The sequence below is a fragment of the Hippoglossus hippoglossus genome, chromosome 15 (assembly GCF_009819705.1).
Source record: "Hippoglossus hippoglossus isolate fHipHip1 chromosome 15, fHipHip1.pri, whole genome shotgun sequence".
NCBI lineage: Eukaryota > Metazoa > Chordata > Actinopteri > Pleuronectiformes > Pleuronectidae > Hippoglossus > Hippoglossus hippoglossus.
In genome coordinates this window covers 16,733,422-16,874,829 of record NC_047165.1, presented here as the reverse complement: position 1 = coordinate 16,874,829, position 141,408 = coordinate 16,733,422, and the positions used below count along the sequence as shown (strand labels likewise).

General features: G+C 42.4%; 6 protein-coding genes and 1 non-coding gene across 27 annotated transcripts in view; 6 read left to right on the top strand and 1 right to left on the bottom strand.

Annotated features, from left to right (window-relative positions):
* The window catches only part of lyst (lysosomal trafficking regulator), a 56,979-nt gene extending 14,156 nt beyond the window's left edge, over positions 1 to 42,823 (top strand). For 4 of the 13 annotated variants that reach the window (XM_034608099.1, XM_034608090.1, XM_034608100.1 and 1 more), the window contains 50 exons: positions 2,646 to 2,844; positions 6,716 to 6,806; positions 7,713 to 9,804; positions 11,169 to 12,108; positions 12,218 to 12,403; positions 15,004 to 15,160; positions 16,748 to 16,959; positions 17,084 to 17,150; positions 17,654 to 17,763; positions 18,460 to 19,076; positions 19,172 to 19,345; positions 19,446 to 19,606; positions 20,558 to 20,748; positions 21,311 to 21,556; positions 21,951 to 22,124; positions 22,908 to 23,057; positions 23,685 to 23,822; positions 23,898 to 24,096; positions 24,188 to 24,316; positions 25,114 to 25,729; positions 26,336 to 26,516; positions 27,096 to 27,265; positions 27,363 to 27,593; positions 27,765 to 27,931; positions 29,281 to 29,433; positions 30,104 to 30,295; positions 30,412 to 30,623; positions 30,711 to 30,920; positions 31,267 to 31,443; positions 31,573 to 31,649; positions 31,741 to 31,929; positions 32,783 to 32,928; positions 33,011 to 33,107; positions 33,252 to 33,313; positions 33,521 to 33,576; positions 33,666 to 33,818; positions 34,792 to 35,036; positions 35,991 to 36,057; positions 36,141 to 36,297; positions 36,846 to 36,986; positions 37,081 to 37,298; positions 37,383 to 37,613; positions 37,738 to 37,927; positions 38,016 to 38,152; positions 39,112 to 39,210; positions 39,690 to 39,829; positions 39,928 to 40,025; positions 40,135 to 40,291; positions 40,379 to 40,450; positions 40,544 to 40,682. In XM_034608099.1, the coding sequence (XP_034463990.1) occupies positions 2,653 to 2,844; positions 6,716 to 6,806; positions 7,713 to 9,804; positions 11,169 to 12,108; positions 12,218 to 12,403; positions 15,004 to 15,160; positions 16,748 to 16,959; positions 17,084 to 17,150; positions 17,654 to 17,763; positions 18,460 to 19,076; positions 19,172 to 19,345; positions 19,446 to 19,606; positions 20,558 to 20,748; positions 21,311 to 21,556; positions 21,951 to 22,124; positions 22,908 to 23,057; positions 23,685 to 23,822; positions 23,898 to 24,096; positions 24,188 to 24,316; positions 25,114 to 25,729; positions 26,336 to 26,516; positions 27,096 to 27,265; positions 27,363 to 27,593; positions 27,765 to 27,931; positions 29,281 to 29,433; positions 30,104 to 30,295; positions 30,412 to 30,623; positions 30,711 to 30,920; positions 31,267 to 31,443; positions 31,573 to 31,649; positions 31,741 to 31,929; positions 32,783 to 32,928; positions 33,011 to 33,107; positions 33,252 to 33,313; positions 33,521 to 33,576; positions 33,666 to 33,818; positions 34,792 to 35,036; positions 35,991 to 36,057; positions 36,141 to 36,297; positions 36,846 to 36,986; positions 37,081 to 37,298; positions 37,383 to 37,613; positions 37,738 to 37,927; positions 38,016 to 38,152; positions 39,112 to 39,210; positions 39,690 to 39,829; positions 39,928 to 40,025; positions 40,135 to 40,291; positions 40,379 to 40,450; positions 40,544 to 40,682 (11,406 nt within the window). In that variant the 5' untranslated portion in view covers positions 2,646 to 2,652. Of the gene's footprint in view, positions 1 to 2,645; positions 2,845 to 6,715; positions 6,807 to 7,712; positions 9,805 to 11,168; positions 12,109 to 12,217; positions 12,404 to 15,003; positions 15,161 to 16,747; positions 16,960 to 17,083; positions 17,151 to 17,653; positions 17,764 to 18,459; positions 19,077 to 19,171; positions 19,346 to 19,445; positions 19,607 to 20,557; positions 20,749 to 21,310; positions 21,557 to 21,950; positions 22,125 to 22,907; positions 23,058 to 23,684; positions 23,823 to 23,897; positions 24,097 to 24,187; positions 24,317 to 25,113; positions 25,730 to 26,335; positions 26,517 to 27,095; positions 27,266 to 27,362; positions 27,594 to 27,764; positions 27,932 to 29,280; positions 29,434 to 30,103; positions 30,296 to 30,411; positions 30,624 to 30,710; positions 30,921 to 31,266; positions 31,444 to 31,572; positions 31,650 to 31,740; positions 31,930 to 32,782; positions 32,929 to 33,010; positions 33,108 to 33,251; positions 33,314 to 33,520; positions 33,577 to 33,665; positions 33,819 to 34,791; positions 35,037 to 35,990; positions 36,058 to 36,140; positions 36,298 to 36,845; positions 36,987 to 37,080; positions 37,299 to 37,382; positions 37,614 to 37,737; positions 37,928 to 38,015; positions 38,153 to 39,111; positions 39,211 to 39,689; positions 39,830 to 39,927; positions 40,026 to 40,134; positions 40,292 to 40,378; positions 40,451 to 40,543 lie in introns of all 13 variants that reach the window. The other 9 variants (XR_004616207.1, XR_004616206.1, XM_034608097.1 and 6 more) reach the window with 9 other exon arrangements.
* Positions 42,824 to 43,101: 278 nt separating this feature from the next.
* On the top strand, positions 43,102 to 55,017 carry LOC117775669 (guanine nucleotide-binding protein G(I)/G(S)/G(O) subunit gamma-4). Its single transcript, XM_034609008.1, has 3 exons — positions 43,102 to 43,687; positions 44,960 to 45,065; positions 52,971 to 55,017. The coding sequence occupies exons 2-3, from the start codon at positions 44,967 to 44,969 to the stop codon at positions 53,097 to 53,099; spliced, it is 228 nt and encodes a 75-aa protein (XP_034464899.1). The 5' UTR covers positions 43,102 to 43,687; positions 44,960 to 44,966; the 3' UTR covers positions 53,100 to 55,017.
* A 2,853-nt stretch (positions 55,018 to 57,870) lies between these two features.
* On the top strand, positions 57,871 to 67,738 carry b3galnt2 (beta-1,3-N-acetylgalactosaminyltransferase 2). The gene is made up of 12 exons (XM_034609219.1): positions 57,871 to 58,153; positions 58,755 to 58,881; positions 59,261 to 59,361; positions 62,005 to 62,204; positions 62,422 to 62,517; positions 63,700 to 63,807; positions 63,894 to 63,972; positions 64,460 to 64,643; positions 64,977 to 65,102; positions 65,268 to 65,427; positions 65,521 to 65,577; positions 66,619 to 67,738. The coding sequence occupies exons 1-12, from the start codon at positions 58,045 to 58,047 to the stop codon at positions 66,754 to 66,756; spliced, it is 1,485 nt and encodes a 494-aa protein (XP_034465110.1). The 5' UTR covers positions 57,871 to 58,044; the 3' UTR covers positions 66,757 to 67,738.
* A 7,466-nt stretch (positions 67,739 to 75,204) lies between these two features.
* Positions 75,205 to 88,731, bottom strand: ggps1 (geranylgeranyl diphosphate synthase 1). 3 transcript variants are annotated; one of them, XM_034607954.1, is made up of 4 exons: positions 88,187 to 88,731; positions 84,841 to 84,938; positions 83,675 to 83,745; positions 75,205 to 77,012 (listed from the first exon to the last, which is right to left on the bottom strand). In XM_034607954.1, the coding sequence occupies exons 2-4, from the start codon at positions 84,911 to 84,913 to the stop codon at positions 76,209 to 76,211; spliced, it is 948 nt and encodes a 315-aa protein (XP_034463845.1). In that variant the 5' UTR covers positions 84,914 to 84,938; positions 88,187 to 88,731; the 3' UTR covers positions 75,205 to 76,208. The 3 variants fall into 3 exon arrangements, with proteins under 3 accessions (XP_034463845.1, XP_034463843.1, XP_034463844.1); XM_034607952.1 differs by lacking the exon at positions 88,187 to 88,731 and adding an exon at positions 86,666 to 87,373; XM_034607953.1 differs by lacking the exon at positions 88,187 to 88,731 and adding an exon at positions 86,666 to 87,373 and having other exon boundaries at positions 84,841 to 84,933.
* arid4b (AT-rich interaction domain 4B) lies at positions 87,405 to 130,194 on the top strand. 7 transcript variants are annotated; one of them, XM_034607949.1, is made up of 24 exons: positions 87,418 to 87,590; positions 89,771 to 89,819; positions 99,869 to 99,979; positions 103,814 to 103,879; positions 104,163 to 104,253; positions 105,787 to 105,866; positions 106,191 to 106,282; positions 110,121 to 110,262; positions 111,349 to 111,428; positions 115,790 to 115,866; positions 117,228 to 117,376; positions 117,458 to 117,530; positions 118,410 to 118,504; positions 118,618 to 118,715; positions 119,009 to 119,207; positions 119,342 to 119,544; positions 122,834 to 123,016; positions 123,979 to 124,063; positions 124,145 to 124,280; positions 124,456 to 125,703; positions 125,834 to 125,953; positions 126,146 to 126,370; positions 126,563 to 126,709; positions 127,927 to 130,194. In XM_034607949.1, the coding sequence occupies exons 2-24, from the start codon at positions 89,814 to 89,816 to the stop codon at positions 128,070 to 128,072; spliced, it is 3,852 nt and encodes a 1,283-aa protein (XP_034463840.1). In that variant the 5' UTR covers positions 87,418 to 87,590; positions 89,771 to 89,813; the 3' UTR covers positions 128,073 to 130,194. The 7 variants fall into 7 exon arrangements, with proteins under 7 accessions (XP_034463842.1, XP_034463840.1, XP_034463839.1 ...); XM_034607948.1 differs by having other exon boundaries at positions 87,419 to 87,590; positions 124,145 to 124,343; positions 124,456 to 125,691; positions 125,843 to 125,953; XM_034607947.1 differs by having other exon boundaries at positions 87,419 to 87,590; positions 124,145 to 124,343; positions 124,456 to 125,691.
* Positions 130,195 to 131,601: 1,407 nt separating this feature from the next.
* tomm20a (translocase of outer mitochondrial membrane 20) lies at positions 131,602 to 133,620 on the top strand. Its single transcript, XM_034609106.1, has 5 exons — positions 131,602 to 131,815; positions 132,113 to 132,159; positions 132,262 to 132,343; positions 132,957 to 133,099; positions 133,572 to 133,620. Exons 1-5 carry the CDS (start codon positions 131,695 to 131,697, stop codon positions 133,614 to 133,616), a joined length of 438 nt encoding a protein of 145 aa, XP_034464997.1. The 5' UTR covers positions 131,602 to 131,694; the 3' UTR covers positions 133,617 to 133,620.
* Positions 133,141 to 133,275, top strand: LOC117776102. The gene has a single exon (XR_004616400.1). It is a non-coding gene; the product is annotated as a small nucleolar RNA SNORA14 (small nucleolar RNA).
* Positions 133,621 to 141,408: the final 7,788 nt, after the last annotated feature.

The window sequence follows — 141,408 nt, the reverse complement described above, 5'->3', positions numbered from 1 at the left end:
GGGTGTCTTGCCCAACACTTTAGTATGAGGACCGAAGGAGCACGGGACGGAACCAGCGACCTTCTGATTTGTGGACGACCCGCTCTACCTCCTGTTTTTGGCCACAGCTGCCCATAATTGCAGCTTTACTATATTAACAGTTCACTGGACACACACACTCAATTAGCTGGAAGTAAACTAACCCGGGCAATAATTTAAGGTCATTCATTGACGAAAGTTCCCTTTAATCCCCAATAAAAACTTTTTTCTCACACCAAAACTGACTGAGCAGAGAGAAACCTCAACTGAATAAAAAACTGAAGTGAAAACATTGACAACGTTGACGTGACAATAATTGGCCAGAGAGGAACACAAAATTGGAGTTCTACTGGAGTGAGATGCTTTATTTTATTTCCAGTGAAAAGATATTATGGAAATCATTGTCTCTGTTTACTAAGTCTCTAATCATTGTCTCGTGGTTGTGATAACACAGCTGGGAGGATGGTACCACGAAGCTGGTGGAGTAATTAGTCAGAATTCATCATAATGAATAGGAATTTAAACTGCGGTTACAACGTGTCACCATGGGAATCACAACAGGCAAAGCAGGAAATAGCCTGGGGCCTTGAGCTGAGAAGGGGCCCTTTGAGGACAAAGATTACCATAGTCCATACCAACAACAATTAATCAGTTTTGTTCCCCCAGGTTCGTTTTGCCTGGGGCCCCCAAAGTCCCTAGAAACACTTGTGAGTGTCACTTGATACTTTGTAACAGTGTAGCTGTTTCCGAAGAGAATTCAGTAGACCTTTGTTTTTAAATATCGACATTTTTGTAAAAATATCTTTGCGTGCGTCCGTCCGTCTGTCCATCTGTCCTGGTTAAGGTTAGGGGTAAGATGTGAATTATGGTTAGGTTAAGGTTGGGTATGAATTATTTTTGTATTATCATTATGGAATTATTAGTACAATATAACAATAGTGCATTTCCTGATTGGGGTTGTATACAGCTTGCATGCAGATAATGCATCACCCCTCTGATGTTTTATTTTGTGTTGCAGCACACCCAATATCTAGGACTGAAAATATCTTCCTATCATGTATCATAGGGTTAGGGCTAATCTAACCCTAACCCTCTTTAAAAGAGTAGAAACCATCTAATATCATGTGTTTTGTCAAATATTTGGGGAAATTAGGATTAAAAAAATAATAGAAGTCACAATGACTTTGCACTTCATTGCGTTACAAGCTGTTGCTACAATGCTAGTAGACCTTTGATCATTTAAAAAAAATCAGAAAACAGTTGTTTTAGTGGAGAACACAAAGGCTGTTATTGTGAGTGGCGGTTGATTTCGGAGGTCTTGTTCAGGGCCCTGGGGGCTCGTCAGTATATCCAAGGCCAGTCCCCTTACCATGTGACATCACATGCTTTCATGTGATACGCTGATCTGCTGCGAATCTGGAAAGCTTCCATTTGAAATTCCAATTTAATGGAATTTGTGCTGCAGAACAGAAAATTCAGTCAGCAGTGGTGTGAGGAGGTATGCAGCTACAGACAGCAGAACTCCAGTCAGGCTTGGAGCAGAAACAAGATGAGTGGAAGGAAACAATTTGGCCCAGTAACATTTGGTAAGATGAAAATGATTGTACACTGTTGAGGCGCGAGTCAAATATACATTTTTGTTCTTTTGAAATTAGACTTTTAATGTAGATTTCATTATTTCAGTGTCTCCTGTCTTCTTATGTATTCTTACATATAACCTATGTTGGTTTGGGCCAGAGCAACTGGAGAAATGTAAACACGTAAAAGTAAAAACTGTTCCTGGGGCACGTCTTGAATTCATGTTGACAAATTTGTGTTGAACTGTGTAATTGGGATTGTCCTGTAAAGGGTGGGTGTTTGCGTGTGTGAGTGTGTCGATCTGTGAATTGGGAGAGGTGGGAATTGTGTGTCTTCTTTTGAGAGATGCAGTTCACTCTCAGCGATGTTCAGAGGACTATGTGGTTATAGCAGACAGAAGCATTCTGGCTTGGAGGCGCTCTATGAATGCTTGTCATAAGGATAAGTCGTATTCTAACAACACAAGTCTAGATTTCAAGCTTTGATTTGACAACCTGATTATTTAGGTTTCACAATGATATTGCTGAGGCTTTTTAGCGGAGCTGGCTTTGGCTTTTTTGCTCTGTCATCTCACTGTGCTTGTGTTGTGTTACCCACTTGGTTGTGGTATGCAAGCATCTCCAGTGAACTGACCTTAACACAACAATTACTCCTCTACTTTGTCACACTGTGTCGTCTATTACCGATAAAGTCTTGAGTCGACTTAAGCATGCTTGTCTTTAAACTCCAGTTTTCATATTAAATAAATTGCATACACTGTCTTCTCAACCTACTGTGTACTAGTACTTTTTTCCCCTTAGCACTTAAACAGAATAGACAAAACAAGTGATGTAGTAAATCAGTATCTGCTATGTCTAAATTCTTAATATGATTCATCACAGCAGGAGTGTGATTATGTTTTATTTGGACCCTACTGGTTTTCCTTAAAGTTACATCAGTAATCCTGGTTTTATTTTCCTCAAATGAATAGAAACCTCATAAATCTATTTTGAGTGTGAAAGAATTCCATTGTACCTCAGGTGTGTGATGTCGTGTGTCTTCTGTTGTAGCTCAGATATGAGTGGGGCCAGTAACACTCTGGCGAGGGAGTTCCTGACTGATGTACATCAACTATGCAGTGCGGTGGCTCAGAGAGCAGAGGCACGGGAGGAAGACGAGGAGGAGAGTCACATGGTGGCACTGGGGGAGTACCTGGTCAGGGGACGTGGCTTCCTGCTGCTCAGCACCCTTGACTCAATTATTGACCAGGTAAGGAAAAGCTAAGTGCATCTATCTTATCTGCTGAAGCTAAATCACACTTTATGTGGCTTTTCAATTGTGGTACTGGAAACTGAAGTTGCAGCTGAGATCTTTACTTCCAGAGCAACGCTATTAAGCTCTACTGTATACTGTAGGTTAGGAGCAAATAATCCCTGCCTCCGGGATCCTTTTCATAAAATCTGTTTCTGAGTTTCAGATCAGAGCTGAGGGACAACACTGCCAAAAATCACATGATGCACAAACTTGCAAATCTGTGAAAAGTGTGCACCAGTTTTCAGATCACCATTTACAAGGTTGAAAACCTGGAAAACAAACTGATGCACTGAACACTGACAAATTTGAAACTCTGAAAAGGTGTTGTCACTGTTAAGAGAGCTGCAGTTTTGAAGAAGAAAAACTTAAATACAAAATAATGTTTATTTATGTAATAATGTCATGCAAGAACTTTTCAAATAATATTTCAAGCGAGTTTCAACCTCACAATGTCTTTTTTCCAGTTTCTCAATATGATTTGATCTTTATCCCATAAAGTTGAAGACTACCGCTGTTTTGTTTTCAACAGATTGTTCAGTGAGAAGTGCAGGGAAGAGGTAACATCACTCATTGTTTTCAATGAGAAGTGAAATCCTGAACTGAACAAAGTAATATCCACACTGAGCCATGGGCCGCTGCTATTACTTTCAAACCATGCCTCACATTTGTTAATTAATCAATATAAACCGGCCTTTATAACCTGCTGCGACTAATCAAAAGGAAATTGCAGACAGTGTTTGCAATAGAGATAAAATATAACGAACACACATCATAAATGCAATGAAGATTATGCAAACATCAGACAGACACCAGCTGGTGAGATTAAAAGGGTATTTAATGAGCACAGTGTAGTAAAACCCCTTAATGAAAAGTAGGTTATGCACTTATAAGACTTAAAGGATTATTCATATTTTTTTAAACAAATGCCTGTTTTCATTTACAGACACTTGAGCATTATTATATTTAAACATGTTCAATATTAAAGCTCAACATTATGTTCAATATTAATGCTCAACATTATGTGCAATATCACTCTTTCGTTGTCATTAAGGTTTGTGCAATACTACAATATAATATCCATTATTATCATGTATAGTATTATAATAACCTCATGTGCAATACTTACTTCTCACTTGTCATTTCTAGTGCTACTTATTATATTCCTATTTCAGTCTAGTTTTTAGTTTATTCTTTTATATTTTTGTAACTTATTTGTGTTGTTATGTATTTAGGCTCTGGTCCTCTCTTACTCCCCCTTCCACTTGATATTTTCATACTTCACTTCTTTTTTTAATACTATTACATTATTCTTTTTTATTGTAACTTTGGAGCAAAATCTGGCACAAGACTTTCCTTCAGGATTTATAAAATTCTTACTTTATAGCACCACATGGAAAATGTTGTGTATATATATCTTTTTTCCGAGGCAACTCATGCTCCCTCTATACCTCTGTGCCTGTTGTAACTACAATTTGCAGGGTGACTATTTTTAAGAAGAAATAGGCTTTACCGTGGTCACATGATTGATTGTAGAAGGTTATGCTGCTGCTGCTGCACACAAGATGTTGATGTTGATTATTTTTCCTGTATTTTTATCATCCAATGCACCAAATGTGTCAGTGCTACTCTCCTTCAAAATGGATCTTACAGATATGGTTTGGACAGTATTGTACCTCGAAGGGAAATGGTGTCCACTTTTAAACACTTTGTCGTGCTCTGACGGAGCCCAGTGTTTCCTCTGCTTACACGCTGATGTCTGCGGACTTCACAAGAAGAGACTGGGCTGCAGCACACAGTCTATTTACTGTACATATTGATCTGATCTGTGTTTTTAGGTCAACTATCAAGTTATGAATTAATGGGCTTACACATCACAAGTGGAGCACTGCACATGAAAGGGTGAAAGCAGCACAAAGTGGAAAACAATCGGACTTCTCAGTGTTTGGGTTTGGCGTCTTCCTCAGGTTCCCTTTGACATTCTTGTTGCAGCTGCTGAGTCAGACTCAAGAGTCAAGCTGCATAAAACTGTGTCATGATTTTATGAGATGTTAACAGCAACATCAGTGGGTAAACTAGCTATTCAGAGGACTACAGTGTGTCATGGCTGTTGAGGTGGGCTGATGATGCGAGAACGGCATTTGGACAAAAAATGATCTGCCATTGTCAGCTTTTGATGTAATAAAATGACCGATATGTTTTTAAAAGGCTTTGGAAAGAAAGCTGGGATCCTGAGCTCAGTTGTCTTCACGTCCAACTGTGTATTTTCCTAACCAATGACATGCTGACTTGGAGTAACAATGCATTATGACTTGAAATAATACAAAGTGACCCTGTGTGTCAGCGTCGCTGTGTCCTCATATTGTTAGACAACTTCACACACACACACACACACACACACACACACACACACACACACACACACACACACACACACACACACACACACACACACACACACACACACACACACACACACACACACACACACACACACACACACACACACACACACACACACACACACACACACACACACACTTGCCATAGTTTTCCATTCAGTTTAATGCATTATGTGTGTGTGTGTTATAACATCTCCGACTCATGTGTGTCAGCTGTGGCCTGAATGGAGTAAAGCCTGTAATGACAATTGGGGCCAGACACTATAAAGAATTTTTATTTGCGGTTTAGGTTAATTGATCTAGAATAATATGAAATTATAAATCCGTTTTCAGAATTCAGAAGAAAAAGAGAAAATATATTTTTGTCTTAGTTTTGCTCCATTATGCTATTAAATAAATAAATATTTCTGACATTTTTAAGAAGCCACATGTCTTTTTGTAATGATGGCACGTCTCTTATTTATTAGATTTGTAAAGTAATTTTCTAATGTAACCCTGATTCCTACAGGCATGTTAAAACTCATGACACAGCACGTCAAAACATATGATTTACTTTTTTAATTAACTCCACAAAGGAGGTTATGTTTTCACTTGTGTTGGTTTATTTGTTGGCAGCATTACACAAATACTACAAAACCTATTTCCACCAAACTTGGTTGAGGGATAGGGCCTGAGCCTATAAACTTGGGTGCAGATCCAGGAACTTCTCTGTCAGTGTAACATTTTCAATAATTTGTCAGAGCATAATGCACAGATCTTGATTAAAAAGATCTGTGCATTATGAGAAGGGCATTTTTAGGGAACTGATATTTATCAGTGTTTACAATTTGGTGGTGATCCATATCTTCAGGTTTCTTAAAATCATTTGTTCTACAATTGTTTATTGTTGTTAAACTGCAGCCTTTGTAGTTTCTAATCTTTTTAATCTTTTTTAATCTTTCTAATGATGGAGTGAAAGTGATTAAACCAGAGCAAGCTGATTATTTTTTAATTCACACATGAAGGAGTAGGTTGATTGTTTTTAATTAACACATGAAGGAAGTGGTTCTCTCCCTGCTGTGAGTTATGCACTGAATAGATCCCCCGGCTCTAAGAAGTAATGTTGTCATGTAGGTGCCACATTGCTCATTAACGCACATGCGCAGAACGCTAACTAACTCGCTAGCTAACTGCATACAAATATATAACAAGCTCCTGGGCAGAAGTTTGGTTTAGAAAGTGAGTTAGTAAATCAAGATACAAAGCAAATCAAGTGTGTGATTTGTCTTGGCAGAAAGTGGTAAAACCACGAAATGGCATTTTTTTTTAAATATGGACAAAAGTGTATCCCGGTGGGAGGGTCTTAATGTGACATTGGAGTGTGAGGAAGAGGGGCAAGAAGGCATTCTAGGTAACCCCACTGTGTTATTTTGTATTTGTCCTCTCAGGAGCTGACCTGTCGAGAGGAGCTGCTCACTTTGCTGCTGTCTCTTCTGCCGCTGGTCTGGAAGATCCCTGTTCAGGAGGAAAAGGCCCCAGGTGATTGCACACAAATACTTACTTGGTTACTACTTTATGTTAACTTTAAAAGCACATACCTCTCGCTGTCCTGATGCAATGGCATGTGACTACTTCTTATTCAAGCTCTGTAACTTACATTTTCAATTCACACACTCTATTTAATGAGTGTAAAATATGCATTAATCTGTACAAAAGAACAGAAATGCAGACTTCCTTTGTTCTGTAGTTTCCTCTATTTGTTTCATCTTCCATCTTTTCCATAAATCTTAACCAGTTATTGCCGTCAGTTATCAGCAGTGTTTTAGCTTTAGGTTTGGTCAGTTTATGTGAAAGCAATGGGATTTGTGCACATTGCCTTCTGCTGTAAAAATGTCTCCTAAAATTCTATATTATATATATATATATATATATAGAGATTTTAACTAACCACCGCTAACTGTGCACTGTACTCAATTTGAGATAGATGAATCTCTTGAGCCAATTTCTCCTGTATAGTAGATCTTAGCATTGCATCACATAAACAGTCGGACAAGAGGAGAAGACATGTGGTTGCAGAAGCCTGTGACCTCAGGATGACACTGATACTTAGTACAGGGCTGTTGATCCTCTCTAACATGGACCCTAGACATTTTTACTTTAATTAATTTTTTCTCACTGAAGATGTTAAACACACTGGAGAGGCCATGGCTGCTGTAATGCAGCAGAGCTTTATGATCCTCATCTTTTACTCTAAAGACAAATGGTATTTTTGGAGTACAAAATCCAGTGTTTTTCAGCATAGTGCTTAGAAATTAGATTCTCGCATAAAAAAAAATATATATATATATTACTTAAATATATAATTTAGGGTCTTGAAGCACATTTGGTACTGTATGTTTATATGTCTGTCCAGAATTATATTGACAGATGTTTGTGTGTGGACAGATTTCACGCTGCCGTCCCTACTGGAGGTATTCCTCGGCCGGGAGGTGAAGGCCGTCCCTCTCAAGGCAGGACAGAAGGCTGCGACAGATGAGCAGAACTCTGGGAAGAGGTCCCGCGTTGGCAGCGGAACCTGGAAGTCAAGGAGGTCGCACCGAGCAGCACAGAGGTACTCTGTAAAGGATGCTCGCAAGTCCCAGGTTTCTACCTCAGATTCAGAAGCGAACTCTGAAGACAAAGCAGGTGCAGGTGGTGCGAGGAGTCGAAGATCACACAGTTCCACGATCAGGTTAAGCTGTCAGCATCATCGTTCGGAGGCCTCGCAGTTCGCATCCACTACCAGCACCACCACAGAAATCATGAGTGCACCATACCCACATCCTCGACCGCCTGGGTCCCAGACAGTGGACACTGAAACCCTGACAGACCCAGCTGCAATATCAATATTTAACCGCATGGAAAACTCACCGTTTGATCTCTGTCATGTGTTGCTTTCCTTGTTGGAGAAGGTGTGTAAGTTTGACATGAACATCAACCACAACCCTGGCCTGGCGGTCAGTGTTGTTCCGACTCTCACTGAGATCCTTACTGAGTTTGGTGACTGTGGTCCAGGAGGTGGCAGTGGAACCGGGGCGGAGGAGCTTGCTGGAGGCTGGACCGAAGAGCCCATTGCCTTGGTCCAGAGGATGCTACTACGCACCATCTTGCACCTGATGTCAGTTGATGTGAGTCAGAGTGAAACCCTTCCAGACAGCCTGAGACGCAGCCTGACAGACCTGCTACGAGCCACCCTCAAAATCCGAAGCTGCTTGGACAGACAGACCAACCCCTTTGCACCTAGGCCCAAGAAAACCTTGCAGGAGGTCCAGGATGACTTTTCATTCTCCCGCTATCGTCACAGGGCTTTACTGCTGCCAGAGCTTCTAGAGGGAGTACTGCAAGTGCTGCTGGGTTGCCTGCAGGCTTCCACACCCAACCCCTTCTTCTTTAGCCAGGCACTGGAGCTTATCCATGAATTTGTCCAGCGCCGGGGACTAGAGCTGTTTGAGGCCACCGTGTTGCGGCTGGAGGGGCTAGGCAGGGCGAGGGATTCTGAAGTAGGAGGTGAGGCTTCTGAGAGGCTAAAAGGTCTGATTGCAGGGGTCTTCAAGATCATAAGTGCCATCAAGAAGGCAAAGTCAGAGCAGCTGCATCAGTCTGTGTGTGCCCGACGCCGCCATCGTCGCTGTGAATATTCACACTTCCTACACCACCACAGAGACCTGTCAGGTTTGCCCGTCTCTGCTTTCAAGCAGGCAGCTAGACGCAACCCCTTTGAAGAGGATATAGATGGCAAGGAAGAGATGGAGGGGGACGCAGTGCGCTACCCTGAGCGGTGCTGCTGCTTGGCTGCCTGTGCTCACCAATGTTTGCGGCTCTTGCAGCGCCTCTCCCCTAGTGGACCAGCTGTACTTCAGGTGCTTGCTGGGGTGCAGGCTGTTGGAATATGCTGCTGTATGGACCCCCGCTCAGTTGTAGGACCCCTGCTGCATGCCTTCCAAGCTCACGGTCTGCGTAGTTACCAGTCTCATGTTCTCAGTGTGCTGAGTAGACTGATCCTAGACCAGCTTGGCGGGGGACAGCCCTCAGAGAAAGCCAAACTGGCTTCCTGTAACATCTGCACTCTGGACAGCAGTCAGCTGCCAGGCCTGGAGGAAACGCTGCAGCATGGGGAACCTTCAGCAGTTTCTACCAGTCTGTGCTACCGCTCCCAAGGTATTCTGCCAAGTGGAGGGGGGGCAGAGGACATGTTGTGGAAGTGGGACGCCCTCGAGGCCTATCAGGAGCTAGTGTTTGGTGATGACTGGCAGTTGAGTCAGCAGATAGCTGGCCATGTTTGCCACCTGACCTTGCGGGGCAATGCTATTGTGCAGTGGCAGCTCTACACACACATCTTCAACCCTGTGCTTCAGAGAGGAGTGGAGCTAGCTCACCATGCCCAACAGCTGGGAGTTTCCACTGTGTGTACTCAGGTCTGCAGCTATCATACGCAGTGTCTGCCTGTGGAGGTGTTGCTCATATACCTGCAAACGTTACCTGCCCTCCTCAAATCAAGGTGAGCTGTTTACATCAGTTTTTTTTTTGTCTTTTCACTTGATCATCTGTCTTTTTCAGTGGTTGTATTAGTCTGGGTTTTCTCAATACTATCGGACTTCATTTTAAGGTTGTGCCTTAAAAGATTTAAAATCTTTAGGCATAAACATATGTAGCTACAAAGTGTCCAATAATTATTAAAGTTCTTTGGTTTGTAAACATGCAGAATCATCAATACCAATCTGGGTTAACACTTTTGAAATAGGGGAGAAACAAATATAATTTACTAGCTCAGAGTAAGAAACCTGAGCCACTTGAACATTGTTGGTCATTAGATCTTTCTCTCCATGTCTTGGCTAATTGATACTAATCAATAATTTATCAGAGCATTCTAGCGTGAGTGCTAGATGGAGGATTGTTGACCGTTTATATAACACTGTTATGAGCAGAGCAGCCACACAGAAGAAGGTGCTTGCAGTGTTTTTTCTGGACACGTTTGACAAACATACATTTGGCATGTTTAGGTTGTATCTCAGCACCTGCTTGATGTATAACCTTTAAACTAATTAATTACAGTGTAAAAATTAAAAAATGTTAGATACAAGATAATCTAAAAGCATCTCTTCATCATCTTTCACTGCTCTCACAGCTTTCTGCATAACAGAACTCCACAGCATTAAATATGCAGGCTAATGGATAGTCATCCTGATGGACTTGCTCACCACTAATGAAAAGAGGAAATGTTCTGAAAAAGCTAAATCAACCAACTCTTCATTAATTTAGAGGAAGACTGGAGAAAGGGTTTGAATAAGAGAAATACAAATCGGCTAGTTAATTATCTATGTAATTTCATGCTTTTCGCGCCAAGCCTCAAACAAACATCTGTTTCAGTTCCTTATCACACTGTGTAGACAATTTCAGTCATGTTTAATGTCGGCACATCTCTTGAGGGTTTTGTTTGGTTTTATCCAATGTTGATTTAACCTCCACTGAGAGCTGATGTATTATTCTTTTAAAATTATTTATAAAGGCCTCAGTTGTGTGCGTGTGTGTACCAGTTTTAAACACATTTTAAAAGGGTAAAATAGAAGCTTTCTTATTGACTAAACATTAACATTCAGATAACTTTAACACAATGTGATAGATAGATGTATCTATGTATCTATGTATATATTATGTATCTCACTAGAATAAACACAGTCACATTCTGGGAACGTTGGCAGTGCTATCATGTGGTGCCCTTCACATTTAATTTATTATGTTAAGAAAAGTTTACTAATTTATTTAAAGGTTTTCACATCTACCTTTTTTATTCTATGTGTGTAGTGTTTTATGTTATTGTTTTTCTTTATTTAGTTTCTAACAGTTTTTTTTATTTTGTTACAGGGTTATTAGAGACCTTTTCATCAGTTGTAACGGGCTTAATCAGGTGACAGAGCTCGTCTACCTTGACCAGACACGCTCTTTGGCTTTGAAGGTGTTTGAGATTCTGATCATTGGAATCGGACACCAGCCGGCTTACGGGGTGCTTCAGGAGGTGGAGGGTGCTGATACCGATGAAACAGAGGCTGTCTTGAGCCTTGCTGAGGAACTGGGGTCCCGAGGGGCTGGAGAGGGCCCGCAGAGCCTAAGCAAGTTCTACGAAGGCTTAAAGGAGGCATATCCACGTCACAAAAGTCGGAGCGGGCAAGGTCGTGGACCAGGCCGCAGCCGAGCAGAGACGCACCTCCACGTTATCAACCTCTTCCTGTGTGTGGCCTTCCTCTGTGTCAGCAAAGAGGCTGATTCTGACCGGGACTCGGCTAATGACTCTGAGGACACCTCAGGTTATGATAGTACAGCCAGCGAACCTCTTGGCGGGAGGCTGCCTTACCTGTCCCCAGATAGTGTAGCTCTGCCCTCCAAAGAGCAGGTGCGACGTGCAGCAGATGTCTGGTCAGTGTGTCGGTGGATCTACCTGGCCAGTCCCTTGTTCCAGAGGCAGTTCTTCAGGCTAGGTGGACTGGATGTCTGCCTGCGTCTAATGGCCATGGTTATCCAAAAACTTTCCTGTAAGACCAAGGATGGGAAAGCGAAGAAGAAGAGGGAGGGCAAGGGCAAAGGCAGCCCTGAGTCCACTGTGCCGGTCACACTGGAGGAGACTACATATGATTCAGCCGACACCCTCTGCCCTGGTCAGGGTGAGGGAAAGACCAAAGATCCTGCAAAGAAATTTGAGGAGGAGTGGCAGCTTCAAAGTATTCGTCTGCTTGAGGCTCTGCTGGCTATCTGTCTGCACAGCTCTAACTCAGCCCTGCAGAGGATAGAGCCGGAACTTTCTTATCAGGTATGTCACTTCATATCACACTGATCAGCTAATCCCTAAACACATAAACCAGAAATTGACACTTTTACCCTGGACTTAGTTAAACTATTACATTTCTTTGATTCTGTAGCTCCAGTCAGTGGAAGAAACCCTGTTTGAGGTGAGAGACCAGCTCTCTCGCTCAGGGGTGGTGAACTCTGACCTTGCTGTACCTCTGTTTGACTCTCTCCTGAGAGTGGCTTTGGCTGAGGTGTCATCCTGTCCTGATCCCCCTGAGGAAAAGCCAGACAGGGTGAGTCCTGCCTCGGGAAAACCTGTGAGTGTTACATGCACCTTTTATTTTTTGAACGTTATTTGAGCTACTCATGTATCAAGACAAGAGGCTAGTCAGGTATCAGACACTCAATTCCACTGTACAAAGGTGCCATTGATGTTCATCACAGTATAAAGGTTGGTAAAATTTAGTATAGTAGTAACCTTGATCAAATTAAGCAAATGTTTGAATAAATTCTGAATGTTAACACCTCAGTTTGTTGTAACCCAGTCACATTATCAATAAATAACCTGAGGTAAATAGGTCTTTTGGTTTCTTGATCTTCATGCAACCTCACCCTAGCAACACCCCCAGGGTTGATCAGGCCAATGCTTTATGACCATAAATGCCCTTTTAGCCTCCTCCAAGATGTTCTTGGTGGCTTTGCTCATCTGCTGTCCTTCTATCCCACGGAGCTTGAGGGCTCTGTGTAGAGACTGGCCCAAACCCTTCTTCCACTGATTTGCATCTCGTTCTTTATCCATTGCCAGGATCTTGTTCAAGCAGCTCCATGTGCTTGACTCTTTTCCCTTCCATAACCTCCTCTATCTTCTCAGGGGACAATTATGTCCACAAGGATAACTTTTTTTGTTGTCTCCGATGTCAGTACAATTTCCAAAAGAAGGGTGGTGGTAGTAATGTACTTTGGAAATTTAAGATACACACCAGAGTCGACCAGGAGCTTCCAGTCCTTAAAGGTCTGGTGCTGCAGGGTGTGGCTGCAGTTTCTCCCCTGGCTTGATAAAGGTAATGGGCTGCCTAGTTAGATGCCACTTTTTGCTGTCCTGGATCCCTTTACAGATGGAGTCCTCTACCACCCTTAGAACCTGGTCACGGTGCCAGTGATATCACCCCTTGACAAAGGCCTTTGTGTCTATGCACTCCAGGGATACTTTTTTCAAACGAAGCCACTGGTGTCTCTGTGAGGCTCCACAGATTGACTGGATGAGGACTTTTTTCCGAAGCGTTTCTGCTCTCCAGAGGTCTATTTAGGTAAATTTACAGTCGGTGGCCTCCACCCATCTGGTCCACGCTTGCTCAAGCTTACCACCTTGATGACCGAATCCTCCTCCACCTCTTTTGTCACTTTTTCCTGGAGAAGCAGGCATCTCTGTCACCCTCTGGCCTTGCCAATACTGATCTTGCTGTAGGTTCCTGAATACACAGGGCCAAAAAAGATTTTATGATTCAACTAAACTTCTATCCTTTTCACTGTATCCTTAGTCCCCCACTTCCTTACCATCTGAACTATGAGGCCAGGTGTTGAGACTCTGTGTGTGTCCTAGTAGAGTATCTCCTTTCTGGCTCTGGAGACCTTAAACATATTTTTAAAATATATATTTAATTGACAGTTGATTTTATTACTTGTTTCCCAGAAGAATGAAGAAAACAGTGGTCAGTTACCTGCTGCTTCTATGGCGGAAAAGTAGTTGAACACCTGAGCAAAATATTAAGAGCAGTAGTGTTTATTTACCCCTGATGTATGACAAAACTGCCAACGAAAACAATGATAGCCATTGTTCATAGCTCAAGTATGACCTCATATTTAAACCCAAAGAGGTCCTTGGGTATAGTTGGATTTTTAGCATTTTCATGGTAGTGTTACTTGTTAAGTCTTGTTCAAACATACAAAAGGTAAATCCGTTGTAACATTCACACATGTTGACAATTTCTCACTACAATGATTAGTCTGAAAGAAAGTCCTTAAGTCACAGAAACTCCTTCCTCCTTCACAGACTTCATTATTGAGAGACTTTCAGGACCGTATATGGTTAAGAGCAGATATGTAACTGCTTTTGTTTGTTCCGTTAAGTGAGATGAACACCGAAAAAAAAAAAATACAAAGCTAAGATTTGTAATTTCATTTGTAATCTGGATGTCCTCACTGAAAAGACTCACAACCTGGTACAGGTTACCTCCTAACTCACAACCTTATTTTCCACAAGTCTTAAAATGCCTGTCTGACTAAGCCTGTTCCAACACAGGAGGATTTAGATTTTTATATAATAGATTTAGCCATTTCTTAAGAGCTTAGTTCTTTCTAGGCAAGCTCAGCAGTGTGATGATCACTAACCAATGCAAAGTGTGCTTTTGAAAGAAATATAAATTGTTTTGAAAGAAATAGAGGTATGTATGACAGTAAACCTCCTGTTTGAAACAGAAAAGGTTAGAGTTTGACTCTGTGTGGTTGTGTGGTTCATCAAGTAACTGGGCTGTGCGACTGCTCCTCAAGTCAGCTGCTATTTGTCTTATGACCAAAATCTTGTACTTTCTTTCCTTTTCCACATCAATTGAACACAATTTATTAGCGATTTATTCACTTCAGTGTTTGTTGTTCTTAGTATTTTTAACATTACATGCTTGGTCGATGAGTTTTTCTTTTTTTTTAAAAAAAAGATAAGATTGGGTAAGAGGTTGTGAAATGTTTTTTATCTTGCCAACTGCTTGACAGTTGACCAGGCAATGATCTTGACTTATTTGTATTTGGACTGTGCTGGGACTGAAATTCAGGATTTTGTCGTCTTGCTTGTCCTCCCCCTTCCTCTCTGTCTTTCTCTCTCTCACTCCTTATCACTTCTTCTTTTTCACTCTCTTTCTGTCAGAAGCTCCAGGTGTTGGCAGAGGGGGCAGCTCCAGCAGACGATCTCTCCGAGGAGGTGGACGAGGTGCAGAGCTGCGGCGTTAAGCCCCCAGGGGAGGAGGAGGGCTACGACGCCGACAGCGAAAGTAACCCTGAGGACATGGCCAAGCAGGAAGAGGGTAGGTCCACTCTTATTGCCACACCATGCACACACACACTGCACACCGTCATCGCTACAAATAATAGTAGCTTAGACAAGTTTAACATCATTTGCTTTGTTTGCTTTAAGTCTTATCTCTGGATAGTTACATAGTACTACTGCTCCTCCTCGTCTACCATTTGTTTTTTTTGTTGGTGATAAATGTCAAGAGATCCTGATGGATTGAGAGGTCATGTTTTGGATTCAGCCTCTGGCCTTGGGAAACCATATTCCTTACATTATGACTCGATAATTCAGTTCATATTTTGCATTATTGCATTCATTTAGAAGGTTTTATTTTTGATATCACCACAGTTTTTCAGTCATTTGCTGTGTAAGTGCAGGTAAGGGCTTTTAGTGTCATGTAATAAACCACATCTTCCTTTGACAGGCTGCTGACCATATTGTGGCGAGTTGTTGTTGCGAACATATGACATGGCAGAAACTCGGCTGCATGCTTTTCTTCCCCCTCACAACAGCCTCTTGTGTCAGCTCTGCCTCTGCACTCTGGTGTTGCAGGTTACGAACGTGGCCTGATTATACCCCTTTTACTTTTTCATCCCCCTCAGTCATTTTTTTACGTTTTACAACTGCGGGGCAACTTCACTCTGTGGCCTCATGAGCTAGAGATTGTGACTCAAAGTGACCATCAAATAGAGAACATTTCCTGGAAGTCTCTTACGTCATGGAAAATGGTGAATGTTTAACACTGACCTTATGCTAGACAAATACATGAATTAACTCCAACCAATGCAGTAACAGTGCAAATCAATCAGCTTATCTCATTGAACAATCTGGTTCAATCTGAAATACATGCTTCCACCCCAGGTTTTCTCTTTATTTCCAAATTAAGATTTTCTGGTTCTATTAGCAGCTGCCTTCTCACAATCCCTCTGAATGACATAACTTACATTACATTCAAGCTTTTGTAAAGTCTCTTATGCAACCTATGAGATTAAGTTGATTTAAATGTTTTCTAATTAAATATTGCATTTATTTTCCAAAATTACTGCAAGAATGACTGTGAAATGCAAACTTTAATTAAATTAATTAAATTGATCCTCAGACCAAACAATAGCATTGAAACCTCCCACAAAACTCTTTAAAGGGAGATGGGGGCGATAGCTAGAATATGCCCTGTTAGCTTGTATTTACTGAAAGCTGTATGTACAGTATCTGGGTGTGCTAGTGTGTTAGACTGAGGCAACCTGTGTAGTTGGGAGAGAGAGCGAGAGAGCAAGCAAATTAATAAAAGGAGTTACCAGAAGCCGCAAGGGAGCCTGCTGGGCTGCTCTCCTGTAAATCATGAGGGGACTTCCATGCTGCTCGGAGGCGGAGCACAGGATTGAGGGTAACTCATTTTTATGAGCTGCCTCCAAGATGGGAGCTTGGAGCTGAAGCAGAGGGAAGCCTGTGTATCATGAAGCTGTTTCACTAACGCTGCCCAGCAGGGGATGTTTCTATGTTAGCATGTGCCAGTCAGCTTGATTTCTAGAATCTCTCCATGTCCATGTGCGAGTCTCTTGTGATTCTTAATGTCTCCTGGTGTCTGTGATTGTTTTCTCAGGAGTCAAGGTGGAGCCCAGCGGGCTGCGGGAGTTTGCAGCGGTGGTGGACGGGCCCGGGCGTGGTGTTCTGCTCTTCCCCGAGATCTGTACAATGGAGCTGCAGCTTCTCGCAACTGGGTCCCCCGACTTGGAGGTTCTGAGTCATGTGTTTCACAGCTTGCTGGATGCAGTACACGCCGACCACCGCAATGCTGCCTTACTCTATGATCAGGTCGGACTGACCACTTCTTCCTCTTTAAGCCGCTCTTAACTGCCTCACAAGTTTATATTTGTCTTATTTTTCTCCTCAACTGTGCCATGACTGATACAACTAACTTCTTGTTCTGGTCGCACAGGGAGGAGTCAAAACCATTCTCTCTGGCTTTCACAACATCCTCAGCCAAACCGATCCCTCCTTCACAGGTTTGTTATTTCCCTTGTCTTATATTTGGCTTATCTGATCCTTTAGGATTTTGTTCATGTGTGACATCTTATGAAAAACAACGGATGACACTCAGTTTGCTCTGTTCCTTGGAGGTTTTTTAACTGGCTGCTGACATTTCAACTTTTCAAAAATTATGTTTATCTCTTTTTGCATTGTAGGATATTGTCATTTGCAACTTTGCATTGTATTTTTATTGTTGGTAAGCTTTTTTCAGCTTTTTGAGAGGTTCTCATTGATAAAACATTAAAAACAAAAAACAATTATTGGATTAGTTTGTACACAGTCCTCAATATTTTAGATTTTGATATACTGTATATACTCGTATTGTCTGTAGCCTTTTAGTTTTTAACTGATATTTTTAACTGATAACACGCAGTGGTGACGTTGTGTGTGTCTGTGGTGTGTGTCTGTGGTGTTGTTGTGCATGCCCAAGTGAGTGAAAACTGTTTATGTAATATGCTCTTCATTGGTCCATATTCAGATTGCCAGACTGTGCTAGTGGAGCTGCTGGTTGCCATGGTGAGCCAGCGAATCACAGCGGAGGAACTGGCCCTATTGATTCGCCTCTTCCTGGAGAAGACACCACCTACTGTAAATAGCAAACCCTATCAGTCATTCCACAATGTTCTTTTAGCTTGCATTCAGGGTGTTGACACCATTAGCTTATGTTCACAGCATGTGCACACTCAGGCTTGTCAAGAACAAGAACTTATTTGTTAGACATCATCTCAGACTTGCTCACTTCTCAACTTTTTAGAACACGCAATGCTCCCCTGGGTCCACATTTTTCTATATACAATTAACACCAGTGTGTGAGGAACAGATGTGTTGCCTCGACTTATTAACACAGTGTTTAATTGGAATCCGGCAGCAGACATTAATAACCTGTCAACAAGAAATGTTTTTCCAGAAGGAAAAAGAGAAGTTTATTTTTAACCATGTGAATGTAATGACATGTGACATGTGTGTTTTCCGTCTATGAAAATAAGACACCTCAAGGGCTGCAGTGGCCATTCAAGATTCTGCACTTTTTGTTTTGCTATCCAGGTTTTTCTGGTTTAGACACTGTGTATTCTGCTGTATTCTTCTGTTTTATTCATGGAAAATTTAGTTCTACCTTTTTAAGGCGTTGTTATTTTAATTGTCTCACACAAGCACAAGCATTAAAGCATTATACTGCACAGTAATGCGTGGAAATGAAATCAACTCTGCATATTTTTTCCTTTAACAAATCTAAAACTGATCAAATGCTCCTCTCATTGGTCATTCACTTTCTTTTATTGCCAGGAGATTTTACTGAAGGGCATCCTGCAAGTTGTTGAAGCCAATGTGAATATGGAACCTCTCCACTTCCTGACCTTTCCAATAATCCTTGGGGCTTCGACACAAGGAGGGGTGTCCCCCAGCTCCAGACAGAACGGTGCTGCTGGTGGCAAAAGTGTTGGTTTGCTCTGGAAGGGGAAACTCTCTCCTGGGCGCAGAGAGGGGGATGCCGAATACGGACCGAGCCATGTCCGTTCCTCTCCCTGGCACATCGCTCCTCTCCACTTGCCCTTAGTAGGGCAGAACTGCTGGCCCCACATGGCCAGTGGTTTCAGCGCCTCTATGTGGCTGTGGGTAGCAGAGCAGGAGGAGAAGGACAGGGACAAAGACAAGGGTGAGACACACACACTTTACCAAGAAGCTTGTTTGCCTGATGACCATAAAATTGAACTAGTTTTGAGATTCCTCTCTCATTGTTTTCCAGAAGAGAGTAACCCTCCTGCAGCTGAGTCGCTCCTGGGCTGCTCTCAGGCTGGGACAGGATTAGTAGAAGAAGGCCTCATTCATATTCTGTCCATGGGCTCTAAGGCACTGATGCTTCAAGTGTGGGCTGACTTCTCCACAGGCTCTCTAACATTCAGGTGAGCTCCAATGAAGACTGCAACCTCAAAGATGAGAGTTTTTAAGTATTCACAGTTCATTAACCTTTAAGTATCGTAATCTGCTGTTCCATCAGAATTTGTATAGACCCAAATGATGAGATAAAAGCTGGGCTACTGGCGCAGGCAGACTCTGCTGAGGGGCTGCTCAGGCCAGGCCAGTGGCAGCACCTCGGCCTCACGTACACCCAGCAGCCCGAGGGCAAGAAGAACATCCATGGCCGAGTGGTTGTTTGGGTGTGTGGCATCAGGTGAGAGACATGTGTAATAGCAACAGTAAGAAGCTGTCCGTTTGTTTTTTCAAGCAAGTTAGTCATTAATAACTTAACTTTAAACTTCTCTTCTCTTAAGGAATTGTGAGGTTTCTTTGGACTACACGCTACCTAGAAAGTCAAGTTTATCGTCTGACAGCAACAAAACCTTCTGCATGTTGGGCCACTGTGCGCCGTTCTGTGAAGAGCTGTTGAAGCAGGGTGGACGCTGGAGAATGGGCACTGTGCTTCTCTTCAACGGTAGGTCTCCTGTTAACTCCTATCTTATCTTCTTACGCTACATGCATGTACAATCCATTTCCATTCATCTGTCTTCTGTACTCACTAGTGGTACATTGACCAAAAGTGTATCCAATCTGGTGGGTGTAAAAGGCTGTGGCTGGTGTGATGTTTGGCATGCTGCAAATTCCCAGCATTCTCTTGGGAGGCTTACTGAATACTTCTCTTGTTGCCTCTAATTGGCTGTGAATGGCTTGTGTCTCAGGCGATCCCAACCTGTGAACCCAACTGATGCCTTTACACAAGCTTTAGCGTCTCCGCTGTACTTGGAATTCATCGCAGGTTTCTGTTTCATGAAAAGAAGAAATAAAACATTAATGTTTAGTGCCTCAAGGGTCTCACTTTACACTGCATCATATGTTATAAGGAGGTTGTTTCACCTATGTCTGCTTGTTTATTTGTCAGCAGGACAAAAATATTGAAACAGTTTGCTTTAAACTTGGTGGATGGATGAAGCAGAGAATAACCCATTCACTTTTGGTTCACTTTTCTGGCTTCCTAATAAAAGATATATCCAAGATTTATGTAACTATAGACCTGTTATATATGTTGTTGACTTGTGTACTTGCATTATCCAAAATCTTTCCAATGATGTTCAAACCAAGAGAAATACCCAAATTAATTCAGGGTAACGGAACATTTCATTTTGGTCGCATCACATCATTCACACATTTTTCGGTAATGGTGGTGAAGACGTCAACTCCCATGATTCCACGCTGCTTCCATTGTCATCAATGGTTTGTTATTTGTTGTTTTAAATGAGACATCCCTAGCAGCCAAAGTTACATATTTAAGGTTTAACAGTGAGCTCCAGATGTCTGGATGATGAACAAAAAAAGTATACAAACTATTTATATTTTCAGGTTTTTGTTATGTTTCTGTCTCCAATTTTACGTTGTCTGTGTATTTCAGGGTCTAGAATTGGATCTGAGGAAGCCTTCTACCTGTACACCCGTGGGCCCGACCTTACCTCGATCATGCCCTGCAAATACGGCAAGCCCAGTGGGTCATTCTCCAAGTTTGTCACTAAGGAAGGGCTAAAGTGTGACCATGTGCGAGAGATCCTAATGAAGAACAAGGATGTGGACACAACAGCTTTGGTGGTATGTCAGAGCACAAAACATCACATATGAAAGAGACAAAGAAAAGTTTTATTATGCACGTCGTGTGATCTTTTAGCCAATTCCTGTTAAAATGCAGATTGACGCTGCTGTTAAAACCTGTTATAGTACTTTGCGATTCAAGTGCTCTGTAAGCATAGCAAATCCTCCCTATGTCTCATTTATAGTGTCATTTCACGGTGTATGAGTAATGTTCAGTTCCAATTAGTTGTCATCAGTGATACTCCACGGTAGGAAGTAATTTTTCCCCAATGGAAAAAGCTATTACAGTTAAGCAGCAGCTATTTCAGTCAGACTGAAAATAGTTTTACTCCCATTAAATGCTAATAGCTTTGTTGATAATAGCTCTGCTGATAAAGAAAAAAGGAAGTAAGACAAGAATAACGAATGATTTCCTCTTTACATTTTTATAACATCTCTGGCGCGGGTGTTAATCCGTGCTGGAGACTATTTGGGCAACTCATTTAAACAAAAAGATTTAATATAAATCTATTAGAAATGACTTAAGATGACATTTAATCATGTGAATTGTGTTTGTTAACAGGAGAGCTTGGCAGTGGTGTATGCCCCCGGCAGCCCCAGCGTCTACACTATCTACGAGCCTGTAATCAGACTGAAGGGTCAGGCCAAGACAGTGGTCACCCAGCGACCCTTCAGCTCCAAAGAGGTGCATAGTGTTTCCCTGGAGCCCAACACTCTCAGGGCTCTGCTCCCCACCGAAACTAAAGGCCTGCAGAGCGTCCTACATTGGATCGGAGGAACGGGAAATTTCGTCTTCCTCTTTGCACAGGTGGGTCGAATTTTAGAGCCGTAGAATTAGAGGTTGAAATTTAAAGTTGTCATGATATTTATGGAATTAATTGAATGCTGGGAGACAGTTTGGCCCTTTTCAGACCTGGTATTAAAATGTGTCCTGAATGTGTCTCTTGTGATCACTTGGAATCGCATCTCAGTCCCCTTGTCTATATGCAAATAAACATGTACGTCATTTGTGTACATGTACATGACCAAATAATTTTTTGTGGGAACAGTATAAGTGTAGCAGGAACATTGGGAATTTATGTAAAAAGCAACACATACAGTAAATGCATCGGCAGACTACATTGTTAACTTTTATACCTATAACTCAGTTTTATTTTGTTCATTTTCTTTCTGTCTCTCATCTTGGGCTGTGTGGCATCCAGACTGTGGAGCTGTGTGACTGTGAGAAGACCCAGGCTCTGGCCCTGCAGGTGCTGCTGTCTCTGTCCAAGTTCAACCAACACCGTATCCACGAAATGGACTGTTACCATGGTTACTCTATGATCCACCAGGTCCTCATAAAGTCGAAATGCATCGTGGGATATCATATGCTGAAAGTGAGTCACACCTTGACATTTTTTGCCGTCTTCTGTTCCCACAACTTCTGCTGACGTTTGCGGCGAAACATATTCACCAACGCTTGTTTTCAGTGTGAATCGGATCCGACCCGATACTCAGGTGCTTCTCGGAGCTGGTGCATGTGACACTGCTGTTACTTGACCCTCTGGCTGTGTCTGTAATTGAGCTGTGTGATAGCTGTGTGCTGAAATGGATTCTGTCTCAGTTGATGAGCACTGAGCTTCTGCAGAGTCACACAGCACCTCCTGATTGACTGGGTCACTTTTGTCTTCCAAACACTGAATTGTGTAGCACAGAGCTGACTAATGAGTGTATCAAACACTTTACTCTTCTATTTATATTACTGAAAACTCAGGAAAATGAACTGTAACTGAACTCACTCATCAGTCAATAAATAGTTGTGTGTAAGCCTTCAGATTTCTGTCATACCTGAGAATACCAGAGACCCAAAGGAGTGCAAGATTTATGATCACTGCAGTGAAGCTGGTCACAAATGATGGACTTTGATCGATACCAACCGGGCCACTCTGGGAGTAAATGGCATTGGTTTTTGACAGAGTGATAAGCTCTCCAAAAAATCACATGGAGAATTTATTGATTTCCCTCCTATCTGTGATTCTGCACTGCAGGGTAGTTTCTGCAGAGATAGTGATTATCATATGTTTAATATATCTGATTAGAAGGAACAGCCCTCTGAAAGCTACTGTAGACTGTAGAATTGGATGTATTTCTCATGTGGCTGCCACATTATGTCTCTGTAGACGCTGCTGGATGGGTGTTGCAGTGGACCCATTCTCATCCTGGGGGATGATGGGCAGTTTCGTTTGGACACCGAGTCCATCGCTGTGGTGCAGGACATCCGGCTTCTCTCAGACGTCCTGTTGGACTGGAAGATCTGGGCCAAGGCCGAGGTAGACACACACACCACTCCAGATTAGGGATTATCATAAACTTTTTATCATAATGAAGACCAATAGACTTAAATGGCATAGCCATAAATTGAAATACAAACTTGTTTTTTCATGAGACAGTTTCTCCCAGTTTTATCCCCCACAATCTAAAATATAATTATGGATTTCACACATTTCTTGTTTCACCCAAGGTCTGTAAACTCCTAATGAGACACAGAAAGCTTAAAACATGATCATCTAATGATGAGATAGTATAAATTCATACACCGCAGGAGCTATTCTCAGTTGCAGGCTCATCTATTTTAGATTTAACAATGTTTCTTCAAAAAAATACCCAGAATTTAATGTCTGCAAATTGGTTTAAACTTACAAACACAAAGGTTAAGGGAGGAAGCACAAACTATGCAGTCAAGCTTGGTAAACAATAATTAGTTATTATTAGTTTAAAATTTGTCACCCAAATTTTTAAATATTTAATAGATCAAAGAAGCAAAAATAATGAGACCTTCGAGATTTCGTTCTGTGCAGCACAGTTTTACTGTGACGAGGAATGATGGTACGCTCAACTCCACCTTTAGCTGTTAAACCATGTCCGTCTCTCTTGTCCTTCACTGTTGTTTCTGTCAGTGCGGAGTGTGGGAAACGCTGCTCGCTGCCTTAGAGATCCTCATCAGGGTCCACCACCCTGATCAGGTTTTCAACATCCGTCAGTTTCTGAAGGCTGAAGTTGTGCATCGCTTCCTGCTCACCTGCCAGGTGCTACAGGTAGGTCACCATCACAAATCCACTGTGCCCTCTCTCTTCAAGAGCTATTAATAACAATATTGTGTTTGTCTTAAGGAGCACCGGGACGAGCATCTGACTGCCATCCCACAGGAAGTCTGTTTGTCATTCGTCAAAATCATCCAGGAAGTGCTCGGGTCACCTCCAGATATGGACCTGCTCAAACTGATCTACAACTTCCTGCTGGCTGTTCACCCCCCAACCAACACTTATGTCAGCCACACTCCATCCAGCTTCTACTTCTCACTGCACATGGGTGAGGAATCGGGGCAGCTGAAAGCCGCATCTCTGCATTAAAGTTCCATTAATTTAATGCACTGAGCTCTTTGGATGTCTCTGTTTGTCAGATGGGAAGCTGTACCAGGAGAAGGTGCAGTCCATTATGTACCTGAGACGCTCCAACAGCGGAGGGAAGTCTGCCAGCAGCTCTGTAGTGTCACTCTCCCCGACCGTCTTCACTGACGCTCATGGCGAAGGTACGGCTCCTTCAGCTGTGTTACCCTGACCTTAGAGCAAACGCTGCATCCGAAAACAATGAAGATAATTAAATCTAAACCTTCCGTCTGTTGCTCACAATGAAATTATAAATGGAAAGATCAGCAATGCTTTTATGATTGCATGTGCCTCTAACAAGGGAAATTTGTCTAACATTTTAGTGCTGTATCAGCCCGATTTTCTCTGTGATGAATTACAGTCATCAGAGTTTAAGTTTAAGTACCTAATGTAAACACCATTAGTTCTGGGAAAAAAGCTGATGCATGAGCATTATGTTTGTGAAACTCCCTCCCATCAACCTCCGCTTTTACTGAGATGGAATCTAACTGATGCTCATAACAATTCTTCTCACAGAACCCCTCTTGTTTATACATCCTATATATCTTTCTAACAGTGCCCTTTCTCTTCTTTTATCTAAGCTTTTATTGTTCTACTTGCCCCTTTTGTCATCATAGCCTTGCTTTTTAAATTGAATTATTTTTATTTCTTGCAAAGCACTTTACAACTTTGGGAAATGGCTGTATAAATGAAATAGATTTGTTTCTAGATCTGCTTTAATAGATTAGAAACAATACAATTATGAGATAAAAAATATAAAAAGAACTGAAATTTCCTGCACTAACCCTGTTCACATGAGATTCTTTTTTACCTGTTTCTCTGCTGTTAAATATAAAATATTGACAATGAACAGCCATGCTGCTGCTCTGCCACATCGTATTATTCATCAGGTTTGCAATTTGTACTGTAATCTTCATACAATGCATCTGCCTACAAACAGGCCCTTCCCCTGAACATGGAGGTGATGATCTGTCGTTACGCCCACCCAGTCTGGCGCCATCTCCATACTCCTCCCCGCTGCTGACACCTCGACTCGGACACGCTAGCTCAAATGAGGCCAGCGAAGGTGACAGGGTCTCTCTTGCCACTCAGCAGGCTCGGGGCAGCACAGAAACGCTCAAGAAGGGCGGAGGTTGTGACGAGCAGCTCCTGAGCAGCTGTGAATCAGCCAAGACAATCTGCGACTCTAAGGACTCAGGTGAGGGGGGAGCCCTGCGCACGCCCTCCATCAGCGTGGAGGAGGAGCGGGACGAGGCGGCAGATGTGGACAGCCTGGCAGAGGGAAGCGTGGGGGTGGCAGAGTCTGAGGACAGGTTTGACTGGGCCAGTGACGAGACACCGCGGCGTCCTGACAGTCTGAAAGGGATTCAGTCCTTCCAGAGGAGCCACAGCAACCTGGCTAGTCTGGGCCTGGCCTTTCCAGCTCCTAACGGTTCGTTGGCTGTTGGCCGATGGCCCAGTGCAGCCGACCGAGGCTCCATGCCTGAAGACTGGGAGAGTTACACTTACTCTCCTGGCTATGAGAGGGCCCAGAGCAAGACAGAGTCCAATGACAGGTATGCTGGCATTGTACTCTGTCAAATGGTGTAAACCATGTCAATGTGTTAAATTAACCCTTAACTAAATCACTAAGTATGACATTGTATTATTAATATCTTAGTCAAGCTGATTGTGAGTATTTTTTGGGTGTTTTAAAAAATAAATCAGTACTTCAACCACAAGTTTTCATTGCTAAAGAAAAGCCTGTTAAGGGATTTACAGTCTTCAGCCTGCTAAAATTTGAAAATGATTTTCAAATAAGTGTCAGCGTCAGTTTACTTGACGAGCTCGCTGAAGGCTTAGGCGGATTGGAAATTAAAAAAGAGATTTGTTCATTGTAATCCTGTTTTCTCATCTTTGTGTGGGGATGTTATTAGACACAAAATGAGATGTCTGACTGTGGGAGATCTGCCTTCATTTGTTAAATTTCAAGCAGTCAAGGAAAAAAATGACACTTCTAATCTAAATTCATGGTTTGTGTTTGTTATGTTGTGGGAGATGCTCATACCAGTTAACATTGTACAAAATTCAACATCCTGTGCAATCAAAAATATATTTGAATATATGTGCAACATTTAACACTACATTTCAAGAGCACTGAAATCTAAACGTGTTTCTTTTAGGTCCAGTACTGAGGACTGCCTGGTGCTGATCTGCTGCGGACTCTATGATCTTCTGAGGGGCGTCTTGCTGCTGTTGCCTGATCTCATGCTCGAGGAGGTGATGGACAAACTCATCCAGCCAGAGGCTCTCATCGTTCTGGTCAACCACTCGTCACCGCTCATACAGCAAGGAGTCATGAAGGTTGGTACAGGATCCTCTCTGATGAATCTCTTACACACGTAAAGCAGGCTCATCTTATTTAGCAACAGGAGTCACGTTTTACTACACTTACAATGCTGTTATGGTCTTACCCAATGTGGGATGCTCATGTACACATTTGTTTTTACATTTCAGGCTTTTAGCAAACACATTTCTCTCAAAGTCTCACAGCAAGTGAAACTGATGTGCAAGATTAAAGATCAGAGGTGTTGTAGGACAATTATGAACTTTGAAAAGAGCCTGGTTAGCTGTTTACACCGGTTTCCTGTCTTTATGCAAAGCTAATCAGCTCAAAACTGTAGCTTCAAACAGAGATGCGAGTGGTAGCAATCTTCTCATTTAACTCTTGTTAGGAAGATGAATAGGTTATCAAAAATTGGTTAATTGTTAATCATCTTTATTGAAGATTTAATACTTCACTCTTGTGCCATTTTCATGATAACATCAGAGATGAGTGTGAGCACAGCATATTTAATGCAGGAGAAGGTGGATGAAACTCCTTTGCCGAGTTTTTAAAATGTAGTCTTCTAATCTAATGTTATTCTCACCACTCTCCTCCAGCTGTTGGATGCCTACTTCAGCCGTGCTCTCAAGGAGCAGAAGGAGAAATTTCTGAAGAACCATGGTTTCTCACTGCTGGCCAACCAGCTGTACATCCACCAGGGCAGCCAGGGGCTTCTTGAATGCTTCCTGGAGATGCTATTTGGACGGCCTGTGGGCCTGGAGGAAGAGTGAGTCAGGGAACAATCACACACTTGTCATTATACAATAACATCCTCTTTTGTTCACGTTCTAACATTTGTTTTTCTTATCTGTGTTGCTTTCCAGTTTGGACCTGGAGGAAATGGAAAATATCTCTCCCTTCAGAAAGCGCTGCATAATCCCCGTCTTGGGCCTTATTGAGAACTCTTTGTATGAGAACTCCCTGGTGCACAACATCTTGTGTATGCTGCTGCAGCTTCTCAACGCCTGCCCTAAGCTGGCTGACATCCTGCTCGACCATGGGCTGCTCTACGTGCTCTTTAACACCCTCTCCACCCTCAATGGCATGGAGAATAGGTACGACTGCCAGAACAGAGGATGATTCATTCAAACACCTTCATGGGTTCATGTTTTTTTTGTCTTGAACCTTTTAACCGTGAATCATTAATCCTCTCACTGTTCATTGGTCTGGTGGTGCATACTTCCTCTGCTTTGTGTTCTATTGTTTTGCTTGTTCTTTCTTTACAGTATTCCCCTGAATGACTACAAGCTCTTGGTGTGTGACATCCAGCAGCTGTTAGTGGCTGTGACAATCCACTCCTGCAGCTCCTCAGGGTCCCAGTACTTCCGCATCATCGAAGACCTCATTACCTTGTTGGGTTTCATGCAAACCAGCAAGATGCGTCGCACGCAGGGTGAGGACTAGTGTTCTGAAATTTAATATATGTGCAAAATACATCAGTTTTGTCATCTTCTTCGCTCTGCAGTTCAAGATGATGTGACGCTGTCAAGCTCTGCTGCAGAAATTAACGGCGCTGTCTCTTCATTATCTACAACTGCAGAGTGGGAGCTCATTTGAGAAGAAATATAATTGAAGAACTATCTCACATCTTCATCTTCCCACTAAATGGTTTTCTCTAATTTGTGAACTTGGTCTTTGAAAAATATCTCTCCCATCTTGTCCCCATTAGCTCTTACTTCTTTACACTTTTCCGATCTGTTATAAACATTCTGTGATCTGTACGTCTCCTGTACGTGGCACCCTTTATTTTTGGTAGTTTGACATTTTAGTAATTACTAGTGCAGTGTCTAGTGCCTGTTTGGAATGGGTTTGCTTGGCCTGTGGTAATGTTGCAGATGTCTTTCTAAAATTGTAAAGCTGACCTGCGGTAAATGATTAAAGACCGATTGAAGGAATCAGTCCACAGAACCCTGAAGCCGCACCACCGCTGCTCCACAAAGAGCTGTTCACCTCAGTTGTTGTTGCCGTGAACGCACTGTTGTGATCGACATCGTCACTTCTTTTGATGAGCCCCAGCCATCGCTGCTTTAGAGCGCTAGCTGTCTGTTTATTCAAATTGTATTGATATTAAATGTATCATGCACTTCCTTGGACCTTTAAAAAATACTCATACCCAGTGTGAGGCTGATCAGATAACAGGTCTCAAGATATACATTCCGCATACAGACATACAGAGGTCTCTGGAATTATTAGATAGATACTTAACTGTATTATTGAACCAATTCGGCCTAATGCAGAGACACCTTTTTTTCTTTTCAAGTAGGATTCAGGATACTTACTTTACTGCAAGTCTCTCATGTCAAAGTAATAAATTCCGTCTGTTCATGAGAAAGTGCTGTAAATCAAATTTAGCATAATCTGCTATACAATATAGTCCTCGAAGTAAAAAGCAGGATTTATAATTGGTAGATGAAAACCTAAAAAGAAAATATCAAGTAATTAATTGTGTTATGAAACCCAAAAATTGTGATGATTGCCAATGCGGTGTTGTGCAGAAATTCTTAAAGCTCTCAATAAACTGCTAGTCTGTGATGCACAACACACAACATTTGATAAGACAGAAATAATATTATGAGAAAAGTGTGAGCAAATCAGTGTATGTGACAAGTTCTTTTCAATGCTTCATACATGTGACTTCAGAACAAAGATGTTTGTGCTGAGTTGTTATTCCTTGAAGTGTGAGGAATATCATGTTTATGTACCTCTAACATGACAAAGTTCACTGTCTCTTGTTTTTCCCAGAGATGGCCGTAGCGTTGCAGTTCCGCGTCCTTCAGTCTGCTATCGAGTTTATTAAGACGACAGCCAATCAGGAACCTCAGAAGCTGAGCAGCTCAGTTAATTCATCGAGCTCTCCACATCATGCCATCCATCAGAAGCGCAAGAGCATTGCAGGTGAGTGTCTCACTCTGATCCCACAGTAGAAATCTGCTCTCCAGTGTTTGTCTCATGCTGAGTGTCCAGGTCGAAATGACCACCATTTGTTTTTCACTGCTCCGCTCTCACCTGTCTGTTCCTCATCCCGATCTGAAGGTTCCATTGCCATGAAAGACTCCATTATCCCCCGCATCCCCAGACAGCACTACTGCTCCTATGGCCAGATTCCCCTGTCCCCTCCCTTCAGCTTCCTGTCCCAGGACTCCCCCCTCAACTCCCCCTCAGGAGCTCCATCCTACATGCTCCACTGTGACGCAGGTAGCTGGGACTGCGGTCTGCAGAGGAGAACATCCCCTTTGCCATGGGGCATGTTTCCCAATTTTACAGTGAACTCACCCTTTTCCACCCCTAACTCACATTGGTGGAGTTAATTTGCCCAGTACCCTCGTGTGCTACTGGTGCGTTTGTGTGTGCATGTTTTGAATGCTTAATTAAATCACTGTTAAGCATTTCAGCACAGATGGCATTTTGATCAGTGAATCTTTATAATCTTCCCTGTTTTCAATCATACATGAGACATGTGCATAACGTTACTCTCAACTTGAAAAGAAAAATGACTTTGTGCTTTGACTGACAAATGGCATTCCGTGTTCTCACTGCTGAGCTCACACCAGTGTTGTGCTTGCAGGCCGTCGTCGGTTCTCTCTGGCGCAGACTGACTCCCTCCTGATGCGGATGCGCTCAGTAGCCAGCGATGAGCTCAACCAGATGATGCAGAGGAGAATGAGCCAGGAAAACCCCATTCGTGCTAGCGAGACAGAGTTCGTCCAACGGCTGCAGAGGCTTGTTGTTCTTGCTGTGAACAGACTCATTTACCATGGTGAAAAACTTCTCCCACCTACCTATTCTAATCTTCATTTCCTCCTTCACTTAAAATGTGCATAAACTGACATGCTGTATAATCCCTGTTCTGTTTGAATGCGTCTCTTATTTCAGATGTGAGTCAGGACTTGTTTGACCTCCTGAATATCCCAGACTCCCCAGACCAACAGCTTTTCACACCAGATCCAGGTGATCAACTACATGACGAGAGTGGCTCCGCCTCCCTCCCGCACTCTCCGACTCCCTTCATCCTGCCGCTGGCCAGCAAGAAGAGCTTTCAGAAAGACATCCTCAAGCTCATGATGGATGGGATCAAAATCAGCCTGGTACGACAAAACTCACACAGAAGCCTTTTCCCCTATAAAGGGATAATTTGATTGTGAGACCGTACATTGACGATCATGATCTCACAGGGCAGCACGGGTCGGGGAGGAGCCCCACATCAGCAGTGGCGAAGGATCCTTTGGTCGTGCCGGGACACCTTTCGGGTCCAAATTGGTCGCCTGCTGGTGCACACACTCAGCCCCGCACTTCCCCTGTGTGACAGGAAGGAGACGCTGGAGTTTGTGTTTGATCCCAGACATTTGGATATCCTCAAGGAGAGTCTCAGCCCGGGTCTAGAGGTTAGTGTGAAGGAAATACATCATTACAATCCATTTATGACCTCACGCGTCAGCTTGGCTACTGTTCACTGCAAAGTATTAAACCTAAAAATTGTATAATTCTGGTAATTCTTAGACATTTTTACTCGTACAGACACGTTTTCCAGGAGTTTTCAGTCCTTGTTTCTCAAAACAAGGCCTTTGCATTGTTACATTTTCCTTCTGCGTCCTCCTCTAAGGCTTTGCTGAAGGTCAGCTACCTGTGTAAGGCTTCTCTCCAGGCCATCACTGTGTGTGATTTTCTTTAGGGACAAATACATTTTTCATCTGTCCTTTCCTTTGCTCTCCCCCTCTCTGCTTCACTCAGCACGGACCAAAGTTGTCGCTGTACCTGTACGAGATGCTGCACGATCACAAGGACAGCCTCACCAAAGATGAGCAGCATGCCGTGGGTGTGTTCATGACCTCGCTCAAGCTTTGTGGCCATCGATGCATCCCACCCAATGCTCCACACAAACAAGACTTGCTCAGGGCCATAAAAGAAGTAAGTCCTAAACTGAGAGCCATTGTTAAAGGGAAGTAAAACAATCTCTAAGCACTCTTGATATAACATGTGAAAATCTCCAGAAAATATATGCTAAGAACTTGGTTACTTGTATCTTTATTCGCACAGGAAAAAATCAAGTATGAAACCGAAGAGAAAACAAGCAAAGTGGCGTGGGAAAAGAAGATGGCAAACACTCAGAGGAAGTGAGTCTGGGCTTTTCTTCTGATGTTAAATTGTTGTTCAGAGCAAGAAATTGGTGGTAAGCATCGTTCTTTTTTTCTTATTCTTCTGCAGTCTTATCCAGAGGCTTGATGGAAAGTCCAAGGACATTTCCAAGATTGCAGCTGATATCACTCAGAATGTGTCTCTGCGGCAAGGCATGGAGAGGAAGAAAGTCATCCAGCACATCAGGGGACTCTACAAGACGGACCTCAGCGCCAGCCGCCACTGGCAGGAGCTGGTGCAACAACTCACTCATGACCGGTATGCACAGAAATATCTTTCTCACATTGGTGAACGCAATATCGGAAAGTGCAACAAATAAATTGCTTCTGTAGTGATGATAATTATCCTCCTGCTTATTTCATTTAAATTTTAATGACATTTTAATGTGCAGCAGTTTGGCCGCAGATTGTTTGAATAAATAATTTGGAATATAATAAAAGATTCTCTCAGTCATGCAGAGCACCAGGAAAAAGAAAGCACAATTTATAAGACGATCAAGTCACGCAAACGTTTTTTAACTACACTTTTATAAATGTATATCCAGTGAGGTGGGGATGTAGCCAGGTTTTAGATTCTATAGCCACAATAGCAGCTCTATTAGCTTATGCTAACACAGAGCTTACAGCTAAATGCTTACATATTGACTATACTAAAATGCTTTTTATGCTATTTATCAGGTATAACAATTAGCATCTTCACCATCTTAGTTTAGCATGTTAATGTTGGCTAATTACTAACATTTTAACCTGCTGGTGGCGCTAGATGACCAGTTGGACATGATTGTCTGCACAGATTTCATCCATTTAACACTGAGATATTTTAATTAGACTTAATTGGGCGACCAACATTACCATTCATTGAGATATGTTAATTTCCCTTTTATGTGATAATTCAGCTGCTAAAATAATATTTTGGGGTAATTTTGTCCTCCTACACAATTTGCTAAATACTGTTTCATCAGACGTTCATGTGAAATTGTAAAATATAAACTTCTGAAAATGTTTCAAACATTTCTGAGGACATAAATACCTCATCGGCCCTGCTGTCAGTTTCCTTCTATACTGATACGAGTAGACAAAGTGTTTGAGACAGCTGTAATGGTCTGTTTCAGAGCGGTGTGGTACGACCAGACATCCTACCCAACATCCTGGCAGTTGGACCCCACTGAGGGGCCGAACCGGGAGCGACGACGGCTACAGAGATGCTACCTTACCATCCCCAACAAATATCTGCTCAAAGACAGACGCAAACCTGAAGGTGGATACACCCTTTTTTTTGCTAAATTCTGTCTAAGTACCTTTGTGTTTGTCTAACTTAATCTGACCTTCATCTTCTTCAGACACTATGACGCCACCGCTTTCCTTCCTGTTTGAGGATAAGACTCACTCCTCCTTCTCCTCCACTGTCAAAGACAAAGCCACCAGCGAGCCCATCAGGTATAACTTTCTCCCTCTCTGTCTTTAAGCCTTAAGTAAACATCATGTCTGTCTCAGGATGATCGAAAGAAGACGCATTAAGAGGTGCCCATGTTTTATTCAGATGGCGAATGTCTTGTTTGACGAATATCTTTTTGTCCTTAGGTTCACCAGACGGTGCATCAGCGTCGCCCCCTCCAGAGAGACAGCAGGGGAGCTACTTCTGGGTAAGTTACTGACCGCCGCTCGCAGCTGCTCCATGCATAATATACTCAGGAGGTCAAAAAGGCACAGAGAATAATGTGCTCTCTCTGAGCCACTTGAGCATATTTCTCTGCCCTCACACAAGTGTTTGTTACTTAGTCAGTGTGGGAAGCTTTTGTTTGTCTTCTTCTTAAGACACCAAATCTTAAACACTCTGCGCTGTGTCACAGGAAAGTCTGGGATGTACTTTGTGGAGGACAATGCCGCGGATGCTCATGACAACCAGGTAAAGACAGACTTTACTGTGTTGGCTTTTCCCTCTGCCAAAGGGGGGCACTGTGTTACGTGAAGAGTCAAACTTTTGTGTTTGAACAGAGTCTTCACGGGGAGACGGAGGCACCTTCTTTTTCCTGGACATATGAGGAGATCAAAGAGGTGCACAAGCGCTGGTGGCAGCTGAGAGACAACGCTGTGGAGATATTCCTCACTAATGGCAGGACCCTGCTGATAGCCTTCGACACCACCAAGGTTAGTCAATAACATATTGAATGAAAATGTAAGAAAGAAATGCTGAAAGGAATGCAAACATAGCTCGCGACAGGGATAGAGTAAATCCTTTCGCGTATTTACTCGAACAATTTTTATTTTATTATTGCAAAGAACTGATTCCATTTATTATCAATACCTCTCCCCAGCAGATATCTGCAGGAAAATTAAATCAATGTTTCATTTGAATATGAAAATGAATTCACACGGGATGCACTGTGATAAAAATAACGAGATGAAAGAGCCACTGATGCTCAAAGTAAAAGACATATGAAAAGACAAAATGCGGCTTGAAAAAACATTTGCTGTGGGAGATAATTGTTGAATTGCCTTTTTGTTATTCTGTTCCTGATGTCTGTCGAGCTGTGAAGTCTGTGCCAGGAATTAAACATGATGATGATAAGATACAGTGCCATAGAACTCTGTAAGAAAAAAAAGCTATTATTATTTTGCACAGCTTTCATTTAGATACTAAATGTGACACTATGGTTGTACAACTGACTTTTGTACACATCAGGGATTTCAAGCAGGTATTTCCAATGCAGACATGAAGAAAGATAAATTAACAAGATGATATTTCCATTTTCTGTTTAAGGTAATGCTTTGGTTATTTGTCCAAACATTAGTGTGCCCCTCAGGAAGAATTGTAATCAGTATGCTGACTGTTGGTCTGGATGTTTTCGGCATTTGTGCATTTATTTTCTCGGACTTGGTTTGGTTTTAAATGAATGAAACATAAACTAAACTAACTAAAGCCGGATTAATTTATTCTCTACGGATAAGAACTTTTTTAAGGCACCATGCTCATTATTTCAGTGGTATAGGAAAGACAGAGACACAGCAGGTTTTATCAATCAGATTACAATTGCAAATTAATACTTTTCCAATGTTAAATTCCAGTCCTGCCACTTTACTGTTGGAAATAATCTTAAAGTTCTCTCTGTTGTTGTGTTAGTTCCGTGACGACGTCTACCACAACATCCTGACCTCTGATCTGCCCAACCTGCTGGAGCACGGAAACATCACGGCCCTCACGCAGCTGTGGGGCTCTGGTCAGATCTCTAACTTCGAGTACCTCACACATCTGAACAAGCACGCGGGGCGCTCCTTCAATGACCTCATGCAGTACCCTGTGTTCCCCTTTATCCTGCGAGATTACACCAGTGAGACACTCGACCTGCAGGACCCAAACATCTACAGGTCAGAGCTGGATGATAACTTTGGGGTTACAGGTTATTATATCCCATGCTTTATGAGTGGAGTGTGTCAGGGATTAGTCTTAAGCATTGTAATAAACATTTGTACCTCCACTGTTTTTAGACGCATAAGATAGGACTCTGCTGGCAGGTTTTCTTAGAGTTATTTCAACCTATTACAATAAATCAGAGCAGACATTGCTAATAGATGAACAATGTTATTTTTAATTAACGAAAGTTTTGGTCACAGGGTGATAATTTACGTGTGGTGGTGGGTTGTGTGGCATGTTAGCGATGTGCATGTAGGAAATCATGCAGTTCAGAGGGGGACAGTTTAACCCAAGTTATTTCCTGTAGCAGCAGTTGACAGATGCTCCCTAAACAGATCACATGTGGTCGATACTACAATTCAGTGATGTTTAAAAAACAAGGTATAGTTAGATGCTAGCTAGGCAGCTGTGCACTGTGAAGCCGCCAGTTCCCCACTTGGTTATTGCAGAGCATGCAACTCAGACAGGTGTGTGGCCAGAAGAGTGAAATAATTTGATAGGTTGCATCTGTGTGATTTTATTTATGTGGCGAGGCCCTCAAGTTGATGCTCTGTGTGTGTACAGCCTCAATTACTCCAGACTATGTATCATGTTTTAACTCAATCAAACTGCTAATGGTACAGATATTAAAAAACCAAGGGGCATTAACAGAATTCCTGGTTGTGTCCAGCTTCAGCTCTGTTGCTAGGCAACAGCAATACTGGCGGGATAGGCTGGTGAAGCCAATCATGGAAAGCCTCTGTAGACCAGACCGTCTCCTTTCAGTTTGGTCTATGCAGCCCATGAAGACTGCCTCCTTCGTGGGCCGGGTAGACTGCGCCCCTGAATTGAGATGCAGTTTCTGTAATTTGCCACTATTGAAAATCACAGTTCATTAGTGCTTTGCGTCTCATTTTGTCATTGCGCAGGAATTTGAACAAACCCATTGCAGTCCAGTCAAAAGAAAAAGAGGATCGTTACGTGGACAACTACAAGGTAAAGCCCTGTATTCGCTTTGAGCGTGTGGATTTGATGTTTCAGTATAAGAAACCACACTGACACGTGTACTTGTTGTACAGTACCTGGAGGAGGAGTACAAGAAGGGTGTACGTGAGGATGACCCCATGCCTCCTGTTCAGCCGTACCACTACGGCTCTCACTACTCCAACAGCGGCACTGTTCTGCACTTCCTGGTCCGAATGCCACCGTTTACCAAGATGTTCCTCGCGTACCAGGGTGAGTCACACGTTAATGTTCGCGACAATTCATAGACGAAAACCTTAAGCTAAGTTTGGCAAAAAACAGAACATCTGGAGTCTGCAGCTGTATTGATCTTATTTTCAACAATCAGTGTAAGTGTTAACTGACTGACAGTGTTTGGTTCTTTAACGGTAGATAATTATCATACAGTTCCAAGAAGCTTTTAGCAGAGAGCCACCTGTCTGCGTTAAAAGTGACAGCTCCATCTTAGTGGACGCTCAGGCTTTGAGTGCCGAGATGCTGGAACTGAGTAGCATGTAGCCGCAGCTGTGTTGCGTCACACGTATCAGCCATTAAAGGTTACTTCACCGCTGTACTCTCCTCTGTTCTCCTTCTCTTTTTTTATTCCTTCCGTACGAGTTAATTATTTTTTCCATTCATTCGCCTCTGGGCTCTGATCCTCTGAGGCATCTTTTTGTGTGATTGTAAATGTATTCAGCAGACGAGGCGTCTTTGGTCATGAAAGGGAATCTTTTCAATCAGTGAGTTGAATCTATAATTAGAATGTCTTTGGCCGTACTCAGACCAGAGCTTTGATATCCCGGACCGAACGTTCCACTCCATGAACACCACGTGGAGACTGTCTTCCTTCGAGTCCATGACTGACGTAAAAGAGCTCATCCCAGAGTTTTTCTACCTCCCAGAATTCCTGGTCAACAGAGAGGGTAATCATTTTTCTTTTAGACCTTAAACCTTAATTACTTTTTATTCCTTCATACATTTTTCATTGCTGTTGATTCATCAAATTTGCCTGCACAGGTTTTGATTTTGGGGTACGTCAGAACGGCGAGAGGGTGAATCACGTGAATTTGCCGCCCTGGGCTCGCAACGATCCGCGTCTGTTCATCCTGATCCACCGACAGGCGCTAGAGTCCGAGCAGGTCTCCCAGACGCTGTGCCAGTGGATCGACCTGGTGTTCGGGCTCAAGCAGAAAGGCAAAGCTGCAGTCCAGGCCATCAATGTCTTCCACCCTGCTGTAAGAAGCTGCTCATCACTGTGTTTACTTTGAATTATTAGGAAACTATTTTTGTTGCTTACAGTTTCACATCCCTTTTCACAGACGTATTTTGGCATGGACGTGTCATCTGTAGAAGACCCAGTGCAGCGCCGGGCCCTGGAGACGATGATCAAGACGTATGGACAGACACCCAGGCAGCTCTTCAGCGCCTCTCATATGAGCAGGGCCAGCACCAAACTCATGATGGAGGGGGAGCTGCCAGCCGCCATGGGACTCCTGGTTCAGCTGGCCTTCAGAGAAACCAGAGAACAGGCCAAGGAAATATCTTGCCCGGTAATCTACTGTAGTGGTAGTGATTCTAGCAGCCTGCTGTGCACTGAGGAAGACATTATTCAATTAGTCATCTATGAAATGATCTGCTGCTCACCTGGCGTTTTCCTCCCCCCCACCCCCACAGAGCCCTCTGCCGTGGATCAAAGGTCTGAAGTGGGGTGAGTACGTGGGCTCGCCCTCGGCTCCAGACCCAGTGGTGTGCTTCAGTCAGCCGCACGGGGAGAGGTTCGGATCCCTGCTGGCGCTGCCGACGCGAGCCATCTGCGGGCTCTCTTGCAAGTTCTGCCTCATGATGATTTACAGCAAGGAGCAAGGTAGGAAGCCCACCACTCAACCATGAGCCAGAATGGATTTAGAGGACGTCCCACTCACTCTGTTTATTCTGCATCCTCTCCTCTGTAGGTGTTCGGAGCATGCACAGCACAGACATCCAGTGGTCAGCCATTTTGAGTTGGGGCTACGCAGACAACATATTGAGGCTGAAGAGCAAACAGAGTGAACCACCTATCAACTTTATACAGTGTTCACAACTTCACCAGGTAAGAAGCTCAGAGAACATCAAGGGCTGCTGTCAGTGAAAGAAAATATACAAATCTACACTGAGGATAAACCATAGAATGTTTAGATGTTGATAAATAAAGACAACATGACTGCTCCCCAAAAGGTCGCCACCTGGTGGCTGGCTACACTATAGGTCATAAATCCCACCTCCTCCATATTAGTGGATGAGACAAACTAAAATTCAAAAGGTAAATAAATGTTTCTTTAAGTTTAAGGTTTAACTTCACCTCGAAGTGTCTATCCCTGGAAATCAAAAAAGAATGCTTTTAGAATACAGACCAGGGCCTTTGGAACCAGTGGTTACAAATTTGTGTGTGTGTGCTTGTGTGTGTGTGCTTGTGTGTGTGTGCTTGTGTGCGTGCATGTGCTTGCGTGCGCGTATGAGACAGCCAAGAGGCAGAAGAGTTTGTGCTGATTTAGTACTTTAGTTTCTATATAGTTTTGAAAATGAATGTGTCTTTCCAAATTCCCACTCACAAGTGGTTGCTGGTGGCAAGGGACTGCCCACCTTTGATTAGTGGGTGTTAACGTTTTGTAATATATATAAGTACAGACGTTCCAAACAGTTGACTTTACGTGAACATTGGTCCTGAAGGTCTAAGAAAGTTTGAAACACTCAAAATATATTAAATTAGTTATTTGATGACATAAAAACAGAGTGAAACATCTTGATTGACAACTGAGAATGACTCATGATTGGTCAAGCACCTGTATTGGTGAGACCTCGCTACCAAATAAGAATATGGTGGTGTTAGTAGCTGGGACATTCCTGCTTCATTTATAGAAAGTGGGAGTGGAGATGGGTAGACCATCTTTACAGTCGATGGGATTAACCAATAAGCTTTCAGGTCTCTCATTCCTTAACATGTTTCTCTCTCTCTCTCTCTCTCTCTCTCTCTCTCTCTCTCTCTCTCTCTCTCTCTCTCTCTCTCTCCAGGTGACCAGCTGTGCCTGGGTGCCTGATGGCTGCCAGCTATTTACAGGTAGCAAGTGTGGAGTCATCACCGCCTACAGCAACCGCTTCACCAGCACCACGGTAGGTTTCCATGGTGATGTCTCCCTCTAACCTTCCGCCAACACATCGACGCCCTCACTCCACCCACCCACCTCTCATTAAGCCCCCAACCCTCCTCTCCCCCTCTTTAGACAGCTTCGCTGTGCTCAAACGCCCGGCTTCAGTAGTCACATCACAGTTGCCCTTGAAACACATTTTCCACTGAGCCCACAAGTGGGATTAGGGGTTTGAGAGTTCAGTCATCAGAGGTTTTCAGACTTTCATTGGTCCCCACCAACACGCTGTTGCCTATTCCGTTTCTCTGCTCCTGAACCATGTTTCAGTAGCAACTGATCTAATCAGAAAATCCTATTGTATATTGATTAATGGAGTTTTTTAGGAAATGGTAAAACCACCATACCTCATCCTTGCTAATGTGTCATATGAAAGTATTCAGATCTGTGTGTCCTCTGTATATGGTCTCTAATATATGTCTGGCTTTGCATAATGTCTTTGCATAGCCATCAGAGATGGAGGTGGAATCTCAGGTTCACCTGTACGGACACACAGGGGAGGTCACCGGCCTGTTTGTCTGCAAACCGTACAGCATCCTCATCAGTGTCAGCGAAGACGGCACCTGCATCCTTTGGGACCTCAACAGGTCAGTGTGTGTATGAAGTGAGAAATACATTAATCTTATCTTTTCTTTGTGAGAGGAAAAATCTAAATTAAACAAAAAAATTGTTTTCTTTTCTTCAGACTTTGCTATGTACAAAGCCTCACAGGCCACAAAAGCCCGGTGACTGCCGTCTCCGCCAGCGAGACCACAGGTGACATCGCAACAGTTTGTGACTCAGGTGAGGAACGTCCCGCTTCATAACCACAGCGTTCATTGTATCACATCTCCATGATTGTTGCCTCGTGCTGTGGCCCTGCTTTGGTGTTAATCACGACTCTTGTACCCAGTTGGCGGAGGCAGCGACCTGCGTCTGTGGACGGTGAATGGCGACCTGATTGGTCACGTCCACTGCAGAGAGATCATCTGCTCCGTGGCCTTCTCCAACCAGCCGGAGGGTGTGTCTGTGAACGTCATCGCCGGCGGGCTGGAGAATGGTGTCGTCAGGTGAACAGAAACTCCTTTTTTATGTTAATGTGTTTGTTTTCTGCCCAAAAAACTGATTTAGTCTCACTGGTGTTTGTTCATGTTCAGGTTGTGGAGCACCTGGGATTTAAAACCAGTGAGAGAGATCACCTTTCCCAAATCAAGCAAACCCATCATCAGGTAACAGTGCAGCCATGCTAATTTCCACCGTCATTGTTAATATTCTGATTCTGTGGGAACACTGCTGATGACGTCCTCTCCTGTGTGCCACAGCCTGACGTACTCGTGTGACGGACACCACCTCTACACAGCCAACAACGAGGGGACGGTGATGGCGTGGTGTCGACGGGACCAGCAGCGCATGAAGCTGCCCATGTTCTACTCCTTCCTGAGCAGCTACGCCGCAGGCTGACAGTGTGTCTGATGTTTACCCCAGTCCAGTTCGCAGCAAGAGAGGCACCCTCCTCCTCCTCCTCCTCCTCCTCCTCCTCCTCCTCCTTCTCCTCCTTCTCCTCCTTCTCCTCCTTCTCCCTCTCCTCCTCCTCGGGGGAGGACTTGTCAGCATGGCATCAAGCTCCCTGATTCCTCCTTGACTTTGAACTAAAGCCATCCCCAGCTGAGCAAACTCTTCTCCCAGCATCAAGAAATGATTATATAAAATAGTATTATATGTATATAAATATATATTTATAAACATACTGAAGTTGAATGTTTTGGGGGGTTGATGAACATTGGTCTGAGGCTGCAACAGACACATGAAATGCATTTCTGAGCGTATGTTTGGTTTGTTGAGTCTTCTCATTCTTTTGTTTCTGACTGTTGAGATTTTGTTGTGCAAGGTTCCTTGTGTGATTTTCTTGGTAAGCTGCTATCGTCTGGCCAAAGCCAGACCCAAAGTGTGAAGACCCCCGGTCTCTCATTTCTGCGCCGCTCCGATCTCCCGCAGCACCTCGTCTGACAGTTTCCCGGGGACACTGCAGCAGTCTGGAGGGAGGCAGGGAGCCAATCCTCGCGTCTGTCACCGGGACACGACCCGCTCTGTGGGAGTGAGACGCCACTCTGATGGGCTGTCCGCTCCACTCAAGGCTGAGCTGTAGTGTCACGGCCCCACATCGCTGTGTATCTGAGCTCAGTGGACGGATGTGGGGGGATGAATTGTACCTTGTGTTGGATGTACTGTCCTTCTGCATGCTGGGATGACGCTGACCTTGACTGCGTGACATTTGCTGTCATGATACTTTGTTATTAATGCCTGTCTCAGCTGAACTGTCCTTCTGCATTGACAACTATTGATATTCATTTATTTTTTAAGAATCACCATGGAGGCTCATCTTTCCTTCTTTGCTTGCCTCATGTTTTACTGTCTGCTGCTCAAATGCACTAAAACCTTTCACTACTTCATTGAGCTCGCGGAGATTCTGAGAGAACGATTAACAAACATTAGCAGAGAGGAACGTCCTGAACGTGCCCTCGTACTCACTGATGCTTGCTACCTGTGCAGCATTGAAGAAAGTTTGTAGCAGATGGGAGGCTGGGACGGGAGTTTCTGACACTGATGAGGTTTACAGCTTATTTCAGATTCTTATACACTACATTGATCAGTGTGAGAACCAATCGACCAAACATTTCTTTGGATCCATGCAGCTATTCTTTACATTCCCACTCAACTTCCCGCACTTTCAGTTTGTCAGACATTATGTGTCAGATGGTAGTCGCAGCACTTTTATTTTGAAAACTACCATGTAATTCAAGGAGAGCCAATGACCTGTGGTCTTAATATGAACTGAGCTTGTGTTATATTCCACTAATAAATCCAGGAAGCAATATCAGACATAAACATGCAATAGGTCATTTTTGTTAATGAAGTTTCATAGGAGGAAAAGCCAGAGGTTTGTTCCGTGGCTGTTAAACGACTTGTTTTGCCTTTGTGGTGACTGCAGTGAGCCTTCTGTTGAGAACTCACGTCTTACTTTTCACTCGTGTGTTGGAGAAAGGGAATATTTCTTAATCGGGTCCTTACGTCATTCCTTTTGTTGTTTTGATGTTTTTTCCTCTGCTCACTCAAACTTTCTGTGTTACTGCAACAAGACGTTAACGCGTTTGTTTACTTTGTTTTCATGCACGTGTACATTCATTTCCTCCGTGTCATTTTTAAAAGTATTTGTCCATGAGAACCACAACCTTATTTTTTTTTTCTCTTTAACATCCATGTGTGAGAATATGATATATTTGTTTTTTGAGAAAATGGCAAAAAATCTGAGAGGAAACTTGCTAAATGTTTTTTGTGCATTCTGACAGAAGGAAATATTTTTCAGTTGATAACTTAAGCTATGCATAATTTAAGATCATTGTCTCAGTTTTTGCTTATATATTGTGTTGTGTGATCGACCTCTTTGGGCTGGTTGTGCAAGTTTGTGAACCGAGGTTAAGAAAGATCCTATTTTATGTTTTGTTTGTTTGTAAATATGTATGTGTGTGTATGAACAAACCAAGTGATGACTATATTATAAATATATAAATATATATATAAATATTTGAAGGAATAATACTACATCTTGTCTTCTGTGTCCTTTTTTGGAAAGGGGTGCGCTCAGGAACATCAAAGGCAAGAAGAAACTAAGATGATGCAGCCTAAATTATAGTTTTTAATTATAATTTTCTGAACACTGATTATGAATAAACTTGCGTTTTTCTAAAATATTTTTGATCTGGATGCGAATTTCCTTCAAGAGCCTTGTTGTTATGGATGCGGCCCATCATCCGTTGCTATGGGGAGAGCAGGAGGAGGGATGAGGAAGAGGGGGGGGACCCGGTGATGTCAAAGCTGATGTAAAAATGAAATGGGGAAGCCTGCAGATCTGTGGTGTCTTCTGCAACAATAAATCAAATTAGAATTAAAAAAAATTTTTTTTTAAACAGCAGCAGACATTATTTAGATTTTGGTGCGTTTAGGGCCGGTCCGTACAGCAGAGACGCGCCCCCCGGCTCGCTGCTGCAGCTCCTGCTCCACTGATCGAGTGCTTCCTTTCCCCGCAGCCTGCGTCCTGATCGTCACACGGAGGTTTCCCCCCCTCGCTTGCCTGCGTAACCACCTCTCCGGGTCCAGCCGCGGTTGCTGTGCCAGGACCTCGCCGCCTGGATCATCTTCCTCCGCCGGAGAGCGCACGACTCTGCGCCGCTGAGAGGCGAGGTCTCCCCGCAGGGATTTTTCATCTCCAGAGCAGAGAAGAGAGGAGAAGCGAGGCTGGGATTTCCTCCTATCGTTTCATATTTGACAGATCATCTTCTAGTGTGTGTGTGTGTGTGTGTGAGGAGCTTTTTTTCCTTGTGTGTGTGTGTATGTGTGTGCGTGTGTGTGTGTGTTGGGTGGAGTCAACCCGGAATTCTCTAAATTGGAAATCCGCTGGCACATTTCAGGTAGGTCGGCGGCTGCAGCCTCCATTAATCAGCTCATATAAGCGAGCGAAGCAGGGAATCAGATTTTATTTTTAATTATTGTATTCTTCCAATGTAAAAAAAAAGAAAAAAACCCTGCTGCTTCTCTACGGTGCTGTTTTGTGAGCAGGGCCGCAGCTCGCACGCTGCAGGGTCTCCAACCATTTCTCCCCCCTTTTGGAAATTACAGGGTTTGAGACGCAGAGACGATCAGCTTCGTTACATTTGGATAAAAACGCGGATGAGAGAATAAGAAGCCGCCTCAGAAGGGTGCACGGATCGAGGGGGAGACCTGGGTGGAGGGGGGAGGCCTGGTTGTATGGCTTCCTGCGAGGGTGTGATGAAAATCCATAAATTGGCTTTAGATGCTCGAAGAGTGGGATTCAGACGCCCGCGTCCTCCTTTACAGAACATCTGCTTTGTATTCATGTCTCTTCGAGCACAGTCACATCTGGATTTTAAGCGATGGAAATGAAATAAATAAACAAATCCAGGCACAAACAAATGAATCCACACAGATTCACCTCGGTGAGATGCGTCGTGTGCTCGTGCATGTTGTTCTACAAGCACACAGATGTGTTCTGTCTCTCTGGATGAGGAGTGAAGGGCGAAGTGGGGCCCTGCAATGTGCAGAAATGTGTTTGCAGAATAGAAACTGCACTTGCATTCATGCACATTGTGGAAGACGGTTGAGAAGATGAGGGGTGGACAGATCTGAGGCAGAGGAAGGGAAATGTGTTGGTTAGATTCCAGAACCCCTCCCCTCACACAGGTCTGCTGAAGTGTCCCTGAGCAAAGCACTGTGGCCCTGATGTAAAACACACAGCTCCAAAGAGGTGTGTGTGTGTGTGTTTTCCTGCTTTGTTGCCATCTCCTCCAGCCTTTTGCTGTAAATCATAACTTTGAATTTGAAAATAAAGAAAGTAATCGTGCATGAACACCAGCAGATAAAGAGACAAACCTCCGTCCGGCTGCTGCTTTCAAAAGCTCTTTCTTCTGAATAAAATGGAGCTCGGCTGCTGTAAAACACGTTCCCCACACAAAATGGGTCCTTTTGAATTAGAAGAAGAAAAAATAATAAAAGGTTGTGGCAGAGAATGGCTGATCCAAGGGGGCCAGAGACATCAGCCCCCCGGGGGGTTGCTGCTTTTCTGGGTTTAATGTGATGTTCATTGACTCTATGTGTCACCCCCCCCCCCCCCCCCCCCCACACACACCTCCCCTCACCCATTGTGCCTCTGTGTGGTGTCACAGGAGCATCATGAAGGACGGTATCGCCAACAACAGCACGGCCAGCATCTCCCAAGCCAGGAAAGCTGTGGAGCAGCTGAAGATGGAGGCCTGCATGGATAGGATAAAGGTAGGCTTTTATTTTGTTAACTGCCACTCTGAGAAATATAGGATAAATGTAACAAAAATATTTGCATGTGTATTTACAGATCGCCTGGTGCATGTGTACATTATTCTTAAAGTTACAAGTTCACTCCACTTGATACAAACCTTGATTTAATAAATAGTTTTAACCATTTTGAATTCATGTGATTGACGGATGAACATGAATCGTACATATTTTTGTTTCCTGTGTGGACGAGGCCAGGCTAGCTGCTTCCCAATGCAGGAGTGTTTCAAGGTTCTTTAGGGGCCTTAGGATAAAGGAACCTGGGGGCCCCCATACCCCTCCCAAGTAACAAACCACATCCTTCTGATCACCAAATGATTATTGTCTAATCAAAATTGTAAACAAAATAAAATACAATCGCGAAGCTTTTGGTAGAAAAATAGTAGCATGGTTCCTTGTCAAGGGTTTTCGGACCATGGTTTCTTCACAGTCTCCTGCAACGCACCCCTTCCCATGTTTCCTGTCTTAAAGCTAAGCTAAGCTAGGCAGCCACTGGCATCAGCTACATATTTATGGTGCAGACATGAAAGTCAATTTTCTCATCTAACTACTTTAATTTATACCTTAATTTAAAATGAAATGTATATCTTTGTCCACTTTGTTGGACGGACTGAGACAGGAGCAGTGAACCTTCATTATTGTCTCGTATCTGTCCTTCATGGATGATGTTCTTTAAATCTGGACTGATTTTCTATAACATTAACACCTAAAGTAGACAGTTAGATATTGTCTTTTTAATTGCACTGATTCGTTTTCCTTGACACTTGACGCCATTTATCAGATTGTCATTCAGCTCCCTCTGGAGTTTTCACATATATAAAATTATAATCGACCATGATGAGTTTCTAAAATGACCTCCATCACGGAGGTTATGTTTTCACCCCTGTCTGTTTGCTTGTGGGTTTGTTTGTTTATAAGCGAGATTACACAAAAACAACCAAGGGGATTTCCATGAAACCTAGTGGAAGGATGCGGTATAGGTCAGGGAAGACCCCATTCAACTTTGATGTAGATTTGCATCAGGAGGAGACATTTTTTTTTCACCTTCTTTAACATTGCGACATTTTCACAATTTTTCCAAAAATCTGGAACATTATATTTCTCTATGGGAGTGTGAAATCGGGTGAAGCTTGATTGAATTGAAGGGGACAGTTGGGCCTTGGAGGAGGTATGTGCTCCACTGACTGCTATTCTAGTTTATTCCAGTGGTCGACTTCATGATGACAGCAAAATGAATGTTCAGGGCAGCTTCTCTGGACAGGAGTCATGTAAAGCCTAAGTTCACCCTGCGGGCACCTGAGTGTGGTGTCTGTGAGGGATGAACCCAGAGGCTGAGGTTGCTCCCTGTGATCTTTGACCACTTCCGGCTTTGGTTCTCCACCAGTTCATGTCATAGTTTCTGAAGGAGCACGTCCTCGGTCATCCCCTTCTCATGCAGGATTTCTCCTCATCTTACGTTCCCGTTGTTTGAGGCTTCAGCAGACTCCTGAGTTTAAGGTTGAAGTCCTCATCATCTTAAACTCCTGTAGAGTTTAATTGTGAAGGAGCACATTACATTGAAGTCAACAACTCCTGGTTAAATCTGGACTTTTGAGCCCTGTATATTCTTTATGGCGGAGGTCAGTCACAATCCTTGTCGTAACACTGCCAGTGTAAATAAAGCCAGTTTTTATTCAACAGAGAGAACCATTCATCGAGGTCATTGTTTTTACTGCGTTGTGTGCTCACCCCAGTAAAAAGCTGATTTTCTATGAATACGTTTGTGGAGTGTGAAGGGGCGCCTCCTCTCCCCCGTTTTCATCAACCACCTCTTGTGCAACTTAAAAGGCCGTGTCATCATCTCATCCGGTATGCTCCTCATGTGCTCAGGGAATGATTGCCCCACAGCCCCGAGGCTGTTCGCTCAGCATTATAGCCGAGGCCTGGACGCCTGCCGTACACCATCATGCCGCTAAACACAGCCAAGGCTGCTTCCAAGTGAACCTCGTCTTTTTGAAAAACAAAGTGATTATCGCCACCAGTTGAAATCGGGGTTTGGAAGATGAAGCTATAGAGGACGGCAATCTGTAAGTTTTTTTATGTGTGCGAAGTCACTATATGTCACTGAATGAGTTAAAGCAATGGTGACTGGGCCTGTTTTAATATGTATATATTTATAGTGTTATGATCTGGGTGTCTGGGGCCACATTCCCGGGACAGACAATGCTATATTAAAGGAGACATATTATGTAAACATATAATTTCCAGTTTTCCTTTCCTCTTGTGTTTTATAGGTGTTTTGTAAAGTTAGTAGTCCAGCAGATACTTCTGCACCACTGTGATGTCATGGGACATATCGCGTTTGCACAAGGGGTCATTCAAATGCGTAAAGCAATTTAGTGCAAATTAAAAAATGTCAGCATGCTAATATGTTAAAACAGTTGACTATAAAGATGGACGACGTGTCTGCACTTCCCCCTGTTGTACACAAATTAATCCAAAGTATCCCAGATACTTGTGCTTTTGACGTCGTTTAGAGCCAATGTCAGCGCAGTAGTGATCGTGGGATGGAGCCACAGTGGGGAAGTCCTGTCGATGTGCGAGCTTGATCAATTCTGATTGAGTCTCAGCCGTCAATCATGACATTCCACCCTGTTTTTATATCATCAAATAAATAATTCAAACAAAACTTACTGAAAGTATAAACACTTTAACAACCACCTACCTAAAATGACAGAACCATTGTACTTGTGTATTATTTAGTTTGGTCCATGTCCCATGGCACCGGCATCAAACCTATCACAGTGATTGAAGTTGCAAAGTGTTAATTGAGAACAAAATGATAAACCTGCTGTCTCACACGTAATAGTGTCACAGTAAACTAACTGGTTTGTGGTTGTGCTGAAGGTGGAGGATAAATGAGTGTAAAACAGAGTTATCTCAAATGAGCCGGGAAGTGTCGGAATAAATCTGACTCGTCAGTTTTGTTGTCACCTTAGCATTTGATGGAAAAAGACGTGTCAGGCCTGAATGTAAATGAATCATAAATGTCACAGTCGATCTTTATCCGAAAGTCTCTCACTCAGTCTGTCTGAGAAAAAAATTAAGTTCTGAATAATTGACTCCTGCTGTTGGTGCTTATGTGAAAAGCTTTTAACACAGAGAGGAGTTGGTGTGAAACAAAACAGTAGCCGTTTCAGCAGCAGCACGATTTCACATCTCTACTATTTTCTCAGCAGCCGTCGGATGATTGATAGGTCGGCAGCTGTTTGTGCTTTAAAAGCACTCGACACATCAGATGAGGAGATCCGAGTAATCCCCCCCCCCCAAAAAAAGGAGCCTCTGAAGTAGCGTGTGGCTGCGGATGAAAGCAGAGAAAAGTGCAGAGATAGAGGAGCAGAGAGAAAAGTTGGCCGCGTCTGACATTTCTTTCAATTTAATTAAAGGATGTGACGAGGGAGAGTGTGTCTCTGTGAGTGGAGTGGTCTCTGTGCTGCTGATTGAGGGATCACCACGTTCTCATTAATTGCTCAATCAGCCAAAGGAATGTGATCTGTGCTAATTAGAAGGACGCTCCCTCCATCATGGGGCTGCAGTGTAATTACAGTCTGGGCCTAATGACACACACCATGCAGTACCACTCGTTGTCCTGCGGGGCTCCCGTGTTTCTGCAGACACCTACGGCTGCAGTGACATGATGATACACTTGTTACGCTGATGATGATCATGGGAATAAGTTATTTACTTGCATTGCAGGCGATTGGTTTGTCAATGTTTCGCTTGAGACCGAGATTAGTGACTGAATCGGGTCTGGAGATAAAACGTTTTTAAAATAAATGTGTAGATAATCAGCCATCAAAGGTGTTTTGTGTCCTTTGAGTATTTTTTTTAATATGATGAGCCTCTAGTATGATTATGAAACCAAATAAATTGAGTTAGATCAGAAATTATGTTTGATTTGAAACTGATTAGTTTAGACCTGGAGCCTAATTCATGGGGGGGTTGGGATTAGGGGGTTGTAACATTAACGATTATCAAAGAATAACTTTTTCACCTCAGTTCTAATGAAGCTACTTTAGCTAAAAGCTAGTTGGTGTATATCTGGCAAGTATGTCATATAAATAGTGAATTCTTCTAAGGTATATTTAGTGATTATTTATTATAAGAAATAATAATTAAGTATTTGACCATGCTGTTTGACCTCAACCCTCCCACTGCTCAACCCAACGTTTCACCCTTGATTATAACGTGGGCTCCTAAATACCGATTCGAGTATATTGTTGTGTGTATCCACTGATAATTAACATCGTATATTAATTTCTTCTGTTAAATGCAAAACCACACCTCCCAGTGTTGTTCAAAGTTCCTTCAGTGTTGTAAACCATTCGTAAAGCAACTTCTTGCCAAATTTAGCATAGGAAATGTCACCTTTATTTCCTGACGTGTGAGGTGTATTAAGCAATCGCTGACTTATCAGTTTTTATTAGCAACAGGGGATTTACAAAAACAGAGACAGGACCACAGCACAGGTGCTGTGAGTGTGACATAAATAATAAAGACGCATTAGCTGGAGGAAGGTGACTGCAGCCGTTAGAGCGGAGAGCCAACAGAATCATGCAGAGAGGCAGCCATGTGTGAGAATACTGCTGTGTCTTTTCTTTTGGCCGGGGAACTTAATGTGTTGGATGTTCTCTTATATCTAAACACAGGAATTACATTTTGCCTGTTTCTAATTGAGGATGTGGACAGTCAGTATTTAGTGGTGCCAGTGAAGCAGCAGAGACACCATCATGCATTAGTAGTTTGAAGAGGACATTGACTTTGGATGAAGTCATTCAAACGTGTAAAGCACTTAAGTGCAAATTAACAAATGCAGCAGGCAAACATACTAAATCATGGACTGTGGGCTATATAAAGATGGCCAAAATGTTGCCCGAAAATGAAGCCAAAATATGCCAGATACGGGGCTGCCATCTTGTGCTTTTGATGTAATTTGGAGCCAGAGTCTATGAGTCCTGCCGATACACACCTTCAACCAATCGTGAGATAGTCTCGGCTTTCAATCATGACATTTCACCCTGTCTTTACAGCATCAAATAGATCCTCTCAGAACAGGAACACTGCTGTGAATCGTTACAGCCTCACTGACTGGCTAGTTTCTACTCTCAGTCTTGTTTGAGTCTGGATGGTTCAGCAGGAGGTAGCCCAGTGGTTTATAAACACTTGGCCCCTGAAAATGAAGCAGTGACCCCTCATCACAGGTGATGTCCTCAGTGTGGACGTGAGGTCTGAATCATGTCTCCTTCTAACACTGATCCATTTGAAGGGTTTTTAGATGCCCTGAAGAGCTGAAAGCGATATTGAAGGCAATTACAGATATGGCCGTTATTTAAACTTGTAAAATCAGTGACTGTCCCTCTTTACAATGATGGAATATAATTTGTTCTTGTGCCTGTAATCATCCTGCAAACTCAGATTTGTTTTGAGGCTTTTTATGAGAATTACAAACCCCGGGTGGGCAACTGAGGTAAAGATGGATAGTGAAGAAGTATGACTTGGACCTTTGGCTAACAAGGTTGAAGGATAGAATAATAATTTTCTAATCATCAATTAATCCCATAAAAAGACTAAAGCAATGATGAGCAACAATTAAATTACTCCTTTTTGAGAAATATTCAAGAAAACTACAATTCCAAACTTGTTTTTGGACATTTCTGAGCCTTTTTTAGGTACATTTTCGAGCTGTTTAATAGATTTGCGTCTTTATGGGCTAAAGACATCAGAAAGACGGATATAGAATTAAACGAGCCATGTTGTTCTTTTAAAATCCATAAATCTCAGCACCTGATATTAATCCTAAACCTCTCGACTGGATAGGCTTAGGCTGCGACAATAAAACTGTATATCTCCCTGTTTAAGAGGAAATGTGATGGGCAGCGTGATGGATTTTGTGCGTTGTATTCCTCTGTGAGAGCAGCAGTGGGTGAGGTGAAGTGGCAGGCAGGAGATCAGATGTCTCGGTCCTGCACGTAGATCCCTGAGCCCTGACCCTCCCTCTGATGCAGCTGCTCCTCTCCATTTGCAGCCTCCCCTCCAAGTAACCTCCCGTCTCAGCTCCCAAGTGAAGCCTGCATTCTCTTATACAGTCACACTGTAAATGGTTCCGTCTGTTCGACTTTGAAAATGATAAAATGCAAGTTTTCACACAGAGGCAGGAAGTGTTTTGTTAGTCCCAACCTCTTCATCCCCCAGTAAAACTCGTCAGTCATCCTGATGAGCCGTCTTCTCCTCCTGCTGATGTCACACACATCAGTACAGTCCCCACAGGCACCGACAAATCAGAAATACATACTATATGCTGCTTCAAAGAAACAGGAGCCATGCAACATTCATCCAAAATTTGGATGGGTTTAATGTGGATCAAGTTAGCTCCCAACTCTCTTTTCCAGTTTACCTTGCTTTATTCACCTCGTCACGTTTTTGACTCTCGTCTTCATCAGGTTGGTGTCTGCCTTTGTTTGCACTTTCATTATATTGGCACTTTGCCTTGACAGAGCCTATATATAAAACTTTTCAAAAGCTCTCTCCCAAATTATAATTCATCTAAACCCATGAGTGGTTAAAAACGGTTAAAAAGTGTTTTTTATAGACATGCTAGGTTGTAGTTCCATAGCAGTGTTGATCACTCCACCACTTTGGGCCACACTGAAGAATCTCAACATGGTCGTCAGAGGATGAATCCTGATAACTCTGGGGTCATCCCTGACATGTCTCACCCCATCATCATGGGCCAAAGTTTGAATTTTCCAAGCAATTTAGTTTCCAACCAAATTCCTGCGAATCTAAGGACATTCCCATCAGTCTCCGCTACACTTTGTGTTTTAGGGCTATTCGAAAAATGTTAGCAGGCTAATACACCAAACCAAAACGATGAACCGACGACAGTCAACATGTAACAAGCTGGCTAGCATTCGTATTTAGCTCAATATGCTACTGGACAGGTTAATAGAGCTACTAGCGTGGCTGTCTCATGCAATACAAAACCACTTCATCAAAATATTCAAAAAACAGCATCTTCAGGTCTTATCCACTTTGTAACTCTCTTTGACAGACACTTCGTCATGGATTACATTTTTAAAGTGATTATTATTGATTATTAAATTATGTGATGGTGAAATGACAGAAGATGACGCAAGGGAGGTGCAACAAAAGTTCCAGGTTCGTTCTGAACTTTGAAGTCATACAAGGATAAGAAAACTTGACACAAATCCAGACACCACCTTATGAAGGCAGGATGGCTCGACAACATAAAAAGATGAGAAAGCCTTCTGGAAAAGACTAATTTTGTTATCTCGATCGTTCCAAAAACATCAAACATCATTTAAAAATTACAGTTCCGATACAGAGAGGGATTCTGGTAAACAAACATTTCTTTAGACAAACGTCTTAAAAGTTCAGTGTGTAAGATTTAGGTGAAAGGGATCTATTGGCAGAAATTGAATATAAAATAATCCTAGTGATGTATTCACTGGTGTGTGTTTCATCTAAATTATAGGAATTGGTGTTTTCGTTACCCTAGAATGGGCCCTTTATATTTAAATACTTTATATTTACATCAGGAGCAGGTCCTCTCTACCGAGGCCACCATGTTTTTTACTGTAGCCCAGACTGGACACATTTTGAGTTTTAACGACAACTGAAGGCTACCACAGGTTTTCTTTCATGTTTGGAAGAGGAGGGTGAGGTGAGGGGTGTTCAGCTGCAACATGCATCTTCACTACTAGATGTCACTAAATTCTACACACTGAACCTTTAATTTTGGTTATTTTACGATAGTGAGAGAAACATCTGATGATCTCTGCATGTTCCTTTGTCTCAACATTTCAGGTGTCCAAAGCAGCCGCAGACCTGATGGCGTACTGTGAAGCCCACATACGCGAGGATCCCCTCATCGTGCCCGTCCCCGCCTCAGAGAACCCTTTCCGGGAGAAGAAGTTCTTCTGCACCATCCTCTGATGACCTGCAAGGGGCGCACAAGTGCAGGCATGGCGTTGCCTGGCTTCTCTGTCTTCACCACACCTGAAGCTACTGGCCACAGGCGTTGAGTTGAGTTTTGCCCCAGCGGACACTCTGTTGTTGGTCAGCTCTGTCCTGGTGGCTGAAGGTTTTGGGGGAGTCAGCTACCAAACTGGCAACCCGGCGAGCGTATCATGTCTTGTTAAATAGGTTTGTTATTGCTTTGTTATTAGAGAACAGCCTTGCTCAGTGCTTAATGAGATGAGAGATGTTTTTTTTCCCCTTCTTTTCTTTTGTTGTGCTAGATCTTAACATGCCTCAGGAAACAGAAACTTGCCCAGTGTTTACTTCTTTTTAAACATTTAGTCCCTTTCTCCGTATCTGAATGAAAAAACATTAATTTTTGTATTAAATTGAAGAATTTAACACATTAGCAGGGACGCCTACTGTACTGAAATCTGACACTTCCCTCATTAGTGGTTTTCTGTTTCAATTTGCCTCCAGAGTCACCAACAATTAACCTGCTCCTTTTAGTGCTGGAACAGAAACCTTATCTGGCACACTAAATGATTTCAGTTAGTGGGAACCGCGCTCGTGATAAGAAGCGGGCGGCTGCACGTCGCCTCTGCTGCAAATAAATAATCAGACCCTCTGCTTATTGAAAGGTGCAGGGCTAATGTTTCAACAGCGAGACGAGTTCTTCAGGGTTATCACTGTGCAAACAACCCTTAAGTCAAAAATAATTTATGAATCTGCCGCTTCCTTCCCCAGGTCCGCTCTAATGCACTCCACCTTTACTGCTCTATTTGATTTACTCCTCGTACGTTTCATCCACTTTGAATCAGAGACACTAACACATCCTTTCGCAGGATATCTTAACTTTCTCATTTGTTTGCTGGGCATGTTTCCTGAGCCTGATTCGTTTTGCCTGTCCTAGAGTGAATGGCACGGCCTTTGACATTAATGCCAAACCAAGAGGCCTGCATGTTTCTCTGCTCCTTTTTGACAGCCTCCTGTGTTTCCGAGAGACTGTCGGGTCTTTTAGAGTGTACAGTATGTTACAGTGCCAACTTCTGTGAGAGCAGCGTGATCCTCACACTGTGGTCACACAGCCTTCTTTTCTGTTTTTGTTTAGTTTTTGAACAAAAAGCACACTGTCGAAAACGTTTCCTTTACCTGGTAGTTGAATAGCATTTGCTGATTTTTACGATGAATTGTTATGATCGTTATTAATATTGTTATTATCAGTAGTATTATTGAATATTTGTTGCATAGCACTTACAGCTACATGACGTGTAGTGCTACCGAGCTTGTATGATACTTAGGAAAGGAAACATTTATAAATCATGCAATTATTGATACTATCTGAGTATTTTTTAAAAACAACTCTAAGGGTCGGTTTACATTATATGATCCCTTCGGTGGTTCAGACTTTTGCATCATCGTTTCTGTCAAATTAAAATAAATTTCCTCTTGGTACTTGAACTAGCATTAGGAATCAAACTCGGATACTGGACTATCACCAACTCAAACTATTGGACTCAAATTGTTTTCAGGATAATTATTATTGTTATTATTTCCTGTGTGAACAACCTGAGACTGACCTCAGGACGCTCTCACTGACCTCATCGTAAGGATGGTGCCAATTCTGAAACAAGAAATATAACAGCTAGAGATGAATATTGCATGGATTTATTTCTATCTATAACAGAGAGAACTATTATGAAATGAAATATTGCCTCTTCATTGAATTTTCTGGGTGCTACTCTGCACAGAATAATCTCATTGGAGTGCGGATATGTCGTGCAGCTGTATTCATGAATGGTATTATTGTTTTGGGAAACAATAGCATTTAAATAGCAGGCTTTGTAAAATCCTACTTTGGATCAAATGAATTAAAGGAAAAGGGCAACCCAGATGTGCCGTGTCTTCACTCTTTCTGTTCCATGTGTCTCCCTGACTTTTCCAGATACAGTCTGACCGATCACACTGATAACATGAATAAAGGCCACTGCAGATTGTCCGGCTCTGACAGAGGAACATGATATTCTGGTGCGTGCGACCTCCTGTGGCTGAGCTGAACCACAGGCCATCTGGATGCACTCTACTTGTGTCGTGTGCATTTTTATTTTTTTTAAGAATATGATTCAATTCAGCGTCTGCCAGTTTGCCTTCTACAGTGTCGCAGGGAAATAAGCAATACATCTGCTGACTCCGCAGGTCGCATGAATAATGTCCCCGATAATGATTCAGTATTCCAGCCATGCCTGCATTTATAGCCTCATCTGTGACAAGACTGAAATTACTATTTCACTATACTGTAGGGCTGGTGATCATGTTGGTTTCAAAATTGCTTTTATTTCACCGAATAAGTCATACAAGGAAATCAAGTTGGAGATATATTAAAAAACAGCACAAGTACAGATTGTACAGAACACTACAGATGCTGGTGATGAACGACATTGATAAGACCCTCACGGATTTCTCTGAACTGAACCCAAAGCAGCAGGATGTAATTAAAGAGAAGCAGAGTCACAGATGAGGATTGTGGTTTAAGGCTCATCACAGCTGAGGTGTCGATTATTTATCTACGTTTATTTTCAAGGTAAAGACAACAAAACAGATTTTTTCGCCTTTAGTTTCTTCCAATGAATGATCAGGTGCAACATGAACAAACTATTTTGTTTTTCTAAACCAGTTTTTTTTAACGCTCTTCCTACAAAACAGTGTGACGTGTCTAACCCAATGCACCAGTGAGAACGTAGCATAATCGCAAAATGATCTTGGTTGATGGGTTGTTTGGGGCTAATGATCACATTAGATGAGTTTGTCTGAGACTATTATGAGATAATAATAAGTTTCATCACTTTAAATTCAATTGTTGGTCATTTACTGATGACTAATTTAGCTTCTAGCGACTCATTTGAAAAGTGAAAACCAAGTATTAGACTGTATTATGTCAATTCATTTTGTTTTACAGTTTATATCCCAGAATCACAAATGTACTCCACAGACAACACCCCCAAAGCTTTTATGGGTAAATAAAATATAGAGGAGAGATATAAAATGGATGTACCACAAACTAAGAGTAGAAATTCAATAAGTAGGACTGAATATTATTTGGTATGCACATGGTTCCCAGCTGGGACCTGGGTGGATAAAAAGAAATCTATATATACATTGAGAAAAGTACAGTGAGTGAGGAGTGTTTGGAACTGTGCAATGTGAAAGACAAACTGAAAGGTACTGCACACACATAGGTTTAAACAGTATAAATAGAACATGAATAGGTTTTGACCTCCAGATAAAAAGTTAAATAAGAGTTGAGAGCATTACAAAATAAGTTGGGATAGATAAGGATTGGATATAGAGCACAGTAGATGTTAGGTTGTGTTTGAAGAAATGAAAAGCTATGAATAGCCTTTTCCTTTCAAATGAATAATGTGTTGCGCAGAGAAAACTAAATCACTGTAATGAGTATATCTATGATTATGACTCCAAAAGAATTATATAATGCACAGGAAAGTAATTATCCCTTAGGCAGTAGGTTATCTAATATCACAGATCTGAGCTGGAGCAATTTTACAAATTGAGCAGTGATTCCCCCCAAAGTGTATGCAAAAACACACAAGAAAACTAATAATTTCTGATAGATTATTTATCTACAGCCTCAGCCGGCTGTTCAGCAGCAGTTTCTCAATGATTTCCTCTCATAACATCGGCACACAATGCAGTTGCATGCCAGGGTTTTCCATTACTTTATTATTTTCCCCTGGAATGGGACGGTAAGGTCTCTAAAATAACAATGATGCAACAATGGAACTCCATTAAAATCAATACAAATGAAATGTTTACGAGTGTGGCAGCTGGCGCTCTTGATGGCGTGGCCGTCTCGTCCTCTCATGGAGAACCACTGGTGCTCTCAGAGTCAGAAGAAATAGTCGTCAAGCGTCCCTCTCCATGCACAATAGATTCCGCTTAAATCATTCATGTGCAGCAATGAGGACCTGCTTTAATATTCCCAAATCTTAAAGCTTTTACACATCACCTGGATCTTATTTTCAATCTTTGTTTCACTTCATTTAAATAAAAGAATACTCATACCTACTCATACTTAATGTGTGATAAACATGGCAACAGAAAAGACAATTATCTATTCGGTGTACTATACCCTTCTGTTTAATTAATATGGTGTGAGAGGAGATAAAAACTACATTATCTTGCAAAATTACAATAATGATACGTAAATTAATGAAATGTAAATGAATGCTTCTGCAGTAGTGATACATGTGTGATAATGATGTGTATTTTATATTTACAGCTATTTGCTTTTATTTGCTTTCTTTGTTTTTGACCTATGCAAAGCATGTTTCAGCATTGTTAAAAGCTTAACATTAATGAAATATCGTATTACTACTACTGCTACCACTATTACAACCACAAATGATAATATAATATAATATGGTATGATATAATATAATAATTATATGAAAAAAATGTTTAGTTGTGTTCAAATATACATACATATCTTCTTTCTTTTTTGTACTACTTTAGCTAGCATATCAGAGAATACAATTTGTACCAAAAATAAATAAATAAATAATTATAATAATAATCAACTATTGTTTAATATGAAATACCTCCCATGATAAAACACCACCGCGTGTATGTCTCTGGCTCATGCTGTATTTGATTGACTCGAGAGGTGGCGATGAACGCCATCTCCCAGGGTGCACCGCGACAGGGCTCCTCGCCTCCCATTGGCCGGGCTGTCGGAGCGGCGGAGGCACACATGAGGCGGCGGTGAGATGTCGGCGGAGGAGCAGCAGCAGCTGAGATGAGGCGCACTCGCAGAGCGGCTCACACCGCAGCTCCGTGCGGCTCCGAAGAGGCTCCGCGCCGCCACCGCTGAGAGGCTGCTCCGGCTGAATGAAGGGCTCCGTCCATGCGGAGGCTAGCGCTCTTTCTGCTGCCCTGTGCTGTCGCCGTCCTGGTGCACTTGTGGTTGGCACAACGACCCTCCTCCGCGCCGCTGGACAACAACACACTCTCGGGTACTTTGTTTCTCCCACCGCCGGTGTTCACCCTCCGCGAGAAGCCGCGCAACTTTTCCACAGCCGGGCGGCTAACTTTGCTTTCACCGCCCCGCTGTGTCCGCTGCGCGTGTTAGTTTGTGCGGGAACAGGTAGTTGAGGCTTGTGTGTGTGTGTTCGTTTACATGTGTATGTGTGTTTTGGTGTGATTATAACAGTTCAGAAACGTTGGGCGTTGCTGGGACAGTCTAATGTCTGGAAACACGGGCTGAAGCGAGCTGACCATCTACGGAGGATTATCACATATTATCCGAGGAATATATACTTTAACCACCATTTGATGCATGGAGACATTTATTTCCATCATGTGAATTATGGGATGCATCACAGTCGGTGCAAAGTAAATCTGAGAGGAGAGTGCTGTCAGAATCAGGGCTCGGGGACACACATCAAGATTTTTATTTTATTAATGATCTCTGGTTGATGCCTCATCATTGTCACCCACTGTAGGTTGCTGGTCATATTTCACCCCAGCATCACTGTTGGCTGCTTCCTGTTGTTTGTGGGAAGTTTTCTCTCAGAGAACATGAATATTTCAGGATGTATTTTTCCTTCTTTACAGATGAAGCCTTACCTTACTATGAAGTTCTGGTGGGAGTGCTGTCAGCGAGACACCATTATGAACTGCGACAAGCGATAAGGGAGACGTGGCTGGGCTACATCCGGCATCACCCCCACTTCCAGCACAGGTCTGTAGGCTGGATCTCCAACTTCACTTCTGTTTCCCTTTTCTCTTTCTGTCTTTGCTTCTCCCAGGTCAGATTCACACAGGGGGAATAAACCCTGCAGCCGCCAACAAATAAGCGACCGCCCCATCAATCCTTTGTTGCCTCACCTGACTAGTGCCCAACACCGTCCTCTCTGTCATTCTTCCTTTTGGTCCATTTCCTTTTCATTCAGTGATCGAAGCACAGATAAGGTGCGATGGCCTTTAAGCAACCCCCCTGTAACCATGGCAACGGAGGGTGGATAGATGGACAAGCTTTTGATATCTTGTTGCCTAATATCGTGCACACAAAAAAACAGGTGACTGCAACAACGTGGTGGGTTTTGTGCTTTGTTTTTCAGAGTGGGGGTGAAATTTATCGTGGGCAAACATGGGTGTCCCATTCCAGAGGAGGACAGAGAGGATCCGTACTCCTGCTCCATCCTGAACTTCACCGAGCCAGGTACCCAAAAAAATAACATACCTTTAATTGGTGGAGATCTGCAGCTAAAATACAGAGAGAAATTCTATGTGCAATCTGTTGCTTGCATCTGCAATTGTTGAGCTGAGGCAGAAAAGCCTTGGAGATGAGCTGAAAGAATTAAAAGAATGCTTCTTTAGAAAAGAAGTAAAACACCTTTGTTCACGTTCCCCCAGAGCTCAAGGACACCCTTCTTTTCCTTTCCTCACCCAAGGCCAAAGCAGAAATGTCTGACAGTCGACGCAGCTGACTTGAACAGCAAACTAAAGCTCGAAGAGTGAAGCTGTATGAAGCACTGACAGTATATATAATAATTGAAGAGACTCACTGTCAGATAGAATGTCTGCAGTGAATTATCGTGTCTCTCACGTTCATAGAGCTGGTCCAATTCAGATATTTCACTACTTGTTTCCCTGAGCAGTCTTTCACTGTCTGCTGCTTTCACGTATAAAAGAACAAAATTTCTGCTCTTCAGAATAGGCAACGGTCTTTAGGGTCATGGTGATGTTTTATTTTTTTCCAGCCCCTTTTTCTGCTCTCTGGCGTGTAAATGGTTTTAAGTGTTGACGTGATTTGCTTGAGAATGGGAGGTGGAGGGGCGGGAGCTTTGGTGCGAGGTGCTCGCTGTGATTGGAAGAGGAAGAGGGGAAGAAAGCCACTGTTGCTTTTTAACACAGTTGGTTACCTGACGCACGCGCCTGAGCAGACATATGATTGTTGCTGAAATATCTTTCTTTCCGCTGCCTTCATCAAAGGGATCTCTTTTGGGGGATCTGGGCTTAAAATAAGGTGAATGCTAATTAGCATCTTAGACTCTGTTATAGTGATCTGCTCCCAACATAAGTGAAAGAGTCAAACTCCCCACAAATGAAGCCAAAGAGTCTCTATTTCCCCCTGGTGGCTGGCTGCAGTATAGGTGCAGTATATGGATGGGACATGAGCCAAACTAGTCGAATAAATATTTTCTGAAAGATGGTTTCTGTCATTTTAGGTAGTTCTTATAATGCTGATGCATGTCATTCTCTGTAAGTTTGGGTTGAAAGAAGTAATGTGTAAAAAGTATTTATTAAAATGTCTAAAAGAAATTAGACCTATGTTATGCATTTGTTTACTTGTGTGTAATTGTTCAATTTTGTCAATTTTGTAACATCGTTCAACCCCCCCCCCCCCAAAAAAAATCCAGTTTATTAAAGGTCATCTTGGTCGCTTTTTAATAGCATATCGTAATATCTGCTTTTGTCGTGGTTTTTCCCGTCTCTGCTATAACAAACAACGCATGACAATGGAAAACCACACTGTTAGCCAGTTATCCAGTCTGCGTTTTTTTCCTTCCACTGTTTGTGTTGTTCACAAATTACTCATCGCCGTTTGCTGTGGAGCATGAATATAACTTAAATGAACATAATTTGTGCCTGAGTCCTGTCAGGTAGATTTTCATCTGCAGTGGTGGTGAAGACAACAACTCCCATGATCCCACACTGCCTCTTGTTGTCATCAAATTAGGTCTCTTGTTATTGTTGTGATTGAGAGACCCAGATCGGCCAAAGATACATGTTGTACGTTTTACAAGTTATTTGATGTTATAAAAACTGGTGAAACATCCTGATTGACAGCTGAGACTGACAGTGGCGCCTTGCTACTCAGGCTCTATATATATATATATATATATATACAGTATTATATATAGATATAGGGATATTCTGGCTTCATTTCTGGATAGTGGGAGCAAGTAGATATGTGTTGTCCATCTTTATATACAGTCTGTGACTGTGACTATCGTACTAACAATTTCCTTTTTTGTAGCAAAAATGCAAAAAAAATCCCTGTTTCCACCATCTCATGGTGATATTTGCAGTTTTTCTACCCCTCTTGTAATACATTGAATTTATGTGATTAATGGACTGTTGCAAAATAAGCTATTTAAAGACTTAATCTTGGAATCTACGGAATTAAATGTTTCTGTATTTCTGATATTTTATTGACCAACAAAATAAAGGGATAATATGAAATGTAATTGATGTAGAATACTAAAGAGCATTATTTTTTTTGTTGATGATTTATTGATTTTCTTTCTAAATAAACCTACTGAAGGGAGCCAAGAGAAGCACTGTTTTTATTTGCTTTGGCAAGTTTGCACAAACAAAGCATTTGTATTGAGTCAGCACAGGAATATTAAATATATCTTCACACACTGGGAAAATTCTGCAGCTGCATTTAACTCTGTCAGTGTGAGAAACATTTTCTTTGATGAACGGCCGCTCTTTCTTTGACCGTGATTGGTTGCCTCTAACTGTCTTTTATTTTGGAGCAGGCAGTAGAAGTTGTGTCGAACATATATAAAGTAAAAGCCTGCTTTTAACAGCTTTGATCTTTTCATTGATCTCCTGGGTAATAAACTGCTCTTTTGTAATTAAGAAATCACACTCACGAGCAGATGCTCGCTTTAAAGACAACCATCCCAAGAAGCAGCTCCTCAAAGTGCTGATGGTGTTGCTTTACCTTCTTCTCTGAACATGCTCCCTCTCTGCGGTCCTCATCACTGAAAAGAGACGGTCAGCATGTTAGGATCCTAATAAATTCCACCTGTGCTCGTGCAGTGACTGTCTGCCCTCCCTCCCGTACCAGTCACAGGACAGGATGCTGAGATCGAGATCGTGACCGTGGCAGACCCCTCCGTGCTCGCCCCGTCCGACGTGTCGGCCATTGCCCTGGATTTCAAGGTTCTGCACCCGGTGGTGATCACCAGGTTGGGGCTGTTTCCCAGAGGGACCGAGCCTGAGCTTCAGAGCAACATAACGGTGAAGCTTCTCCAGCTGGACCAGGAGGTAACAGGGCCTGGACCTTTAAGCATAATGTATCTGTTATGCTGTTTTTCTGTGGAGCCTGTTGGATACACAGCCTGAGGGCAACTGTTTCTGCTGCTACTGTTTACTGCCAATGAAATTATAGTCTGTAGTGTGGTATTCATGCAAATTTACACTGAGGCAAAAAAAAAACTAAATGTTGTTTGAGAATTCTTTATGTATAACAACTTTTTTGCAGGAGGCTGTTGTTACTGCTCGCTTCAGTGCCATCAGCACAGGGACCATGGTGAACGGAGTTTGGTACAAACCGGTGGAGCAGTTCATCTTGCCTAAGGTCAGTTTCACATACACTTTTCATGACTGTAGAGACACTGGGCTTCATTCACCCATACCCTCTTAAGAATTTTTTCTCAATTTGTTCTTAGTTCACGGGATTGTTCACCCAAAAATGAAAAATAACTTTTATCTACTCACCACTATGCCGATGGAGGGGTGGGTGAAGTGTCCACAAAACATTTTTGGAGTTTCAGGGCTAAACAGCGTTGCATTAACTAGGAAGAGGATAACAGCGGACATTTAGACTAAAACCATGGTGTAAATGACGCCGTTTCAAGTCTGTGCATCTGTGTTCTTATATTGATGAATGCCATGTCTTTGTAAGTTGAACGTGCGAGCCAGTATTTCCTAATTAGCATAGGTAAACGCCCCACCAATGCCCATAAAAGGGCATGGGACTTCAGTGATGTGTGCACACCGTACAGTCTATGTTCAAAATCACAGAAACTGAAAAGATCATTTAAGAGCTGCTAGGAATGAATGAACGAAAATCTATAGAAGGTGCCGCACCTGACTCAAACCGTAAAGTTGTATTTTGTAGTTTCAGCAGTGGACATAAAATACCACAAAAAACGATACAGGGGATACAGTTACACGTTCAGTAAAAGCTTTATGGGAGAAAGTCGCATATTTGAAGTAAAAAATATATATTTTCAAACAAAGAAGAGAGAGGGGAAAGAAAAGGAAGTGGAATAACTGATTATTTTACACAAGCATAATTAAGTTGTCAAGTGTGCGTATGAGTGCTCTTCAGTGTGAGTAGATTCTGTTCTTGCATAAGAACAAATTCCAGATAAGAAAACATTGGTGAATGTCAGAATCTTCGTAAAAGCTGCACAAGTGGGCTTTAAGAATAAATTTCTTCTTAAGAACAGTTGGTGAATGAGGCCCAATGAGATCATGAGTGGAAGTCTAATAACCAACACCCTCCAAAGACAAGACATTCTTGAGCTGTTAAAATCTTATTTTCTGCAGGTTGTATTCAAAGCAGCAGTCCTTCCATAGAAAAGTTATTATACATATTACTATGTATAGTTTTTGTACTCCTAGGTAATTATAAGAAACAGAAATAAAATACATAATGCAATTTCAAACTCAGGTATAATGTAAGTTTTGTAACGTGAGACAAAACAACACCAGGCTACATGTGCAACAAATGAAATGACTGTTCTTCGCCCAGGGTTTTGAAGGGACGTTGGTTTGGGAGAGTCTGGACTCTTCTGGATTGACAACGGTCAACTCCTCCGTGCAGCTCAATGATGGAGGAGGCGTCCTCAAGATCTCCTCCGTACGTGTCCATGTGTCAAAAATAAATGTATAAAGAAAATATTATTTCAAGTTTTGAAGTTAATTATTTTTTTCTCTGCATTGCAGATCGCAGAAGGCATATTGCCTCATAGAAGCGCTCTTGGGTTCCCTGGTTTGGCGGGAGGGTTCACATTTACTATCTACGGTTTGTTCAGCAACAGAACTCATTCTGAACTTGTGAAACTACATGAAAACAGTTTGATCAAAATCACTCTGAGCCGACAGTTGTAAAGGATTCGCTCTTTAAAAATTCCTAAAATCATCGTTCACTCTGGCAGGTTATGAGATTAGCTCCTTTTCGCCTCAGGGCTCTTGCATAGGAACGTGTCAAATAGGAAATAACATGTTGTTTTTCCTCCCTGTTGTGTTACATTATTGATTTTACCTCCCGCTCATGTTTGCATTTGAGTTTATCCGAGAATGGATTTGTAGCCATTTTGGTGAAAAGAAGATTAAATTCCCCCCGTTCAATATCTCTGTAAACAGAACTAATGATCCGTTCTGTAAACTGTTATAATTTTATCACATTGTTTTGCCAGCCAGTGATTTATTATCCCTCAAAAGAGCCTGTCATCACCCCCCCCCCCCCCTCATGTTCCTCTCTGCACCCCCCACCACCACCTGTGTGTCAGATGGAGACGGTCTGTCGGGGCTCCTGCGGGGTCGCCCAGCCAGGATCGAGCAGCACGCCTCCAGGCTGAGGCAGGAGGACGCCACCTTGCAGCGGGAGAGCCTGAGGCACGGCGACATGGTTTTCGTGGACGTAGTTGACACCTACAGGAACGTGCCTTCCAAACTGCTTCAGTTCTATAAATGGTATGCCAAGTGCTAATGACTTGATTCTCTGTCTCCAAATTGCCCGCGCCCTCTGAGGAAATCAGCAACCTGAAATGAAAGTGTGTCGTCGCCTCGAAACATCCCGTTGTTAGAATCACAATTGCAGTCACTCAGGGTGAAAGTAGTTGTGAGTCATCATGTAGCAACACACTCCGAGCGGTCTTAATCTTCGATTCGGCAAGTGTTGTATTTAGTTGCAGGACCTCTTGCCCTTCACTCTCAGTGGTATTTGAAAATAAATCCACTCTGGGATATTGCAAAAGAAAATATCAGAGGTGAGCTTTAATTAAGGTTGCAAATTTCCTCTGTCAGGTCTGTAGGAAACGCTGACTTTAATCTGCTGCTGAAGACGGATGATGATTGTTACATCGACGTCGACTCAGTGTTAATGAAGATTGACCACAAGGGTCTCAAGCGCAGCAATTTCTGGTGGGGAAAGTAAGTACTATTTTGTGTCCTATCCTGTTGAAAGTGTTTTGATGTTTTGATTTTGCTTGTGATTCTAGTCCACTTGTGTTTGCAACTTAAATGTGTTTGCATGGACAAGTGTGAGTTGAAAAGGAGATGGGATATGATGATAATGTATCTACCATCCTGACCTAGTTTCAGGCAGAGCTGGGCAGTGGATCGTATTGGGAAGTGGCAGGAGCTGGAGTACGCTAGTCCGGCCTACCCGGCGTTCGCCTGCGGCTCAGGCTACGTGGTCTCTCGCGACCTAGTCCAGTGGCTCGCCAGTAACGCACAGAAGCTCAAGGCCTACCAGGTGGAGTAGCAAGCACCAAGCTCGACTGGGGAAATAATGGGCAGACAGTGATGAATATAATGTAAGCAATGTGTCCTGGATGTCTCGTTACAGGGAGAAGACGTGAGCATGGGGATATGGATGGCAGCCGTTGGACCACAGAAATATCAGGTGATAGAGGAATGATATCCAGATCTGTCTGCGCCGGTGAAGCATCATGAGTTGGTTTATTGACAACATTGTATTTACAAAAGATAACTTTAAGATAAGTTTGTCAGGGATCTACAGTAAAGTCCAGATCAATAAGACAGTCAAAGGTCAGGAAAAGGAGACATTAGAAACAATAGTTTTACTAACTTAATTTGCAACGATTTAGTCATGTGTGCTTCACTAGATCAAATTCAGCCATAGAATAATACGCACCAAAAATGTGAAATGATAAATAAGGGTTCCAGGCTTCCTTTTTCCAGTCATTTTAATTGTAGCCCTTAGTAAAGACTGCCTACATAAACTTCATTGTGTATTTAGTTTGAAATTGAACTCACTGTTAGTTAGAGGCTGTGCTCGTTTCATTTTTATGTGTTGAAAAGGTTTTCATTTTTTGTCCAAGTTCATACAAGGGACCTGCTGATAATGGATGACTTGTCTATGACTAGCAATAAGAGATAAGCCAACCTTATGTACAGTTAGTTTACCTGTAATTGAGAAACTTAATCATGAACCCGTCATCATTAAATAAGGAGGGATATACATTGGGTTCAATGTGTCAATACAACCATTTAATTATAAGACCGTTGAATAGTGAATATGATACAAGAAGGACTGGAAAGTGACATTACCATCATTTTCCTCTTAGCATTTCACTCTTTCACGTTGTGAACTGACAACCCTTCGGCTATTTGCTCAAAACTGTATAGTTCTCTACCCTTCTAGCATAGCTTCACCATCAGTATCACATATGACTGCTCATCATGTATGAACACGTGTCAACTAAAACCTCCACAGTCTTAGGTTTACCAGCGGAGGCTGTGAAAACACAGTAACTGTTCAACAGGATAGTTGTGTTCACTGGTTTAATTTTGGCAACATGTAGTTCAGCGAGAGTGAATCGACGGTGAATGCTCTCAATTTCAAGACCTGAACCAACGTATGACTAATAACCAGATCAGTGCGTCCTTGTTAACACAGTCACCCCTCTTGTGCTGTTGTCAGGACCCCAGCTGGCTGTGTGAGAAGGAGTGCTACCTGGACATGCTGTCGTCCCCCCAACACACAGCTGAGGAGCTGCACATCCTCTGGGACAGGAAGAGGGCCTGCGGAGACCCCTGCGGTTGTCCCTGGGGCCACTAAATCTGGCTTACACCACACGCACCATGTGGCACTGTGGGTAAAAATGCACTCAACACTGGTTGTCAGTTCATTTTCTGTGGTTTCCTTCAAACCCGACTGAAACGTTTCAGAGTTTTATCAATATTGTCACATGATTGAAACTAGATGTATATATTTTTTCAAATATGTGATTTTCTGTTGGAAAAATATCTTTAAAATGTTCCATTGCAGGTTCTTAGAGGGGAAATCTGGTATTTTTCAACCTGGGCCCTATGTTTCTATATGTGGGTCTGTAAATGAATGGTGCTTTGGAATCAGTCCAGTGGATCACGGCGGCAGTGGCCACAATCTAATCTTATGGGGAAACAATTGCCCACTTTCGCTCAACTAGAGGTCTCGCTGCAGCAGCTCGTTGTCCCTCCTCTGCTTGTTTCCTCTCTCTCTTCTCGTTCAACCTTCAATTTGTGGGAAGTCTTTGTTTGTATACTTTGTCTCAAACAAGTAGGGACGACCATCGGAGTCAAATGCTTCAGAAAAAGCAGAAAAAGAATCAGCCATAATAGTTTCTCTCAGTAAAACCCAACTCCTCTCTCCAACTCAAGTTTCTGCTTTAATCTTCCTGCAACAAGCCAAGTCTCCCGAGACTTGAGAGTAAGACTTCTCGTCGAGCTAGACGTTTGTGATGTTGCCAGACTCTTAGCAAAGACCCAGAATAACAACTTTAGCCCATTATTCGTGAATAAAATTAATTTTAAGTGGACATTTCATGGATTGTTGGAGTAGCCCAATAAGATTACATTGTAGTCACTGCCTTCATGTCGAGGCTGCTAGCGTAGGCAGTCCACTAGACCAATTCCTAAAGTGTCTGTAAGTACAATGGAAACCGCTTATAGTGATCAAGTTTGTCCCGATTTAGTTGGTGGTGCACAGCACGAATGATAGAGACACAGAGAGGAGCAGTAAATTACTGACAGAGCAGATAAAAACTGTAAAAAAATTGCTTTTTTTTAATGGTCCAAGCAGGTAAGAAAAGACCCCAAATGAACGCTGTAAGGGGATTACTTGATCATTATCACCAAATTATTTAAACAGCACCACTGTACCATTCATTCACACACCCACATTTAAAGACATAGGGCCCAGGTTGAAAAATACCTTTTTAATATTAACAAAATACCAACGTCATGAACCATTGGCAGCTTCAGAATGCATTAAAACACATTAAGCTGTAGCATACTGCCAGTATTTGTATCATGAACTCAATCATTCATTTTAAAAATGTCTTCAGTGGAACAGACAAAAGACTGTGATGGTTTAAAGATGTTTAAGTCATGTGTTATGTGACAGGGACCATGTGCAATACCAGGTCACCCTGTACAGAATCACTGCTGTGAGACTTGAGTACTTTGTAGTATGATTATTACTGGTGCTCTAATATTTGACGGACTCAAACCTTTGGGTCTAAAAAGGCATATTTGATGGTATTTTAAAGACAACTGCTTTACATTGCTGTATTTTGTAAATTATTGTCTTAGGCTTTTCATCCTCTTCACTATTTGTAGATTTATGATGAGCTTTCTCACAAACACACAGTTTGTACTGTAACTGTCATTGTGCAAATAGTGATGTGGCCTTACTGTGTTTGTTAGGCATCATACATTTGCAACACAAATTTTTTGAAACTTGACAAAGAGACTCGCTAGTTTCACCCTGGTTCTATAAAACCTTCCTCACAGGTAATAAAAAAACTCTCGAGAGATCTATTGTGTGTTTTTGTTGTTTATTTTGGGGACTGCTGCTGATTCCGTGTTGGGATCCATGATGGCTCTGAAGCTCTGTGTTAGCCGTCAGCCCTGTGTAGTCAACGCACAGTCAGTAGACAGACTTTGCTCAACTGTTAAAAAGAAGACGTGCATTCCTTCTTTTCTTAAAAAGGAATTTGAAATCACTCTTTCTGCTTTCTTAAGACAGCCAGTCGTCTCCCACTGCTGGAATGATGAAGAGGAAAACCCATGGAGCGCTTTAGCCCCAAATTGATCAGTAGCTTCAAATGAATCAATAGGACTGAACATGTGCACTCAGCAGACACTTTGAAAATGTTGACGAGAAGTAAATGTGGTGCGTTTTCCCTCTAAGCAGTTTGTGTGTTGAAGTATAATCATGTGATTGATGCAGAGTCACTAGAGTTAGATCACCTCGCAGTATATTTGAGTAAATAACGAAAGATGATGCTGAATATTTAACTAACGGAGGATATACGAGCAGCTGTTTATTTTACTGAGGCTCACCCTACCTGCCATGAAATCTATCTCTGCAATTAACCCGACATCGAAGCCCACATTCCTCTTCCTCCCCATCTCATTCGTGGGCCTGCTCTCTCTCAGCGAGCTGCACGATAACAACATCACATCCGCAACTGTTCCTCTCTCCCACATAGATAAGGACGACGATTTTCACCCCCATCAGCCTTTTCTCACCGATCTGGCTCGAAGCCCTTCATTGTGAGCCGAGAGGAGCTTGGAAATAACACGCGCTAGTGGCTTCTTTAGAAGATGAAGTTATTGGATTTCTCTTAAGTTTGATTAATGTTGTGGGGATGTTGTCAGTCATTGATGTAAAGTGTTTGCATTATAAGCATTTTCCATATCTGCCCTGTTTTCTCACACGTACTCATCCAACAAGACCATCAAATCAACCCAATCTACCTCTGACCTCCATTTTTATCTCCTGCCATTATACACTTAAATATATAATTCATATTGTTAATTAATGTAAAGAGAACTGCTTTATATTAAGAGGATGTGTTGGAATAAGTGAGTTAATCTTGTCGTGGGGGAACTCTGCTCTAAGAATTCCTTTTGTTCTCCGGCAGATCAATATTTGTGAACATGAAGTTACTACCAAAGCTTCGTGCTTAGAGACTAAAGAAACAGAACTGGAAAAATATTGACCACAAAACCGAGCATAATGGGGGGGGAAAAAAAGCTCATCCCGCAAAGCCTGAATATCTGATTCATCCACACGACTGATATAAATAGACCCCACACGTCTTGAATCGTCTCTGCCCTTAAGCGCGTGTGTAATCTTTTCTAAGCGACGACAAGTGTACAATTCCCCGAACCACTGATTTATTTTCACTCTATTAATATTTTGCCATCAATGTGCAATCATCCGTTTATCCCGTGACAAGCACTGCTCGGAGAAAATAAGAGGGAAGTTAATTGTATTTATAAAACCCTTTTCATCTCGAGTCTCACCTCTTCCCCAAACTCATCTTCTCCTCGCGCTGCAGATTGAATACAAGACTCTGTTGACTTTACAAATTTCCGTCCCATTTTCTTGATGTCTGGTTCTGCCAGACATTTAATTTAACTGGAGTTTTACATGTCTGTTTTAAATGTTGTCTCATGCCCCCACACAGACTAGTCAGATCCGTGTAAGTGTTTAACTCACTGTGCTCCAAATATGAGCTGATTATTAGCTACACAACATGTAAACCAATTATACGATATTTACACAGTATTTTTCTACAGTTGAATTGTCATTGTTACGGTTTCTTTGTTCAGGTTTGCGTTTGTACTTCTACCACGAGTTGTGGAAACTAACACCATCTGTTTCTTGCAGCAAATACTTTAACAATATTTCATTACTTTTAACAAACTGCTTCACCTGTTAATCTTTTATTTCTTTGTAATTTAACTATTTATCCATCACATTTAACTATTTCAACTGTTAATCCATTACTTTTAACTGCTATATGTTCTTTTTTCACTGTTTAACCATTAACAATTTTGACAGTTTACCTGTAATTTAGCTAGTATTTACTTTTATTTCTGCTGTTTATCCATCACTTTAATCTTTATTAACTTTCAATGATTAAATTGATTTGTGGCTTTTAACTATTGCAGCTATTTTTCTATTACTTATGACAATTTTAACTCTTTAATCATTACTTTTAAATTTTCAGCTATTTATACTTTTAACAATTTTAACTATTCCAGTTATTTGTACTTTTATCTAATTATCACTTTTAAATATTCCAGCTACTTATCCATTACCTTTAGCTACTTCTTGTACTTCTTTAGATGCTTGTTAATCAGTCAGCACTCTCAGTTGAAACCACACATGGTGACAACACTTGACAGGACAAGCAGCTGTGTATTGTAAATAAACTCAGAAGCAGCATCACATCAATTAGTTCTCTTATGTGACTGTTGATTTTGTAATAGACTCTATATGTAGAAGCTGCTCTTTTGGAACTTGTTCTTAAACTATTCTGAATGAAACAATACGATTTGCCAGCATGAGACGTTATACTTTATAATGAGATTGTATGCCACCAGCGAGGGCAGGTGTAATACCAGTGTGTCTTGTTTCAGCACACTGAGCAAGCACAGCACATCACTGATGAAATTAAAACGTACCTGTAGTGTCGGAGTGAAGAGGCCGTGAATCAGATCAGGCACAGCTGTCCCAGATCTCAGACGGAGAGAGAGAGGAGCTTACAGTCTGCTGAGTGGCGTGCATCTGCATACTCATTCAAATAACTGCCGATTCTCCGAGCCTCCTCGCAGAGCGTTACACATCGCTGTCAATCAGCCCCCTCTTCTCCATCAGCGCCACCTCCCCCCTCCCCTGTGTGCACTAAAACGAGGAGGAAATCATTTATTCATGACGCCCGGCATCAAAAATCAGTATTTGTCTAAGTCTGATTCACGGCAGTGAGGGGATATTATTAGACGCACAACTATGCCCTAATGGGGCAACATTTCCATTCCCAAACTTGAAATTGCACCCACAGCTCGCTCTCTCTCATTTCCATGGAGCGACACTGTCTCGGGCTGCTGAGGCGATGGCTGTCACTTTCTGCAAACATTAGCAGGACATAGCTGCTCCTCGTGTGACATAGAGCCGCTGTTGGATGACACATTCGGTGGAGGGCCGGCTGTTAGACACAACACACAATTACACATTCTCATTGTGCGTATTTGACAAAGTGATTCAAAGAGTGAGTGAATCATGAGAACACTTGACCCCTGCTGCAGCTACATGGCAGATTTACCATGACAGTGTTTTTGCGCAGGACAATCATCTCAGTCATTACTGAACCATTACTGATGATTATTCTGCCCTAAGAGGATCATGAATTAGCTCATCGGCCTGATGGAGAGATTCTTGGAAAGTGATGCAGCGCCGTATATGGAGAAAATGCTGAGATGTCAGCAAAGTGAGTGCAGCTGCCCTCAGTTCAGCTTTCACGAGTTACTCCAGCAATTATGTGCTCCACTTAGACAAGGATGGAAGGCTTGCAGGAGAAAGATTAATTAAAAAAGAATTGATGCAGCAAAACACAATACTTTTTAGTCCCCAGTGTGGTTTAAGCTCCAAAAACATACTTTTCCCATGATGCAGCTCATTCAGGATTATTTTCTTAGACTTTAAAAAAGCCCCTAATGAGCCACAAGCCGACCCAAAGACAGTTTCATGTAGGCGACAGTGATTAGAGGGAGAAACAAGTGGGTATTTATGAATTTCTATTTATGCCAGATGAGACTCAAGGTTCATACCTATAACTGAGTGCTGTCAGAATAATTCATGAGAACATGTGTTGCTGTGGAAACACTGACATGAAGACGATAACCACACCGGCATGAACATTGTGACGTGATGGGAGCTTTTTATATAAAGTCCATGCAACCAGTGATATTAATGTATTATTGATTTTCTAACAAATGCCACGATAAGACCTAATCAACAGTGAACTTATCCACCTAACGAGAATACAGCATTGTTGCACCAAACCAGTGACGGAAAATAGTCCCCAACAAATGTCCAACTGTTTTTCGAAGTTACTGAGCTTTGTTTGGGAGTGAAACTATATATTTGTGACCTATTTAAAAAGATGTCATGGGTAAGAATGAGTGGGTTTGGACAGAGCAGCTGCAGCCTGAGGAAGAGTTGGTTGTGGTCATTTCACGGGATTGTTTGACAATAACTAGTATAAACATGGCTGTGAACGAATGAATGATTCGCTCCCTGAATACATATTTTGTGTAAAAGTGACTCAGTTCAATCCACATTGAAACCATTCAGGAGTTTTTTTTCCCCTCAGTTTCTTTTGCTGGAATAAAACATCCTGCCAGTTGCTCCAGTGGAGCAGCTCAGCAGCTCTACAGCGAATGACTCTGAGGTGTGAACGTGTCAAACTGTACATCTGTCAAACAAAGTGCACCTGAAATAAACTGCAGAAAGCTTAACCATAGTGAGTACATTTAAAAAGTAAAAGGTAAAATAACTCCAGAGGGTGAAATTTCAATTTAGTAGAATCAAAGGGTGTAATTTTGGGTTGAACACTGGGGGGGTTGAGGTCAAATGGTGAAACACTCTAAATTATTACTTATTACACTTGAAATCCCTTAAAAATAATACAACAATAATTTGCGCACATCATAAATGCCAGATAATACAAAGTAGCTTTTAGGCAAAGTAGCTATAATAAAAATTAGGGTGAAATTTATTCTTTGTTCGTGCTGCAATAACTGAATCTAGAAACCAACCACTTTATGATAACAGCTTTATTTATAAAAGTTAATATTTTTCCTTCAGTGGGAAGATGTGACTATTGGGGGTCGTACAGGTCGGTTTTGATTATCGGAGGGGTCATAAACCCCCCCCAATCCCCCCCTGTAGATTACGCCCAAGGCAGAATCACCAAAAAGACTGAAATCAGTGAAGGTTGACAAACACAGTGGCAGCATCTATTCCCATTCTCAGCAATGAGGTTTTCAAACTTGTGTTGCTGCCACAAGAATATTTATGAAATATCCGCTGGAGTGCTACCAAGCAACACAAACGTGTAAAGCGCAGCCCAGTGATAAATAATCCAAAGCTTGCAGAGGATGAGGGAGACGGTGAGCGAGCCTTGTCGCTCCACACACAAAAAAGCTATTCTGTTTTTCTCCCAAAGAGAAGTCAGACACTGTGGGTGGAGAAAATCAATCTGGTCGACCCAGAGAGTGGGAGAGGAGAAATGAGAACCGTGAGAGGCTTTGATTATTGTGATGGACTTAAGTCGGCTCTGCAAAACAGCCACTTCATACGTCTCGGCTGTTTATCAAATCAGAGGAAGCATTTGCAACACATTTTTCCCCGCACTTGTGGATGCTTGGAAGGAAAATTAGCGGAGGAGCCGGTCCCCTAGATTTTCAAGAATTTGACATTTTGATGAATAGATTTTCAGAGGAGCCTCAACTCAATCCCCACCTCCCCCGAAAGAAAAAACTCCCACACAATTAATTGAATTGCAGCTGTCAGGAGCAATAGCTTCAGTGAGTCAACAGAGCTGCCTGGGACAGATAGCCTCTGTCCACAGGGCTGCGCTGCCTTTTCAGCGGCTCAGGACAGAACCCACAACAGTACAAACAGATAATACAGGGTTTAAATGACTGGTGCCCCGGGGTGATGATAAGAACACCAACCACATCCATAGACACCACCCTGTGAATAGATTCCTCAAAGGTAAACATGTAGCAGGTTGTTTTACAGTCACGCCTCACCTGACATCTTGCACTGTTCAGTTTGTTTGCACTTGCTTAAGTATCACACATGGATCTAAGGCTGCAGGGGAAGATTTATGATTAAATATAGTGTGGATAATCATGGCTCCTTGTGTTTGAGGTGTGTGTGTGCACATGTTTGGGGTAAATTTGTGGGAGCGGGACCCCAGACAGGGTTTCTGTAGGTTTCAACAAGATAAATTTAAGACTTTGGACATTGGACAGATATGAAGGAATATGAGTCCCTTTATTATTGCTCATGTTACTCGTTGGTCTTGCTTTTTTTGTTTTATATTTTATTTTGAATTTCACATACCATTTACTCAACAAGAAGCCTTATGTCTTATAATTTATGCCAGTATATATATATTTCTTTTTTTATTACAGAAAGAAAGAAGGTAGCGACCAATTAACATTTACATAATTAAGACGTATTTAAGACCTAGTATTCACTATCTTAACATGAAACTTTCTAAGGCCTAAAATTGTGATTTATTGAATTTTAAAATGTTCCCAGTTGAAATCCCCCTTCAGCCCATGTGCTTGTGTGGGTTTTCTCCAGGTGCTCCAGCTTCCTCCCACAGCAGATTAGGGTTTGGTTAATTCGAAGCTTAATTGTCTGTGGGTGTTGATGATTGCTTGTCTCTATGTTGACCCTGTGATTTGCTGGCGACCTGTCCATGGTGGCTCCAGTTCCCCCCACAACCCTCAAAGGATAAGCAGTAAAGATAACAGATGGAATCTCAGCCTTTTTTCTTAATTTATTTAGACATTTTAAGATTGTGAAAACCTTCTACATAAGAGATCAAGACCAGCGCAGGGAGGAGCCCTTAACTTCAGGAGAAGACATTTGGACGGCCTCGGGATGCTCCAGGGTTAGCACCTTCTCCATTCCCAGGAAATAGGAAAAGGTACTGACACAAATTCCAACTTCTTGATTTTCAGTTACACCCATGTGCTCAGCAGATGGCGCTGCTCATCACTAGAGGAGAGTCGCTCCACTTCCCTGTCACCTTAAAAAAACATGTTCAGTTCAAAGCAGTGACGACCAAACGTGCTGGGATTCCTCAGACAGATGTAGAACTTAGTTTTAGAAGTCAGACGAGCCTGCAGGTTATTCTTAAATGTTGGTTTTATTCAAGAGATGCAAAGAACAACAGCACAAAGTCCCCATTCCAAACATTGGAGATGTGAAGAGCTGCGCTGAATCTGAACAATAGACCAAAGCATCAACACAGTATTCACAAACAGCTGAGCAAAAACAACTTGAGTGCTACTTTGAATATAATACCAACATGTTACATCACAAGTAGACGATCGACTTGCAGGTCTTTTCCACAGGATTGGCACTCTGGCGGCTTCACGATTTACCGTAAATCACACATCATACGCTCGACACATCCATCCATCCAATCTTATCTTAAATAACACACCCAGCATTCACTCTGCGCTACATACACTTCACACTTTTAATTTGGTGGCAAAACACAAAATACATATATATGCACTGTCTCATCAGAAGCTCATATCAAGGCTCTCAAGCATTTTTCATTTTTCATGAGAAGCAAGCTTAAGTCTGTAGGAAGTTCTTTTGTATTTTGATTACATTGACGGCGCAGATACACATGAATATAAAAATTGGTGATGAGTACTCTGTTAAGCAACACTTGGAGGATGCTGTCTAGCACAGAAGATAAAGGCAACATTTGGGGCTGCTTCTGAATGCAGTCAAGCAGTCTACTAGAATTCATGTGTTCAACTTTTATGATTGTGACTCGTCAAATTGTATCATTAATATGTGTGTTGTGCTTTCTTAGGAATGTGTATGTCTGCATCAGTTGTGTCAGTGAAGCTCGTGTGTTAGTGGAGTGTGCAGGGTCAGTATGTGGGTAATGCAGCAGTGACAGCTGGATGAGGTCAGTGGTTTTGGCTGGAGTGCGGCTCAGGACTGGACTCTGCCGTTGCTTCAGCCTTGTGATGCATTTTGCTGAGGTGTGTGACCAGGCTCTCCAGTTGAGGGTTCCCCCCACACTGCTCGATGAGACGGTACGTCTCCACCTCCAGGTCCCGCAGAGTCTGACGGGTGTAGGCAAACGAGCCGATCTTCTCCATGTAGTCCACACAGTACCTTTTGATGTCCATGTTCTCTGTGCGCTGCCTCAGGATGTTCTGCACCTGGGTGCTCTCTGGACGCGACCATATGGCATGAATGGTGGGGAAAGAGAACTTGCCCTCGGTGAGGTCCTCGCAGAAGCTTTTGTTCTCGCTGTACTCGCGGGAGCTCAGGTTGGCGTAGTCATCGCGGATCTGGAAGAAGAGACCAAGCGTGTTCAGGAGCGGTTTCAGGTCTTGTTTCCAATCTGAGAAGAGCTGCATCAGGCCCACAGCCAAACCAAAGAGCCCCCCAGTTTTCTGCAGCACCATTTTGCGGTACTCCTGCTCGGTGGGACAAGTGTAGGTGTCCCTCCAGTGGATGTCCAGGCCCTGGCCGCGGTGCAGCTCTAGTAGTTGCCGGGTAAACATTTGGACGGCCTCGGGATGCTCCAGGGTTAGCACCTTCTCCAATCCCAGGAAGTAGACGTAGTTGGCTGAGTTGATGACGGAGGGAATACCGTAGATGCTGTGGGCCACGGGGAAGCCGCGCCGCAGCTTGGAGCTGTCCTCTATGTCATCTATGAGCAGGCTGGCGTTGTGCAGCATCTCCGTCACCTCGATGATCACCTGGAAATCATACAAAAAAAAAAAAAACATGACTGAAAATATATAAGCATTTCAGGTGCTATTGTTAAAGGAAGAATGTTAATCTATTTTCTCTTGAACTAGCAACAGAGACAGTAACAGGTTCTTGGGAGCTTTGTGTAAATTATGCATTACAACTTGTAAACAGCAGAGGGTGCCATGTCTTCACTGTTCCACTGAGTCTTAACTAGTTGTTGACGAATGGAAGCAGGCAGTAAGTCAGAGAGAATAAAGAGTTCAGCAGAGACAAACCGCAGGCCTGTCAAAATCACATTCAGAGGAAGGTTTTTGCTTTAAAACTTGGATGTGCCGGAAAGAAAGAGAAGCAGAGACAGGGAGTAAGCGAGAGCTACTGGCTTGATGAGTTTAGAGGAAATGTCACATGACCAAGCTGTTAGAGCTGACCCTGCTGAAAAGAGAATGACGAGGCCTGAGGACTTAACCTCGGAGCCGTAACGACCAGAGTTTTGACAAACTCCAACAGCTTTAATACACTGCGACCCTGGAACAACCATAACACACATGCACTGATGTGGTGAGTCAAGGGTATTGTAGAAAAACACACACCGCGTAGATACTTGAGATGCCAGCTGAACTCGTGTCAGGAGTCATTTATCAGTGTAGCACACAGCCATCCACTGTGAAACATCCTCTGTCTGAAAACCAAAGATGGCTTTGTCTCAGGTCGGCATTTGACACTAAGCAGCCAGGGTGTCAATCAGGTGTCTGTTGTCCTGAGCTGGCAGCGCAGCCTGCTGGAGTGCTCTGCTGATTTAAAACACAAGTGGTGTGGCCTGGTAATGAAAGCTGTTTGTACGGGGCTGGGGGAGCACAAAGAGACGCTCAGTGGATCGGGCAGATGGTCAAGACTGGGCCAGCTGAGCAGTTTATCCGCCAAACGCAACCTTTCCCTCGGCAGGGTCCCCGACACTTGCTCACCCTGCAACCTCAGTGAGCCACTCACAAGAGAGGAGTGAGGGGGTGGTTGGTAGAGCTACAATGAATGCACACATGAACGAGGGAGGAATATTATTACATAGAAGACAAAAACACAATTGAGGATTCAAAGGTTCACTGCAAACAGACGGTGGCCTATGTGGATTATAAGTCAATAAACAATTTCAAATGGTGGAAAAAAATGTGATGTTGTGATATGGAATTACTAGAGGTTTTAGGCTACAACTGCATGATTTCATAGGGGATATTCACTCTTAAATCATATGAACTAGGCCATCTTCGTTTACTCTGACCTAGTGTTACCTCTATTTAGATACCAAGTCTTAATTTTTTCCAGTACGTTTGGTTTTAGAACAGTTCTGACTTAAAATGAAATATCTAAACATGACTACAGTTTGTTGACTTCTGTACTTACATTATCCAAATGTTTCCAACAAAAATTCAAACCGAGAAAAATCCACAACTTTTGGACGTTTCATTTTGGTCGCCTTTTAATTGCGTCATTTCCACTTTGCCTGTCTCTGCTATAATTTCTGGGTTAAACGATGTATGGCAAAGGAAAAACACACTGCTAGCCAGTTGGCTGTTTCTTCCTTACACATTTTGTATTGCACACTTGTAATGGATCACAATTATTCATTGTTTGCTGCGTAACGAGAATAAAACTCATACGGGATATTCACTCAATTTTATTTCTCGAACCTAGTGTCATCTATACTGATGCTTAAACCTCTGCAGAAAGCTGATAAGTGTTATCTTTATACCAAGATTATTCATAGAGGCCCTGAAGTTGCAGAGATATACTACTAATATATACTAGCAGGGGCCTGGGAAAAGACCAGATCTTAAGAGGTTCAAGAAAAAAATGAAGGTGGCAAAAGTTTGACCAAAAATAAAACTGGACCCCAGAGAAGTTAAGGAGCCGTCACTGCTCCGAGAGGTCATCGGTCTCACCAGAGGTTATTGATGCAGGAGCTCACTGTTTGCCAAGGCTACGATCAGTTATCCATTAAGAATGCAGTGAATCCTTCGCAAAACAAACTGGTCCAGTATATTGAAGGGGAAATAACAGACAAGTCACCCATGTACATATATAAACCTCCTTTATTTAGAATAACTACAGAAGGTGCTGAGTACAGTAGTTAACCACCCAAAGTATGTCAGAGAGCAGGACTTACAGGGTCATTTAACACAGTGATCCTGTGTGTTCACACTCACTGGACTGTGTCAATCAAGAATCATGGTGTCATTCATCTAGAACAATGGTTTATGTGTTTACATGTAACAGAACAAGGCAAATGTCAACTAGTTTCTGTAAAATTCTCCATAAGCCACAGTTGTATGTTTGAGTTTCTTTTTTTGTTTTAATCATGGATTGTTTTTGACATTGTATGGTAGAGATTAAATATGTAACTTGGGCCATGAGGGGTTTCTCAATCAAAACAACAAAAAGACCTAGTTTGATGATGAAGTGAAGCACTGTGGGATCATGGGAGTTGTTGTCTTCACCAGCATTGTAGATGAAAATCTACCTGATGGGACTCAGTTTAAGTTTTATTCACATTATGCAGCAAACGGTAATGAATAATCATGATCCATTACAAACAGTGGAAGAAACGCTAAGAAATGTATTGTTGGATAATGTAAGTAAACAAAATATATCTATCTATATCTATATATATATATATCTGTCATGGTAGGTTTTAAACATTTTAATGAGGGATTGTAACATTACATGGACAGTGGAGCCCTGATTAACTGACAGTACAGGGTGATCCTGCAGGGTTTTGTAGATGAGGTGGACCAGCTCACTAGAGATAAACAAACCTTCACTGTCATCATAAAAAATGAATACACTTCAATACCACAACAGAGGAGCTACTTTGAATTGTGAAGCTCATATTTAATGAGTGTGGCTGTTGTTTATTCATCGACTAAACTGATCACAAGATGAGAAGTGTCAGTATATACTGTATCAGGCTGACTACCATTTCCTGAAGACAAAAAAAGACCTGCTATGCAAATTTATCACAAAGGGTACTTTCTAGCCTGATCAGGCCTTACTGCACAACAATTTGTTACATAATACAATCCCAACTTCTTATCTGGTCTGTGCAATGATAATCCTCTGCCATATTTCAGGCTGTAAAAAAATATGACCTGTCTGAGAGGGACAACTTAATTATAACAAGAAGCTCTGAGCCCGAGGCAGAAGACATTCCCACGAATGACACATGCTGTCAAAGTGAAAGACGGGAGGCAGCATATAAAAGCTAACCTTTTCTACACTGTCAGAGAGAACAAGAGGAAGCCAGTCAGCTAAAAGGTTGCAAGGCAACTGATGTGTAAGGAGGGAATTTCCTACTACACAGCACACAAGCACATATGGGGTTTGAAAGAAGAAGAAAAAACACTGCGAAATGAATGAGGCCGTGTGCCACTGTCGCTGCCTCCATCTATCTGAAGGCACGGTTGTTTCCATGGCGGCCACTTCTTTGCAGCAGTGTGCTAATGATGATGAGAGGAGTGCTCTCAGTCTGCATGATGGGTTCAGCAGGAGTTTACAGAGCTGTTATACAGAGATAGAGGGTTTGAGACAGAGGGGGCAACGTGGGGAGATAGTTCTTTGATGTGTGAGGTAGATTAAACCTCAAGTACCTGCTGTACAATAACATGGAAATTCTGTCTGAAGGGGAATTATCAGGAGAACAAAAAGAAGATCTGGACACAATCTGTGAATCAAAAACTGATCCGTCAAACTCCAAGTTAACATATGTAGCCTCCAGGAGCACATGAGCTCCCGCATTGAAAATGTCAGCACAGCTGTGTGGAATGTGATAATTTAAAAAAATCCCACTTTGAATGTTGAATTGCTCTTCTTTAAATTTGCAAACTGAATTCATTAGTTTGGAAGACACGTAGCCCACTGTAATATCAAAGTGTGAGATGGATATATAGCGGTGGGAGGGTTGAAGTGACAGGTGTGATCTATAATATTCAATAATTCATCTGCAGAGACGGACAACTTTATTACTCTTTCACATGCAAGCACTAGTTTACTTTTTCTTTTTTATTGAGGACTGAAAACAAGTAATCATTATCGTTACTAGGTACATACAGGCAACACAGATTTGTCTCCATATCTTCGTTACTAGATGAGGGACTATTTTGCCACGATAATGCGAATGCTATGAGTATAAGGTCAATGGTCTGATCTAACAAGGGGGGCAGTAGTGAGTGTCCTGCTCAATAACACCAATAAATCCCTGAATAGTTCATTTGAAATCATTTATGAGTGAGGAGAAGCAGGAACGCCATCAGCCGGAATAATTCATGGTTCACTGATTTTTATGAGTGTGTGTAATTTGGTTCAGCTTGATTGAATTTAGGGGAATGTTGGGCATTGGCAGAGATATGCGCTCTACTGGGTGCCAGTCTAGTTTAAAACTGTCAGTTACACACTTCTCACAGGAGATCGTACCGGCTCACCATAGATACAAAGAGCATCATTCTCACTATTGCAAATCAGTGTACCATCAAACTAAACTAAACTTTAAAGCCGCTATTTCAGGGTAAAAAATATTGCAGTGCAGCTTTAAGGATTTCTATAAAGACAGACATCTGACTTCCAAATTACAAATTTTAAAGGATTAATATCATATGGTTATACTTTAAAGCCTTTGGAATAAACTGGATTTCTCAGCAACTCACATGTAGTAAGTTAAAAAAGATTAGTGAATAATTTAATGACACCTCAACTCACTGGGACGTCTTGCTTTCACTCTCTCCAGAAACACAAAACCACTCTTTCTAATTAGAAACTCAGCAGATTCCTGCTCAAATAGATTTTTGTTCTTTCCAGACGATGCTGAGGAATAAGAGAAGGGAAAACTTCAGCCATTTGTCTGAGTAGTACTTGTAGGAGGGGCGAGTATCACATGACCAGCATGCACGCACGCACGCGCACACACGCAAACACACAAGAGTCCACAACATGAGCAACAAGACAGGGAAACAGAAACTGAGGAGAGTGAAAGTAGATTTTCTCAGTAAAGCGTTTCTTTTTTTAAACACATTTTCTGTGCCGAACACATTCTAATACAAAACAAGTCATTCAAGTATGGATACTATAAACATACAAAACCTTAACACACTACAGTCACTATCAGTCTATAAGCGAGTGTGGAACATCTTTAATGTTGTTTAACATCAAAATGCTATTAATCTGAACAGAAATGATAAACACTGTTTTTGTGGGCAGGTTCATCCTCTTCGATGAATGGAAACTGTATTATGGTTCCATTGTATAATTTATTTGTTTGTATTGTGGCCAACTGTGACATTTACAGCTGGCACTGTTTTACTACCCTTTGTTTTACTTTCCTACATAATTTGGAGAAGAGCTCTTCATGATATTATTAAATAAAGTTATTGTTAATGTGCCCCGACTGAGTGAATAGAAAACCCTGAGTCGTGAGTTGACACCTTTAAATGAAACAGCGGATTTAACAGCAATCTTGTCAGAGAAAGCCTTTTCAAAAATGATGAACAGAGAACAAACAGTGCAAGTGTTTTTAATGAACCCACAGCAGGCAAATTTCAGTGTGATTCTTTGAATCATAATACTACTAACGATTCATGATTTAAGAAGCAAAAGTCGTTAATGGCTCTATTAGTGACTTTTTGGAGAATAACTGCAGTCATTTAATTCATTCTGAACCGGCATTTTTATGTAGATGGATTCTTATTCAAGATTAATTGGAGCTCTCATTGTTCTGAAGATAAGAAATGTTGAAGTCAGTTGCTACAGACACTTTCCTTAACTTTTCCTGCCAGCCTCCTAGTAAAATGTCTAGAAAAAGTTTGATTGAGCCCATGTGAGAATACAGGAGGGTGAAATATCTCAGGATGAAAAAGAGGTAGCATACATGTAGAAGATGTCTACGAAGATGTCGACTTGGAAGGACATCGAGATTCAAGATCTCTTGGTGATAAGAGGCGACTTCATTGTTTATGTGCTGTAAACAAAACACTGCTTTCCACAGTGGATTTTAAACATCTTGTCCTGCAACCTGTATGCTCTACCCAGGCGCCACCCCTTGCCTAAATAGTTCGGACATTTTCCTGTTGTTGTGAACACACCTGACCCGAACAATCTCCTGCTGCGGTCTTCATATGTGAAAGACAAACTCCAAAAAAATGCAAGAACCCAAACCAACTTAAATCACATCAAGCGATGTCCATTGTTCTGCAACTGGCTCAACAGCCTTTCACCACAGCAACACTTGATCGTTTTGATTTGTTCCAGAAAATCTATGATGTGGGCCTCGACTCAGAGGAAACAGCCTGTGCCTTTATGCAGTAAAACCTCACAATCATCTCTTAAAAACAGCTAATCTACTGACTACATGCAGTGAAAAACCACAACGAACTGATGTATCACCCAACTCTGCAACAGGAGCACCATCTACATTTGTTTAAACAGCATAAAGGCAAAGCTGCATTTTTTAACAAGATCAAACCAATATAGAATGTATTCCACTTGATCCTCAGCTGCATCAACACCCCAAGCTTCACATTTATATTCAGTTGAAAACACACTCTGGTTGCATTCAAATATTAATTGCTTCAGGATACAACAAAAAACCCTCTGAATGTTAAGAGACTTGAAATGGCCGCTTTCTCACCTGCAGTTTGTCGTCTGGAACATTGAGCCAGTGGTTGAATGCTTGGGCGAGTTTTGTCCTCACTTGCTTTCCTGAGGAGAGAGCAGAAAACAAAAGCTCAATTTTCTTAAATTTAGACATATGGACTGTAGTCAGCAAAGAGAAGTAAAAAGATAACCTGCAACTGCTTCCTCCACAAGGACTACTACAGCAAATCATAAGCTCATCCTATGATAAACAATGGGGTCTTATGACAGAGGTTTTGCTGATATTAGTATCTTCCCTTTAAGTCTTTACATCACTGATATTTGTTGAGGTCTATGTTGACACAGCTAGTGGGCTATAGCAACATATTCCTAAAGCATCAAACGTTCATGGCACTGATCCCACCCTCAATGTTAGTTCAGCAAGTAAAAAGCTTAACAGAGCAATTATCAGCCTCACACAGATTCATAACATTTGAATTCCACTTATCAAAAGAACTCTGTGTGGATTAACATGGAAGTATGACAAACTCCCACATTTAAAGTTCCAGAAACTCATTTTGATCGAGTCAAATGATCGAATCATATGAGCCTAAATGACACAGTGACACTGCAACAGGAGAAAAACTATTTCAGCCGCTATTTCTTGTTCTATTTACAAACACATGAAATTGTGGTGTTAGATCAGTCACTTCTCCACAGACAAAAAGTGACAGAGCAGACCTGAAGAAACAAATAAAGGTGGTCTCCTAAACAGCAGCACATTAGCGGGTGGTTGAGACAACTTAGCCTCGACAATACTGAGATGTTAAACATGTTCATAGCTGGTTTTTTTGTTTTTTTTACAATTTAAAATTGTTCAAACTCTTATTTTGTAAACATTTAGATAAAATTATGTTCAAATCATTGCCTACAGTTTCAACGCTGAAATTTAAGTATTACATCAGACAGATATAGTGCCTGCATTTCAATAGCGCAACATAAAACACCATGTACTTTGATTACAGACTGAACAGTTATAAAGGACTAATTTAATGCCTTTACGTTCAAGCTCATGCAATGTCTTCTGTGTGTACACTGCTTTATGCAAATACCAAATTTGCACTGTGACGGATCGAAGGCTCATCAGCAGCAAACATGTCTCTTGATGATCTTTCAGCTTTATCACTCTGACTCCCACTATAGTCACTGAAAAAGACTCACCTGGCAGTTGCAACAAGTACTTGTATGGCTCCAGCAGAATTCGCTCAGAGGTTGCTCCCGGGTCACAATCCATTGCTTTAAATGTACGAATATCTACACTGGAGGAAAAAGATAAATGAAGACTGTTGTTGAAGGATGAGGTGAGCCAGATGATGTCACCTGAGTCCTTAAATGGGGTAGATCTCTACTTAAAGATGTCCACTTGTGAATGATCACCTAAGATGGATATTTATACCAGGTCTGAAAAGGGTCAAACGAAAAACTAGTGGGAGCTAGTTTTACAAAACCACATTGACAGATAAGACGACCAGATGTTTGTCGCTGTGCTACAGAGGGATGGGAACGTTACCTTGCATAGCATTTCAAATTAAATCCGATACAATATAGGATATAGTAATCTAGTAATCAATATAGGATACAGTACAGTATTCTATACAATATACGCTGCCGCTGGGAGATGTTCCATGCACACCAGTCTCATCTCATGTCCCTATCAGCACCCCTGACCCACTAAATAGTCAGCTTTTTAACTAACTATACTGACAGCATGGGGAACCAGTCTGAGTAGATAGAGCCAAAACAGAACAATTTTCAGAAAGGAGAGTATTAACATGACAAGAACTATGTCAGACTAAAAACCAGTTCGGTGTATCTGACATCAAATATAAAACTTAAAATGCTGCTACACACAGTACAATACACCACAACTGCATGGGTATACTTCTACCCATTTATTGTACTTTTTCCTTAGATGAGTTCAATGAGAGATGCAAGCTAATGTGCTGTAGGAAAAGCTTTACATTAAAAACTGCTCCAATTCATCTAAAACAGAATTATAGGTTTTGACAAATGTGATAAATTTTGTTCATGATGTAATGAACTGGGAGTCTGACACATGTGCTGAGTCATGAATTCCCTCGTGTATGGAACATCATCACATGACTGGATTAAGTTGTGAATCACGCAAACTGATGAGGAGTGATGCAGCAATACAAAAAGAAAGGTCCGGCTGTCAGTAGCAGTACATCATTCCAACAAATATAAAACTAACTCATTCTTTACACAGGAAGGCAATTTATGTTAAATGTCATAAAAAGGCCCAAAATACATAATTTCTATCCAGTCACATCGAACTAAAAGTGTGAAACTGCTGTTTAACTAAAATAACAATTCTGTTCAAAAAGAACCATTCACTGCAGCTCTGCTTATCCTCACTAAACTATCAAATTAATTATCAGACTATTGTGACATTTGCTGTAAGATAACATAATGTTGCATATGATTTCCACCAAGTTCAAATACAGTGCAACATTGTATTAGGGAAGACCTGCTCCATAGTTTATAATACCGAGTCATCACTGCTTTTGAACAGATGATATGCTAGCAGAGCAAAATGTTACTAGTTTAATATGGGCAAATGTAAATTGCAAATAACTAAAAGAAAATATAAGTCAATTATAATAGAAACAATTGCAAAAAACCAAATACTCCATTATAATTCCCCCACACTTAACATTGTATATAACACACACAAACATTTTATCATCATAAATGATGATAAAATTATGATGATAAAATGTCCCATCAAGTCATGCAACTATCACTTTAAAATACCACAACCACAGTTCCAAGTTCAGTAATGTCTCTTTCTTACTTACATTCTGAAGTGTTGATACTTTTTATGTTGAATATTTTCAAAATTGGAAGTCTTTAGTTTGTTGCTGCTTATTGTCCGAATTTCAACTCATAACGAACCAAATCATACAGACATACAGAGCACAACTTGAAACTGTGACATCCGGCTAATTTCCTAGACACCACCCACCTTAGATGAGGTCTGTCTGCTGACAAGCCGGGTCCTGTGCTCCTGTTAGCCACCCTGCTACTCAGCTAGCACTAGCAGGCTAAAACATACGCGCCGGTAAACCACCGTTAAAGCATTTTTTTCTTTCCTTTACAAAATAAAAACTCTCCACTATATCGCTGGTCGACCGAGGCACTCGATATTACTGCCACATGCACACTTTCATAGTTTCCTTATGATATGCGTGTCACAGGCTAACTAACCGGATGCTGCGCTAAGCTACAGCTGCTCAGTGCACAGACACCTCTCAACTCAAGCTAGCTTAGATGGTGCGTGTATACGCTTCGGTTTGCTCACAGAGCAGGCGCAGGGTGGGTGGGGAATGTAACATGGGTGCCGCGGACACTGTGTTGCAGTTACTTATCCACAACACCCTGTAACTGTCCCCGCCTGTTCGGCAATAGGGAAAAACAACGCGTGTCTGCGTTGTCGGGACAGTCTGTGCACCAAATCGAACACATCTAGTGTTTAAAAGCCGGGGGTTGTAGTTTTTCATCGGTTTTTCTCTCTGTATTGTGACAACCAACCAGGAGATGACTTCACGCACTCCACTGAGGATATTTTTCTCCCTTATCGACCAATCATCTGGCGCCGGGGCGTCTCCCTTCACCGTGACACCCAATGGACGAGCGTGGATTCGGCAGAGGCGGGGTTTACGTGGCCGTCAATCGTGCTCTGGGGGCGGGCAGAGGATCACACAGAGCTAGGCTAGAGGAGCTACTCGAGACAAACAGCAGCGCTCTGCGAAAACCACTTTTACCATCCGCATCCAGCGAGTACTGGGCGCCGACGAGAAAACATCCCATATTCCGCACATAAATGTCCGCATGGATTACTGATACACTTTCGTCGAAGAGCAGAAGTCTTTCTCCACTTGACGGCGTAGGTGAGTGTTGCTTTTTACTCGGTGCAAGCCATCGCTATTCGGAACATTTTTCACCAGCTCGCTTCCCCCTGCTGCTACCAAGCCAACCTTGACGTTAGCTAACTTGTTAACTAATGCTGCGATGGGATTTGAGGAAATGAATGACGGCTGTACCCGGAGGCAGCCGCCGGGAATACAGAGGCAACTTGCTCGATAACAAAGTTATGGTGTTAAAGCCAGCCCGGATTAAGATGGTGAGCGCAGGGAAAGGTTATGCTACTCCCGGGGGTTGACTAGTCGCGAGCCTCGCTGGACGAGCACCAGCGGGTGGGGGGGTGGGGGGTGTTGTGTTGTTCAGCGGAGGAATCCTCGGAGGGGCTGGTCGTCGCCTGTCTCAGCCGTCAAAAGTGATATTTCACGGACCCGCATAAGCCCGACGTCGCCGCGGGATGTGATTCGTCGAGTGAGCGGTGTGTAGTTTCACAGGTACATGGCATCGTCGGGGGTTTTTCTTTTGTGCCACCACCACACCACCAGTGTCGTTCGCCTCTCACGGTCGACTCGTCCCGGTGTGGGCTGGAGGAGGACGACGGGCAGCCTTGTGTCGAGGAACTCACCCGTTTGATCGGTCGTGGCATTGGATGCGAGGTGGACTATTTTCCCCTCTGCTCAGAGGAGACTATTCACTGTGTTGCGTGTGCGTGACCAGTATTTTTTTTTTTTTTTTACAACATCACCGCGGCTGCAGGAATCACGAGGGGGGAAGCTTTAAATGGAGTCGGTGCTTTAGTTGACCGTGTGTTTTATGAGCACTGTGGGGGGAAAGATGGTCGAGGCTCGGGCTGTTATTGTCGGCGGTGGTCAGTCACTGTCCGGCGGATCGTCTGGGGCGGGTGACATTGTATCCTCCGCGGATCGCTCACCGACACAAACGAGGGCTGCGACCTTGGCTTCTCTTCCGATAATGAAATGTTGTGGGTATTAACGCCATGTCGCTGCGCCTCTTTTCCACGGCTCCCCCTGCACAAGCTTGACCTTGTTGCGAACCGCTCCGTCGACTCTTTGTCAGGAGCAGAGCTCACTCCACAATGAGCAGTCAGCGAAAAAAAGCCAGACCAGTCGACACGGGCAACATTTTGTGGAGAAAGAAAGTGACTTTTTCCTCTTTCTCTCTCTCTCTCTCTCTCTCTCTCTCTCTCTCTCTCGCTGGACGACTGGTTCCTCGCCACTCTGTCCAGCATTTAAATTTCACATTTCCCTGAAGGTCTGGGTTGCGTTTGTCTGCCCACAAGCTGCGTGTTGTTACCGCTGCTGTCGAGTGCACTCTCCGCAGAGAGCAGCGCACCGCGACGAGGCACAGACACGAAAGGAGGAAAAGGAGCAACCGCCTCGAAGCGTGTTTTTTTTAAAAAGGGGGCGAAAACAAGAGACCCCTGACAGAAATGGCCGTAGCGCGGGCAGGTGAATTGTTAGCACCGCTCCCGCAATCCCCAGTGTTTGTGCGCTGAAGTGTTGTAGCCGACTGTCAGCTACAGAAATGGCGTCATCCTCTGCTGTATAGTCAGTGCAGTGCAGACGAGCAGGCACAGCACGCTGCCCGACCCGAGCGCCCGTCTGGCTTTCACTTTGTCTATCACTCCTCCACGAACCGCCACATTATCTGTGCGTTTGTGTCACCCGAGAGAGGGAGGGGGGGGGTCGTCTCTCTGGAAAGCGTATTGTTACTTCGCGTTTGCCCGCCCTTCGCAGCCACAAGCCCCGGGTTGACTGCCTGGCTGGCTGGCTGGCTGACTGACTGACTACAGTACACTGGGCATTACATAAACGGCTTTAAGGGCTCTGCGAATGAGAGTGATCAGCCTGCCGCGGCTTCACAGATATTGTTGGGGAATGTGGCTCGAAAGCTCCAACACGCATGCCATTAGCCTACTGCATTAGTCAGGCTTATTAAAGCAAATGATCTTCCAACTTTTAGAATCAATTACAGCCTCGGTTCAGAGTGAATCCCCCCCGCCATGAAGAGATTTCAATGTTCAGCCGATGAGTTGCGTTCATCTACCAAGCTTCTTCTTTTTATTTTTTCGCGTGGCATCCAGAAGAAGTGATGTCATCATAACATAACCCTGTGTTGTTGTAGCAGACTGAAGTTGGCACCGTATCTGTGTGATGCCTGTAACAGCTTCTCCATCCTCTGTTTGCAGCCCCACTTTCGTCACACTGGTCGACTAGAGGACTCATTGAAAGATGAAGGTATGGTTGTTCATTCATTTTTTCCCCATGCATGTAGTTTGATGCCACGGGAAACTCAATACCTCCATCGCTGCTGCTTCTCATTGTCGTTTGACTTCTGTATAAACACCAGGCAATGATAACTTAATAATAACTTTACTTATAGAGCACAACAACAAAATTACGGTTAGAATACAGAAAGAAGTACATACATAATGGTAATAACAATAATAGAGATAAAGAACAATAATAACATGGTACCTCAAATGATGAAAATGGAAATATACCCTTCAAATTAAAGTACATTTTTAGCCAAGTCTGTCTCATGATTCATGCCAGAGCCTTGGGGCCCAAGTTTTCAGCCTTGATTCAGGAAGGGACAACCGACCCTTGTCCAAAGATCGTAAGCTGCACAGAGGTAAATGGGGAATTAAAACATCAGAGATATAGCCTGGGGCCAGGCCATGACAAGCCTTAGAAGTAAACAACACATTTTTAAAATCACTCCTGAAACAAACTGGGAGCCAATGTACGATAACGATAAAACAGGTGTGATGTGATCGTATCTCTTCTGTACAGGCAAATCAAATACTGAACTGTTAAATCTAATATCAGTGCCTTTTTATATGCACACAGTCATCATCTCATGAATTAGTCGATAGTGTGAACTTGTACTAAATGTCGTTTTTGGTTTTGTGCAAACACGGCGAGGTGAGCGTCTTGGACAATGGCCAAAGTAATACATTTATTTGATAAGCATGGTATTGAGTTTCCAGTGGCGGCAGCTGTATTTGCAAACACAATTTGGGAACTGTGATGTTGATGTTATGCTTTGTTATTACATTATATGCTGAGATAGTGCCTGGAAGTGTTGTGGTATATGTGAATTTCATTTTTAAAACTGCTTTCGTGGAGTGTGTAATCTAAATCTATGCCTAAGTTATGGTGCATAATAATATATGAATAATTGAAAGTGTAAAATACACAAACTATTCTAAAGCTCTGACATTGTGTCCTCCAGCCCTATTCTATTTAAAAGAGTCGCAGCTGTCATTGTTTGAGAGATGGGCTGTGATGCCAGCTATTCAATCGTTTCTTTTAGTTTCAGTGGATCAGTGTTGTGACAGTTGTTATGACTGCAGGCTGTTGTGTCACTTGTTGTCATGTAAGCCATATGTAGACTACTAACTTTGCAACGTCTCTTTACTTTAAAATTAATTGGTGTGACATAGAGAAACTTGGACAAGATGTGGTGTGTTGTTTGTAAAACTTGTATATAAAGTTTGCCATGCTTGTGGGGTGAAGAATACAGCAAGTAGAAGATGTGAACATTTTGTGATGGAACACTTGGTGTTGGACAAATTAAAAGCTGGTGCTGGTAATGATTTGTAGTCTGGTCACTTTGCTGTTAATGATGTTGTGCTGGATGTGGTTAATCAAACTATACCACCGCACGCTAATCGACAGTGCTGCACATAGATGCACAGTATGAATGTGTGTGTTTATCTCAGCATATGAATAGAAGTGAAAAACAGCATTTTAGCTTTATTTTATACATTTGGTCAAAACGAGGTTGGATGAGGAAATCAAGTATCAAAGCTGTTTGTGTTGCCTGTATCCATACTTGTTGGCAATATAAATGGTTTGTTTCACATGGAAAGTATTGGAATTACGATTGCCACAACTAGAAATGCATTTCAAACAACAGAGCATGTAGCCACAGATGATATGGAAACATGCAGAGTTGGCAGATACCTCCCTTATTCACACCTTAGGCTGGCTTTGCTGTTTAACTTTCTACAAGTGTCTACTTGAATAAAACTTAACTCAGGAAAATTCATTAAATGGTACTCATGACCATTTGGCAGTTATTATCCTCTCCAGCTGGATAGAAGTAACCTTATATTAGAGTCTGATAACACTCACATTTGCTTATCCACATAACAACTGCAGGGACTGTAGCATTCGCACTGACATTGGCTTTTTTGTTTAATGTCATAGCATTTGTTGTTTTTTATACAGCTACAGAGTCGTCTGACTCTATTGATGCTAGATGAGCGCTAACTTATTTTACTACTGTGTACAGGAGCATCTGCTCTATGTCTCAACTGTAAATTGTTCTGTAACAAGGACAGCCTTTATGTTCACTTAGCATTTCATGTCTCTGGCTTTAGGTCTACAGCCTTTTCTTCACCAACTGGACACAATGTGTGTATGTTCAATAATCTGTGCAGGATAAAACACTCTGAACATTAGACATCATAGGAGTGCACTAATTTGTTGGAGAATTCTTAAAGGCTAATTCATTTAAGAACAATATCATATAAATGCCTATGCTTTAATAAAGGCAGTCCTTACTTTAAGTGATCTGTTGTGCTTTGCCCATGACCATGGTAATCTAGACATGATCGTAATGTCCATGAAATCCTTCCACTCGTTAATAATATAATGGTGTAGTCTGAATGCATAAGATTTGTACCAAGACAGTGGTTCTTTTAATAAATACCCAAAACATAACCTTACACAAGCAGAACTGTGACTTATACACAGACAGGGGACAAAAGAAAAACTGACATTAAGTGTCTTACTAAGGTGTTGGACAACCACAAGCTGCCAGAGCAGGTTCACTATACAAGTTGCTGGACTCTACTGGAGGGATGGAAAACCATTTCCCCTCATTTGGTGTTTTGATGATGACGGTGGTGGAGAGAGCTGTCCAAAACCTCTCATAGGTGTTGAGTAAAGATTTGCTCATTGTGCACTGTCATGTGTGTTTTTCCACTCATATTACTTGTTTAGTCATAGCCTAGCTCAGTCAAAGTGCTTTACAGTCACATTCATTCAGCTTGTCTATACACAGTGCTTCATTTATCAAACACTATTCATACACTGTGGGCACCATTTGGGGTTCAGTATCTTGCCCAAGAACACTTTGGCATTCGGTTGTGGACAGGCCTATAGTTAAATTAAAATGTCACTCAACAAATTGCACTTATAAGGTTTAGTTCACCTGTCATTCAGACATAACAAAATAATGCAGATGGTGTCATCAGCGATAACTCAGCTGAGTTTGAGAATTAAAATTTAAAACGTACAGCGTGTTACAAAATCCTGCTGTTAGAATTACGGTGCTGAAACCACCGAAGATGACATCGCAGTATTCATGGCAAAGTAACAAGGCCACATCGTTAGAAAGAGAGCGCTGTAAATCATTAAAAATCTATTTGCATTATGGAGTCATTCGTACGTTTGTGGCCACATGTTGGTAAGAGGTCAGATGTATCTTTCTTGAAAACAATAAGCAAATATGATTCATGAGAACTTGTCTAAAAGTTTTTTTTTTAATTCAAAGGTGGCATTTTATCAGAATTTTCAAGTGTTGGCGATTCTGCAAGAGGAGAGGATTTTTCTGGCCTGTTCTAAATCTTGGGGAATAACCAATAACCCCCCCCCTTGTTTAAAGCTACGGCATTGCCAAGGCAACTCCTGCTGAAGCACCAGTCACTGGAATTGTGGTGACTCTGTTTCGGACAAAGAGGTGATTCACAGCAGGATTATTGTACGTGTGAGCGAGGCTGGGAGGGAGCTTAATTCTTTCCTGCATGCCTCTTGCATGTTCCTTTGTTCGGCCTACAAGCCTATTGATTATAGCACAATATAATGGGTCAAAACTATTGTTTATGATATTTCAGTTATGCTGCCTAGTGCCTGAATGGTCTTTATACAAAGGTGCACATTTGTATGCTTATGCACACATCGATGGATCGTAATTTTCCCATTGAAAATAATTGCTCTGTAGAAAGGAAATCTAGCAAATATGATTTGATTTTATTGTTAAACGTGGAAGTGTTGTTTAGGTGTGTCATTGTGTTTCCACCACCCCAAGCTCTTCATAGCATCATTTTACATTGTTGTGTAGCTTCAAACATACCAACATGCAATAGCAACACATCCATCCTAATAAAGCCATGTGCTATTTAATTAGTAAACTTGTCTTTAAAAGTCTCTGATCTGAACAGCACAGTGTACACAGTAGCAAGATTTGCCTGTAATTTAAATCACATAATCTCTGAGTGATACTAATTATTAGTATTTGTGGAAGAAGAGTTGCATGCTTTAATATAACAACACTACAGCACTCATCATTTGAAGTGAACCATGTCATTATTATGTTTTCATATATTTGTCCCTACTAACACATTAAAATATGAGCAGCATTTGTATGTTGTGGCTGGTCTTTCAAACTAGTTAAGAACCAATAATAATGTGTCATGTGAAAATAAAATGATCATATTTGTATACAAAATCTAATAGTGCCTGCACACACACACCAGTGTTTTCACTTGTGATGTCTACTTAAAAACTCCTACGGTCAAAGCGTTCACATAATGTGCTTGATTGACATCTCCATAACCCTTCTACTCAGTTTGTTGTTCCGGTCTGGGCAGCACCATATGATTTTTATTAGTGCATAGAGTTTGATGGATTCATGTAACTCCCTGCGTAGCGATACATAATACACAACTGATTAAACTAGTCTGATGTAGATAATCCTGAAATTATAATCTGATCAGTTTTTAGACAGTCTGTCAGTTCCTAGATTGTATCAACAACATTGTTAGTATTATATAGTAAACTATGCAATCCATAGTTTTGAAGCCAATCGTACTTGCATGATTCTTGCTGTTCTGGGTTTGTACCCTCATGGTTGAATGCATTTATTGTAATTCGCTTTGGATAAAAGCGTCAGCTAAATGTAATTTATGTTTGGGTAATATGGCATGTGACAATATGGACAGTGCAACATTGGAAGGGGAGGGGCTGGTGCTAACTAAGGTTTACTAATAATTATTAGCAAAAATCTTTGGCATTAGCCGTGCAGTGTGCAGCCATGCAGTTTTTCATTTTTAGCTGAGCATCGCTGTCGCCGTCTGCAATAACAAATGTGCCAGTGGTATGTCGCATCAGCTGCAACTAATTAACATGAGGGCAGGTCTAAATTGCACTTGGCTGGTGTCAGTTTGTGTGCTCTCTGCTCACCGCTATCCTGTCAAAGATAATTTGTCCGAAAAGAAGCGTCTCTCTGTAACACAGCCGTACAACCACGAGTGAATCAAGTGCGAAACCAGGGTGAGGCATCTGAGCGTTTCCCATCATGAAACTGAGCCTTCATTTAAATCATTTCAATAAATGGCGCTTATTCAAACTTGATATTTACGACCTTCAGCATTTGGATCAAGATGCTCATAAAGCACATGGTGTGAGTTTAAAAAGTCTGCAGCTGTGTTATTTCAATGTGTCTGATACACAGGCCGTTCAGTCAACATTTAAAAGATGAAAGATGCCACCTACCGACCCCAACTGGGTGACATTGCAAATTTGTGGTTCGTCAGGACTGAACTTTGACATGTGAATCTGCTGGGGCTAGTTTTACTGGAACGTAATGGTCACATTTTATTAGTGCGTGAGAGGCTGAAGAAATATTTAAAGAGACCAGTGCAGGTGCAATTAGCAGGGGTTGTCTGTATGTTTGCATGGGACAGTCACAGAGAAACAGCCTGTCAGGGATTCCCTGAGCCTGTCCCTGATGACAGATATAAAACAAGCTTATACACTCACTGATTTACTACCCATAGTTAGCACGCCACAACTATGCCATTTTTATTTAATTTTTCTGCAGCTTTAAGCATTCGATAGCTGCCATGTCTTTTTACTGAGCTGCGAAATAAAAATGCTATAGGCATTCATGCTGTCCAAAAAATGCACTATAAGCAGTGGCTTATTTCAACTCACACTCTGTGGACCGGGCTGTTCAATTTTTCATGACCCAAGACCTCTTTATGAACAGAAACGAATCTCGTTCTGCTGCTGCCAGTGTCACTCCAGGATATTTTGTTACTGTAAAGCTGGAATGGTTTCAGAGCCCTGACTGAATGTAGCAGCTTTGCCTGTTTTGTCCCTCTGACTAGAAAGGCTTAAATACTGAGTAGGCCTCGGATCACTAGTAATCAGCTGAGGTGCGAGAGCTGTTTAAATTGTCTATATGATTCAACAGCCAGGAAACTAGTACTTTATGGCCAACCCCAGTGCGCTGACATCTCTGCCATTTGTTTTAGCTTGTCCCTTTTGTGGATTGGAAAAAAGCATTTATAGCATGAATAAATTTAAGTGTTATCTAATGAGAGCTGTGCACGTTAGCCTGATATTCAAGTATCATCCTTTCAAACATGTATCTTTTGTTTTTTGTAATGCATTTCATCCAAATCAAGCTGCAGTTTAGGTTTGTTTCTTTCCCTGCCAGCCCCAGGTGTGATTTGCCAGCCCACGCCAAATCACATTTGTATGTGTTTAATCAAGCACGTGTGCCTGGAGAGTATTTTCCACATCACTGGCGCTAGGTGTGTAGCCAGAAAGCTGGTCTTGATTATACTACTGCTATTACCCTTTTGTTGACTTTTGCATGGAGTAGCCGAAGTGGGCTTCTGATAAATACTGCTGCACTCTTTTTCTTATGGCAGGATCTTAAGTTAGAGCAGCTCTTGTTCGGTGCATGGGGGTATTTGGGGTTGGCGAGAGGATCTTACACATCCCAAAGGCTAAGGAATTCCTCCTCTCTGAGCTTTGTCATCTTCATTGCATGTTTTTATTTTGTTTTCGAGTCGGGGAAACATTGTCTGTTGTTCAGCACTAGCAGGAGCAGTGAAAATACAAAAGAAGAAGTCAATGTTTTTCTCCAGACGGCTGTAGGCTAAATGGCAATCCAATCCAAGGAAGGATTTTTCTTTCATACATTTTGCTGATTGCAGGGAGGCGGGGCTTTATCACGGGACACAACTATGGACTGTATATAAAAAGAAAACAACAAGCCATCCGCACACAAGCAACTAAAATGGAAATCTGGCCTCAGTTGTGTGTTATCACGTCTTGTTAGGTTGAGGAGGTTTCTCAGCCCCAACTGTCAAGATAACCCAAGCTGCCATCTCCGACTGATTGGTATGACTTTTCTAGTAGTAGAAGAGATGGAAAGGCTTTGAGCAGGAGTAGTAGTACCAAAGTGAACCTGGAATGTTCTGGTATTATATAAATGATATACACAGTGGCAGTCCAGCTTTGTCTCGATTGACAAGAGAGATGGTTAGCGAGAAGACATGGCTGCTGCGTCATGTAAACCCGGTGTTGGCGAGGGCAGCTGGAGCTGAGGCCGGCTGCTCCTAAGACAAACGAGGTGTTTTATCTGAGAGGTAGGGAGGCTGAAGTGCGCTGGACTCTGCCCCTGAATACCATCTGTCCTGGTTTGACTGTTACAAGTCAAACTACTCAGCACAGAAAAACACGTTTCTGGAATTTTTTCTTATTTCTGCAGCCAGCTCAACAATTGACTTAGCATAATTTCACTCTGCAGGGATATGTTAATGAAAGAAACACATCATCATTTTTGCACACACCCATCTTTACTATTTGTAACTAGAGCCCGACTGATATAGATTTTTGGGGGGTAATGCAGATACACATCTTACAGAACAAAATATTTCTGATACCATAGGGCAGGGCAATAAAACAATATCAATAGTTATCGCAATATAATTTTCATCAGCAACAATACATATAAATTGATATATTGCTTATGCATTGTGTAAGCACAAAGAGGAGGTATTTCACATAATTGATCCACCTCAGATTTGTAAAATGTTCTGTTTATCAAGTGTTGGTCAATTTCTGATCATAAAGAAGATTTATAAACCAAAAGCTTCACTCGGTGCAAAAATCTGTCTTAAAACCTAAGATAAATAACAATGAAAAAAATATAAACATTGATTTTTATTATGTAAAATGAAAAAATTAATCTAAAACTTTTTTGCATTGTATATTTCGTAAAAAATTAAAGTGTATGTATTGGTGAATATCATAAACTCCCATACAGAAATGTATGTTTAAGTCTCATATCACCTCATATTATTGGCAAACTGATATATTGGACAGCTATTCGTAACCACAGTCCACAGCACTACCCATCAATAAGAGCTGCATACAAACACAGAACTAATTTTTTTTTTTTTTAAACTCTGAAACACTACTTGAGGTATTTTATTAGTTCTTTCACCTTAGAGCTGAACTGGGTTACAGAAACCATTTTTACTTTTAGTTCACCATACTGTATCTACTTCTACTTTTTTATATCAATTGTAGGATCCTAGTTGAATACCAGCGAATCTCTAGTTCGTCTAATTCACCTGCATCAGAATATGGAAGAGTGATGTATTAGTTGTCATCTGCCTCTCCAGATCATCCTCACCTCTGTTGATGTCTGGTAATAAACTATCAGATTATTTTCTTGATTCTGTCGTTTGCATGCGAGTCCCAAAATTACTCCATGCTTTATATGTCTGTCAGATCAGATAAATGAGTGACATGAAACCCTGATGTTCATTTGGATAATTGGACAATGTAATCATATAGCTGTTAACACGTGTTAGTCTGATTTATCGGGAACGGCAACATATTGCTATTGCATATGCTGTTAATTTGATGTCCTTAATATTACAGCGTGTACAGCATCCATGTAGACAATAGTGTTAGCATTAACAGCTTCTGTCTTCAAGTTCAAATCTAGCATTCTAGCAGTGGTAAAAAAGTCTGTTGCACCTGCTAAATGTGTTGAAATGGAGTCAAAAGGAGCAGTTTTTCTCCGCCAACCCCCGAAGCTACTGGGTTCACTTCTGCTGAACCACTCAATCAATGTGAAACCCCTCTATAAAACTGTTGGCTGCTGTGTATTGTAATTTATTTTATGCCACTCAAGGGTTTGCTCACGTGCATATGTTAGGAACAGATTCCAGTGTTTACACAAAGGCAGTGGGTCTTTTGACGGCTGGTGTGCATGCCCCCGGTTTACAATAAATAAATAATCTGACTTGGATAAGGAATTCTAAAGTTGATAAAACCATATTCAGGACCTGAATGCTTTGGGCAAACAATGAAAATAACCCGCAAACAGTTAAAACATGTCAAAGGACTCATTCGCAAATGTCGGTCCTGAAAGCAATCTGGTCATGCCACAAGTATGTGCCACAGAGGCCGAGAGCATCTGGTGTCAGTGATTAGTTCCTCTTCACTGGTTTGAGTGCTGCTAAATGCTGGTGTAGTTGTTAGTTGGAATGGCAACCTGTACACTCTTTTCTTTTCCTCCTCGTGGGAACAATGAACAGCTGCCATGAGCCCAGACACATAAGATTTATGTCTGTGATCGGGAGAGAAAAATTGTAGAGTTGGCATCTTACTTAGTCTTCTGAATAACAAACTATCAACTATAAAAGGCCATAACCATCATTCTGTGGTGATTTTTTTGGAGATAACCTGATATTAAGTTGTAAGGGATCCCTTTCATTACACTTCAGTCATTTATTAATTCACTCAGAAAGTAAGAAAATGTGTTTTCTTGGTCCGTTTAAAAATTGGTACATTGGGAAAAAATCAGCTCCTTCTCAAATGTGCTAAATTACAAGAGTTAAAATCTACCCTCATAATTAGCCAAGCTCAAGTATGACATTGCTACCAGTTTCGATGTGTCCTGTCAGCAGGAAGTGTGGCCCACTTTGAGTCTTATTCTAGAAAGATGTCTAAATATACCAGTGTTGTGTGAGGCTTTTTCTCAAGCTTTATAAAAAACCCTCGTCTGCCCTCATCCACACACTGATCGTCTGTTTTCTCTGTGTACCTTACCCTCTGCAAATCTGTTCTTGGGGGGGTTGATAAACATCTAATAATGACACAAGATGGTGCTATGTGTTTCGGAGAGCTTCCTCTCTGTAGTCATCAAAGCAGTGGAGAAGTGGCCTTTTTATTTGCTCCCTCAGAGGCTTGTTTTCCAATACCCAGAGCAGATGGTATGTGTTTTCTATGGATGAATCACTGAGCCGGGTGCATTTTGCGTATCCTGCCCAGACTGTGTGATGCTCGTATGTGTGTCCTCCTGCCTTAGCTGAGATAATACACCTGTGTCAGTAAGCTATATATATATATAATAAAATACTTTGAACTCACTTGTTTTGTGTTCTTTTTAATTTCCTCAGACTCTGGAGGAGCCCCCCTACTTGACAGTAGGGACGGACGTGAGTGCAAAGTACCGAGGGGCTTTCTGTGAGGCCAAGATTAAGACTGCCAAGAGGCTAGTCAAGGCCAAGGTAAGTCACAAGTGCTCTGATCTAAAATTATGAATGTATTGTCTGTGAAGTGGAATGCATCAGGGCGAGGGTCCCTTGTCTTTGTCTGATCACTCAGCTCAGCTTTATTGTTCATCCGCAGTGGTTGGTTAAGAGATGGTCACATTTTAAAGCCACTGTCCAACACATTCCTTTAGAGATGAGACTGCTGTGATGATCAGAGATGTTCATTGTAGACTTTGAGAAATGATCATTTCAATGATTTCTGATGTTGCCAAAGATCCATCTGGGCTGCTCACATGCTGGAGCGCTACCACCTGGTCTAGGTTGTTAGTACTGCTCATACAGATGAATCGCTGATCAAGCAGCCCATCTGTGACAGATACAGGATCTGGGCCGCCCCACCAGGTACCTAGACGTCCTCAGGCGTCCCGTTCGCCCACAGCTTCCGCGTCCCCCATTGGTTTTATGCATTGCTGATGAGGGCATTACACGATGCACATAGTACAGTATCTCATTTCCCAGTGGAGCTGGAGCATCTGGGTAATACAATAGAGACAGATCGCTTGTCTCTCATTCTGCTGGAGTGTGTGGGAGGAACAAAGAGTGGATGCTGGCTTTTTCACTGTGTCAGTGCACTACAGTTCCCCTGTAGAGACAAAAGAGCAGCAGCGTTCTGGCATTCTGGTCTACCAGCTGAAATCATCAAATGATGTGCCGTCTTGTCTCATGGACAAACGATCTGATGTTCTTAATTTAAATATGATGGGCTTAAATGAAGATAATAGGACAGTCTCGGCTCATAAATTAATTACCATACTAATTGGCTGAGCGTGGGCTTTGTTTTTGAGTAGCTGTAATGTGAATGTGAGCTCCGTTACGCAAACATTGAAATATGACATTAATGAATTCCTCTTTAGCTCTTTGGTTCATTAATCTCTGCTTGTTAAACAAAGTCGATGGTTGCACCGTGTGTGTCGCTCGTGTCTTTTGAGCGATTTTTAAGGCTCAGCAAAAAAATCTTGTTATTTTAGGATGATTTAGAGGACCTGTAAAAAGTGAATTAGCACCATGTCGTTCTATTGTTAAAGGTTCAGCATGCATATGATCATTCAAGACTATCTTACAAGCAGAGAGCCAACAAATGTATGTTACATGCTGCATGTTTATAAAGCATTTTTTTAGTGTTTTGTTTTTACAGATTTCACTGCAGAATGCAAATGCAAAGAATCTCTTTATTAAAAAGAAGTTCAATTTTACTTTCAAAAGTAGATCAAGAAAATTTTGTGTCAATGTTTACTGGTGGCCTCAGATTTGTTGTCGTGCTAATGTTAGTACTGTGATAATTTTCCAAAAGAAAACAAACAATTGCACCTTTTTATCAACAAGTTTTCTATCCCTGGTGTTGTATTCAAAATGTTTCCAGACGCTATTTCTCAGAAGGTTTATTGTCATGATCTGTTGTGCTTGCTATTTTGTTTATTATGTAAGTATTTGCGAGTTTACCATGCTAGTTTCGTCCATTTATCATAATTTTATAATTTTAATTGTGAATTCGGTCAGATCAATACGTAAAATCAGTTTCTTTTCTCCATGTTCAAACAAAGGTTTAAAATGTTGAGTGTTATCCTCACTCCTGTTGGCTCTAAAGAAAATGTAGTGTAGTTGATACATTGTCAACAAGACAACATGTAACGTCAGGAGAAGGAGTGCTTCACTATCTGAGTAGACAGGAGCAGAGAGCAGAGAGAGGCTGTGAGGCAAGAAAATGAGTGGAACAACTGGAGTTGCTGTTTATTTTTGTCTGAGCTGTCACAATACTGTTTGTTGTTAGCCCGGGTTCATGCCCTTCTGCTGCTTATGGGCTTAAAGGCAAAGAAACCCCTTGCAGTAAATCATGTTTGAATAAATCAAGATCAAAGTGCACTGTTCATAGCTGTATTGTCGAGCCTGGTCAATATTGAACTTTTGGGCTGATGTTGATTTTAGAGATTGAAAATGATAAGTATCTATGTATCGGCTCATGTTCTTATTCTATATAGGCTGTCATTGGTTGTTCAGCTGACCAGGTTTTCATGTAGGAATAAATTGGTCAACATCATAGACTGTCTATAAAGATGGATGTCATGACAGCTCCCCAAAATTGAAGCCAAAGTGTATCAATTGCCACCTGGTGGCTGGCTGCAGTATAAGTCATCAACCCTGCCTCCTCTATGTTAGTGGATGGGACATGGACCAAATGAAGACAGATGGTTTCTGTCATTTTCGATTGTAGTTATCTATTGATGTTTGTTCAAGTGTTTGTTTCCAGTTGGTTTGGTTTTATGTAGTTGATATTCTCAAATCAGGTTGAATCGTAATGATTGGCAGCTACCTGAGACTGACTCATGATTGACAGAGCACATGTATCAGTGGGACCTCAATAATGTGGCTCCATCCTCTGATCACTTCTGCACAGTCTCTGGCTCCTAATGCTCAAGATGACAACGTTTGTATCCAGGATATTAATTAATAATAGGAGGGAGTGCAGACGTGTTGTCCATCTTTATATTCGGTATATGGTCAACTTATATTGATACTAATACATCTGTGACAGACCAGCATTGACTCATAAAACTGGTCAACTGATATATTGATGTGGCTCTAGTATTATGTAAACAGGAACAAAACATAATGTAATTTCTAAATTTAGTGTTGTGAAACATCCTGCAGATTAGCTACATTCTGTTATAATAAACTGAGCTCCTGTTAAACATGTTCATCTTATTATTTTACTACCTTATTTCAAAATGTGTTGTTCAGTCTAAGTGGTTCTACAGTTTATATGTACTGGCATAGACTGCTGTAAGAACCCAAGCTCACAGTGAGGAGGCTGTCAGAGGTTGTTAGGTGTTACTGACGCTCTCTAGCTGGGTCTTCGGGCAGCTTCAGTGACCCTCCTTCTGTCTGTGGAGAGCTGAGCCTCCTGTGCTGGTCCCTGTAAAGAAAGGGATTCCTTTATTCCACCAAGCAGGAATGCCATTATCTCCATGACTGATGATTTGCTGCCTCAGGATGCTTTTTATTCTTCTCTCCTCCCTTTTTATTTTATGACCTGACAGCACAGCAGCGTCTTACAGTATATATTTCTCTCATTCATTGTCTTGATACTGTCTTCACAGCCACACTTTGATTCCCGTTTCTGCTCTTGTTATATTTGAAACCGACTCCCTTAGGAAACAAAAATGAGCTTTTTGATATAAAAAGTAGGGAGGGGCTTTTTCGATGCAAAACGGACACATTTCTCACATGCCCCTTTTAAAAATCAGCAGTGAATGGCTTTGCGTGTGTGTGTATCAGCCTTATGGTCTATTTTTTGTCACTCAGTATTGCCAGGTCACCATTGCAAATGCAAGATACCACCGCGTGATCAGATTATGATCTACCATGGCTCCCTTAGGGGAGGCTGCAGATGCATCGAAGGGTTGGGGCTGGTCCGTTTGCGTAGCCGTTAACATTCACTTCAGAAATCCTCCACAGTTGGCGCCAGCAGTCAAGGCGCAGTTGTCAAGTGTCGGGCCCTCACTCAACAACTCCACAAATGAGCTGTAGTATTTAATATCCACACACATGCTGCTGCCTGACGACACTAACAACGATCTGCCAGTGTGTTTATCTCAGGCCTGTGACCTCTAACAAACCCATCCAGCTGAAAGAGTCCATCGCTGTAATCAGCGTGTCAGCAGTTATAAAGTCCAGCAGGGATGTGCTTCCTCTGTGAAGTGGAGGATTGATGTGGCCCGGTCAGGCCTGTGGGGGATTGTTTGTTTATTCTTGTTAGTGATTCTCCCCCTCTGGTGCCTCCCCCTTCCACAGGTGACCTTTAAACCAGATCTGACCACAGCTGAGGTTCATGATGAAAATATCAAAGGAGTTCTAAAGGTAAGGCCAGAAAGATGGAGGGGATTGATGCTTTGTTACAGTCAGATAGAGTATTTTTATAACGCATCTATTATTTGCACTTAATGCATTTTTTTTGTAGCTGATCCTTTTTGTTTAAACTTCAAATAAATTCCAATTATGACACTTTTTTTGTTCCACTTCCTTTTGTTTTTATCTGTTAGCATCCATTGCCGGCTCATTAATAAAAATAAAAAAAACTAATTAGAAAATAATAATAATTAGCATCTTGATGCCAAATAACAGCATTGAATCTGTCCAACAGGTGGGTGCTGTTGTAGAGGTGAAGAATCAGGATGGAGTTTACCAGGAGGCCACAATCAACAAGCTGACTGATGCTAGTATATATACTGTTGGTAAGTTAACAACAAACCACCTTCTTTACCTCCTGTCAGGAAGAATCAAACTCTCCTCACTGCAAGCTTATAAAACGTGCATGTGTACAAACTAAATTCACAAGGGTTTCCACGCTTTGTGTGTTAAACTTGTTACTGCACTAAATTGTTGCAAGAACCATCTGCAATCTTCGTGTGTGTTGGATGATGTTGACTTTATAATTTTTCCAGGGTCTAAGGATGGTGTTGTGTATTGTGCAGATTGTAAAGCACCTTGTATTGTGAGATAAGGCTATATCAATAAAATTTAAATTGACTTGACAGCAGTAAAGCTGCTGTGCTGTATCTGCTCAGTCATATCTGCAAACCATCAAATCCCAAACAGTTACTGTTGTTTGTTTGGTTATTTATTATGTACAGTAAAACTTAGACTTCACATATATTATGTTTCCATATTAATATATATTTCAAAATATTGTCATCCAAAGCAAGGAGAAATACTGGTCAAGACAAACCCATTAAACAATTGAGAACAATGAACAAATGATGAAGTAATTTGTTCATTTAGTAACTGTACCAATATTGGTGACTAATTCAAACGTATAATTATTTTTAAATAAGTAGAGGTGGATCTCCAGTGTTAGAACTTATAGTTAACATCGTCATTAAAATCATAATTGATGGATTTATAATTTGGTCTCTAAAATATAAATATATTTAAATGAAGATCACAGGTCGACTTCCTTGAATTTATATTTGCGACCAACTTTCCAACAGTCGGAGGTATTTGGTTTGCAATTAAGTTAAAGAGAAATGCAGCAAATTCTAAATTAATATTTAAGAAGCTGGAAGCAGCCAAAAGTTAGAATTTTAGCATGAAAAATTTAAATTGAGTTAAAAAACTGTTGCTGTAGTTTTCATGGCAAGTTGTAAGTGCGAGTCTGTCAAGCGCACACAGTTAAAATGTTAGATAATCCAAAGCACACAGCGTAAAGGCTGCTGCTCAGATCTGCAGTTTCTCAGCAGCTGTTCATCTCTTAAGAAACGCCCATGGGGTTTTTCCTGTCTTGAAAACACTTGAAAAAACTCAAGTCACTGCGGAAGTTACCATAAGTGACTTTTCCCTCATTGTTGTCGCCAAATACATTTGATGAATGAGATTTGAGGATTTACACATCTGGGTTTGTCTATGAAAGCGGAAGGAAGTCTGTTTTTGTTCCTCAATTTGATGTATATTGTCATTTTGTGTACTGTAATCATATTTGGCCACACATTTTAAACATCTATGGACATTTAATATCAGTCGATGCATTACACAGTTCCCCCACGTCTCTTATTTTACCATTTACTCCACTCTCTGCTGCACAGAGGGTCCTTGAAGCTCTGATAGAGCCATGAGCTGGAAGCGACTCTGTTGGATTTATCCACAAACATAATTTGTTTTCAGCGTATCATAAAACAAGCAGACATTTTGTAACTGTGTGTGTGTGTGTATATTGGTGGACTCCTTGCCTACATACAGCAGGCTAATAGTTTTCACTCTCATCTCTGCAGTCTTTGACGATGGCGATGAGAAGACCCTGAGGCGTTCCTCTCTCTGCCTGAAAGGAGCGCGTCACTTTGCAGAGAGCGAGGCAAGTATTGCGCTGTCCTGCAGCTTCCTGGGGACTCAGAGTCTGTTTCATAGCTTTTGTTTAGTCAAAACAGTCTCTCATCTCTATTCACAGTGCTCAAATAAAAAAGCTTCTCATGAATAGTCCCATATTGGCCTCTAGAAGTTCAGCTGTGAAATATTTTCAGGATATGTAAACTCGCATCACAGGAAAGTGCTGTGATGGTAAATCTCTCTGTTTGTAACTGTTGAAATTTCTTCAAGGTATACAGGATCAATCTTCTGTCTTCAGATTTAGTGTGTGACAAGATGCCACTGAGGCTCATTTCTGTTCTCTCCTCTGCAGACACTTGACAGACTCCCTCTCACCAACCCCGAGCACTTCGGCACACCTGTCATCGGCAAAAAGGGCAACCGCGGGCGACGATCAAACCCTATGTGAGTGTTGGCCTCCGCCTCTGTACATCCTGCAGGGCTGGTATCATACTTGATGTATCAGATGTCTGTGATGCTGGTGGGGAGGGTTTTCTCTGCCGACCCAGAACAATCAGTAATGGGCTCACCCATTTTTAAGCGTGCTGCTGACAGCAGTTGAACTGAAAGATTTACACTCATCTCCATCGCCTCATAAACAGCCCCTGAGGCCTGGAGAGGACGGCCTACTCGCCTCCTCAAGTTCCTTAATCACGCCTGGCTCCTGTGTATGTGTGTGTGTGTGTGTGTGTGTGTCCTGCTGAACTCAAATGTTCCAGTGGGTGTCTTGTGCTCTGATATGCCTACTCCTGGTAGACTGCAGAGTTTTCATCAGGGAATAGACACTGCTGAGGGATTTCGTTTTTGGCGCTGGATATAATTGTGGCTCCACACTGTTATAAAGAGGACACTCTGCTACATAATCTCATTCTCTGACACCCATTGCTAATGGCACTCAGAGAAAAGTCAATATTACTCTAAACATTGATGCAATATTGACCTGGAGCGGTCCCAGCTACACATTAGCACCTTGGACCAGTTGTCTTCCGGTGCACTAAAAGTCTTAACTGTTTAATAACAAGGGCTGACAATGCAGCATATTTTGAGATCAAAACTACTAGAGTGGTTGTTTTAAAGGAAGATTTCAACATTTTCGGGGAATGTGCTAATTTGCTTTCTTGCGGAGAGTCCTCATGTGTGGACCATAGAGAATGGAAACGGGTAGCCTGCCTCTACCAGAAGGCAACACATTATGCCTTGTTTGTTTAACAATGAGGCTGCCAGGCAACCAGCAGAAATACCAAGACGTCACTGGTACTGGTCAATGACAGAAAATAAAGATGGACGATGGTAGCGGGCTGAAGTATAAGTCATAAACCACACCTCCTCCATGTTAATAGATGGGACATGGCCCAAATAAAAAGAAATTCTCGTCAAAGAACATTCTCGCCAAAGAAAGTTTGTCATTTTACAGTTGGCAGCTGTTATTGTGGCGGCATATGTTCAGGTGTTCAACTTTCTTAGAAATTTAGTTTTGATCAATTATTTGATGCTATAAAAATGAGGTGAGATTTTATGATTTACAGCTGAGACTTGACTTTTTGACAACTGGTCAGGTGGGTTTTATCGAATTTCTTTGGAAAAACATTGGTCACACATAACAAAGGTTTATGCACCTAATATGTAAATTCCTCGGACAGATAATCAACTGGATGAAATCATGACGTTGTGAAGGTCCACTTCACTACAACACACACACGCTAAGTTGACTACATTTGGTAATCCTTTAATTGACACTTGCTCTCAGCTGTCACAACAGCTCAATTAGAGATATAAAGATGCCTTTTTTTAGCAACCAGAGACTGTGTCATGCTAAACCTAGCATTTAACTGTCGGGAGTGTTTAAATATGTGGTGGCACATTGCTGGTATCTTTTCAGTCTTATCACTGGTGACATTCTCCATGGTGGCACGCCACGGCAAAAGAAAATTTATCTATCCAATCGATCATCACTTTAACACCTCAATGACTTGTCCCGGCACGTACTTAGTTTAGTGGGAGCGACAGCACATCTCTCTCGTTACTTATAGGTGCAGGCTGAGTTAACTTGGCTCCTTTCCCTGTTCTCCTCCCTTTCAGTGACAGCCTTTCATTAAGTCTTATACTGCAACATGAGCTTATCTACACACTTTATAGCTGACTAAAGTAACGTGGCATACACCTTTCTGTGGCTGCAACAACAGGCTGGTACATCTTTCTTCTATCTCTGTTTAGTGAGTTACTGGAGACGGACGAACTGTCACTGAAAAACAACAAGCTTATATTAATTTATTTAATTATTAAATGTTTGTTTACCTCCATAGAGAAAGGGAACATGGATACGGGATAGAAGACAGAGTTCAGGGAGAGACAGATGAGAAGTAAACAAAAAATTGAGGGGGTGGGGGGAAAGAAAGATAGATGAGAAAGAAAAAAACTCTTATCATAGGAAGTCTGGATTGGACCCTGATGGCCTAATATTCCAAGATTCAAGCCTCTTAGCGGTACCGTACTTCAAATGGCAAGTTTTCCAATACAAATTAACTAAGAAATAAATGACAATTATTTATACAATTATAGATACAAATATTTTTTTTTAAATCTATTAATCATTTATTTCTTTTCTCAAACTCCACACAGTCACATTGCCCCTATGGAAAACCTTTTGATCTGGCTTGTGCTGGTAAATGGCTGTTAGAAATGTATGTTGGCCAGTATTTATTTATCTTTTTTTAGGTTTAATTAAATTGTATTTGTATAACGCCAAATCCTAATATACCTTATTTCAAGGCACTTTTCATAGAAGGTTGAGTCCTTAAAATGGTAAAGAAGGTAATTTTGGATCCTAACCATGAATCAGGGACAAAAGGAATATTTCCTGTAACTTGACACAGGTTTGATTCTAGTTTAGCTTTGGATGGAGCAAGGCTAGCTGCTTCCTCCTGCCTCCAGTCTTGAGCTAAGCCAAGCTAATGGGCTGTTGGCTGTATTTTCCTATTTAGCATACAGACATCTTTTCACATAACCTGCAGCAAGAAATTAAATAAATAAGACTTAAATAACTACATTTAATAATAATTGCGTTACTGTAACATTCCGTGCTATAGTTGTCATTGTATGTGGTTCAAACTGTGCTCAAATGACCTGTAGTCTCTTCATTCAGTCACTAAGAGTCGTGTGATTATGACTTTGATGTAAAGCATATTCAATGTTGCTGTTGTTGTAGTAGTGTTAAGCAGCAGCAGTCTGGCTGATTTACAGTTCTGTGTGTGTGTGTGTGTGTGTGTGTGTGTGTGTGTGTGTGTGTGTGTGTGTGTGTGTGTGTGTGTGTGTGTGTGTGTGTGTGTGTGTGTGTGTGTGTGTGTGTGTGTGTGTGTGTGTGTGTGTGTGTGTGTACACAGTGCTGTTGTCAGAACAAGCCTAGTGAGGCATAAAAAGAGGATGGAGGGCCTGTTTGCCTGCTGGTGCTGCTTGCATTTTCATTGGCTGCCTGTCTACGGGCCACAGTCAGCGCTCTGCCTGAGCATCAGGATGACGGTTTAAGACAGCTGAGAATGAGCCGCCTCGTCAATATGCTGATCCTAATGAGTGAGCTCATCAATGGAGCCGACCTTGTGTTTCTCTGTGATACATAATAGTTTGTCTACGAAGTTCGCTGGTGGTTTTGGTGTGCTATGGGTTGTTAATTGGAGGCTTTATTGTGCTTTGTGGCTGAGCAACTGTTAAATGAAAAGATGTTTTGTCAGCAGAAATCCTCTGTCTATACTGAGAAAGAACTGTATTACAATTTTATTTACCTAATCTGTTTATATATAGTGTGGATTTAATATGAAATGCCAATGTATTTGCAGCTCTATGAACAACCAGGATGATTTTCTTTCATTAAACAACACTGCTAATAGGTCGACGTTTCTCAATCAACTGACACCAACCATCTTATAACTAACTCCAAATAGAGGCTGATACAGCTTTGAGGAGTTTACTGGTATATTAACTTGTAGGCTACTAAATTTAACATTCTATAATGTCCATAGTGAATTCATCATTGACCCACAGAGCAAAAGCTAAAAATACAATCTTCAGCAAATCCTCAAAACTGAGAAGCTGGAACCAGAAAAAGTACTTTGTTGCTCTAAGCTGTGAATAAAGTGAGGTGAATTCACCAGATTTAAGAATTTAAGTGTATATTTATGACCATCTACACGCTTAATGTACCCTTTTCTAAAGTGCAGTCCATCGAGTAAACTGTACTTTTCTCCCGCAGTCAAGAAGAAGAGTTGTCTTCATCTTCCAGTGAAGAGGAGGAGAGTGATAAGCGGCAGAATGAGGAAATGTTTGGCAAAGTGGTCTGTGTGGAGGGGGTCACCACCGGGGACAAGAAGAAGAGCACGTGGTACCCTGCACTGGTGAGTCTCCGTTCCATCACTGTGAAGAAAAAGGGGCTACCACTCCTGGTCCTCATGTACACTCACAGCATTGTATAACCACAGCACTATGCAGGTTTATGGTATTTAAATGCTGGAAATCTGCATGTTTATACAGTTAAATAGCGGATTTCTATAAAGACAAACTTTGTGCAGCAGCTGCCTGACTGAACTTGATGAGTTTCCGAGAGTCAAAACAGCTTGACTCATATTATAGAGGAAAAAGACACGGCTTGTTTTCCATGATGTGTGTAACAGTGTAGTACAAACATTGTTTTGATATATTCAGTCTTTTCCAATCCATTTCCCTCCACCCAGCCTTAACCCTCAGCTACTGCTTGTGCATAATGAAATAGTGACAGGCGTTGTTTGTTTACGTAAGTGTTACAAGTATAACTGGGCGAATGAGAGAGGGTGGGGAAAGCTGTGCCTTTAACAGTGTAGTCATCACAGCCCCGCCTCCAGCATTTGTTGTTCTTGGCTGGCCATTGACCGAGCACCATGCTGCCTCCTTGTGACAGCCCAGAGAAGTACAGTGCACAGAAGCCTGTCATTGTTTATACTGTGACCGTATGGCAGAGGCGTGGAGTTGTACACTGGTAAATCTCTCATCTGTGACAAACTGTGTGCTCTGAAAATGCCAAGTTAAATAAAAGACAAACCAACAGGTCTGTATGAGCAAGCTCGGTGCTTTCATTTGCATGTTTCCAGCAGAGCGTATGCGTCAAAAAGGGAAATGATCTCACAGTGCAAACACAAGTCATAGTGGTCAAGTAAAATCTTCCCCGCAGCGAGTGTGTGTTTGCAAGCAGATAGTCCTGGTATAAATCAGACAGTGCTGCCTCCTCTGGATTAGACCCTGATATGGAAAAACTCTCACTGTTGTGTCTCTACTATAATAAACTCGTCATCTCTTCTGCCTGTTTGTCTTAATTTCATGTATGCATATTCTGTCATTTAACAGCACGGCCTATTGCTGAAGCTACTGCCTCTCTCACACACGCACACACACACACACGCTACCACCTCATCTGACCTATTAACCGTCTCTTGTTTGTGTTCAACAAGGTCATCTCCCCGGACTGCCATGAAGATGTGAATATGAAGAAGGACAACATCTTCGTCCGCTCGTTCAAAGATGGAAAATTGTGAGTCATTACTAATGAACCAAAATGCACAATTTAACTATGTGTGAAGCACAACTACACTAATGATTATCAGTATATTAATTTACATTTTTATTATGAATTAACACATAAATTATGTTTATGTTCAGCTAATCATTTCAAGAGTAACAAGTAAAACAGAATTTAGCATAGCACCAAGTTGATTTGTGATGGTTACTTAAATAATTATGAGGAAACAGCAATTCTTTTGTGAAGCTTTGGCAATAAGATGATATGCATGTTCATTTTATGAATGATCTTATTTGCTCCTGGTTAGTTTTCTATTTCTGTTCATCAACTAATCATTAAGTCCCAGTGTAAAACATCCCCATCAGCGTATAAGTAAATACAAAATTTAATATGTCACAAGTTTGGTAAGTTATTTCTTCTTTGCTTTTTATTTTTATAAGGTTATACTTCTACTGTAAGTGGTGTGAATCATGATGAATCTCACTATTCTTTGTCTCTTGGAATTACAATATCATGATAAATAGTTTGAAGCTTTAGAAGAATATAAGATTTTGGATCTCTCAACAGGAGTTGGGATACTGTGAGCTTTCCCTGGCACTGCTGGGTTTTTGTATTTTATTTTGTCCTCAGGCTGTAAGTTACTGGTGAGGTAAGGCAGTGTAGCCCCCCCCCCCCCCCCCCCCCCACCCCCCCCCCCCCCCCCCCCCCCCCCCCCCCACCCCCCCCCCCCCCCCCCCCCCCCCCCCCCCCCCCCCCCCCCCCCCCCCCCCCCCCCCCCCCCCCCCCCCCCCCCCCCCCCCCCCCCCCCCCCCCCCCCCCCCCCCCCCCCCCCCCCCCCCCCCCCCCCCCCCCCCCCCCCCCCCCCCCCCCCCCCCCCCGGGCTGCCCACGGCCTGGAACCACACTGCCAGATTGTTTTGTCTGTGGTAAAGAGAGGAATAAGTCCTGTCAGGAGTCTGCGCTCCGCAGATCGTGTCTTACTGCAGCCTTTCTGTATGTGGGTAGTGACGTGCCGTAGCCCACACAGAAATTAATCTGGTGTTTCCTCGCTGCTTCAGAGACTTAGCTTATTGTCTGTTTTAATTCCACTGAAGACAGAACAGCCTTGAGTCTGCATTCCTTCATAGATATCCCGTGTAATTCACTGACATGACCCTTAATCTGCAGCTGAAGACGACACACGCACAGCACAGGAAGTCTTATCGCTTGTATTTTGGTTAATGGTCAGGTGAAGGGTAGAGTTGATAAGAGGGATAAGATAAGAGTGATAAATCACCTAAGAACTGGAAGTCATATACTTGTAAAGTATTTCCTCTGAGTGAGCACGGTGCCCTGTGGTGGTGTTTGCTGCAAATTAAATCACACAGGCGCAGTCTACCCTTCTGTTTTGTTGCAGTTTGAGTTCACTCATTGAAATCCGCATATCCAAGGGCGGGTGCTAGACATAATAATGTAGTGTGTCGGAAAATCCATATCATTATTAATGAGTTTCTTAGGTCTGTGTTTCCCCAAGTCCTCCTGCTTTTATGTGGATGGAATAATAAGGATGAAAATATATTATTACTGTTACCCGTGAGCGAGGTGATGTATCAGTCTGATGCATCTGTGACGTCTCTTTACGTTTTTTTTAAGTATGATTTATAGCCGGTGTTGCTGATTATATTATATGACACAAAACAACTAAGCTTTTTAACAGAATTGACCACATCGAGATCTTGCAGTATGATGACAATCGTTCACATTAGGGATGTACACTATAAACATTTTTGTTTTACTGATAAACAACACCAATTAGAGTGTTTCTGGCCAGCCTCTTAGTAAATACTAAGTAGAATGTCCCAGTGAGACCATGTGAGAAAACAGCAGGCGATCCTCCGCAGGATTTACTGTGAGCGAGTAGACGTGTTGAGGATGTTTCTAACAAAAGTCAACAAGACTGAAAAAACTAGAATATCCCGCTGCATTGTTCATGTGTGAAAGGCAAACTCCAGAGAAAATCCTGACCAAGTCTGCTGGAGTTCATGTTTGAAATGGCTTTACTCACACACACAGAAATCCGGTCACTTCAGTGGCCCATCAAAATGGCATAACTTTCTGCTTTAGCTGTATTTTAGCTGCGGCGGCAGGCATGCAGTCACTCTGATGCACATGGGAGTAAACTGCATATATGATCAGTGGGCAATCACAATAATCAATCCTGATTAACAGGCCAGGTCTACCCAGTCCTTAGCAAACAGCTTTTCTACTGGTTTTTATTCAGAAATAGCAACATATCCACATGGTGGCGTCAACTTTGAGACCCACGGTGCAGAAGACCTGCGAAGATGGTACCAATGTCCAAGTTTTTTTTTAAACAGATAATATAAATCAGTCAAAATTCTTAGTCGTTTAATATTTAATGGTTAATAGTGAATAGTTCACATTCATCAACATCAGGTTCAGACTGTCTTTACCCTCTTATCAACAATGTCACAGTTTCTACCAGGCTGCCCCATTTCCTGTAGCCCTTTTTACACTCGAAATGTTTTCAAGTGTTTTCCATTCTTTAACACACGTACCCTCACTCCACCTGACATTATTTATTATTATACTTTTTATCATTCATGTCAGCCTCTTCTTGTCCCATTATTACAGAGTTATTTCAACTTGCTGCTCCCTGTGCGGTGTGTTGTTGTTGTTATTTTAACAGGGGGTCACGTCCATAGACCGTGTGACCCCTCCCCGCACAGCGCCTGGGTCAGTGTGTTCATTTATCTCTGGAGAGTGGGGTATTGTTAGTGGTCACCGTTCAGTGTGGCTTTTCCAAAACAATGGCTTTGGAAAATGTTTTTTCAGGGAAAGCAAGGTCACATCCAGAAGGGAGACCGGAGCTGTCAGGAAGCGGGTATTCTTATTTAGTCAGATCGGTTACCATAGCAACAATGGAAACAGTTGCTATTTTTTTCTCGTCTTTTGGCTGCCTTGCAAACTTGTCTGTGCTATTGAAGTACGCAGAAAAAACAGTTTAATCATTGCACAAATGTTTTTAACTGAGCCTTTCAGAAACAGATAAACAAAGCTAGGCTGCAAACTGCATGTTTAATGTTGTAATTAATCGATTCATAAAATGTCCTATGAAAGAGAATAATAAATATTAGTATAATTCTTAGCCATGTTAGTGGCATGGCTTTAGGGATGGCAAGGGATGTGGAAAAGAACTGGTGTGACATTTTGTGCAGATGTTCATGGTCCCCAGAGGCAGAATCTTGCAGATTTTTCTGCACAATGAGCGTGACATTTTATCTCGACAGCTATTTGTTTATGAAAATGACTAACAAATGACATTCCCATCGGCCTCGACCGTTATAGTGCTAATTAGCAGATGTTATTAAGCATCTGATAGCATTTAGCTCAAAATGCTTCTGTGCCTAACATATTCACAGAGCTGCCTGCGTGGCTGAACACCCTTTTAATCCTATTTATCCTTTTAATTAATCACAGTTAAATAAATATAAAAATCTTTGCACCATTTGTATACATACAAGTGCATTAGGGAACCAGTGGCACTCTACTAACACAAACACACAGCTGTGATTTAGGAGTTGGAGCGGGTCGTACACTAACCGGAGGGTTGGTGGTTTAATCCCTGGTTAAGATACTGAACCCCAAATTGCCCCTGACCACTGTGCTTACAGTGTATGAATGGTGCATGATAGAAAACTGCTGCACATAGAAGTGGTGAATGAATGTGTGTGTGTAAATGGGTGAATGTGGCTTGTACTGTAAAGCACCCTGAGTGGTTATACAGGAAAAGCTGTATATAAAATACAGCCCTTTTACTATTTACTAACACGGTTTTTAAAATTCCAGGAATTAAAGGTAATGTCTATTTTCCATGAGCTTGTTGAGCTGCAATAAACAGTCTTTTTTATTCACTCAATAGCAAATCTATTGGATCAGCTCAGCTGTCGACCGATACCACAGCAAATCGTCACCCTGGCACAGCAGCCAAGACTCAGATTTCAGTTTACAAGCTCCACTGATACATCTATCTGCCAAATCACTGACACTTTGACCAGCTGCTGTACAGATGCTGTAAGAAAATAGGCTGTGTGAATCTGGTCATGACTGTTCATGTCGACTCTACGGTTGGAAACTATTTTCACTCTGCCAATAAGAGTTTAGGTTGTTTACTCTGTTGCTGCTTTACATCTTATTTTTTGAGTCCAACTTTTCTTTCAGTAAAACACAATTCTGCGAAAATCTTTTGGCTGGTTTCTACTTTTACCTACAGTCACATCCTAGAGCTGAACCTTGGTCTAGTATCAAGCTGTGCTGTTCACACTATCATTTCTGTGCACATTTTAATCAGAGTCGCTGTGTTTGTTTTTGTAGTTCCATGGTGCTGAGGAAGGACGTCCGTGAGATCAGTAGTGACAGTCCTCCAAAAGCCGACGCAGGGCTCAAACCAGGTGAGTTTAAAGGAAAGCTTTAAGACTTTTATCTTACCGAAGCGAAGCAAAGTGCGCACCGAGTCCCAGACCTCTGAGCTGGCCTGTGTGTTGACACACTTGACAAAAAAATACTCTGAGTAGGTTGCAGCGAGGCAGACTGAAGAAAGAGAAGTTCTGTTTTTGTTCCGGGGAATGCAGCAGAGAAGAGCGCCTGTCACTGTTGAGTCTATTTTTATTTGAAGTCATCACCAGGCTTTTTATATAGTGCCCCTGTTTCTTTTCTGCTGCAGAGCTCTGACATTCTCATAATTACTGTTAGGAAGCAGCTCTGTATTATCCTAGTCTTCACAGGTGGTTGACTCACAACTGTGATATTTCCTGTGTTGCAAAACCGTGAAACCAGCATCTGCAAAGGTGGTTAGATGCTGCTTAGGTACCACCTGTGACATTGTGGCTGAACGCTTCTGCTGCTCCGCGTCACTGCAAATCCTCATGACAGCTTTTCATGTTGCTGTGTTCCATGGCAGATTTCTACTCATGTTTATGTCAGTGTCTTTTCTACTGTCACACTTTTGTACATTATATTCAGAAGTAAGATTGTAGTTGTAAATGTAGTTAATCACCACGGATTCTCAGTTTAAATAATTTGCTAGACAATTCTCTGGTTTCATTCAATTTACTGTTAGATTGGTTCACTACAAGCAAATGTACACGTAGGACTCCAAATACACACACACCATACAAACACACAAACCCAGGGGGCAGATGTCATGAGGTTTAAATCACATTCATTAAGGTCTTACATTTGAAATATATTGTCCTTGTATTCTATTGATTTATAATATTTACTTTTCACTTGGCCTGTGGTAATAGCTGATCCTTTCTTTAAAATATAAAATATTTAGTTATTGAGCAGCAGTAAGTAAAGATCAGCTGCTTGACTCAGTCCACAGAGCCCTGAAGCTGAGCTGTTCACCTGTTTATTCAAAGTTAAGAGAAGTTTGACACAGTATACAGCTGGGCGCCTGTCTATTCCAATTGTATTAATAATGAACGTGTCCAAAACCGCACCAAATCCGACTCTGCATTTTCTAGGGCCCTTAATAATAGACATGCTAAGTGTAAAGCCGTTTCGATAAACTGTTCTTGAGATATGTGCTCCACTCACAGACAGAAAGAGATTTGTGGAATTAGTAGTATTGTGCCTGTGCTCTGTTGATTTATTACTCATCTTTTTATTTAGCCTGGAAATTGTTCCATCTATTAAAGTCAAGTTTTACATGCTCAGTTTGTGAGACAAATAGCAGCAGGGAATGAAGAGCAGCGCACACTGGGTTAAGTTGAAATGCCATAATGCATTTTCCGTGTGCGTTTGACAGCGCTGGACGCAGCCTTTGAGTTCCAGCATCAGTTGCTCGTGCCCAGCACCTGGAAGACAGAAGTGAAAGAAGAAAGTTCCAGCAGTGAGGAGGAGGATGACGATGAAGAGGAAGAGCAGCCGAAAAATGCCAGTGGTGAAGAAGAAGAGGTAATGGCGGTGCACATGATCTTATCCCTGCTACATCAGAGTTGAAAACGATTTTCAAAGTGTCTCTTTTCCTGTCGGCAGGAGGAAGTGGAGCCGTTCCCAGAGGAGAGGGAGAATTTCCTGCAGCAGCTTTACAAGTTCATGGAGGATCGAGGTAAAGTCTAAAGAGCAGATAAACTCATGTCTACATAAACATTCAAAATCCAATTCAAATCCTGCAATTGCAGGGTTTTATTTAGGTGCAGCCGTAGAAATAAAAAATGTTGTGACAAATTCTTCACACTAAGATTAGGTCCAGGAGGGTTAATGGAAACACAAGTTTTGTATTTTTCGCCTTTTAGTCAAAGGTCTGTTTTCCATGCCTCATTGAGCTCCACAGCCTTTAACGTTCCCCATAACTGTGATTAATCTTATCTCAACAAGAAATATCTCTGTGTGGCTGTTTTTTTTTTTTTACCAACTGTGTTTATTAAAATGTTTTAAGAGCAATGATGGAAAGTATATATACTGTACTTGGGTTTCTTTTAGTTGACTCGAGTTTTTACTTGTCATCTCCTTCACTCCAGCTACTCCAAGAGGAAACAATTTTTTCCACTACATTTATTTGATAACTTCAATTAAAAAATTTAACACAAACGCATATGATCAGACCATAAAATATAATGTGCTGTTGTTAAATGGTTGATAATAACAAGTGAAACTTCTATAAAATAATTAATTAAACCACCTCCGCCAACCCAAACAGTAATGGGAGGATTTTGAGTACTTTAATACTGAAACTGCATTTTCTAAATAATACTTGCAGACTTTTACTTAAGTGATGTTTTCAATGCAGGACTTTATTTAGAAAAGTTGATTCCATAGTTTTCCTATGTGAAGGTTCTGAATACTTTTTTCCGCGGTTGTTGAAAATCAGGACCAGTCAGCTTCATAAAAGCTTTTCCATTGAACCAAACATGCAGCTCTGCCTCTCTCTGTTGAAATAAACCTTTGTGTCTTTCATCTCCACCTGTTCTATGTTCCTCCTCCTCAGGAACTCCCATCAACAAGCGACCTGTTCTGGGCTACAAGAACCTGAACCTGTTCAAGCTCTACAGGCTGGTGAACAAACTGGGAGGCTTTGAGAACGTGAGTGCCGCTCTGACAGCGATAACTCCTGCTGGTGTTTGATTCTGGTCTTACTTGTGTTGTTTTTTATGTTGACTGACTCTGCAACTTTTCTGTGTCCACTTTTTGAGCAGATTGAAAGTGGTGCAGTTTGGAAGCAAGTCTATCAGGATCTGGGAATCCCCGTGCTTAACTCTGCCGCTGGCTACAATGTCAAATGTGCTTACCGCAAGTACGTACAGGAGCTGCCTCCGCAGCCTCTCAGAGCTTTTAACTCGACTGGAGATGCAGCTTTTGTTTCTGTCATTTTCACCAAAACTGACATAATTTTTACTCTGTTTTACTTTAATGTCCATTTATTTACACTGCTTCCTCATTTTGGCAAGCTCCTCAAGAGTAAATGGATCTTTGCAGTATTTAGCTTTTTGCTGTAAAGGTGTTGGAACATTTAATGTTTAAGAAGAACAGTGAAATTACACATGGGGGTCTTCTGGATGTGTTGACAAGGAATGTGTTATCATGCAGGTACTTGAATGGATTTGAAGAATACTGCACTTCCACGGCCATAACCTTCAGGATGGACCTCCCCTTGAAGCAGGGTCCTAAGGGGGAGGTGAAGTCTGAGGGGGAGGCAGGAGGAGCAGCTCCCACATCCTCTGGGTCAGAGGAGCAGAAAGCCCAGGAGGATGAGGAACCTTGCAGTGCACAGTCTGTAGTCTGCAAGGTGCATTTTCCTTAATACTGTTTGATTTAAAAAATGCAATTTTATTTTGGATATTTAACCAAACCTTTACTTTCGTGCTATTTTTGCAGACCACTCGTGTATGTGTTTATATTAAAACCATCCCTCTCCCTTAGGAGGAGAAACCTGATACAACCAGAAACAAAACGGAGTCTGAACCTCCAAAGTCTGTGGAAAAGGAGAGTACGGACGATGAAGATGGGGAAGAAGACGCCCCCCACAACGGAGACGCAGAGGAGGGCTCGTCGACTGCTCACCTTGCAGCCGAGCATGTGAAACAGGAGCTCGACGAGGAGCAGGAGAGCAAGGACAACTCTGGGTAGGTGGTCTGAAAGGACGGTCCCTCCACCAGGGTGGTAAAAAAGAAAACATCCTCATGGCACAAACACAAGCTCCATGCGGGGGCCCCATGCTGGGCCCCTGCAGGGTGAAACTGTGTTGATATTCAGTCTGGCCTTCTGTTTTGAAAAAATTTTAAAGTTTCTCCAGACAAAAAGACCTGAGGCATCCACTCAGAGGCAAGGCCTAAAAGACTGTTAGCAGATGAGAAGAAGTGACCCCTCTGACCTTAATGATACTAATACGCCGTTTACCCACAATCACCTCTACCTGCTAACCAGAGAGGAAAGCTCTCCACCCTCTTCCTCTCTCTCATCTAACCAAGCTTTTACCCCCTGCCCTTTTTGCCATTATTATTTTTTGTGGCTTAGTTGGCATCAGCTGGCAGAGAAATCTTAGGGCACCAAAGCCTGACTGCTACTTTCCACCTGGCATGTCATGCTGGTCACGCTCTCCGTCTCTCTCTCTCTCTCTCTGTCCTCCTCCCTCCCTCTCTCGGTGGCTGGGTTTGTTTGACTGCGTCCAGCCACATCTCACTCGGTCGCACACGACATGGCTGTGCTCTCCCTGGTTTCTCCCCCTCTCCTCAACTCTTATCTCTGTCTCTCTGGCCCCCTCTCTTTCTGTCTTCTCTCATTTTTTTGGCTTTTTTGATGTTCAGCTTTAGTAAATGTTCCATGTGTGTGAGTGTTGTCACTGATGCATTAGCACACTAGTCGCCAGATAGAGCTTCAGGGGCAGTAACTTTTAGAGGGTAAAAACAGAAAATCTCTGTGCTGATAAATGTTTGTTCTGGGTAGTTGAATCGTGAAGTCTCTGTTAGATGTCTATTCCCTTATTGTTTCCTGTCTGCGGCTTCAAGATCAGTGCTTCCTCTATAGCTTAGACGTGTATTTGTTCAGCCCGCAGGTTGACACCTGTGTTAAGGCGGTATGGGTCACTGGGGACTAGCTTGAAAACACTGCAGGGAAATATAAACAGTCCATATACTTGGTTTATTGTAGATTTTTATGTCCAACTGAACTTCAGGATGTTGTGGTCACACGCTGCTGCTCTTGGGCTACATCCATACTGCTATGTTTTTGTTTGAAAACACATCAACGCATCAACTCTGATACCGATACGCCTGGAGTCCACACTACTCCAGAGTTTTAGAGCCGTTTGAAAATGCTGCTGCCCCCTATTTAGATTGAAAGCTCTGGGGCAACATGGTATTCTGGACTGGGAGAAACAGGGATGTTCAGAAACTACGATGTTGACACTGAACCTCTTGCTGATTGGGTCTTGTTGTTCATGGACTTCACCTATTCATCAGGCTACCGTAGCCTTGGCTACCAGTTTGAAATGCAACATGGATAATAATAATATAATTCATAATCAATTACAAGAGTTGCTGACCCTGTTGTCTTTGCAGTTAAATTCAGCATTTTACTGTTTACATGCATTGGAGATAAGCTGTTATTCGAGCAATCTGCAACTAACAACCAAATTCTTCCTGTTTACACTGACACGCGCATTGTACGTGAGTGGTCACATGATAAGCGTTTTCAGGCGCATTAGTCCTACTGATACAAAATGCTCGTGTGGGCAATGGATAGTTTGTTTAGTTTTAAATTAAAATGTAGTAGTATGGATGTAGCCTTAGTATATCTCTCTGTGAAGCTTTCACCAGCCATGGCTGTGGGCACACTGCAATATGATCACTATCATATGTGGACAGGCTGGAGGCTCCCTGATCTTCTGACGTTGTCAGGGTCACAGTTCCTCAGAGGCGATGTGTCAGTGTGACGGCTCACAGATTCACACAGTGGACAACCCGCTGGCTGATGTAATCTGATCCGTCCTGATTGTATCAAACCTTTTTGATCATCACTGTCTGTAATCTGGATCACACTGTGTAAAAGCTAGTTTAAAGGGAACTTTAAATGAGAAAAAATGTAATTATATAATTATTTATAATGATGGTAGAGAGAAACTCTTGATCTTTAGTAACTGTAAAGTTAGTGCCTGACTGCTATTTACCTTTTACCTTTTTAATGATGAAGAATCATTTCTTTTGGCTAGAAAATACTTTCTAGCATTTTCGTGGATCAATTTTAATCGCTGTGGTTTTGAAGAATTAATATGCAGGTTAGTTTTTGATTAATCGCTTGGTTTATCATGGTGACTTGATCAGATGTATTATTTTGTCTGTGTTTGACCAAAAGTACAAATGTAAGACCAAGAAAAACAGCATATTGGCACATTTGAGAACCAACAAGAAATTGGATGAAAATGACGTATTAATGCAGCTCTGTGTGTTTGTGTGTGTGTATGTGTTATAACCTATTGGCGCTTATTTTTTTATTCTATAAAACTGATACATGCGGTGTGTTTTCAACATCATTCGTCAGTTAAATGGGTGTCCCCAGTTGAGGGTGGTCAGTTTCCTCAGTTGTCACAATTTGATCGTGGCTTCCTCTTCAGCGTGAGGCTCATGCTCTGTGCAGTTAGTTGTGAGATGGATTGCGCGGAGCACTGAGGTTCTTTGGACCTCGCAGCGGTGCCTCCTCTCAGTGCCATTAGTCTGGCTTTCAGTCGCTGCCTGCCAAATTGTGCTTTGCCGTGCTAACCTGGCCCTGTGGCCCCTGCGCCTAAACTACTTACCGGCACTCCTGCACCGCCCATACACCCTCCAGCTTCGACAAGTCCTTACTGTTCCCCACTAGCTCCTCCTTGTGGCTGCTTTGTTTCTTACAGTGAGTGTGTGCGAGTGTGTGCAAGTGTGTGTGTCTGTGTGTGTGTGTGTGTGTGTGTGTGTGTGTGTGTACGTACGTGAGAATGTGTGTGTGTGTGTGTGTGTGTTTGTGTAAATGAGTATTCCAAGTAGCTGCTGTGTGGATGTAGGGTTAGATAGTCTAACAGTAGAGTCATTTCCCATACAAGATGATTTATATTTGCCATGAAAAGATGATGTTTTATTTGCTGAAACTCTCCATGTACTGTTCTTTGACTGGCTTGCTGTAAATGATTCAGTTGTTTATGCTGCAGTTTGCTATAGGTTATACTGGACCAGGACAGAAAATGGAAAGTTTATGTTTGTTTATAGATAAGGGCCTAGTGTTGTAATGGGACATGGCAGGCGAGGGTGGAGCAAATATGATAGAGAACAGGCTTTTGAAGAAGCAGCAGCAGCAGGCAGTGAGTCGGGTGGGCGGCTGCGGGTGGGGCTCTGTGGTGTTCACTGGGGAAGCCTAGGGCCAGGAAGTGCTGAACTGTTTTTCTTGCAGGGATGACAGCAGTCAGGAGGGGGAGGAGGGGGAGGAGTTTGAGTGTTACCCCCCGGGGATGAAGGTGCAGGTGAGGTATGGGCGAGGCCGCAATCTGAAGACGTACGAGGCCACTGTGAAAGAGGCAGACGTGGAGGGGGGAGAGGTGCTCTACCTGGTGCACTACTGTGGCTGGAACGTCAGGTAAGACAGGACCTGGGGAAAAATCACCTAACGTCTATATTCACCCTAAAGAAAGAAAGATCAAAAGAAAGACACCTCTTAACCTTTGGGATCACCGCTACACTGGGTATCCCTGCAGCAGTAACGCATCCCTTCCTCACAATTCTGCTTCATCTAATCCAGTCCCATGGTCAGTACTCTGATTATGGAGCACACTGGGCCCTCTAGTGGCAGAAACAGAATTGAGTTTTGGGTCGATGTGGATCACTCCTCAGCTTCCCTCACTCAGTTTTGACTGAATCCCCTGTCTGTCTGTCCCCCAGCTGTCTGTCTCGTAACTAAATCCACAGACAGACTGAACTTCCACCAGTTTAACCAGTGGTTCTGATTCAACTAAATTTACGAATTGGTATTCCAATGTGAGCTACCCTTCTCTGAATCCTCTGAAAGGCCAACCAAAGTGCTGCTACACTCACCTCTACCTCTCAACCCTCTCCCCCCTCCCCAGCGGGTCAGGGTTAATGCAGTGTTAAGTAGAGTGTTAGGGTACCATGACACAGAGGTTAACTAGTGCAATCAGCATTCCATTGTCTCAATGTCGTTGTGTGGTCCTCTAGCACTCTATGAAACAGTGGGATGTTTCTCTGCATTGTGTCTGTCGTGTGTGTGTGATGTTGTGAAACTGTTCATCTCCCTCATACGACACAAGTAGCACCCCTGGTACTGTCGGAACTTTGTTGAACATGATTTGTGTGGTGGTCGGTGTTAATATTGTTTCTTTCTCCATCGTGAAAAGGTTTGTCCTCTTCCCACATTAACACCATGGGATTCCTCCCTGTGCTGTTCAGGCTTAGTTTGTCACAGCAACATGTTGGGGTCAGACAGTAGAGGTGTTTGTGTGGTGGGTGGTGTGAGAGATTTCACGCTCCTGTCAAAGATCAGAATTATGAATCTGTTCCCTTTCCTTTTGTACTTTTTTTTAGATATGATGAATGGATCAAAGCTGACAAGATTGTGCGCCCCGCCAATAAGAATGTTTCAAAAATAAAGCACCGCAAAAAAATAAAGGTACGAGTTTGGAGAGTTGCTACTTTTCAGCTTAAACTTGACGCTATGACGTGACTCACTGACTGTCTTCAATTCTGACAGAACAAATCCGAGAGGGAGCGAGACAGGCTGGAGAGGATCAATGACAGAGAAGTCCTCGGCCCGTCGCCCAACGGTAACCGCGTCCCGCGCTCCAAATGTGGCCTGAGTCAGGATGTCTTTTCCAAGATGGACGAGGGTGAGGACAAAGGGACTGCAGTCAAGTCTATAGAAATTACCTCTATCCTCAATGGCTTGCAAGGTAGCAACACTCAATAGCCTGCAGATTAGGACTGTTTGACTCTGAATAGGTTTACTTATGCCTGTTGATGTACTACTGAAAACTAAGTGGTGCTCTGTTTTGTTTGTCTCAGCCTCGGAGATGTCCTCTGACGAGAGTGAGCACGAAGATGAGGAGGCGGAGCATCTTGAAGAGGATCACCCAGGTTGCAGAGGCAGCCTCAAAAAGGCCCCACTAGAGTCGCCGCAAACATCAGAGCGTTGGGAGGGCGGGACGACTCCTGAAGGGTCCAAACCTGCTTCAGTCTCAGGAAAGAGCCAGGATGTAGTCAATGCAGAGAGCACAGACTCCGGGAAGCGCAGAAGTCAACCTGAGTCAGAGGGAGAGGCAAGCACCAGGAAGAGGAAATCTGACAGTGCAGCTGAGAGGACCCTGAAAGGCCAATCCAAAGCTAAGACGAGGAACACCAGGAGTGCCGACTGGTTACCTGGAGGCTCTCCCAGGAAAATGGATGAGAGAGCGGCCGGTCCCGGGGAGGAGAGGGGCCCCTCATCTAACAGCAGCTCAGATTCTGAGGGTGCAGCGATGGCCGAGGCCCCGGCTGAGGGACCTCAACGAGGCCGCCCAAAAACCAAAGGTTCCCCTTCTAAGAAATACAACGGGATGAAGGAGAAGTCCAAATCAAATAGACAAGCAGGGTTCTGGGAGATTCCTGAAAAGAGGGCAAAAGCATCTGGGAATGCTGAGGAAAGGCCTGCTGTCCGTGCTAAAGGACAAAAGGATGTGTGGTCAAGCATCCAGGCACAGTGGCCGAAGAAAACTCTCAAAGAGTTGTTCTCTGACTCGGACACAGAGGCCGCCAACTCTCCTCCCCCGCCTGTACCCTCGTGCCTGGAGGAGCCGAGTCTGGACCAAGATGCTGGGCCCGAGGACGAAGTCTCAGAAGAGCAGATGGAGAACGACAAACTCCAGGAGTTTCCGAGCAGCGGCAGTAACTCTGTACTCAACACACCGCCAACAACGCCTGAGTCCCCCTCGGGAGGAGGCAGCACTGTGGAAGACTCTGTTCAAGTGCAGCCTTCCTCCCCACCGCCGTCCATACCCCCTGCCTTGCCTTCAGAGACAGTTGCTGACGCTCTTCCCCCAGGACCCATACAGGAGGAGGTGGCAGGCGGGCGCAGTGAGACGGACAGCAGCACGGTGGAGGTGGAGAGTCTGGGCGGGGAGCTGCAAGACCTCCCTCAGGACGAAGGGACGGGTTCACCCTCGAAGGTGTTCGACGTCAGCCTCTCCTACAACAACAGCAGCAGCAGCTGCAGCCTCGAGCTGAGCAGCAGCAGCCAACAGGAGAGCGAGCAGAAGTCCAAAGGTACACATAACGGTAAATGGGATATTTCGTGTATTTTTCAATGACAGAATTCATTCTTTTTCTTCAGGATTGAAAAGTAAAGAAATACATGCTGACAGCTCATTTCACAGTCTGTCCGTTCACTCACCGTTTTCTCTGTTTTTCTTTGCAGCGTCTGCGAGTCAGAAGCGGCAGAAAGAATCACAGACAGGCGGAGCCGCAAAGAAACACAAGCCAAACCGCAAGAGCCTAGGTGTGCCTCCAAAAAAGAATAGGAAAACAGGTAAGGAGATCTGCACACGGCTAGCCTTCTGCTTTCCAATGCTGCCAGTGCTTTTATCAGCTGTAGAATTTCTGTTTCAGATTCTCTTGTTTACTGACAGCGTATTACAGATTTCAGGCAGGAAAGGAAATGAGATTTTGTCGGATCATTGTCCATTTTCTGTTTTCCTCACATCTGTTTTCGCTCCTCCAGCCAACAGCAGTGACAGTGAGGACCAGTCTGTGGTTGAGGGCACTGCCAAATCAACTCCCTCTAAGATCAACACATCAGATGTGAAGGCTGCCGCTTCACCCAAGTGTCACGGACGATCTCCGCCCTCGAGCCATAAGTACCACAAGCAGGGTGACGCCGACCATGGCCAGCACCGAGACCACCATGGGAGATCGCAGCGTGTCTACAAGTGGAGCTTCCAGATGTGTAAGTGTCACAAAATACCAGAAATAACAATATTTTGATCAGGCTACATTTAATAGTCGAAATCAGGATCTTTTTTTCAGTCTAATAAAGTAGCAACTATTTTTAAAGTTGAATTTTATGCATGGTTATTTCAACAATGCGTCTATGTCCTGTAAAATCCTTTAAAAAAAACATTATTCTGGTTCTGCTCAGCTGACCTGGAGAAGATGAGCAGTCTGGAGAGGATTTCATTTCTTCAGGAGAAACTGCAGGACATCAGGAACCACTACCTCTCCCTCAAGTCTGAGGTGGCCTCTATCGACCGACGACGAAAACGCATGAAGAAGAAGGAAAGGGAAAGTGAGTGCACACTTTGTTTTCCCCTGATTACCCCCTGGACTTCCTAAGTTCATAGTAACTGAGAGCTAAATCCAAAGTGATAAATAAATAAATACATGTACTATGTACTGTTGTATAATATTTTGTTATAGTGTTTTCAGGGATGCTAATAATGCAGTTTAGGACTAGTGGCACATATGTGATTATGCTAATTTAGCTGAGGCTATTTAGTTGTTTCATACAACATGTTTGATATAATGTTTTATAATCTGCTGTATGTTGTTATTTTTGTGACACTTGCCAACCTCATGCCCACCCCTGCAATTTGAAATTGTTCGGGTGTCTCTCCTCTTTTCGTCTTTTATTATAAATATGAATAGATATCTCACTGCTTTTAATTATTTATTTATCTCACTGTAGTATTTTAAAACCTTGTTCCCTTAATGCTTTAACAGAACATTTATATCCCTAGACTAACTAAAACTACAGCAAACTGACTCCAGTCCCCCTAAAGTCAGTTGGTTGATACAATTTATGACCAGTTTTGCCTGAATTTGTTACTTATGTATTTTAGCTTCTATATATTAGCCTCAAACTCTTACTGTTTGCAATGTGCCGCCTTGTTTACTGGATTAAACTGATACTGAAGAAAAACATTTTTTTAAAGAGTTTTAAGATAAAGTAAACAATAGATAAGGTGATATCCCCCTGAATTCATGTTTTAAGGTTACTTTAGTTGTAACCGTAGGTAGATTTGTTTTGCAGCAATAAAAAGGGAAGGCATCCATCCAAAACAGCACAAAATTATAAACACACAGACAGAAGACAAGACCACAAAAACCATGACAAAAAGTGCTCAAATGCATTGCTATCAATAGAAAACTGGATAGGGACAAAAGTGCAAATTTGTCTAGAACCCGTTCAAGTGAACAATTGCAGGTGGAACAAAACTATTTCTGTAGCGTTTAGCGTTAAGTCTGTTTGCTTAGTTTTGACTGAATTATGACACAGACTGAGTCTATGTTCATTCTCTCAGGGACTCTGATCTATTGAACAGTTAAAGCTAAAAGTTACCCTGTGCAAGTATTAAGCAACAACTCATCTGTTTGTAAGAACTTCTTCAAGATGATACAACCTATTTTAATTTAGTGATCCATAAAAATCTACTTAAGAAGACCTGCAGCTCTGCCTACGTGCTTCAGTTCTGACCATCACATTTTTTCCTGTTTCTGTTTCAGGTACGGTGGCTGCTTCCTCTTCATCCTCCTCCTCCTCCTCCCCGTCCTCCAGCTCGCTGACTGCGGCGGTCATGCTGACACTGGCTGACCCTCCAGTGTCATCCTCCTCCTCTCAGAACTCTGGGGTATCAGTGGAGTGCAGGTGACAGGACGAACCTGTAACAAGCCACCGCACCAAGCACTTAACCAGCACCCTGGGGTCACCGCCCCCATTCCCTTCCAACAGGACGGACAACTAAACCTACATACTGTAACTACTGGGGCACAAAATCCAGACCAGAGACAAAAAAAAAACAAGAAACAAGCACTATTTTCTATTGACAACTGTTTCCTTGGCAAGCTATCGGCACTTAAGTGCACTTTTATGAAGATTGTGTAGGGGGGATGAAATTTGTCAACAACAACAACAAAAATATTGTCTTTAGCGCTCTCTTTAATTGAACATTTCTAAGAATTGTTTTTGCAAGCAATAATTTTTTTTCCATTTGAAAAAGTTGTATTGGTAAGGGATGATTTCCAGTGACGACCCCTTGTGCTCGGTCCTCATGGCTCAGCATGGCACAGCCTGCGTCTGCCGTGTTTTTATTATTCTGGGGAATTCAGAGGAACACTGCTACATTGGCATAATGGGCGTTTTGAAATTAAACTTTGCCAGTTTCTCTGTCCACTCGCATTACAAGGCCTTTAAACCTCAAGCGGTTGACGATGGTCTTCTCATGTACAGGGGTGTGGTCCCGTAAGTGTTCCCACTGAGTCACACCAGGTGGTGATAGAGAGGGTTTCTGACCATCACAGGTCCACTGACAGCCTCAGTGGATGAATATGATGAATAAGGAATGATACTGTAGTGCCTTTTTGTTATTTTCTGCTGGGCACTTTGAGAAAGGACAGCGCACCCCCCCCCCCCCCCACCCCCCCCCCCCCGATCCTCTTCTCAAATCAGAGGGTCAAACTGGAATAATGTGTCCCTTATGAAAGACTGAAGATTTCTACATGAGTGAGCCGGCAGTGAAGGGCTGAGACTGATAACAATGGTTTTTATCAGTGATGGTCATTTTGAAGAATTGTAAAAGCAGAGCTCCTGCTATGGATCACCTGAAATCTAATCATTCAGCTCGGGTACAACAAGTTTGGCAGTAAAAATGTGCAATGATGGAGTTGGCGAATGCAGTGGTCACATTACTTCAGTTCATTTGCCTTTGAAAAGCCCATCTGCTTTATTTTTATTATGTTTTCATCACCCCCTATCTCATCGTCTTCACTGAAGATGTGATGGTGCACATCAGTGGAAGGCAGCCGCCGCAGCAGGAGAAGTTATTTACAGCATGAACTCAGCTCTGACACATGAATGAGGCTGAGTTCCACGTAATCAGTGTTTTCGCGCCACATGAAGTTATTTAATCAAGTCTCATTTAGCTTCATAAAATAAAGCAACACCATCTCATTCTCATTTACCCATAATCAGTAAGGACACGCCAGCTTCCTCTCATACTCATCCCTACCAAAAACGTTTGGCTCTGTTTCCTGTGCTAAGACCAGATCAAAAGGTAAAGATATTGTAAATGTGCATTTATATCATAAAGTGACGTATGTGTGTACATTTCTGAAGATCTCCAGTGTTTCCTTTGTATAGACTCCCTACTGTACGATAAACTGAAGTTGCGTTTTGTTTGGCACTTGTATGTAATTGTATGCTTTTGTTATACATTTGTATATTGAGAAGTGTTTTGAGTCAAGCTATTTAATATCTTGCACTGTTAATAACATGTACTTTTCTGTACAGACAGTTTTACGGTTTTAACTGTAGTTTGAGTGTAAATACTGAGGGTTACAGCATGTTTGTTCTCCTCATTTGTCCTATTTTTCTCTAGGAACCAATTTATTTGAGTTTATTTTCTGTTCTGCCTCTATCTTGAGTTGTCCTAGTCTTTTCCTTATTTCATTTTTTATTTCATGTTTTTGCTTCAGTTCATATTCCTGTTTTTGTTTTCCCAAGAGCTTGTTGCTTGTAAGAGGAGAATGGTGGTTTTCGAATGCGGCTGAACTATTTTCCAACCTGTACATGGCCTGAAGCTAAAGCTGTATGAAGCTGTATATGGAGAAAAAAAAGGTCAGGATCATAGATAAAGAGAAAGTAATGGAGCTTATTGAAAAATGCTCAATAGTATTTATTAGGCTCATCTGATGATGGTCATTGTGTAATTTATTGTAAAAATGTAAGCAAAGCAGAAGCCTCTGTTTGAAATAAATGCCATAGTTTGTGAAGTACCCGGTGTGTCTGCTGCCGTCAGTGGGGTAAGTTTACGTTTGCTTTCACTTAACTTTTTTCCTCCAAGTACTGACCTTAAGTATATTTTTTAGGTATTTCTATTTTACTTGAATATTCCATATTCTATACTTATTATTCAATGCTTATCAATTTGAGAGTGTTGTTGGATCATAGTGATTTGTTAAATTTCAACTTTTTACATCAGAAAAATATTGTGTCCACTACATTTATTTGGCAAATGTATTTTCAGTAAAGTGATAGGAAGTAGTTATTTTCTACATATAAAACATCTGAGAAGCTCATGGTCTGATGCATTTTATAAATATGAACGCCCAGTCATTAAACATGACATTGAAGGGCTAGTTCACCCACAAAATGAGCTTTATGCATGGTTATGTTTAAAAAAGCATTATTCTGGTTCTGCTCAGCTGACCTGGAGAAGATGAGCAGTCTGGAGAGGGGGGAAAAAAAAAATCACCCCTCTGCTGATGGAGGGGTTGGTGAGGTGTTTGAGTCCACAAAGCACTTTTAGAGTTTCAGCCAAATTCAATACAGTTTAAGTAAATTGGGGCCACGTCTTCAAACGTGAAAACAAAACATAAAAATCCTCCATACTGCTCCTGTGGTGTCATCCAAGTGTCTGGAAGCCCCGAGCTTCAAAATCGACAAGAAACAGTGTAATTTACACCATGTTTTTAGCCTAAATGTCTGCTGTGACTCATGTGGCTCCAGAGGAGGATATCCGATATCCAATAGGGAAATGCAGTCTCACAATGGACCATTTTACACTCAAAACATTTTCATTTTCCTCAAAGTATGGCCTTAGGCAAGTCTGCACTACAGGGGCTCTATAGATCCCCTCACCCTCTTGGGTAATTTGGTCAAATAAACAAACTCATATTGGAATATGCGCAGTGTAAGCACAATATTAGCTTAATAACTCGTGGTGTTCAAAGCTGAATTCTGATTCACAGATCTTCAAGAGAGGACCACGTGATCAGCAGTGTCCTGATCCAGTCACCACATAGTTGACATGGGGCTTCTGGGGCCCCGACAAACAGACTGGTCCCAAATCCAGGCTTGAAATAAAGTGTCTCTGAACATCCATTCTCCTGGTGGGGAGGCACCATCCGTCTGAATAGCTCCAACTGCTTAGATTGTTTATTCAATAAAACACATTCAGTGACACGTTTCCTACAGAAACTGTTAAAATAATTCTAATAAATGTAGAAATCCAAAAATAGCCTTTTCTGCAACCAAACTATTTATGTATTTCTGCATTTGTTTATTTATATAGATATTATCGAGCCAATAATTTGTTCTTTTATTTAGTTCTGACAGCTTCGATCCTCCATTTAGAAATACGTGTGGCTTTTTAACGACGACGTTACGTCTTACGTCACTGCTTACGTACTTCCTCCGCAGTCGGCAAGCTGCAAACTAGCCTGCGCTGCTCCACTGCTGCGAGCCGAGTCCGTGAGCAGCGGTCCTCAGACACGATGAGCGGCCAGACGAGCACGATCGTCGCCGGGATGTGCGGAGCCCTGTTCGTCGCCTACTGCGTTTATTTCGACAGGAAGCGGCGGAGCGACCCACTCTTCAAGCAGAAGCTGCGGGAACGTAAGTGTCCGAGGTGGCGGGGGGGGGAAGCAGTGTTAGCTCAGCCTAGCACCGGGTTAGCATGGTAGCTTCCTGCTCCATGTGACAAACACGCCACAAGTGGATTACTTATTGAAAAACGATGCTATATAAGTTTTATTTTAAATAGTCGAAGCTTGGATATTTTTAACTTGAACACTAATTTACTCCTGTGACATAACTGAGGCTGTAGCACGTGTTAGCCATTAGCTTAGCATTGAGCCATGCGTGTCGTGTAGTTCTGCAGCAAACCGTGTAAAACCACTTTTTTTCACACAGGTAGACGGAAGCATAATGTTTCTGGAGCAAACTCGGGACTATCGCAGGTAAAAAAAAAACACCTCACACCATTCATTTAAAGTCACGTTGAGTTTCTAATTGTTTCCTTACCGAGCATTTCTAACCTCGTGTGCGTGTTGACTTTGAAGCTTCCGGACCTGAAGGACGCAGAAGCTGTTCAGAAGTTCTTCCTGGAGGAGATCCAGCTCGGAGAGGAGCTGCTGTCACAAGGTCATACACATGACCCCAGACATTTTCATCTAGGCTTCATTCATACTGATCACGATACTTTGCTCCTGTGTAGCAGCTGAACAGTTGTGTTACTAACCCTGTGTTGTAGTAATGGCTGCGGCCTATTGCACTGGGATTCCAACTTAAACGACTCCTTAACTGACACAGGCCCCCATTTGACTAGATTTGTACTTTTTAATGATTTATTACAGGAAGTGTGTGAATCAGTCAAACATTAGGTCATTGTGTTACGTATGAATTAATATATTGTGGAAATAATTTAGTCCTTTTTGCCAGGTATCCCTTACATTCCTTGCAACTCTCAAAACTGAACTATTGCACTTTGCCGTTTTACTTTTGGGACTTTTTAGTGTGAAATATATTCAAATTGCTGATATTTTAGCTAGCTCTTAATTGCAGTTTTATTTGGGTGAAACAAATATATTTTAAAGGCGTGGCACCAGATTGGTACATAGATTAGTGTACTCACAGACGCCCCGCCTGGCTTAGCCGATGCTGGCGTCAGAACATGGAACTGACCTGCAGCTCTTCTCATCTCCAGCCCCCGTTTCTGTTTTTTAAAGATTGTTTTCCAAACCTGTTTCCAACCCAGGTGAGTTTGAGAGAGGTGTGGACCACCTGACCAATGCGATTGCAGTATGTGGTCAGCCTCAGCAGCTGCTCCAGGTACTTCAGCAGACGCTGCCTCCTCCGGTCTTCCAAATGCTGCTCACCAAACTGCCCAGCATCAGCCAGGTGAGGATATGTCCTATTTTTAAAAATGGGCCTAGGTGGCAAAGCATCCTTAATAAACCCCCCAGTTGTCATATTGTGGTTCCTGGGACAAGATAGGATGCCAGATCAATTTTAGAATTATCCAAAGCTGAGAGCATGCGTCAGTAGCTCTTGGCTATTTCACCTCTAAGACAGAAATAATAACATTACAAATCACATCTGGTTGCTATATCTGATATTTGAGTGTAACAATGTTACATATGTCATACGAGCTGCTTTCAGATATGCACTGAACTGAACAGGCCCCTTAGTGGAATGTATGGAACATGTGAGAATACATCTGGAAATGTATGGAAAATTCTGTCAAAATGCAAAAATTCCTCAGGGTTAATGTCTGAAAACTGCTTCATATTCATGTTTATCTGTTCTGTTAATGTCACCCTTCATTTTTTTGGCACCGCCTCTAAAAGCGAACTTTTCTTCTGTCTTTCAGCGAATCATCAGCTCCCAGCCTTTAACAGAAGACGATGTGGAGTGAATGTGTAAAAATACTATTATTATGCTGTAAAGGGATTTCAGACACTGTTATTCATTCACTGTTTGGTATGTGTGACTGCGGATGTGTGTGAGTTTTGTGTGAGAGCATTATGACCTAGTTTGATCTTTGGACCTCAGATGACGATAAAGCCCCTCTGTCATAGCACTGCAAGGTTAGAGAACTATGTCAAGGTTATGTTTCCTGGAAATGTTAATCACATTCCATCTTTCTGAACTTGTTCCCTCCATGTCTCATGTTTTATAGCCTCGTCTTGATTCTATTTATTTTCCTAAAACTTGTGTTTTGAAGGGGCGGCTGCTGATATGTTGCGTACAAAGTAAGAAAATAAATGATTGCTGTGCAGTTGATAGAGGCTGAATTCTGGTAATCTGGGACACCTCAGCTTCAGTCTGTTTATTTCCTGTTCTAACAAAGTGTAGTCCGAGTTAGCATGGACATCATATGACTAAATCACATGAATTCTGGGGGTGATGTCACAGAAAAGGTCGGGGTTAAATGTCAATCGGAAGCGCATGACAAGGTCAATGACAGGATTCACACAAGATTAATGTGAAGGATATTAATCTGTCACAAATAAGAATGTTCCTAATTGGTATCAAAATATGTTTGTGATGTATTCAAGCAACAAAATGTGATTGAAAATGAACATTGTTTAGTTGTCGCACTTTATCATATATTATAATATTTATAATAATGTGGGACATCATGCTTTGGGTAAACAATCATTTAAGTTCTCTAAATGGGGGAAATAGGCATTTAAAGACTTCATGAAGTATAAAGGAGATGTAACATATGATCTGCAGTTGTCAGGAGTTAATGGTAAATACAGGCTGTCCCTGTCTGTTTAAACTATCTAGCACATGATCAGTAGCTCTCAGGGACAGAGCTGATCCAAGAAGCACAGAAGTGTCTGTCCTGTGGTCGGCAGCCATCTCGTGAAACGTGAAGACGATGTGCTGATTGATGATGGTGGTCTCTCACCTGCAAGGACTTTGTTCCCTGTGTGACCCAAATAGAAGGGTGAATTAATGAATAATCTAATGTGACACACCTGGAATAGGTTTTAAATTATTATTTTTCATAATGCTTAGACATTGCAAATGTTGAGCTTGTCCTGCATAAAGCAAAGCGATTTCGGCTTTATGTAACAGCCTAATACAAGTGTCCCAGATAATCAAATACAGGTACTTACTTTTTTGTTGCAAAGAACACTAAATGCTGTGTCATGTGTCCTCTGAGTATGGTATTTCCTTTCTTTATGCTGGTGTGCTTGGAAAACATCTTGAGGATTACAGAAAGGTAAAATATGCGCAAAATATTTCCCCGAAAACCTGAATTCACCCTACATGTAAAATGAGTGTACTAAAAGAAACACTTATTTGTGCAATACTGTCTGTACAATGCAATGTCAGTTAAATGTTATTTTTATAGTCTTTCATATCTGGACATATCTTTGTGTTTAAAATCCGACAATAAAACCTGAAAACACTCTGCGGCTCTGAGTTCGTGTTGTTGCCAGCAGATGGCAGTAGCAATGCACAGGAAAAAGTGGAGCCTTTACAGTTTTGAAATATGGACTGTGGGCAGATGGAGACATTTTGCTGAATGGAAAGTGTGGAATGTTTAATTCTAAGATAAAAAACATTGCTCAGGACTTTTTTGAAAATGATGCCACAAGCAAAAAGATGTTTAACACCATGGAGGAAGGCAATTTAATCTCAGACTTAGAACTGTGCTAGCGAGCGTTAATGAGTCCTTGACACAGGTTAATAAAATACAGACACTGCCAGAACAAAGCTGACTCGCCATCCTGAGAGTGGCTGTTTCCAACCAGCTTGTAGAAACACACGTCTTTATTGTGAATGGTTTTATTGTGTTTGCTGGAGAGTGAAAGTGGAGCAGCTCGTAGGGGAAGGGAGTAGGTCCGCTTGAAAGTGTGTCTCTTGGAAGACAAATAGAGCCGTAATTATTTTTATTCCAAGTCTGCAGCTGTTTTTCTAAGGGCTCTAGCCAGAGCAGCCCGGGCCTCGAGGTTGCCAGGAAAAGAGAGCGAGGGGGGGAAAAAATAGTTTTTCTACATTAGGAATGAAAAATGAAAATTGAACGGCGGCCCAGAAATGTCGAGTGGAGACTAAATGGTAGACACTGTTCCATTTTCCATGAACTCATGCACCCGCTCTGCAGCCTTTGCTTCAGCACTCCTGCTCTTTTTGCCATTCGGCGGAAAGGGAGAAGCTGTCAAGAGGTCGGTCTGGCCCAGAGTGTGTGCGTGCGTGCGTGTGTGTGTGTGTGTGCAGAAGAAGTGGCTCATTGTTAAATCTGTCCTTTTGGGGAGGCAGAGGAGAAACATAACAGACTGTGTTGGAGGTCAGGCTGTGGTCTGCTGCTGGCACAGGGGGGTAGGAACAGGTTCAGACCCCTCCACACGGTGAACCGCCGGCCTGCTTCTCCTGTAAATAAACACGGTGCAGCCGGGCTGTCCCCTGCAGACTGAGGAGAGGGGTCACTGAAGGATACCAGATCAGCGCAGCCCGCTCGGAAAGCACGCCGTCATAAAATAAACCGAGTGAAACAGACTTTGACACGAGCCCTTGACTTTCTGGATTTGAGCATGACACAGCAGATCTGTAGTTTGTATCGGGGACAAAGCCTGCTCTGTGTCCTCGGCCTCAGTGGAATATTGATGTGGTCGATTTTATATTTGTTCTATTTCTTTTGACTTAACGTCGTTCTTGTAACTGCATCCCTGCTCCATTTCCGTCTGTATGAATGGATTATGAGTCAGCTCCTCATATCTGAGGAAGCGGGGAGGTGAAAGCGACTCCCGTCTCTCGTGCAGTAGGGGGCACTGTGGCTCCAGGCAGACTTTGGACAAGTGAATGGAGAGAGCAGGGAGCACAGCAGCTCCGGTTGACAGCAATAACAATGGCTGAGCCTGCAGCACAGAGACCATGTGCTCTGGAGGAGTGATTTTCACTTTGTAATCCTTGTTTTGTTCTAATGTGCTCGTGATGACAGATGCAGCCTGTTCATTCATTACAGGTGAAGGAAATAACCTGTTCGCATTAAAATCCCTGGGTGAAAATGCAGAGAGGCTCTAACCGGCTCGGACCAGAGCGGTGATTCTGGTTGTATGTAGAAAGGTTGGATTGGGAGTATGATCATCAGTTGAGCCTCACGACTCGTTACTGCAAACAGCACAGCAGCAATTATCCGTACTGTGTTGTTCCATTTAGTGGCATTGGATGTGTGCGTGTGTGTGTGTACCGTACACACACACACGCGCACACAGATTGGATATGTGAACGGTGGAGATGTCTGGTTATGTATGAGCAGCTGTGTTTGGGAGTTTAAAGGCGGCCAGAAATAACTCGGTTGTATGCGGTTGCTATGGCAGCTCCACGTAGCGCTGCAAAGCGGCCGACTCTCTGCGTTCGAGGTCCTCGGAGCGTTACCGCCGAGCAGCGGAACTCGCAGAGGCGTGTGCCGCCCCGTGGTCTTTACTGATCCCTGACGGTCAGGAGGTGGGGGCGTCCACGGAGGCCTGGACTCCTCCCGCGGCCTCGCTTTTTGGAACACTTCCTCCCGACGCCTCACGGTGATGCGCAGATAGTGCGGCTATCTGCTGCTGTCTCCGTCTGCGTGTTGTCACGGAGAGGCCAGAGACACGAGACGTTGTCCAAAGAGGCCTGTGCCAGCAGCTTTAATAAAGACTGCACTGCCACTTGTGTGCACAGCAGCAACACAGTGTATATTAATTACCCGGCAGCCTTCTCTGTGTCATTCACCAGTGAGGGGAGAGGAGGAGGAGGAGGAGGAGAGGAACAATTTTTCCGAGGCACGTCCTAAAAATAAAGCAGCACTGTACGTGCTCGGAGTATTAACTTCCACACAGATGACCCATTTTTCCATCTCAAAGGGTCTGAGGATGGATGGGGGAAAAAAGGAAAGAGAGAGGGGGAGGGGGGGAGGGGGATGCGGGATGCGGGAGGGGAGCCAATCACGTGAATCTAAAGCAGGCTACACATCCTGGTGGATTTCTCCTCCTCTGCGGGGCAATGCCTTCGCTGTCATCTGTTTTTCCATTTTCCCCGCCGCTCTCCTCGTCGGTAATTGAACTTGTGCTTCTGCCCTTCCTCCACGCAGGCTTCCTCCTCCTTCCCCGCCATGTGTCGCCTGGCCTGTTGCTAGGCTACACAGCCCTGTTGTTTACATTCCCTGCGTGTGTGTTTGTGTTTGTGTGTGTGAGCACCCAACCACCCTGACGGCCTCTCTCTCTAATGTCATCCTGCACCCCCCACCCACCGCGCCTCCAGCCTGCACCTATCTCCTCATCGCTAGATCTGTGATTAGGGCCTGAAATTCAATAGCGCCACTCCTCCCGCCTGCAGGGAAGTGAGTGCATCACATGACCTGCAAATTCCTGTTTACGTTGGGTGGTTTTTTTTCTTCATATTATGGTCTGTCACGAGCCCGTCTGGGGAGCAAAGAGGTTAATAGCATTCGGAATGCATGGGAGGGGAAAAAAAGAGAAAAAAAGCATCACTCAGCTTTAGTTCTCATCCTGTCGTCTGTCATCAACGTTATCTTCTGCAATGTGGGTTAGGAGTGGAACGAGGAGAGGGAACAGGAGGGTTAGGAACGGGTTAACCGAGCAGACTGAGTGCAGTTATTTTCCCTCTCTCTCTCTCTCTCTCCCTCCCGCCCTGTGATCTGTCTTCCTGTCTCATGGCCAGTGCAGTGCAGTGGCTTTGAAAACTCATGAGAGAGTCAGACAGGCTTGTTTTGCATACTCTAGGTCTCCTGCATTGACTTGTAGCAAATCCCTGCCCTCGGGAGGCATGTCAGAGGGGATTAATGGGAGGGCCGGGGCCTCACAGCAGAGTTTCCCATTGACGCAGCCCCAGCCGGCCCCTGCACTGTATTTGCAGCCCGCAGAGTGGGAAAGAGAGCGAGCAGGTGGGGCAGGCGGCGGTGGTGGAAGGAAGGGTTTCAGCTTGCGTGTGCAATGTATGTGTCTGTGCAGGCGAGGCGGTGGGGTGAGGGGTGTTGTACACTGGTGTTATGTCCCTCTGCCCTGATTCTTTTCAGCTGAGGGGAGGGGAGGGGAGTGTAAATGTGCTGTGTCCAACTCTGTTTCCACATCGATTTGTGTTTTTCTACTTCAACCTGAACCCAAACCCCAAGCTAGACACTCAGTGGAACACATAGCTCCTCCAATGCACAACAGTCCCTTTAAGCTGCACCACATTTTTATTGTCATCTATTTTTCATCAAGATCCATGGATTAAAAAAGTGATTCCAAAAATTCCTGGATTAGCACCAACATTTAATGGGTTCTTCATGGATCCATGTCCCATCCTTCCACCGAGTATCATGGAAATCTGTTGTTTTCCTGTAATCTTGCTCACAAACAACCAAACGGACTGGGCTGAAAACATTACCTCCATGGGGGCCGTACATAAAAGTTATACATATATCCTACATAAATACATATTGGGCAGCAGGATTAGTGTTTGTAGTATTTTTAATTTTGAGATTTCATTAAGGTTATTGAATTCATAGCAAACGCTCTTTATTGTATTGAGGAGGAAGTGCATCTCTCTGCTGTCGAGCCGGGACCACATGTTCCCTTTTCTTTCAGTTGCCATGATTTTTTTGTCTCTTCCTTTGTTCGAGTGTCAGTTTGTGGTCACCTGCTTTCTCTCCCTGTCAGTTACAGAGATATTCGGCCAATCTGGAGCTTCTGTTCAGAAACACACGAGTCTCGAATCCACTTTCTATTTTAGTTTCTTCTTTCCAATGTTTCAAAAAATGCTCCTTTGTGTGGTTGTTGTCTTACACTTTGGTTTATTTGGAAAGCAGTGTTGTTGACTGTGTTTGAGGATCAACAACAGATGTGTGGGGTGCTGGATTAAGATATTTAAAGAATGTGAGTGCCCTCTATTGATTGTTGTTTATCAGGAATCTGCCTAATTCTGCCTTTTTTTGGCATTTCCTGTTCTTCTCCTACTGAATGTTGGATTTTTATCCCAACAGGTACGATTATTAGCTACGTCGGACGGTGTATCACAATGGCTAGGATAAATAGTAGAACCCTAATTTGAGTTGTAATTTTGAATTATAATAACATATCTCTTCATTGCATTTGAGTGGATTTGCTGCCATGTTGACACGTGGTACATGTAGCTCACTCACTGTTCACTGACTGCATTATTGATGGGGAAGTTGTGTTTCCTGACTTCAGGGGCATTGTAGTTTTACTTCCTTCATATTTACTGTTGGGGCCCAGTTCTGCCTGTGTTTTTCTGCCATGTCCATCTGTGGCTGTTCAGGGGGAGATAGCAGAACAAGGTCATCAGAGAGAAAGAGACCAGGGGCAGCACATCGGCAAACTTACCAGCAAGTTCCTTTATACAAACTTTAGATAATGTTGCATTTAAATTGCTCTTTGTCTCCATTTTCAACAGCACGCCTGTTTTCCAGATACATTGATTGACTGGGATCATGTTTTGCTGCGTACACCACACTGCAGACGTGTGTAACAGAGTCCTTTGTGCCACACAGCCTCTTCATTTCTCCCCTTATCTCTCCTCGTTCTTCTCCTCTCACTCTCCCCCGGTGTTCCAGCGTTTTTTTCCCCTTCTGTCTCCCACACCTGCTGTTTTATGGTAACGATAAAGGGGACCTCAACCTTGAAACATGACAGAGCACCCCCAACTCCCACAACTACAATCATCTAAAAAAGACAAAAAAAACAACCAGATCTCTTCTGCTCTCCTTTACACACGGAGTAACCTTGGTGTAACTTTTGCATTTCATCCTCTTTTCTCTGCTGCCGTATCACCCCGCGCAGCTACAACCCACTCCTTCACCCGAGAACTACAAAGTGGGTTTGACGCCTTGCATCTTGTGTAACCGCGGTCTTTGAAGACTTTGGCTTTGAGCTGCGTGTCTCATCAATTCCCTACGCAAAAGCTAAATTTGAATCTGAGGCGAGCACATAAGGGGGTAGCTTATCTGCCCCACTCATTTAATGTTATTCATTCATGCACACTATTTTTATGACAGGCCGTGCATGCAGAGCTGTTTTACATTTTTGGTTGTTTATGTAACCATCATCAGTCTGCATATGGATGTTTGTATGTGCATGTTTAGAGACACTACAGTAACTTCTTAACTTCCCACGAGAGACAAAAAAAACCACCGGTTGCTTTTGCAGGATGCATGAAAAGGGAGTGATGCTTTCAAGTTTGCAATGTTCTGCCTGAAAGTTATGAGCTGGAGATGGAAAATAAAAATGAGATCAAGTCTGGTCAGTTGAGTTCTTTCTGGGTCGCGGCACTTTGATGTAAATTCACATCTTAACATGAGTGAGAGCAGAAAACACAATAAAACAGATTCCCCCCCCCATTTCCAGTCGCACCGCAAAGTGAGTGGTTCTTATCGCGGTGAATTCCTGACTTATTTGTCATCCGGGGGCCGTGGATTTGTCACATCAAATCTGCTTTTCTCAATGAACTGGGGAGGGGAGAGGGAGATTACAGGCTCATAACGGCGAGTCAGTTTTTTTTCACTCTCAAATGAAAGTCTTCAAGAGGATGATGCAGAGAATAGGGCCCCGTTCTACGCAGCGACATCTGATTCTCACGCCACCACTCAACCTCTTTCTCTCCGTCCATCTGCAAATATGATTTTCCACTGCCCCCAATCCATTTGAAAAAACGGCGATTGTTCGGTGAACTTAAAGCCGCCAGAGCCACGCCACTCT

Bases quoted from the DNA above. Each gene is read 5' to 3' on its own strand.
- LOC117775669 (XM_034609008.1), top strand. From the start codon at position 44,967: ATGAAGGACGGTATCGCCAACAACAGCACGGCCAGCATCTCCCAAGCC. The intron at 45,066-52,970 runs GTAGGCTTTTAT...TCAACATTTCAG, and splicing joins CCTGCATGGATAGGATAAAG to GTGTCCAAAGCAGCCGCAGA.
- arid4b (XM_034607945.1), top strand. The intron at 115,867-117,227 runs GTGAGTTTAAAG...TGCGTTTGACAG, and splicing joins CGACGCAGGGCTCAAACCAG to CGCTGGACGCAGCCTTTGAG. The intron at 126,371-126,562 runs GTAAGTGTCACA...GGTTCTGCTCAG, and splicing joins CAAGTGGAGCTTCCAGATGT to CTGACCTGGAGAAGATGAGC.
- ggps1 (XM_034607954.1), bottom strand. From the start codon at position 84,913: ATGGATTGTGACCCGGGAGCAACCTCTGAGCGAATTCTGCTGGAGCCA. The intron at 83,746-84,840 runs GTGAGTCTTTTT...CTCTCTCCTCAG, and splicing joins GTACTTGTTGCAACTGCCAG to GAAAGCAAGTGAGGACAAAA. The intron at 77,013-83,674 runs GTGAGAAAGCGG...TATGATTTCCAG, and splicing joins TTCCAGACGACAAACTGCAG to GTGATCATCGAGGTGACGGA.
- tomm20a (XM_034609106.1), top strand. From the start codon at position 131,695: ATGAGCGGCCAGACGAGCACGATCGTCGCCGGGATGTGCGGAGCCCTG. The intron at 131,816-132,112 runs GTAAGTGTCCGA...TTTTTCACACAG, and splicing joins CAAGCAGAAGCTGCGGGAAC to GTAGACGGAAGCATAATGTT. The intron at 132,160-132,261 runs GTAAAAAAAAAA...TTGACTTTGAAG, and splicing joins CAAACTCGGGACTATCGCAG to CTTCCGGACCTGAAGGACGC.
- b3galnt2 (XM_034609219.1), top strand. From the start codon at position 58,045: ATGCGGAGGCTAGCGCTCTTTCTGCTGCCCTGTGCTGTCGCCGTCCTG. The intron at 63,808-63,893 runs GTACGTGTCCAT...TCTGCATTGCAG, and splicing joins GCGTCCTCAAGATCTCCTCC to ATCGCAGAAGGCATATTGCC. The intron at 65,103-65,267 runs GTAAGTACTATT...ATCCTGACCTAG, and splicing joins AGCAATTTCTGGTGGGGAAA to TTTCAGGCAGAGCTGGGCAG.